Source organism: Typopeltis vanoorti, chromosome 9, assembly GCF_054136105.1.
Source record: "Typopeltis vanoorti isolate ZY-2024b chromosome 9, IOZ_Tvanoo_1.0, whole genome shotgun sequence".
In the NCBI taxonomy this organism is placed as follows: Eukaryota; Metazoa; Arthropoda; class Arachnida; order Uropygi; family Thelyphonidae; genus Typopeltis; species Typopeltis vanoorti.
In genome coordinates, this window is record NC_143557.1 from 123,661,831 (window position 1) to 123,806,009 (window position 144,179).

General features: G+C 35.1%; 1 protein-coding gene across 1 annotated transcript; it reads left to right on the forward strand.

Annotated features, from left to right (window-relative positions):
• Window positions 1-28,419: 28,419 nt before the first annotated feature.
• On the forward strand, window positions 28,420-99,480 carry LOC150103498 (G protein-coupled receptor dmsr-1-like). Its single transcript, XM_090397525.1, has 2 exons — window positions 28,420-28,513; window positions 98,031-99,480. The coding sequence occupies exon 2, from the start codon at window positions 98,111-98,113 to the stop codon at window positions 99,248-99,250; it is 1,140 nt and encodes a 379-aa protein (XP_090253651.1). The 5' UTR covers window positions 28,420-28,513; window positions 98,031-98,110; the 3' UTR covers window positions 99,251-99,480.
• Window positions 99,481-144,179: the final 44,699 nt, after the last annotated feature.

Sequence of the window (144,179 nt, forward strand, 5' to 3'; positions counted from 1 at the left end):
TTGGACAGCATGGCTCTTCGACTTCTTATTTATAAATTTGAAAGAATTCGTTAGGAGATCAGCTAGTTAGGAAGGAGATGGGTAAAATCGATAACTCTTTCCTCTCATGCGGCCATATATTTAATGCTGAATCTGAGATACCATTACAGGCTTACATCCTTGGTCTGTAATCTCTTCCATATTGTGGCAATGTTTCTCTAACTTTCTAGCATGCCTTATATCTGTTAATTGCTGACGATCTAAAATTTTATGCGGTTACATATCTTGAAGATACGCATATTTTATAAAGCAAATAACAACCTGAATGACAGTATAGCTATGTAATAGTTTGAAATGAAACCTCAAAAAATTCTGGTGCTGTTTTTTAACAGGTCTGAATAACACTTTTTTTTTTCATTATAAAATTGCGAATCCACCGAAAACATGAATTCGCAGAATGCCAAATAGAAAGAATTTTCATAATTAAGTAAAGAACTGCACTTTCACTAAATGTTTATAATCGTATTCTAGTCTTAAAATGTATGGTTATCAGAGAAAAGTTTTGTATTTATTACCAAATGCGGTAATCTGTAGTAAACAATTTGAGATGTATTCTTTCGTAGCTTAAATGGAGAAAAGTAGCTGATCACAAAACGCATTTCAGATTGTGTGTGTGTATCCAGAAAATATATAAAATAAGTTGGGGTATCCGGAGAGTTCATCGAAAAACAGTTTACCGAAAGACAATTCACCGAATAAACAATTCATCGAAAATCAGTTTATCGAACAACAATTAATCGAAAATGCAATTCATCGAGAGACAATTCCCCGAAAAAGCAATTCACCGATGAGCAGTTAGTCGAAAAGACAATTCATCGAAACGCAATTGATCGAAAAATCACAATTCATCGAAAACACAGTTCACCGAAAAATGAATTATAAGGCGTTTGGTGGCGAAGATGTGTGTGCAATTTTTTTTTTGGTTTGTTTTGGATTATTTTGAGAGGTATATATCTTTTTATTATCCTACTATTTATCCTACTTCGTTCGGAAAGCGATTTTTTGGCGGGCCATACTGGTTGCAGTGAATAATATCCACTGAGGCGGGTATAGTTGAGATGTTAAAAGAACATTTCATAAAGGGATTTCATCCTCGTGAAATTTTTAGCTCATATTCTAACCGTTGATGAAACATGGCTTCGTCACTATGACCCAGAGAACAAACAACAGTCAGTGGAGTGGAGACACAAAGGTTCTCCATGGCCAAAGAAGTTTCGAACCAAACAGTCAGCAGGGAAAGTTCTTGCCATTGTCTTTTAGGATATGGATGGTGTAATCCTTACCTTACCTCAAGAAAGGTGAAACTGTTACAGCAGCTCTGAAGGAATTGAAGGAGGTACTGAAGGAAAATCGGTTTGAGAAACTAAGCAGAGGCGTGTTGCTTTTGCAGAACAATGCACCTGTTTATGAAATCCAACAGACAACATACGACTTGGGATTTCAATATCTACCTCAAACACCATATTCACCAGGACTGGCCCCACGGCCGGCCCTAGAAATTTTGTCGCCACGTGCAGTAGCATATTTCTCCGCCCCTTTCCCTTAAAAAACTCTTTTACTTAATTATTTATACACAAATATAAATATACGCAAAAGAAGAAATCCATCGGAATCAAATCGGGACTGCGCGGTGGCCACAAGCAGTTGGATACGCACAGTCGCCATAATGTGGAGTTGCTCCATCATGTTGGAAAATGAGACCCTACATATTCTCAATCTGGGGAAACACAAATTTCTCTAGCATATTTAGGTATGCCACTCTCGTAATCGTCTCCTCATGAAAAAATGGCTCAACAATGAGATCATGCATGATCGCATTGTTGAGCCATTTTTTTGAACCAACTCGAAAATTCCAAATCAGAAAAATCAACTTTAAGAAACATCTCATCTCTGGAAAATGAAAGACTACAAAAAAAAAAAAAAACGTGGCGTGAATGTATAAAAAAAAGTCCTCCATCCTAAACTTATTTTCTACAAAACTGCAGAAACCGAGAAGAGAAAAATTCTACAGCTCATTTAATGAAACTGCTGAAAAGGACTTCAGCATCCTACGTTTATCAAGGATGTCAAGCGCCTTTATCAGGGCGTTTAACCTGAAGGTGAGTTAGCCTGTCTCATACGGGGATGGAAGGTTTTTCCTCTCTGAAACTTAGTTTTTTCTTGCCGAAAAACAAGCGAACCGAATTGGAAAAACACGCAGGGATTTAAGGCCAGTTGCTTCTTCCTTAATTCAAAACAACTCAACCCAATTCCAATTTCCTTTAGCACTGTGTTTTCTAACTGTGATCTGCCGACCACTGGCAATCCTTCAAAAGTCAAATAAGACTTCCAACCGCTGCTCATCTAAATATAACACCAAATGAGTATGTTTCTAAAAGGTTTACAGGTTTGTTTTTTTTTAAGACTCTTTATTCATCATTGCTTATTTTATTATTTTCCTTTCCTAGAGAATATTTTAACCTTTTATTTATTTTTAACAAACTGCACCGATCACCTCCTCAAAACCCAGAAATATACCCACACATATACTCTTCGATATTCTTAGCCTATTCCTCTCCTTATTAACTGCAATTACTTGCTTTCGAGGTTATTCGGGAGATAAGCGCATATGGCACTCCTGTCGTTGAAGAATAAAAGAAACAGGAGTAAATAAGTGAAACGTGATTGAAAAATCTTCAGGAATGAATTTTTTTCAAGTTTTCCAATATTTTTACTCTGAATTCCTGTATATTTTATTATTATATTGTGAAAAATATTTACATCAAAGAATCAATTTATTATTAGTAGTAGTAGTAGTTGTAAGATTAATGATTAATACTATTTTCCCTCATCCTCCTCAATATAATCATTGTTGGTATAGCAATGCTGCTTTACTAAGGAATAATTACAGAACAATATCGATTCTTATTGTTTTTCTTGTCCGATTTGCCTATTTCCAGGAGGAAAAGCGTAATCATCTCAGTATTAAGCTTGCTAACTTACGTTCAGTAAATTTATTTATTTATTACATTTATTAATGAAAAAATTTTATTTGGATCCGTATTTGAAACTTTTACAAAAAAATGTCGAACCGTTCCAGTTTTCAGTTCAGCTATATTCGGGGCTACAAAGAAGAGTGTCGAAATTATGTATACAATAACTCGCAGACTTAGCAGAATTCGCAGAAGTTTTGAACAAGAAGCTGAATGCACGGTTCAGTTTTAGTTCATAATGGATCACTTGTATCATGACATTTCCGTAAAGAAGTTCCTAAATGATATTAGCAATTTCGCTCTGGCTGGATGAAATTTAATGGAATTTTTAATTTCAATCGACTAGACTTATTGAGACAAAATTTGGTAGAACGAATTTCTTAGCCTATTCTTCCCCTTATTAACTGCAATTACATGTTTTCGAGGTTATTCGAGAGATAAGTGCATGTGGTACTCCTGTCTTCTCTACAGATAAATCGCTAACTGTACAATGAAGCAGAATGTACAATTACATTAAATGCTCTAAAATGCAAGAAAATAATTATTATGTTTCAATGACCACTTAAATATGTTGTCTGTATCATGAGTAACGTTCCGCATTGTTACTGAAGATCTTTAAACAATACTTTGCAAGAAAAATGACTTTTCGATGAAATTTTTGATGAATTGTATTTTCGACGAATTGCCATTCGTTAAATTGTCGTTCAGCAAATTGCTTTTTCGATGAATTGTCTTTCGATTAACTATTTTTCGATGAATTTGCCTGTAACCTAAGTTGGGAGAATGAAGGAGATGAAGACAAGCTGCGAGTTCTTCATATACGCAAAGCAGCCTATATATGTGGGATTAAATCTCATGTTACATGTTTATTTTTTGACCACAGTGGTAATTTATTATTCACTTTTTTTTTACAGCACTGAGTTAGTCGATTCTGGTAGTTACATGGAGAATACACGGATAATATAAAGATATTTATATTTTTATACGCATTCGAGTAAATCGTGAGTTCATTGCCTTTTCTACTCTAGATGGGCTCAAGTATCTTGGCATAAGGCCGAGAATAATATTTAAAAGTACGATGTTTAAAAATTATATTATACATCCTAAACGACAATAAGAATTAATTTTACTAGAAAACGTCCATATAATTGCGATGTAGAACATTGGATTTTTTATGGAATGTGAAACTGTTATAAAAATGCGTGGTTTCTAATTACGATTTCTTTTTTCAAATCCACCATGAAGCTAAAGTGATATGTTTCATATGAGACAATATCATCTCATATGAAATCCTCTTTCAGTCCGTTTTTCTCCCGACAGACATTATGTTGTTTGATGCTTTTGTGATTTTGTAAAAAAACAAAATAAAAGGTCTATCCATATATTTTTTTCATAGCTTCTAAAACGCTGCGCACAAATAAACACCTGGATTTATTAGTTTTTTTTTCTATATTTTGCGCAATAACAAAAACCTTTTTCAATCTATGTTAAATTTACATTACAGATTATCATCTCATCGATGACCACTGTTTTAATAGTTGGTAACACCCTGCCCTCTTGCTGCCTGAACTCATGTTTGTAGGTTGCAGGCGGTATGTATACCACGTTGTCAGGATAGCTCCCACATATTTGAGAATGTTCGTGATATATGATTCAAACTCCGTATCTCCCGATCCGCTTAATCCATCATGTTCTATGGAATTCAAATCCTATAGAACATCTCATGTTCCGCGAACCAATCTTGAACATTATGTGTGGAATATTGATCAGCCGCGTTGAATAGGTGACCACTGTTGGTGACTTAGGTGACTTTGCACGGCTTATGAATATCAGGCTCCAAAAGATTCCCAGGAAAACATAGCCCATAGCATAATGCTGCCGCTTTCAGCCTTTATCTGGTTTACCTTGGCATCGGAGTGATTCCTCTCTCGGTTTTCGCGTTACCCTCCTCCTATCGTCCACATAGCATAGGCATAACTGGAAAATATTCTTCCGAAAAAGCAACTTCCTTTTCCAGTCCTTAATGGTCCATTGATTGCTCTTAGATGCGAACTGTAGACTCAATCATTGATGATTAGGTGTAAACATGTGTGCTTTAACTGGGTGAGAAGCCCATACAGAAGAGGACACATTGCTATTCGTCTTCTAGTTAAATTCTATAATCAGCTGCTTCATAGTTTTTCTTTTGGGGCTTTTTACACCCTGCTTTCGCCACGAGCATCTATGAAACATGGGCATCCACCATTGGCCATGCCACTGCCATTTCCTCCCAGTATCCTTCCCCCCCCCCCTTTGGAACACCTTAATTACAACAATCCACGAAGAGCCTACAATATTGGCACTTTCCGGAATATACTACTCTACAGTGATGTGTTTTTTTTTGAAGTCTGATCACTTTCCTTACCCATGTTAATGAACAACTTCGAATTAACCGTACGTCACACATCATGCACATCTGCTTTCACCGTGATACCACGTGGCGGAGTGGAATGTCCGAATGTAAAATTACTGGGGGTTGCCATAATATTTTGAAGTATGTCTATCAATTTCCAGAAAAAAAAGTATATCATTACTCTTTCTGCAGTTTCTACAAGGAGACAGTTTTCACAATAGAATCATTCATAAATTAAGTAACTTAGAGAGAACGAGTTTTAGGTTTTGAGTTAGAAAAGAAAGTCTAAGAATTTAAGTAACAGAAGTTTCCTCTGGTTTTTAAAAATCTTATACAATTTATAAATATGGAAATCGGAAACAGTAATCTTCTACTAGTGGATATTCAAGTTTTTTTTTTTTTTTTTTCAGAAAATTTCGATTTTAGACGAATGCATCTTTATTGTTCATATACAGCATGTTTTCTTTATCAATTTTAAAGACAGTATTAGAAAGATGATGCGAGAGAATATTAGAAAATAAATTAGAAAAATGATTCATATTGTAAAATTAGAATTCTAATTAACAAAGAAATAAAAGATATATTTATTGGCACATAACGTATTTTAAATTCATTAAATATAGCAATATATTCCTACATATTTCACTTCAATAGTGAAATTTAAAGAAGGTGGTATGTGAGTCTCGAGGAAAATAAATATGTAGAATGGATTCGAGGATGAACTTATAGCTTTGAGCTATAAGATGAATGTGAACTTTCTACTTTATTTTTATAAGAAACTTAGTATATTGTAATTATTATTGTGCAGTATTATAGCATTCCAGTAATTTAATGATATTAATACTCATATCAAAATAATATCATTCGCATTTCTGAAACTTGTAGTTCGTGGGGGTGGGTGGGTATCTTGTTATGCAACTTTTGAACTGGGGATGCAATCTGGGACGGAAAGGAGCAGAAGTCTAAAAATCCGGACCATAGCATTGCGTAATTTATAGCTTACGTTAGAATTCGAACAACTGACGATTCTTGTCGTCTGTGCTTAATAAAAGGATTGGTATTATTCATACTTAGAATATCATTTTTGCAGTACATTTCCGATAGTTCACATATACTGTATCTATGTTTATAGTTTAATTCCGTTTTCTGAGTTAGTTATTATTTCACTTATATAATGGATGTAGATTTTATAAGATGCCGGCACGTAAACATTCCGCTTTTAAAAATTCAGCACACGTTAATATCTATTATTTACATTTTACCTCTGCTGTTAACGCAACGTGTATCAATCTGCTCCTTACGCAGTTAGGCTGGAAAATGGCTACGGTGGGGAGGGGGAGGTCGCAAAAAAAAACTGTTTTTAATACGCATGCACGCATTTGCGACTAAATAATCGCAACTATTAAATATACGTAACAGTTCTATTTTTCTAACGACGCGATTGTTGCAAATTAAAATGGGCCATATGGACCCGCACACACTTACAACTCTTCAATTGCAGTTCTTGACGTAGAATCGAACCGTTGATTTGTTTAAACATGTCTGACAACGAATCCAGCGATGAAACATCATGAAACAGTGTTTTGGATACAAATATGTATTAGAACTAGAAGAACTGCTTGTTCTTTATGATAAAAAAAAAAATTAAGGAATACAATGATCGGAATTTTAAAGAAAAATTGTGGGAAAATTTTGTACGAATGTCTACTAGGAGTAAAATTGCCCTTTTAGCACTCTGTAACAATGGGATGAACCCAATATTGTTTTTTTTAAAGCTCAACAACATAACCACTAGACGTTTCTGTAAAATGTAAATAATATAATCATGTAGATTTAAATAGTGAAAGAACTTTAGCAGACAAATGTAATAATTATTTTGTATCCGGCAATGAAAAAAAAACAAAAAAACTAGCAAATAGTCCTAATACTCCTAATACGCCTCTTGGCTCTTTATCGTAGTCCTAATACTCCATTACGAAGTTGCACTCTTAAAAGAAATGAGAGGTCAATGTACTTTTTTTTCCTATTTGTGAGAATGAAATCAAAAATATTATAATGAGACTTAAAAACCGGGCCATGGTGGTATTTCATCAATTTGCGGGGGTGCCAAAAATATTTGATAAATCTTTTGGTGACCGTCTTCAATTTATGATGACTGGAGTGCTCACAGAATTTAAAAAAGCCGTGTTATTACCAATTCATAAAGAAAATAAATAAATTAATTAATCAAAAATGAACTTAAAAAAATTATAGTCTAATCTCCTACTCTCAATTTTCTCCAAAATATTGGAGAAATTAGCAAAAATCAGATGAGTAACTTTTTATTTATTTATTTATTTTTAATAGAAAAACTACTACTTCTCCAAGAACCAGTATGGATTTATGCAGAAACTAAGTACTGAGCACTCGCTGCTGAACTTCACAAACATTTAATTTATTCTTCACAAGACCAACACAAACTAAACTTTAGCAGTTTTTCTAGACCTCCAGAAATCTTTTGACACAGTATCCCATGATATATATATATATATATATATATATTTTTTTTTAAGAAAGGGAATTATAAGAATTAGAGGCTGTGCCCATGCTTGGTTTAAAAGTGATTTAAACTTGTGATCTTCTGGATCACAAGGAGTAAAAATTGGGCGAGTATGGGCATCAACGACTTCTCTGAACTATAGTTATCAAGTAAAGTGAACACCTTTGTAGATGACGTCGCATTGATATCCACTGCAAATTCCAATGAAATGCAAAACATCGTTCACAAAAATCTGAAATAGTGACAAAGTGATTTCATGTGAATAAACTTACTTTTCAATGCTGAAAAAACGAAATTTATCATTTTTAAACTCAGAAATGCACCTATTAGTAAAATCGTTTTTTTTTTCCGTCCATATATATTCCTACATAATTGTAATTGCATGAATATAGAAAACGTGAATACTGTAACTAATTTAGAATTAAAAATTGATAACTTAAGCTGGAAACCACATATTACAGAAGTATGCAACATGATAAGATTTATGCTATCTGGTGTCTTCTGTTTATAAAGATTCTAACTTTGACATAAAAACATTATAATTTCAACTATATACTGACTGTTATGCAGTACGGTATACTTAGCTGGAGAGGAACATACCAGACCGCACTAATCTCTTTACAAAATAAATTAATACGTATTTTAACCAACAGTAAATATAAAGACACTATAGTGAACACTAAATATATCCTATTAAATATCTATAGGATACTACTTTTCCTAAAGTATGGTAATCAGTACGTAAGCATTAAAAAAAAAAAAAAAAAAAAAAAAAGCACTTATGCAGAAAAGTGGGTTTAAAATATTTAATCCTAAAAGGGCAAAAAAGAAATATTTTGGCTTCAAAATCGTTAGTGGCTTACCTCATTTAATACGAAACGAAACTAACATGAACACATACAGAAACCTGATCAGAGAGTACTTAAATTTCTATAAGAATATTAAAAAATTGTTTAGAATAAATGTATAAAATGAAAAATTAACCAATGCAAAATATTGAATTAATTAGTGATGTGCATTACCGTACTGTATAACGGCCTGTATCTAGTTGAAATATAATGTTCTTAACATTGTCACAGTCAAGAATCTTTATAAACAGAAGATACCAGATAGCATAAATCTTACCCTGTTGCATACTTCTGTAATATGTCGTTTCCAGCTTAAGTTATTGTATAAAATGAAAAATTAACCAATGCAAAATATTGAATTAATTAGTGATATGCATTGTTCTTATTCTGCGTGTACGTACTGTATCTGTGTATCTACATAATGTATTTCTTTTATTCCGTATATATATTGTTCTCGATTGTCAGTATTTTTGTACGCTGCGCTATTATGCTGTGTGTGATAATTTATGTAATTGCTATACATTTTATAACCCGGATGAGCTTATGCACTTGCGTTATACATATGATGGCTTTGTTTTATAATTCTGGAAAATTTTTAAACGTAATCTAATGAATTTTATTTGTATTTTTGTATTTATTTGTAATTATATTATTGATTTATATTTGTAATTTCGATGCAAAAAATGAGATATATATAATAAATTTAATTGAATTAAAAAATAATTCAGAACTGTAAGGGAAATAAATCCATTTTGAAACTGACAGCAGTTGCAAATGAGCGTATCATAATATTTTGTCGCGATTACAATTTTTCAATCGCAGCGACAGAAAATCGCATTTATGCCCGTAACATTACTGATCATGATGATGCAGATTTTTTTTTTTTTGCAATGTGCGATAGGCAGAATAGTTACTTCTGATTTTTTTTTTTCGGATACAACTATTCAGCACATTATTATTATTTAGAAAATTTCCTAGTAAACTGCGAATTAAAAATAATTTTTATTCACTATGGCAGTATTTACTTTCATATAGATGAATTAAATGGCAGTTTAATATTGAAAAGACTATAAAATAGTAGTTAAGGTAATTGCAGTATACTCGTTAAATCAAAAACGGACAGAGGTATGCTCTCGTGTCATTTTTAGTCGCTTCTCTCGTTTTTATCTTCGTATCACATGCTTCCGATAGATGTTATAATTGTAATTTTCAAACCTGATGAATAATGGATGTATAATGAAGGCGGAAGCAATAGATTGCCTTCGGTTTCATTATAGTTGTGTTGGAACCTGAGGCAATTTATTATGGTTCATAGAGCCACGTGCAATCTTTTTCGGGGTGTGAGCGTGTGGGTGGGGTAAATTAATGATGCCCGTGTTTTCATCTAGAGCATGGACATTATTTTTTATTTAAAAGAAAATTGGATGGTAAAACAAACTACGGTAAACAAGACACTTTATAGAAAGTTAGTAGCGGGTCACTTCTGTATGCACTGTTTATGAAAGTAGTGAAGACACCAACAAATGCAGATGAAATATGCTCAGGTTTATAGGCACCTTAATGATGCAAAGTATATTTTGCATCATTAGCTTATGGGTATAATAAAGAATTGCACGATGCACCTTGTTATTTGTTTTGAAAAAAAGAAAAAAAAAACGAACTGTGGGTGGAGAGGAAAGAATTCCGCGAGTTCATATGTTGGAAGGCAGATTGATGTCACATTCCATGTCTTAGTATTTTGGGAAGCCTTTAAATTCCCAAAGAACAGTGTGTGGAATATCACACTCAGATTGAAACCCAATATAAATGTTTTTCGATAAAAAAAAAAAATACAACAGTATACACTCTTCTTTTAATGAAGAATGCCACGAATAGTTGGTGTATACTACTAAAAGCCAATATTTCTGTGTTGTAATCTGATATTGTTACAACAATATCAGATTACAACAGCAGCGATTTCATGAAGAATCTGTGGCTTACAAACCTTTGGGCTAGAGGTTAATATTCAACGACAGTACAATATATTCGTACCCTCAGAAGTTGGACTTTAAATAAGAGCTGTTTCTCCGAAGGGGAAAAAATGATGCGAGTCAGGATACGGCTACTAAGAGAACGTTCCAAAGATTGCATTATTCTGCCTGATAAGCATTATGATAGAGATGATAAGGTCATAGAGATGATATTCTTTTCATAGTATTATATTGCACGACTAGTTTTCATCGAGTTCGATGACTAAATGGTCCTTCTCGATAACGTGTAACTACTTCAACTATTTCAGTCTTTCTCATTTCAAGTCCTCACTCATCCAGATTTGATCTAGTTGAACAAAGAGTTAATTCGACATCAAAAGTTTCAGAGTACATATCTCAGAATCCCTAAAAACATTAATTGATAAATCGCGTACCACTTTTTCTAAGGTTAAGGGTTAGATAATCGGGGACTTTTGCTTTGTGAACAGTCTATAAAGGAAAAGAACGTGCTACTTTTTCAAGCTAATTTATTTTTTAATAACTTCTATTAAAAATACACAGCTATTAATTGGAGAGCAGAGTACACTATCCACTCAGCCCACCTGGCCGGGTAGCATTGGCCTCTTCTCTACTAAAAATATACAATACATATATTACTTTGTCTGAATTTGTAATTATTATCTGAGACTTTCAAGGATTCATCCCATACACCATTCACACAAACCAGATGCACTCACCACTTCAACCGACAAACAGTTCCACTCCCTCACTGCTCTGTGAGAGAAAACATCTAGCTCTTAACCGCGCACAAACTTAACTTCCATGGGTTTCCCCGTATTCTCGCTCCGCCTTTCATAAAACGAAAATTTAATCAGATGATATTGTATAACATCCATTCAGAAGTTAATAGACCTGTATTATGTCACTCCTGTTACCTGACCTGTGTCCTGGCGCAGTATAGTGACCTTTGCTGTTCTTGTGCCGTAAAAGCACAAATCATATTAATCTCCTGTTTGTAGTCCACATACTCGATCTGTCCTCATAATCTACATTCCATAATCCCGGTATCATCTTTGTTACTCTGCTTTACACCATTTTCACAGTGCTTCTTTATACTCTTTGATCATGGGGACTCGATCTATGCGCAGTAGTCCAAGTGCGGTTGTATCAAGGCCTAGTAAAGAAACAAAAATGATTTCCTTATCCTTATATGTCAGTGTTCGTTTCAACATCGATCCTCTCTGAGTTGTATTTGCGATGTGACTTTTGAACTTCAGTTTCCCATCCACATAACTTCATGATCCAGTTTCATCATTCTCTAGTAGCATAATCTCACCAAAATAATATGCCCTTGGAAATTTCCACACCAGAGCATATAATTTTATGCGTGCTAACACTGAATGGATAGCTATTATCATTTGCCCACATTTTCCAGCCTGTTCACATCATTTTGAAAGTGCTGGATATCAGTGGCATCCATTGATTGCCCTTCCTATATTTGCATCAGCAAACATTTGAGCACCTCCTGTCGGATCTTTCCCAATATCTTGAATGCATAGATTGAACAGCAATGGTCCTAGTACTAATACGCGGGAATCACCACGGATTACCTTAAATCTGGCAGATTCATACCCCCCCCCCTCCCCAATTACCACTTTCTGATAGCCATATCACATACTTATCGAAGTCAATAGTTTATATTTCAATCCCATATTCTCCAGTTTATATCAACAGTTTATTCCATCTGTGGTATTCTATCACATGCTTTAGCATGATATAGAATACCGAAAATGAGCAAATTGTTGAAATATGACCCCGCTTTAGTAAATCATGTCCTTGCTAAGTTTGCCTTGTCTAACAATCCATTTCCGTATACCAGTTCTTACCAACTTCTCTAAAATGTTCGCTACTAGTCCAGTGGTAATAATAGGTCGGTAGACACATCAGTTTTTGCACCATCCTTGTACAACGTAACTATCATGCATATTTTGCATTCCTGTGGTATAATTTTTGAGTTGACTCAAATTGTACAAACATGGTAATGGTCGAACATTCCTTTAGCGTACATGCTGGTATCTCATCTATCTCTGTTGCAATTTTTATTCAGGTTATACAACAAATCTAGAACCACCTCAATGACCACTGTCTCTTCATCCAATGTAGGCACTGTGCGCCATGTTACATACACTTGGTTGATAATTTTTAGTAAAGTATGCACTCATTATTTGAACAAGCTCATCAACTTTTGACACGAGGGTACCGTATGATTCAAATTATTCTTCCGCATTTATTGTTTCCTTTATTTGCGGCATGGCGATAAAATTATTTTGGATTGCCTTTAGCCTCATTCCACCCCAAATCCCCTGCCACCATCCAATCCTTGATTCTCAAAAGTTTGTGCCAACCCAATGCAGTGCAGGAAAAAAAAAAAAAAAAAAAAAAAAAAAAAACTCAGCACACCATAAGTGACTCATTACCAGAACATCAAATATAAATACTTCAGCAGGTAAAGGTCTGTCTTTTACTCTTGTCTTTATCTTTGGATTCTTTTTAAGGCCATGCAGTTTTCAAACAACTATACTTGGTAACTTCGAGTATCATCCATGTTCACATGATCTTTTTTAATACTAGAAAGATCTACGCCGTGAGCTCTCAGTTATGTCCATTCATCCTGACTCACACTTGTCATTTTTCTAATTTCGGTAAATGTTACATAAGTTTAATTTTTGTTCAACTTCCATTTTTTGCAATTTTTTTTTTTTAAATTGTGAATCTACTCTTAAAAAATGCAAGTCTGGATAACATTTATGTGATTCAGATATGAATTTTCTAGGAACAGATATTCAAACTTTGCTAAGTATATATTGATATTTCGGTATTATTACTTGAATTACCTGCGCAACATTTGAAACACTTCAGGTATAATTACCCAACTAGCTTATTGCGACTAATAATAAAATATTTAGTACATTAATATATGAAATATTTCTGATGCGGCAGCTCACTGTAATAAAGCAGAATTGTATGTCATACAATTGATCAATATATGCAGAATTATACAATTTATCGCAATTATATAATTTCGACATATCTGCTCAGCGTACGTATAGCAGGTATATATATATCCAGTCAAGAAATATTTAGACAGTAAAGATGACTAATTAGAAATTGAATTTTGCGTCATCTGTTTCCCTTTTTCTATGCATGAGTGCCCATGTCAATATTTCTTCTCAGCTGTCCTGATTTTTTTTCCCTACGTTGGAAACCACGAGGAGGTTTCTGAAATTTCTCTCCTTATTGTCCCCCCCCCCTCACTACCAAACTAGTATTTGCTACATGAAATTTAATAACTAGAAGATGCAGAACAGTCCTTGCGATGTTAGCCAGTTGACTGATCACCTCGTTAATAAAAGCAGACGGTCTACATTGAAATTAATTGAAATCTATGTTTAAGTGGTTGGAAGATGGGGGGGGGACATCATAACAAAAACTTACTTCTGTCATTCATGCTATGCCGTAATGAAAATTAATAATACTATTAATGAATACAAACTTTAATGAATATTTGACTTCTAGGAACGAATCCTTCAATATGAGTTATTCTCAACACGTAATTATGCTATGGAGATTTTCGTTGAACTGACCTTCAGTATTAGTGCGTGCTCATGGCAGTGGATTAGGAGATAAGCGGAATCTCTGTAACAGGTGGATCTGCGTTAATCTGTTTCATACGGAGGCTGTAGGGTTTTCCTTCCCAAAACTTGGGGTTTTCATCCTGAAAACTGATAGGAAAAAATACAGTGCTGCCTTCATAATCTTAATTGTTTCGGGCATCATTCCTTTTTGGATCGGAGTTTAGATAAACGAAATCGCTTATTTATTTAATTTTAATTTTTTTTAATGTGATTTTATTTTTGATTCATTAATTCTGACTATCGATTTCATCTTTCCATTGATTAGGAAATTAAAATGATAATGGATGTCAAGTCATTCGATGTTGGTTTCCAGTAATTTGTTCACCGCTTTTATGTTTAGCGGATGAACAACATTTTGATCACTAGAATTTTATTCTTCTAGACATGTCTTCTAAATAACTTATTGTAATATTAATGAGACTCTCAGATAAGGTAATATTATGTTCATATCAAATATATAGTAACATATATGATTGGTTTTTTTGTCTCTTCCTCAATCTAATAATCTCGACTCGAGATTTGCTGAGTTCCGTGAGAAATATCATCCCAGGCTTATTACATTCAAAGCAATAATAGGAGCTGTTTGGAAGTCATCTGTATGGAGAAAATGAGGACATTTTTTTGTCAAGATAGATATATTTACTTGATTTTTATTGCAGAAAGCCACGTAACAGCGAAGATTTCTTATTATAACAATAACAAGGCTATTTTAAAATATATATAATTCGGTGATTACACCACATTTTTTTATTATTCAGTTATACAAAATACTGAAATAATAGTTCCCGACAAGTTTCGTAAATCGTAGGATTTACATCTTCAGGGGGTTAACAGTATAACTTAAAGTTTAAACAAGAGAATTAATAAATACAAATCATAACCGTCTGGCTATTCATAAACTCAAATAACAGAATGCAGATATAAAACGTTATTGACGTTGAACAATACTGGACGATGTCACGTGTTCTCGTTCATACCGTCCGATCTCAGATTGAGGTAGATTTTTTATTAGAGCTGACCACACTTTTTGATGGAGAATTAAACCTTCATTTTTATGGCGTTGGGTGTTTTTTAGCATATTGGCAGCTTCTTTAAATTTTCTTATATAACTGTTGTTTTCTGTTTATGACATCGTGTCCAGTGGGAAGTGGTATGGAAATCAAGACCCGTTTTTTGTTCTCTTTTGTATTGTACGTCATTTTGGTGTTCAGCCATGCTTATTTCTCCACATCTTCCTGTCTGTCCTACGTAACAAATCCCGCAAGAGCAATGGATTTTGTAGACTCCTGGTTTTTTAAGAGGATGATGAGGTGGTTTTGGAGGATGTAGGAATCTTGAGATTTTTTCCATAGGAAGGAAGGCTACTTTTATGTTATGTTTGTTCATTAATTTGGCTAGCTTATCTATAACATTTATAATATAAGGAAGCGAGATTGCGTTTTTGTAATCCTGTTTTATTGTGTTAGTTGAGGTGTTGGATTCTGAATGAAGAGAAATTTAAATTATTAATAATCTCCTCAGAATCCAACATAATCCACCATGGCAAAGGCTACATTTGTAAATATTATTTAATGTAAATCAGTTGTTTATAATATAATATTCATATAACTACCTTTAATTTTATCTAATATTTAATTATTTAATCAAGAATGTATGTATTAATAGTAGAAAAACTCTGTGATAAAATATTATTAAGCTATTTTATTTATTACTATGTTAATATTATAAGAATTTGTATTTGATAAATTAACTGCGTATTATTTGAAATGTAAATATTCCTTATTTATTCTTGTTTGTAAAGTTTAACGTTATGTAATAGCTCAATTTTATTATATTTTGTTTTGTTGTCATGGAAACGTATGTAAGTGAACGAGCACGTTTTTGGAACAGAACGTGGGGAGAAAGCTGAAAGTTTACTAAAAAGGAATTAGTTAAAGGCGGGAAAAAGGAGATATATAAGCGACGAACGCTGGAATTATTGAGGAATTAGAGAGCATTAGAGATTTATTGGAGAGAGAAGAATTGGCATTCGGCAATCACAGTGAAATAATAGTGAGTCGGCAAGTCACTCAAGCAACTAAATAAAATCTACAAGTTGAGAAGGAGTTAGCTAATAAGTTTCTGAATAACAAATAAAGCAACGGAAGATAGCTGAGTGACTACTGAATGACTAGCGATATTTTAGTTGAGATTTATTTCAGGGCCGACCTTTCAAGGACACACTGAAACGTGAAGCTTAGTAAGAAGTAACTAGAGAATAAATAAATAGAGGCAACAGGGTTGTGTTTAATGTAGCGGTGTTTAGAATTATAGTGCCTAAAGAATTATTTGAATGCCGGAGGAATGAACATCTGTGCATATAAAACCCCAAGTTAGAGAATTATTGTGTATTGCCCTAATTCAAGAGTAATCAGTAGTGCTTCATACAAGAACATCTGATTATATGTATTGTGCCCGTAAATTAATTCAGTTAATGCTAGAAGATTTATTTTAATGAGTGCTGTTTATTGTTAAAAGTGTTTACAGTTATAAAAAGTGTTTGTGTGTATGTTGATGAAGGAAGAAGATTAACGGTAAGATCATTCCAACTTTAATATTTCTGTTCAGAGAAGTGTGTGAGTTTCATCTTAGAATTCCCTGATGTTAACAGTAACTATCGCGGAGAATTAAAAAAAGCGTAAAATTAAGTGTCTGTTTATGAAGAGGTATTACTGTAATTTTTATTGTATTTGGAACTTAAGGAACTATGAAAAGACTGTGATATAGAGATAACAGATTTATCTTGTCAGAGTTTGATTGTACTTATCGGAGAAGCTGAAGTGATTGTGATAGCTTAATTACTGATTTGAAGTTAAGTGTAAAATTTAAGATTTTAAAATTAAATGTTTGTTTTTGTTAATGAAAAGTTGTATTTTGCCTGAATCTCTTTTACTGCACCATTCATAAAATATTCGAACCAAAGCGGGAAAATTAAGTAAGTTAAGTATACTCGGCCAGTATATATAATAACATCATATAAAAGAGGATAGTTGTGAGTTGGTTTTTCTTCAATTCTTGAACTAATTCAGATATAGAGTGGCGCAGTCTATAAATATAAATTTTCTCTATATTGAATTAGAAATCAACTAGCAATTTATAATTTTGTTTAAGAACATCATAGTGACTAACATGTCGGATCCAAAGTATAAATTAAGAAGTAGGATCCAGCAGTGGCATTTTAAGGATTCTCTTGATGGTTTTTGTTTCATATCCATTCTGTTGGAGGATTTGTGTTAAGTATTTTAGTTCTTCATTACATCTTTCTTGTGTGCTGGAGATATTGTATGCTCTGTGTCGAAGAGTTTTAATTAAGCTTATTTTTTGTGAAGGATGGTGGTGTGTGGTTGCATTTAGAAATCTTCCTATATACTGTAAAGGAGAGTTTACTTTCTTCATTGACTTCTAATAGAATTAGAAGTTAATGAAGAAATATTTAAATTATATAATACATTATTATAATATATAATAAAATATAATAATTACCCCCTGAAGATGTAAATCCTACGATTTACTTGTCGGGAACTATTATTTCAATATTTTGTATAACTGAATAATAAAAAATGTGGTGTAATCACCGAAACATATCTTTTGAACCAAATAGCCACAGAAGTCTACGCCTGCAATTACAAACTTGCGGTGAATGCTTTTGGCATAAAGTTATACAACTAGAGAAACTACGCATTGAACATCGCAACTTCATTAACCGTCTGATTTTCATCATCCGATGCAGAGATAACGAAGTCATCCCGAAATTCATCAAAATCAAACGCATATTCCATCAAACAAGACCTCCAAAATTTATCATAAAATGGAACTAGCTTTTCTAAGAGAATTACAGTCACTAGAGCTGATTTAGCATTAATAACACTTTTTCTCTTCATAATGAACTGGCCACATCTCTTCCATCCTACCTACGGAACAACAGCGATAGTGTTACATTCAACAAAGCAATAGCGATCTCAGAACAGAAGAAACATACATTAATTCTTAAGTTCAACTTACTCCTTCAGAAGAAGGAAATACATAAAAAACAACTAGATCATTCAAAAGTAGTTATTAACCTTTCTTCGAGAGTCCTAACAAAAGAAGAGAATAATGCTATGATATCAACTTAAGGGTTTTAACTTCGCCTTAACCCCACGTTTCCTACCATAAATTGATATCATAGCACAGATAGAAAAAGGAATTAGAAATCTACCGGACAACTCGGCAGATCTTATCAGTATAGAAAGTACAGCTTTACTATTAAAAAGCAGAGTACCTCGTAGGAATCTACCTTACAATGAATACGCTTGCCTTAAAAAGTTAAAGGACGACAAAAATATTGTCATAATCAAAGCGGATAAAGGCCACGCAACTGTCATTTTAAATGCTACAGAATATGATAACAAAATGAAAAGTCTCATGGAAGATACAATCACCTACAAACCCTTAGACAGAGACCCGATTTGGCATACACAAAAAAACAAATGATCTAATAAAAAAAAAGTGCCTCTCTGGACGGAAGAACTTAAAAAATACTTACAATCAAAACATCCTTTGATACCAAGAATATATGGTGTTCCAAAGATCCATAAGACAGATATACCTTTAAGACCAATAGTAGATGGAAGAGATTCACCGACTTCCAACTTGGCGAAATACCTCACCAACATGATCTCACAACATATAGGAAAAACATCTTCCTTCATAAAAAATAGTAAACATTTCATAGAAAAAGTGAAAGATATATATATTGGTCCAACAGACATCCTAGCAAGTCTAGACATTATCAGCTTGTTTACAAACGTCCCGAGACAAGAAATTTTGAATCTCCTAGAAGACCTCTTCCATCCGGACATCTTAAATCTTTATTTACTTAAATCTATATTAAAACATTGTATAAACAATACTTTTTTCACCTATCAAGACAGAATCTGGGAACAAAAAGAAGGATTGGCCATGGGTTCATCATTATCACCGGTATTAGAAAACCTATTTATGGAAAAATTTGAAAATAATGCTCTTAAGAATTACCATAAAAAAACAAAAATATGGCTATGCTATGTGGACGATATTTTCATCATATTCAATGGAACAACAGATGAACTTATCAATTTCAAAGATTATCTCAACAATTTGCACAACACCATAAAATTCACTTTAGAACAAGAAGAAAATAAAAAACTTAGTATATAGGAAGCCGACAACCACTGGAAGATTTCTAAATGCAACCACACACCACCATCCTTCACAAAAAATAAGCTTAATTAAAACTCTTCGAGACAGAGCATACAATATCTCCAGCACACAAAAAAGATGTAATGAAGAACTAAAATACTTAACACAAATCCTCCAACAGAATGGATATGAAACAAAAACCATCAAGAGAATCCTTAAAATGCCTCCAACTAACAACACAATAAAACAGGATTACAAAAACGCAATCTCGCTTCATTATATCAAAAATGTTATAGATAAACTAGCCAAATTAATGAACAAACATAACATAAAAGTAGCCTTCCTTCCTATGGAAAAAATCTCAAGATTCTTACATCCACCAAAACCACCTCATCATCCTCTCAAAAAACCAGGAGTCTACAAAATCCATTGCTCTTGCGGGATTTGTTACGTAGGACAGACAGGAAGATGTGGAGAAATAAGCATGGCTGAAGACCAAAAAGACGTACAAATACAAAAGAGAACAAAAAACGGGTCTTGCTTTCCAATACCACTTCCACTGGACACGATATACTCTGGCAAAAAACGACGATGTCATACATAAAAAAACAACGGTTATATAAGAAAATTTAAAGAAGCTGCTAATATGCTAAAAAAACGCAACCCATGGAATAAAAATGAAGGTTTAATTCTCCATCAAGTGTGGTCTAAAAAAAAAAAATCTACCTCAATCTGAGATCGGACGGTATGAACGAGAACACGTGACATCGTCCAGTATTGTTCAACGTCAATAACGTTTTATATCTGCATTCTGTTATTTGAGTTTATGAACAGCCAGACGGTTATGATTTGTATTTCTTAATTCTCTTGTTTAAACTTTAAGTTATACTATTTACCCCCTGAAGATGTAAATCCTACGATTTACGAAACTTGTCGTGAACTATTATTTCAGTATTTTGTATAACTGAATAATAAAAAATGTGATGTAATCACCAAAATATTTCTTTTGAACCAATTAGCCACAGAAGTCTACGCCTGCAAAGGCTATTTTATTTGAATAGTCTGTTAAAAAGCACTTCTGTTTAAAAATATACGATTGAAACGTCGCTCACCTGTGGCTGTGATATCTTAAGTTCAACAGAAGGGACCTCATTGGGAACATCGATTGGTAGATTGTTGGTGTAAAGTATTTAAAGAAGAATAAAAGGGGAGTTGACAGATTTTTGTAACGAAGAAATCGAAGTAAAAGCAGATCAGGACTAGACTTCCAACAGTGCGATATTTTGAAGGAAGACTGGTCCTCAGTACTCGACTCATTATCACAAATTTGAAGGTATGCCTGGATGGAAGTTATTTCAACATATGTATGTTGATGTGCAAATTTTAAACATCACAAATTGTTAATGAATAAATTGTATAATATGCTGCATGGAATCTTCTGTTTGTCCACCTAATATCTTCCAAAACATTGTCATATAATAAATTGGGCAGTTTTCCACTTATTTTCGAAAACAAGAGTAATACAAAACAAAGAACAAAACACAGTACAATATAGTGCTTACATTGTGATACGCACATTGATTTCATTTCGCACATCTGTTCAAATATTTCACCTTTTTGCACACATGGTTCGATTTAGTCATCAGATATCTGGCGAGACAGCTGACAACTTCTCACCAAACTAACTGGCATTTCTTCAGTAGCAAGATTCGTTGAGTGATAAGTGCTGTTGTGGCCGAAGAGTTTTCGTGGTACGTTTTTTAACTGATACAAAAGGATAACTCTTGTGCAGCAATTAGAAGCATTAAAAAGAAAAATAATGACAAAGCGCTCGCTGGTGGGAACAAAAGACTTGTTTCAACAGAAAGTTCTAACGTAGTGGTAGCATACTAAGTATAGCCGAAAGGTCTAATTCATCATCGAAAGCTGAGCTAGTCGATTACCCGAGCTCTTCTTGATCTATGATAGTAAATAGCATGAAATAATTTTTTTTTTAAAGTGTTTTGCACATATATTTCATCATAACGTATAATTTTGTTTTGATTCTGTAATTTTCTTGAATAGAATGCAGATGCAGTATCTAAGTTATTTTTTGTTTCAAGAAATTTAAAATCGGAAGATGTCCTTTTATTTAAAAAAAAAGTTCGTAGAGTTCCTCATATGCAACACGCTTTTGTATTCCAATCTTTTACTTTCCAGAAGCATTCATATTTTCTGTACTCTCCTGTGAATTGTTCAGCGAACTGTCTCGTTGTCCATTTCGAAAAACGTCTGCATTGGGCGACAAAAACCAAAATAGTGCTGGAATAACAAAGCGAACAGAACTGACCTTGACGAAATGTTGCTCGTAGAGACCGGTGGAAATATCCGACTCTATTCGATATTACTCACGCATGCTCAGATTTCTTGGAACTCTTCCGATAATCGGTCCTATATCCGCACTGATGTCGAATCAGATTTTCGTCTGATATTACATCAAGTTCACCGACGCAGTCAGATTTCATCAGATACCTGATCAGGTATCTAGCAATATCTGCTGTAGGTGGAGTCTTTTTAGTATTACTTAACACGGTTTCAAATCAGTATATTTACTTGAAATTCAGTGTCACTCCTTTAAAAGTTTTATGTAAACTCTTTCTTCATCTTCATGTATATTAACAGTCATTTTAACTCAAACTAGTTTTCTCTCATAAAGTTAATATATATATACTGTATAATCAGTGGTGAGCTACGTAAATTTTAACGAAGGGCTCGCATCGTCGAGCAAAAAAAAAAAAAAAAAAAAGCCGTATTTCACACAAAAACTTTTATTAATACAGCTTGTGCACAAATGACAATCAGCCTGTAAAGGTTATCATTTTAAACAAATATTTCATGATCTAAACATGAAATATTTGCCCACAATCATCTGTGTTAATTTATCATACATAAGAAAAACATTTTTTAACCATCAAAATATAATAAGAATAAAATCTTTTATAATCGCACATATGAAATAGTCCGCACTTTTTATAACGAAATAAATTTCTTTTGTTTGCGATAGAAGTTTTTATGACAAACAATCCATAAATAATAAATAAATAGTACGTTATATTTATCTTTTGTTTTTATACTTCAAGTGATAATCAACAGGGGCATTATTTTATAGTCCTGTTTATTTATATGCGATTACCAAAGGTGAATTCTTTGTGTAAAATGGTAGTAACAGTAACTATAATATTTTATTTAATAAAATCACTTTGTTGGGTTATCTACTGAGTTTTTCGCTTAATATATTTCAAAAAATTATGTTTTTTTTTTTTTTTTTTTGAGAAAAATTTAACGAAGGGCTCGGGCGAGCTCCTTATAGCTCACCACTGTGCCTAATCCATTTTAAGGGTTTTTTTAGAAATCTACCTTTAAGATCGCGTATTATATCCAATACTAATAGCTTGATATGGGATATGTTAATCTAAAAGTTTCTGTAATTTGGAATGTAGCAGCAATGGTTCCAGGGGAGAAGTTTCTAAGGTATATAGCAGGATACAAAGTTGGAGCTTAACTGATGATTATGAAGCGCGTAAATCTTTTCAATTACTAAAAATTATATAGCAGAATACGGGTGTAGATGCGTTCATATACTGCTTTGTGATGTATCCCTTAGATATTTTCAGCTGGGGCTGAGATCCGAGGAGTGTGGCGATCAGAAAATTCTAATAATTAATTTCGCCGTCTTGTTTATTAGATTATTAAGACATCTGTCGAGATGGCTAACATGTCATGTATTATAGCAATACTCTTATGATCTTAAATACTGCTTATATGAGGAAGAATGCGGGAAAATTGGCATTGCACTTCGAGTTTAAAAAATGTTTTTTTGAATAAGGATAACGTCTTTTGTACGTCACCGTCCTTATTTCCTTCTCATAGTTAGATCGATACTGGTTAAGCGTGTCCTAAGAATGTCAGTCATTGTCGACGATAAAATGACAGGACGGAGTGGTGTTTTCTTTAAAGCTTCATGTTCCTGTCCTTCTCTGTAATGTCCATATCTTCTAATATATATATATTATTTTACCGTTTTTCATAAGTCTGCCAAACTCGAAGTAGAATGCTTTTATTTTTAAATCTCCCCTTCATATAAACAGTATTTATTATGACCTCAAGAGTGACATACCACTATCTCACGTGGACATTTTAGTTCGTGTAATATGAGATGCAAAGTATTTTTTTAAAAACACTTTGCTATAAAGTGTTTTTGGCTAGCTTTTAAGTGTATCATAAAAAACACAAATTTTCATGTTTTCCAGCATAAGTAGCATATGAGTGAAAGCCTGGCTCGTAGAGTAGTAAAAAGCTTGTTCAGGTTACGCTCTGATGATAGCTATGGAAATTTAATTTAGCTTAAGCTGGATTAATGTTGTTTATTGTGCATTGTGACGCCACTGCCTTGCTTATCTTGAAGCCTAGATGTGGAAGAAAATAGTATTGAAATTCCAGAATAGGGATCACCCTTCTTTAGCTTACCTATGGCGCGGGTGTAGATTTTCTTACGTTTTCATACTTCTCATGGATGGTACTACTTTGTGATATATATCTTAAAATTTTGGTGTGTGTGTGTGTTTTCCGCGCACGGAATTTGTAATTACATATTTGCACGATTAAATGGTATTTAATCGTGCAAATATGGTACTTTATGAGCCATCATCTGGCTATGATGGCTCATAAAGATGCTTGTGAGATTGATTATTCTTTTCCGATAAGGTGGCCAAGGGTTGTAATTCCGAATGGTATTTACCTTTGATCATGTGTTTTATATTTCGTACTGCCTTGGCACGAACACTTTCTCCTGAACATTCTATACTGAGTTCTGAATTCTTTAGACAGGATCATGGTTGTGATAACTTCATTTTCTGCCCTCCCTATCCCAGTCTCAACTTTGTTCACAGCGTCATTTTTTTTATCAGGTTATTTGTAACATTTAATTATAAAACGACATAAAATTATACGAATGCAAATTGCAAATAAGTACTGTAAGAGCAACTTAAGTTTTTCAACTTGAAGCTGAGATAGCTGATCCTGGGTGCTCCCACTCCCTTATCGGGAACTTGGGTTTTTATTCCCTCAAAGAATAATAAAGTTGACGGAAAACTTGCTTTGGCATTAATTATAAATAGTTATACCAACTCTGTAGTCAGAGCTCAAATTCCCACAAAAATTGAGTGTTTTTTTTTTTCTAATCCTAATTTTATTTATTGTGCACTGCGCATTTGTAGGTTATTCTTTTAAACTAATTTGTATTGCAGCATTGACTTTGACTCAAAAATAAATGACATAAGCTCTTCGTTAATAGCCTTAGGATAAAATAATTTAAGGTAAATGAAAACACATATATTCCAGTAAATTATGGAAATACTATACTTTTATTTCTTCTTTTTGTGTTTAGCTTTTAATTACAACGTATTGTGAAATTTTCACTTTGCATATCTTTTATTTCTCCTAATTAAGGAAAAGTTAATTGGTTGGCTTGGTTTCAAATGCATAATGACAAAGAAATATCAATTTCTATAGAACAGATGCTGTTAACTTGTTCGTTACCCATATTTACTAGACAGGTAAGTTGGTGGTAATGAATAAAATTATTATAAATTTTTAGCTGATGAATGCGCTTTTCTCGTGCAAAACTATTTTCATTCCGTTTTTAATATCTTAAATACATACCTAACTTAATAAATAATCCGCAAGAAGTTACCTATGCGAAAGCAACTATTTATAAATAAAGAGTTGCTTTCGCATAGGTAACTTCTTGCAACATCGAAAAAATATGCACGAAACCATAAAATGTAATAAGCAAGTGGAGGATTTATGATCTTGAAATAATATAACGTTCCAGTCAAAGAATTATTGGACCATTTAAGGCCTATAGAATTTTCTGAGTTAATAATTTTCATTAAATAACTTTTGGATGGATCTGTTTGGTTTTCTTTGGGTTTTCGTTCAATAATAGATCATACTAATCCCGCCCTCCGATACCAGTACTCATGTAATATAAGTTTTCAACTTTTCTTGGATGGATTCACATAAAAAAAAAATCAATATTTAAAAGCACCAACTAATACACATTTCAAACGGCTCAAATTATTTTAAAAAGTTTATTTTAGCATTATGATAGTTACACCCTCACACTGCTCAAAGAGGATTTTGTAACTAGGATCGAAACAAGGCACTCTATGTAGTTTATACTGTAGAATGACTTTAAAATACTTTTTTTCACTAGCTCGGACTTCTTTGTTCTAAGTGTGTCTGTGGGCATCCTTCGTTTTCGACAATCAAGAAATGGGCTGCCGAATTTAAACATGGCCGTACCAGCCTTGAAGATGATCCACGTGGAGGCCGTCCAAAAGTGTAACGACACCAGAAATCATTGATCAAGTGCACGATATGGTATTGGATGACCGGTGAGTCAAAGTGCGTAAAATTGCTGAGACTATAGGCATTTCAAAAGAACGTGTAGGATATATTATGCATGAAGAATTGCAAATGAAAAAAGCTTTGCGCAAGGTGAGTGCCGCGCTTTCTCACAGCAGATCAAAACCGCACTCGCATGAAAATCTCTGAACAGTGCTTGAAGCGTTTTAACAAGAATAAAATTGATTTTGTGCGTTGATTTATTACTATGGATGAGACTTGGATTCACCATTACACACCAGAATCCAAACAGTAGTGAAAACAGTGGACATAAGCCGGTTGTTCAGCGCCAATGAAGACAAAGTCTGTTCCATCAGCAGGAAAGGTCATGGCATTGTTTTGGGATGCTAAAGGCATTTTGTTTAATAGTTATATTGAAAAGGGTAAAACAATAACCGGAGAATATTATTCCGATGTTTTAATCAGACTATACGAAAAAATTCATGAGAAAAGATCCAGTTTGCAGAAGAAAAAAAATCATCTTTCATCAGGACAATGCACCTGCCCACAAAAAGTGTTTTGACAATGGGAAAATTAAGGAATCTGCACTATGAATTGTTGGAACATCCACCCTATTCCCTAGATTTGGCTCCCTCTGACTTCTGTCTCTTCCACAAACTAAAACTTTTCCTCGCTGGTCAGCGTTTTTCTTCGAATCAAGAAGTGATTGCAGCTGTAGAGGAGTATTTTGCAGATCTTACTGAGAACCACTACAGGGGCATGATAATGGCGCTGGAGCATCGTTGGAATAAATGTATTAGTCGTAATGGAGATTATGTTGAAAAATAGAAATAATTTTTAAATTACAAATTTGTTTTTTTATTGTTAGGCCGAGAACTTTTCAGACCACACTCTTACCTTGTTTTAAATTGATGTCTAGTTCAGTATAATTTTTTTTATTGCCAAAATCTTTCGGCAGTATCACTAAAGAATGTCTAGGCTTCTATTTTACTGATGAAATGCTTGAAATTTTCTTTAACCTTCCCTAATGTCCATCAAATATCCGTTGCCTTACTTCTGGTTTATTTCTGAAATTTGCTATTACATACTGGAACTGTAGATTCATTTAGTTAAGTTCTTTAAGAAAGTGAACGAGGCCGTGTTTAATATGAATTAGTAGCAGGAATTTTCTTTGAGAACAACGCCACACTTGCGGTTTAAGTGTCACTCTGTGGTGTAAAATTTTTTCGGGAAGACGTATTTGCTTGACATAACATTGCTTTTCTTTTCCATGAAGGCAGCAAATGTTTATAAATACTTTCTGCATTTTAGCAGTAACGCAGTTATGTTTAAATCGGCATAAATATTCCAGTGATAGTAGGCCATGTATTTCACTGCTTCCATCAAGGTGTACATATTTTCAAGTCTCATTCATAATGTGCGCTAGAGAAATTAAGGGGTTCTGCTATACAAAAACACTGCATTTAAGCTTGTGTTACAAGCATCCGCAAACAACTGTCAGATTTTCTGCTCACGAACTTCATTTCTGTAAAAAATGCTAAAAAAGATCTTAACTTTAGACTATATATTTGTATATTTTTAGTGCATGCTTTAAGTATGCATGTATACATCAAGATTTTTGTGGAATTACCAAGAGCTGTCTACTGAATACCTAATATAATTCCAAGCACTGTATACCGTTTTAGGCAGGCTCTTTTCTTGTTTTAACTTGAACTATTTCTCTAATTAAATTTTATATTCTGGTTTTATATTTATTTACATTCATGATGTATTTCCGATGCCTTATCTATTTTTTTAATATTCACTTACTTTTTTTGACATTCTGGATTTTTTTTTTTTCACAATATTCAGCATTTTAATAAATACCGGCCAATTACGAAACAAATTTCATAATCGTAAAATTACCATTTACATTTAACATCTTCAGAATATGCTACTTTATATTTTTGACATTAAATATTAAATAAAATCAGGTCGTCTTGTAACTTATTGGGTGATTGCGAAAAACTGATCAGTGACATCTTGATCTATTACAAGCCATCCGGATGAATGCAATGCGATAATAAATTGTGTCGAAGCGTGGTGTTGTCTACACCTAATTTCTTCATATAGTAAATGGGCAGGCAAAGAGAAAGATACGAAAACAGGAAATAGATCAACTCCGACTCACATAGTTCCCCTAGCATATTAAGATCCCTTTTGGTGTTACTCAGTCTAATCACCAGTATCGCGTATAAGTAGGAAACTAACAGGTGTCTTATCTCTTCCCCTAATGTACTCTTGACTCGAAGGTGGCGCTGCTGAGCAGGGCGAACTAGTATAGCTTGCTCTCTGTCCCTGACGGCACTTAGTCCATCACGTTGTCGTAAGCTGAGCGGCATGGCTTTGGGCTTTCCCAAGGTAGGGCGTCCGTTGGCTTCTTCACGAATGGAAAACAGGACATCGAGTTAGGTATTGCAATTTTTTCATCTTCCTGTAGAGGTTACTTGGAATTTGTTTTGTAATATAGAACAAGTTTCAATTCTTTATTCTTATCTTTGTTATGACACGCTTGCGTTGATCTGTGATATGTGTAGGTGTTCTCTGTATGCATTGCTTTTCAAATGCTTCTTGCATGTGTTTGCAGTCTCTACTGAGTGCTTAAACAGAAACTTGCATTTAAATTGAAATAAATACTAGGTATGTAGCTAAAAATAATGAATTGTCGTTGTAAAATATATTGATGTGCATGCATGAATTCATAGGTATTTCATATTTACTATCTTAAGTATGGTCAGCGTTATCACAAGTATACGAATCGCTGCTATGATTAATTCTTAAGAATTTCCAGCAATTAAAATAATAATAAAATTAGAATTAATATTTGTAAAATCCATTCTCTATTTATAGAATCATTAACGTTTTTCCCCCATATCGTCATATGCTTAATCTAGTTATTTATACACAGAAATAACTTGTGTATAAATGATTTTTCTCCGTAATTAAACAGATAAAGTATAGCAGTCACCTTAATTTTCAGGGAGAGCATCTCCTTTATTACTTCGGAATTCTGAACATAAATTCGCGGTCTGTTGTGTGTGTATGAGCGCGCGCGCGACTCTAATATCTCATTTCATGCGGTCGTCAAAGTGCAGCGGAATATAGTTATTACTTTGTTCATATTTAGCACAAAATAATTGCCCATTTGTTTGTCATCATAGTATAAATCACTAAACATCTCTTTAATTGATTTCGTAGAATTAACCTTTTCTTTATACATCGACCTTATCACAATGACAGTGCTTACAGCTATAAGCAGGAACCATTTAAAGGAAATTAACTGAATAGTTATCCTGATTGATAATGCAGATACGTGCATGCTTCTCATTCAAAATCAATAGTTAGCTCATTTTAACCGAATGAATAAATCTGTATGGGAATTATTTTCCAGTAGTTCTTCTTACTGAACTCTATTTTCATCTTCAGAAAATTCAGAATTCGAACGATACGTAATTCTTTCTTACTGAATTTTATTTAGTTTTTTTTTTTAACCTATAACAAGCCGATAAAACTTTTACTACGTCACGTTTCTTTATTCAAGCGTTCATTAAAACACTTTTAGGGATTGTATTTTATTTATTTTCAGAGCTCCTCCAGCAATTTCTTTTATTTGTGTCGAATTTTATAGCTGTAATGAGTACAAGATGGTAGGCGATTTTCATCTTCCATTGAATCACCTTCCTACTTATTGGAAGCTTCAAGTGTCGTATTTAGCCTTTAGAGTAAGATTCCCGTTTCCGGTGTTTCTCTCTCCCTTGTCGACTTATAGTACTCGACAACTAATATACTAATTGTACGCTCACTATTAATGCATTTTACAGCCCGTCGTGAGTAGAACTGTCATAAAAATAACATGCGCACCGTACCACCTGTAGCATTTTCCCATGAATCGGTATTTTATTTAGATAGATACTGACCCACAGCTAGTTATCTGAGTAATGTCATCTCATTTCCAATTGGAAATGCCTTAGATGAAGGTGCGAGATGGATTCTGGTATCATTTGTGTAAAGGTTTATGAAACTGGGTTACAGATTCACAGGGAGCATAGATGGGGATCTAATAAGCCTGCTTTCCTTAGAAAAGGAACTAATAAATAAGGAAATTTATGCCACTGGTGATGTGGGCGGTAGTCGTGAAAATGCCAGTTTTTCCCTATAGTGCCGTATCCATGGCGATATGACACTCGCCATCTATTCAGACGATCCTTAATTCTCCAAAGTGTGTCAAATGACAAGTCGCCTTCAAACATCTTATAATCTAGCTCTATAATAAAATAAACAGATTTATGACGGCAATGGCACAAATGAGCTCTGAAATTCTTGGGTGTAGTGACGAGGATTATTCGACATCACGGCGATATTAATGGGTGGAATCTATTTTGTAAGATTTCTAATTTTCACTTCTGTTGAATAATTGCAATTATTCTTTACATTTTAAACAAAGGATCATTGCAATTAATTGCCTTCTTTTTATGCCTGCACTTAATTTGACCTTTTCCAGTGCTTTCTGATATTTTCAATAATTGCATTTTGTTTTGATTAAAAAAAAAAAAAAACTCTACAAAGAAGGCGGAATTCAAGAAGATCATAAAGCAGATTATATCCAAGAAAATCCAGGACGTTCTATACTGCAGCTTTGCCGATTTAATAGCAGTTCGGCAGATTTAACCTGCGTACTGTAATAAAACAACAATAGCAATAAACAGAATCTGAAGATTAACAGTAGAATTTCATTAACCGGTACGGTTGACCAGTGATAGTGCTTCCGCACTCTGACCACTGACGGAATGTTTGTGAAGTTTTTTAGTTGGAAGTGATCATCGTTCGGTGTGAGACCATTGTCTGGATTAATGAAGGCCTGAAGCAAGTCGAAGGAGGTCCCGTGTTTGGTCTCTCTATAGCGACATTTTCGAATTATCGAAATCTTAGCGTGCTCATGGTGTTGGTGTACATAATAGCTTTATTATCTGTAGTGGGTGGGATTCACATTATTATTTTTTTCTAAATAATATATATATATTCATGGTAGCTTTCATAACGCTAGGTCTGGAGAAGTTCAGTTCTGGTTACGGAGTTCAACATTATTATTATTAGCCGATGTTAGAGTTGGTCTTTGATTAAGTAAGGGTGGAGGGGGTGGGGAGCGATTTCCTTCCAGATTTTAATTATTTTTTTTTAAGACTCCGCAGCTCAGCAAAATCGACTAGTATAATATCCATGAGCATACTAGTCAGAATTAAGAATCTCGCTTTTCGTCTAGCCCACGGCTGAAAAGTACCGCCAGCTCTTTCTTAAGACGGACACACACACACTGCTAAAGAAGTGAAGAACGTGAAATAGCAGTTAAATGCATGTTGAATTTTTACTAGGCAGCTCCTTGTATTTTTATGTTTTTTTTTTTTTTTTACCTGCTTCAATACCGCTTCTGGGATCATTACTCTTCTCTTCAATCAGTAAGTTTTCGTTCCATTTTCTTCTCCCTCCAAAAGTAGTTTATTTTGGTTTTTCCATCGTTTCTTTAAATTTCTTTAAAGCTTTAACAAGAAGAAAACACCCAGTAACAAAATAAATATCTACTTACTTTCACAGAAAGGCTATAATAAACGTTGAATTCGTATACCTTTAAGGCACTTTTCGTTGGAATGCACGCTCTGTCTGGAATAGGATGTGAGAAACCGTCTCTATAAATTTCATAGCGCTGGTTATTGGCTTGAATTAAAGACACTCTAAAATGTAGTTGTTATTAAACTTTTGTTGAATAGGTGTTTTGTACATGCGTTTTGAATAGGTTGATTGCAAAATAAAAATAAAAAAAATGTCAACTCGATATTAGAATTTCCAAAAGTCATTTTGAAATTGCAATTGACATAAATGAAATTGACACTGACTTAATCTTTAATTACCGCAAATCAAACGTCTTGAATTATCATATTAATACCTTTCGTAAGAAGAAAGAGAATCCGGTCCTTTTTCTGTCTAAAAGATAATTATTCTGAATATGCTGGTGCATATTATCAACTGTGCTATCGAAGCCACTGTGAACTGCAGTGTGAAAAATGACTTTTTTTTAAAAATATTTTATGCACAGTGCATTTTTAATATGAAGTCTATATGTATTTCCATAATCTATTTTACTAAGTTTTGTTTCCAATATGTTTATTTCATTTAAGTTTGTTGTGGGGGAAGGGGGGAGAAATGCTGTTCATCAGCGCCATTTTTATTGCTTCCATCCATCGGGTTGCGCTATTTATAGATTACCACAACGGCAACTAAGATAATGACAGCTGTACGTTGTTTGTAGATTTCGCCTGTTTAGTCTAACGATTGGTTAGTTGTGCTCTACGATTATGACATTTCGGAGCGATTAGATCTAGGATAAGAAAAAAAAGTTAACCAGTTGACACTGCATGGACAGCTAATTGTTTTTACCTTTAGTCACTAGGTTTCGAAACCAAATTTTCCTTTTGTTCTGTCGTAGCAATAGTACTAAAGGCAGCGAGATGCACTGAATTAAGTAGATAAACACCCAAAAACGGTGTTGATCTTCTAATTGTGTGATTTGATTAAAGATATATTTGGGTTATTTGGAATTGTGGCCGAAGCAACTAAAATTATGCGTCCAATATGTTATGCATGTTAATTAGGTTTGTTCCCACATTTCGTTTTTCCTGAAAAAACGAGCAATTTAGAGAACACACCTAATTAAGACATAAAACACTTGCTGCATAGTACTAGTTGCTTCTACTGTAATTCAAAACCGAATCTGGTTTTGCGTGATAAAGTCCGAGCTCCGGAGGATAAAATCTGCCACTTCTATACGTGATTAACGATAGATACTTAAGGTACAGACATAGGAAATAGTTGAAACGCAACAATTCGCTTACGTAATATTCTTTAATGCATAATTTTCAACCATATTTCATAGCTATCCCCAATGCAAACTAAAGATATAATGGTTACAAAAAAAAAAAAAAAAAGGAACAAAATTCAATTAAATGAGTCAAGGAAAAATTTCAGTCATAAAAGCGGTGCGTTTCACATTAGCATAATGACAACATTTATTATTACGAGTATTGAACAGTTTTTGCATCATGAGTACTGTAGATATATTTTTATTTTGCTTAATTTCGACATTAAAATCAATCAACCTGAAAGGACAAATTTTAACGATCATCATAAATATCAAATTTCATTATCTATAACGAAGAAATTATCACTTGGAATCTTTTTTTTTTTTTTTTTTCAATAGAAACTGAATTATAGCCGATTTGTAACCAGTTTTGATTAACCAGTCGAATCTAGAATTGTTTGACAGTTAAAATTAATGTGTTTCAGTGCACCCTTATTGTCCAATTATATATCAAAGTTAGCCAGGTGTTTTTACTGTTTGCATGAAATGATTTGAAATTTTTTGGAGCGGAAGTATCAACAGTCAGTATTTCCTTCTGTTTTCTCGAGAGTTGTCATATGTTTGTGACACATGCACATAATTCAATACACCCAATTATTTAAGATAATTGTTGTTCATATACTGTTATTCCACAATTTGTAAAGCCAAATAATAGAGTGGTTAACTTTATCGTAGTTTTTCAATAACAACTAAAGAAATAACTGCAGACCGTTTTTTTTTTAAACGATCTGCAATTATTATTTCGTAATCGCATTCTAGTGTAGTTGACGCTAATTATCATAAAAACAAGTCCATTTTTAGCATATATATGCCACGTGCGATTTGCCTATTTTGCTTTTAAAATAAAGTAGTTGAGATGACTCAACAAAACACTAAATTTCAGTAAAATTCATCAAGCCAGAAATGAATCATTAGGTGCTTTTCGCAAAGTGTCCACGCACCATTCAATTTGTTTTGTCCGTTCCAATCATACCCAAGTTATTTTAGGATGCTGGGTTGGATGAATTTTATTGAAATTCTTAAAACAATAGGGAAACTCGCAGATTTTTCCTTTTTCTTTCAGTCAGAGTATGCACAGATATGCCTCAATACCTGGATGTAATTTGAAATTTGCTATTCGTGATCTGTTAAAATCTATCAAATCGTTTTTTCAATCACAGTTGGTTGTTGCAGAATAAAACACAATGTTCAGAGTACTCCTCAAAACGATCTTTTGTTCACATATTTTGAGTTGTCATGTATGTGCGAAATTACAACTTCTGACATATTGGTCGGATTTGTACAAAAGCGACACCTCTGAATTGTTCTTTAAATAACATAACCTTGTTACAGACTATGCCGCTCTCTCGAATACAATTAATACATCGACTGTCAGAAAATCAACACTGAATAGTTTTTAACCTGCATTATACGAAGAGCTGCACTAGTAATGCGTTTTTAATCATACTGGTACACTATTGTTTTAAGTAATTGTATTTTTGAATCAGTTCTGGTTCAAGAAACTTTTTTCCCCTTTCTTTCGTTATAATTGAATTTTTATTATCGAAAATGATGATAATGATATTCCCCACTTTTCATTTCTCTCTCCACAATTAGCATGTTTTTATTCGCAAAAAAAAAAAAATTATATATATATATATATATATATTGTAAAATAGAGTTGAATAACTTAAACCGAGAGTTAGGTAAAAAAAAATGGGGTTTAATAGTAAAACATGACTATAATGTCACCTGATGAAGGCTGTTTTAAGCCGAAACTAGTCGTGTTTTACTATTAAACCTCCTCTCCCCCTTTTTTTACCTAACTCTCGGTTTAATTCAACTCTATTTTATAGTATGTATTTCAACCGAGTCAATGAATCGTTATATATATATATATATTTTTTTTTTCCTGGCTTGTTGAATTTAATGAAATTTGATATTTAGAATCACTATTTAAAATAGTGATTTGACATTTTAACTGAACATTTTAATTAGCAAAGCAAAATGTCTGCAGTACATATTCTGAAAATACTCTAGGTTTAAATAATAATTTCAAGGATGCACCTTTCTATGATTGCAATGTTTTCAATTGCCATCATTCAGTCATTTGCAATAAAAATGTAATGATCAAAATTATTCATCCTCTAGTCTTTGAACATAATAAACACAAGACTGTCCCTTCCCAAAAAAGCACCCCTTTCATCATGATACATATCGCTACAGTCAGCTATTTTGTTTACATACAGTTCATTTTCATTGTTAGACTTGAATTTTCGATTTATCAATGTCTGTCGTTTTCATGAGAACCACCATAATGTTTGTGACAAATTATGCTATTCAGAGAATTTGAGTGTTATCCCACGCATGTTTCAAAAATGTTGACACATTTGATATCGACTTGATTTTTGCTTATTTACTCTAGACAGTTTCGTTTTGCCACTATAAATGACCCTATAGAAAAACCAAAATTGAAACGATTTGACAGATTTCACTAGAGACCCTAAATAACAAATTTGATTAAATTCGTCTAGTCAACACGAAATTATTAATATAGTTCGAATCGAACTGTCAGATTTTGCCAATAAATTGATTCGATTGAATGGAGAATTCTTATGCACATCTAAATTCAAAATTCCGTTAACTTCCGCCTGGTCTGAGCGGAGTAGTTTTATGGAAAACCCATATGTGAATGGCTCTATATTTTATAGTACACTTCGCCCGTTGCGAAGACCCCCCCCCCCCCTTGAAGTTCTAAAGTAACCCTCCTGCTCTAGGTTTGTTCTCTAGAGTAAGGTTTTCGGATTATTCAAAAATACAGTGTATAAAAATGACAAAAAATATATAAAATCAATAAAGTATGAATAAAATTAATAGCCCGCCAACTTTATGAATGTGCTATAAATTTGCAGTAGACCTTTTGTAGATGAGAGCCATATAAAGAATATCGTGAAAGTTGGCAGAAAGTCGAATAGAAAGAAGGTACTTGTTAACATTGGATTTGAAGATTTACTTTATTAGGAATCGCACAAAAGCCATTACTGTTCCAAACGATAGTAGTAGAAGTGAATAAAGAGGTAGAAAAACTTGTTCTCTGGATTTGGAGTTGAACCGTAAGCAACTGTGTCGAATAACTTATTATGGGTGTCAATTCTGGTGAACAGTGACCATGGAAATCTTTATAGAAAAATACAAGCAACAGGTGAAATGTGTGAAATGCGTCATTAATCATGGTAATGACTCCCTTCTCTACTGATATAAGTATTTTAGGAAGCTCTTATCATCGAAATGTTCTCACATTTCGGTGATTCTATGGTTGGACAGAGCTGTAATTTGCATAGAATTAACACGTGGCCAGAGGTAAAGTAACACATCGAGGAAGTGAAAACCTAATTTTTTGGGATGCTGAGAGAACAATATTTGTTATGTTTTATGCCATGAAAGATTGGAGATTGGTTATTTCAGTAAGAGAGCGCTCGCCTGCCCAGAGATTTCGGTGCTGAAAGAAAATGATTCTTTTCCGCAGAGGAATTGGTTTTAGTACTTGAAATTATCGCGGTTACTTCTTAAGTAAGATCCCTTTGGTCTAAAACACGATTAAGTGCCTTAGAGGTATCAATAGTAACTACTTAAGATTCTTCAAACTTTTTCATTAAAGTTATCAAAATGTCAGTGGTAGAAGTTGAACTGCTGTTTTTCCATCACTTTAGAAGGAAATGAATAGAGAGAAATTGAAATATTTTTAATGGTAAAGACTTGCTAATTTTTTTAGGAATGGGTTGAATATAGTGGCCAAATTTCCATGCTGCAAGATACATTCCAAGGGATTAGGTGAGAATAAAAAGACCACATCCAACGGGAGCCAACTCTGGAGCAGAAGCCTCGAATTGCAGTATATAATTTAAACAAAAATCGGAATGGACTGACAGAAGTTTGTGTGCATTTCAAATACCAAAGATACTTGGGCAGGTAGACTGTAAAGACCGTAAACTACCACTGAAGAATGAATGCAGTGTCTGTAAATTGCATGTTGGATGAAAACACGCATTTCCGGGAAAAAAAGCAGATATTAACTATTTGTGTTCTAGAAATCGGCGATTTGCCCACAAAAAAAGTCATCCGATTTTAAGGAGACGCTCCTCAGCTTACAGTCTTATTTGAAGTAATTTGCTGTGCATTTTGGTGCTTCCTTTATCACTGTCTAGCGAAATCGGTACAATGCTTATTGAACCACAGTAGTGTTGGCGGTGATTCGATAATTTACTTTGGCACGTAACTGAATTAGAATACTGTTAGGTCCCTTTACTACTGCATAAAATCAAAAACTTCACTTTTTAAATTGCGCAGCCACTTCTCACTAGGACTCATCTTCCCTCTTTAATGATTCTAAATGGAGTTTCTAAATATATGCCACTTTAACTTCCATATAATCAGAAACTAAAAGATGTTGACTGATTTAGTAATTGAATTGGAGTGCTCTTTCTTGCGTCGAAAGAAAGAGTAACATACACCCCATGTTCGAATACAACTATTACAATGGTGTTTAGTTCATTTGATGTTTTTAGATTTTGTTCCATAAGTTAATATTAAATATTTTAACTCATCTCAGTGTTTCCAGCGACATTTGATTTTAGGAGAAGGATTGAAAAATCCTTATCGGATTTTAACAGTCCTTGTTTTATTAATATAATTATAATATTTCATTTTTTCAATAATAATACTATTTCAAAATTTTATTTTATTATAGTGAAAAAATATCATTTTCATTATATATAGAAAAACTATATGGGCCAATTAATAGGCTGGTGGCATGCATTATATAACCTTCCCAGCCGGTTAATTCCACCTTCCTATGGTATGGCCTGTTTCCACAAACGGGATTCTGGCAGGGCTAGTATTGCCTCTGTAAAAGCATCTCGAATTGCAATAAATTCCAACTAGACTTCTAAGTAGTAGATGACTTTCATCGTCCTGATCCATCATGATCCTACTTATGGGAGACGTTTAAGTAGCTATTGCCATGTTTTGTCTGTTGAGTAGTCTCCGGATTGTTAGATAATCTAAAACCTTTTGTAGAGACCAAATGGAAATTTCTCAAAGTTATTCCTGGTCTCAAACAAATAGGGTAGTAAGTTCTGCCAGTGAAATCACGAAACTACCTGAAGGTAAGTTTTCGTGATTTCATTGGTGATTCGTAGGTAGAAACAGGTCATGTGTGCATAAAAAAAAAAAAAAAGGTCGTATGCAACAGTGCTTAGTTGCTCGGCTAGTGAGTCCTTCAAAAAAAAAAAAAAAAAGGCTAATATATGGGCTCTTAGGCAGAACCTTTGCCTATTAGTGCAATACCAAAACAACTCCGATACAGAGGTTTATATTCTCCATAAGCTCTCTAGTCTATTTTTCGAAACTGCGTTTTAAGTTTCTATACATTCGGCTGTGAAAGAACAGATTCATAATATCCCCTATTTCTTTTAATAACGCACATGTCTATTACCTGTTGCCGGAAGAGATACACCCACTCATTAGTTACAGAGCATTTTGTATAAAGATAAGTTGCAGCGTATTTCGTGAGATATTATTTTTCTATGTAAAATACTTCTCTTGGTATGCTTTACAAATATGTGGAGAATGATATGTAAGAGTATTAAGTGAAACTCTGCATAAGAGTTAATAATAACGTTAATAAATTTTGATAAGTATTTGCATCCACCAGCTTGTGTTACATTACCCTGTCTATCACCTCACTTCATGCGTTCATCCTTGGTTTACCGTAATATAAAATTACCGTATATCGAAGTTATGATTTTATTTTTATCCAGTTCATATAAATCAAATAAATTGCGCTTATCTGAAACTTGAGATATTTCAACTTCTTCCTGATTAATAACTTGGCTCTCTAAAAATAGTGAAAAATCAAAAGTAAGACGTTTGGAAAGAGTTAACGTATTAGGAAACTGCTATGCAGAGGGTCTCTCTCTCTCTCCTACATAAAATCTTCACTGCAGCTGACAGATGATGCCGAATAAAACACGACCAGTGAGTGATAAGAGATAATGAAAGTGCTCGAGGGGCTGATGTTTTCTGGATATATGAGCGAAGCAAGCGGCAAGGAAGTAGTGAACGTCTGCTGATTAATTTACCAAGGGAAGTTGCAGCCGAGTGTTTCCATCGGAGGAGTGGCTTGTACGTGTATTTAGGAGGTAAAGTCAAGAATAATCTTTCTACCAGCCTGTTAGCTTCATGATCAGAGATTTTCCTGTAGTTCTACCTGAAAGCCCAGAGGTCATCACATAAAAACATCACGTATTCGTATCTCGGCGTCAAGTAACTACTACTACCTAAACTTGTTACGTCTTCCTCCCTGAAAGGTTATCTGTTGTTTGCACAGTTGCCGACACCTGTTGCGCGAGTAGAAATCGGGATTACTGAAATGGATGCTTATCGAACAGAAGAATCGGAATGGCTTGAGCATGTTACCAACAAAGCACGTATATAAAGAATTCTTATAATGAGAATTTATTTTAAATTTGGATAAAAATATTCTCCTCAGATTAGGCTAATTTTAAAACGTACAACCTTCAAATATTGCTTTCTTTATCGTCGCATAATATAATGTGATTAAAAATATCTTGACAAACTGAAAATAAAAGAAAAATAATTTTGTGCTAGTTTCTCGCACACAATTAACATATACCATAGAAATTCCTTTGTCGAGGAGGTTTTCTTGTATATTACTATATTACATCATAGTCAAATATAATGAACTCCTAAGAAAGATAAGGAACTCTGAATGAAAACCAGAGGAATAATAAGATAAGAAAATCATATGTTCAACAAACATGCAGTGCTCACTGTCGCTATTCATCACAGGAGAGAAACATCGCGATGAGAACATTTATTATATAGTTATTTTTAGAGCTACCTGTGGCATAGTACAATTATTAAAAGAACACCTAAGTCCACGGTAATAACTTTTAATTAATAATTAAGGTACAGATATTTCATACTAAAACTAATAGCACATCTTCAGTGTTAACACTGAATTTATTATATAGTAGCGATGCCTGTATTGTTAAGCACATAACAGGAAAAATAATGGCAACAGAAATGAAATGTATAAGATTAGCTGTAGGATACACGAATAATATTTGAGGGAAAAAAAACGAAACATTGCAAAAGAAGTAAATAATTTAGGATAATTAAAATTTCACTGTTTGCAAAACAAAAATATTGAAACATCGAAAATACAGTAACAAAATATGATATTTTAAAAATAAGGTATAGACCTCTGGTCTGAATCGCAGAATTTACTGTGATATTTCCTACGTACGTTTTTATGAAAAAACAAGGCAGTTGCCCTGCTTGAAGAATGTGTACGTCGTGTTCCGGCAGTGATGTAGACTTCCCAAGACGATATCTACCCAGTTGTTCAAATCAGAACGTAGGTAATGTAAATTTTGCTATTGTGAACGGAAGTACATCCCTCCGTTCGTGAAACCAATACCGTACTACACCCTCTGTCCAAAAAGAAACCGAACCTTTGATAGAAAATAAAACACAAGCCACTGTATCGGTTTTTGGGATACTGTTGAGGGTCGTGGTTGCTGCCGCTTGAACGTTTTCAATGGTGTTGTATCGCTTTCTTTCATCAGCAAATGAAGTCGGGGGGAAGAGAAAGAAGTCACAGGGTGCTAAATCAGGTGAATACGGTGAGTGATCCAACAGACAAACTTAGTTTTTGCTCAAAAACTGTCTCACAATGTTCGAACGATAAGATAGTGCATTATTGCAAAAGTGACTATCTGCCTGCATCACGATATTCATGCCGTACGCGACGAATTCTTGATATCAATCGCTTCAAAACTTCGAGATAAAACTCGCCATTGACCGTTTAGCCAGGCGGAACGAATTCTTTGTGGATAATGCCCTTGGAATCATAGAAACAAATCAGCATTGTCTTTACTTTTGACATCTCCGAACGACTTTTTTTTCGGATGCCCCTCTTCTGGTGGTCTCCACTCAGCACTCTGGCGCTTTATTTCATGCTCATACTCAAACACCACGTTTCGTCACCAATAACGATCATTTCAAGGAAGTTTGAGTCCTTACGAGCTGTTTTAATGAAGTCTTTGCAGTGTTCAATTCGATACATTTTTTGGTCATTGGTAAACTTGTGGGGAACAAATCACAAATTCAATTTACAAAGGCCCAAACTCTCAGTCAAAATGTCGTGCACAGTTGATTTTGGAATCCCCAATTCATCTTCAATCAATCTCACGGACAATTTCGGATTTTCTTTGATGAAATCATGCACTTTTTGAATGTTAACTTCTCTCAGTCCAGTTTTTGGGCGGCCTGGCTTTACGTCGTCCTCAAGCTTTTCATGACCACTTTGAAATCGCTTAAACCACTCATAAATTTAAGTACAGGATAAGCATTCATCACCGTATGCTTTTTGAAGCATTTGATGCGTTTCAGTAAAACTTTTACCAAGTTTAACACAAAAGTCAATCGCAACTCAATCTGTTTGAAACTCATTTTCTGACTGTTCGTCAAAACGCTGTCACTCTTGCCACTAACTCGGCTTCTAATGAAACAAATGTCATAAACAGTTGACACAACACTAATGAAGGTTGCCACTTTCGACAACAAAAATATATAACAGGTGACGCCACTAGTTTCTGCTATTTTCGAAAAGTTCGGACTCTTTTTTGGACAGAGATATTACTCTCTGTAGTTCTTCGGACAGCTGCGAGATTTAGGTTCTCCCATCCGATGTAAGCAGACTCGGCAAGATTCATCGCTCCAAAATATTCGTTTCCATTCGATATGCTCAGCTTTTACAGTTAACGCCCAACCGTAATCATCGCTGAATATGAAGTCTCGCTGTCACGTTCGTAGTCGTCAAGCTGTACTCTACCATTTAGTCTTTTGACCTTCATTTGAAAAGATTTGGATTCCGATCCTGTCTAGGACGCGAGGAACCTGTATAAGCTTTTTAGAGAAAGTGAATTAGCTGATCTTAATATATGGCAGGGTTTCTAGCCAGAAACTCGGATTCCCAACACACTGGTCCTTACTCTTCGTAATACTGTAGTGGGTATGATGGCGAACCTTTTTTTACTTAAAACTCCTTTCCTTCCGTATCTTAACCTGTTAAACGGATGGATGGTTTTTCATTGACTGAAGATAACCACCAACCAGTTTATGGGAAAATGTGCGTACTGAAGGGAAATATTTCAAAGATAATTGAAGTCTTCTCTCTAGATGAGATCTAATTATTTGTTCTTAAAAAATAACTTTTGGGGTAGTTCTTCATATAAAGTTCAGTAATAACTATTATGTTACTCTTCGTTAATTTATCAACACAGATGGAACAGAACAGCAATATTTGGTCCATTAATAAACCTCCAGTGCTTTAGCTTGCAAGGAGGTACTTTTGGAGCATATGTAATTTATAACCAGTCACTCTCCAAGAAAAACCAACATATTAAAAAATAATTGCAAAAATTTATGTTAGTATTGTATATTGACAGTGACATAGTTATGGTTAAGTATATTTATTTCTTTATTTTAATGTTAATTCTACTCACGAAAGGTATCTGAAAACTTCCTTGTTAATACCGTGACTGTGCCAAAGAGGAGATAGAGATAAGCTAAGTCTTTGTTTTCTAGAAACATCAAGTTACTTCAAGTCTCTACTAAATGTGGTACTTGTAATAAAGAAAAATCACTTCTTTTTTGACATTCCTATTAAATTTTAAGTTTTTATTTGTAAATATTCATACCATGTTGGATTCGAATTGACAACCTGTCAGCGGAAAAGGAAGACTCTTACTCATTTGAACGGCTTACGAAGAAATGGAATTGCTTCTTGAATAATGCATATCTCACTAGCATGTTTTCATTACATGCTTCTCTGAAAATATACCGCTAAACTAACTTCTTCTTTATCTGATGACATTGGAGCGCGGTATTCTACTCGCATTCTTCTCCCAAGCTGAACTTCGAATGTAATATACTAAATGTCACATGTCAGGCTCCTACCGTGCTAGTTGACATAGCTTGAAAATGTTCCGGTAACTATTAAAGGAGAAAATAACGTATATCTGTTTACCAAGTAGGGAAACAAGGTTTGCTCTTCGAAACTCTAAAACCTTCAAAAACAGTTGCGAACTCGAAGTTATGAACCATTAGCATGGGCTGCTTTGATATTGAATTACTTAACCGTTCTCCGCTCGAAGGATTTGTGTGAGTGCCTTTTATTAGTACTTTTCATTAATGATTTAAGGCTCGAATTTTTTTCGAAATGCTGGCTCTTTTCAAAGAGAGAGAGTCCTATAATCTTGGCATTTTAAGTCTAGTGTTTTGTTTTCCTGTTTATAGGAAATATTACAATCCCAATATGTTAGATGACTGACTCGCTCTCACGAATACAACAGTGACTTCGGGAATATAGTTTCCTGTATGTCCGAAGTCTTTCTATAACCAAAACACATCTTTTCAGTAACGAATACCATTTGCTTTGCGAGCAATTTGATTTAATCGACAACTGCATTTAATTAATTTAAAATAATTTAATTTAAACGTGACGTATTGCGCTAATTTCAGCGCAATACGTCACGCTGGAATGTTTCTTGAAGGAAAAAACTTACTGAATAGAAGTCTCTTCGAGATCTGTATATTCAGCAATAGCTTTTGTAGTGCGTGCGCGCTGTATTATTTTATAGACAAGCTGCGACTTATAGATCCATAGACAAAAACATAAAATGCTTAGCAATAGGTAGAGCGCCACAAAACCAGGACTCTTAAAAGTGGATTAGATTACGTGTTCTCCCATCGTCATCCCGAGCCAACATGCTCACGCAGAACGGACTTGCATGTCTCATGTTTAAATTAAATTATTAGCCAAAGAGTAACCGTATCCGTCACAGCTGTTACTTACACTCCTTGTAGCATATGACATTCGAAGACAAGCCATCTTACCAGTTATCAACTGCCGCTCATATTCACGTCTTTTCTTCTGCCATAAAATACCTCGCCACAAATTTTTCTTGGCGTGCGTTTTAACAGCTGAATCTTTTATAGTTGTTTTCTTCCAAGTTATTTTTAAAATAACAAGCTAAATATGGTTATTACTCGATTTCATCAAAAATCCAGTAATAATAATGCTGTCGATAGCTAGGAACTTCCTATTCAGTCAGTAACAAATTGTATTTGCATAAACACTTTTTTTATAGGATGATGTCGATTTAATTAGCGAAGATTTATATAACAGTTGTGTGCGTGTTACTATAATTTCTGTAAAATTGAGAAATCTGTTTTTGCATCTTAACTAGTTGCTCTGTATGGTAACCGAAAATATTTCGGCAAAATGCGAAATCCCTCAACTGTTTTTGGAAACAGTGATTCTCGTACTGGGATGTGAAGAACCTTTCCAAGTGTTATTTTATTGAAGGTGAGTTAGCCGGTCTCATATGGAATTAGCACGATGATCTCTTCGTCAAAACGGACAAATCAACCCGAATACAATAAACACGTATTTATATTATGCTTGCCAGTCCAAGCAATTAGCAAGTATAATATAATGTCGGCATGGTCTACCCTACCTTTTTTGTTTGAAGTCGCTTGAAAAAGTTCCTTGATTGTGTTCTCTAGAGGCAGGATTCCTAGATAATCTAACACCCCATCCCACGCACGTTACCAATATGTTGTTAGGTAAATCTTGGATGCTATTGAATTAAAAAAAAAAAATATATATATATATATATATATATATATATTTATTTATTTATTTATTTCAATTCAAAACGGTCTACTGTTTCAAACAGTATAATTCTCAGAGAAGAAAAGAAAGAAAGAAAAATGCTCAAATAGTTAATCTGTAGGCTGCTTACTTTGACACACATACGTATATAAAAAAAAAACATGAGGTTGCTATATTTAATTTCCTCATCTTCCGACCATCAATTTCTGTTGGTTTCATTACAGTAGATAATCTTTCATAGTCGATGACATTTATAACTAAGTTGATAATTTATGTTTGATTAAAATTTTTAGTTTCTCAACGCCTAAGGCGTGAGTTTGGGTTGATTGGGATTACATCTGAAGCGACTAAGAGTATGAAAAACGGTAGAGATTTAAAAAAAAAATTAAAAAAAAAAAAAAACTTCCCCAGCAGACTTGCGGAAACTGAAAAGCCCATATAAAAATACTTCACTTCTGGACTGGATTCTCCATTCGAAGGGCACATTATCTGTTGTCCTCCGGACAGTTTTACGGAGATGCCCTAACGCTTGAGCAAAATTAATGGTATATATATATATAATACCACATATAGTAATGTTTTGATGGCTAGTTTAGCACGCATAGTAATTGCATAAACAAATAAAATTTTACGCGGTAAGTTGTTCCGAAAAAACGGAATAACTTACCGCATAATTCGTTGGCTTAAAGGAGACGTCGGTGACATCTGTTACCACTCCCCCCACTACTTAAGAGAGTGCATACCTGTACTGAAATCTATCATTTTCATTTTGTTGAATTTCTTCACTGTATTAAATTTTTGTTGCTTGTTCATTTCACACTAATAGATAACAGTAAAAATAAATAAATACATTTTTACAGAAAAGTGCGTCTCCAACTTAAATGCCCCGCACACTTCTGGTTCGTCTCATTAGGTGCTATTAGCGAGTTTCATGTAAGAGTCTGCGCGACCTAGTATCATTGTGTTACTTTTTTATTATTTATTTTTTATCCCATGTAAGCAAAATATTTTGAATTTTTATATATGTTTCTAACATACACTGGTTTGGTTTGTCAAGTGGATAGCATCTCCACTCTCCAGTTAACATGCTGTTAACTCGAATCCCAATGTCACATGGGTGTTTTTGTGAAAGTCTTTAGGCGATACACAGTATTGGTGTCCTCGATGAGACCGCCACATTGCTTATTTCATAATTCGGTAAGAGAACTACTGAATGATCTAATCCTTGGCCTGAATGTATGTTAGGTTTCAACCTTTCGTGGACTGGATTTTTATCTGTTATTTTAATTTATCACCTAATTGTTCAGTTCAATTTTGAATATTATTCAGTGTATCCAGTGCTAAATGTTATAGATATTCTTGTTTCTAGCCCATCATTTTTCTCTATATCTATAAATGCTGTTTCATAATTATTACAATAGAAATATCTCATATTCTTGTCCTTTAAAACAAAATGGTTTAATGCATTATCTGTACACGATCTTCCTTGTATAAAACTAGCTGTGATCTTCGGAGAGTAATTTGTTTTGCAGTATTTCAAATCTTTTATTCAAATATTAGTATGCATTTTGTAAATTGTGTTTAATAAGCTTATTCCTGTATAACTTTCAGTCACCTCAATCTCCATTCGTAATTTTAATACTCTAATTTCAGAGGGGAATTCAAGAAGTGCTCTTTCTCCGTATTACCATTAATTAATACATCGTGTCAAATATCCTCCATGCGTAACTCCACCCGTGTCCGCTGCAGCAACTCCGTGAGTTCACGCTCATTCCACGGAGGAGGATCAGAAGTTCTTCTAGAACAGGGTGTAACAACCCGTTTTAGAATATACCACACATGTTCAATTGGACTACAGTCAGAGGAGTTTGGGAACCATGGCAATGTGACGAATTCGTTGTCGTTCCTCCAACCACTCAGTAGTTGTACGAACCCGATGACAAGGTGCGTTCTGTTGAAAGATGGCACTCTGGTCGCGGTAAACCTCCTGCAGATATGGAATGAGATGGGCGACTAACAGGTCCCTGTAGCATTCATCAATCACCGTTTGTGGGATGATAATCAACGGACCTAGGGTATGCCAGAAAAGTTCTCCAGACCATAACACCACCTCCACCGGCCTGTTGAACTCCAACTGTGCAATCAGGGAATAGAGCTTCATGCTGTTTATGCCAAATGCGAACCCGGCTATCAGCACTGTGCAGCAGGAAACAGAACTCATCACTCCAGACGACCTTCCATATGTCGAGTGTCTGTTACTAACGTTCTTTGGCTCATACGAGACTTTATTTGAGATGCCTGGCCGTCATCATGGGTATCTTTGTTGGTCTCCGGCTGTGGAACCCCAGGCGTAGTAAGGTACGGCGCATGGTACATGTGGAATTGGGTCGAACTGCCTCACTGTTTTACTGATGAGCTGTGTGACTGTTGCACGTCGTTGCTGAGATACCAGTCGTGACACCCGACACTCACCTCTAGGATTAACGACGCGTGGCTGACCAATGTGAGCCTTTCTAGCCCATCCAACAAATTAGTAACTAATCAGAATTATGGTGGTGTTGGGGCTAATAGTTTAATTATAACTGAATTTTTAATTTTGTTTGCTTATAATTTGCGATATTCATGGTTAATGCAGTCCTGATACACACGTGATGCAGTAGTACGGGAGCAAACAACAAGTGCGACTTCCGAAATACTGGCACCTCTCCTCAGGGTCCCCCAACTATCTGCCCACAGTCAAAGTGGCTTATCCGCTTCCCCCCCCCCCATTACTGGCAAACGTTCACTGATTAGTAACAGAGGATAGGTGTGCCCATTTAGAGAAGCCGTACGTGACATTGATACTTCGTTATTGCGCCGAATATATAAATCGAGGGCTGGGTTCCTAAATGCAATTGAGGAAATATAAGAGGACTTTATTCAAAATTTGGTCACTTTAGCAATGCAACTTTTAGATATGTCTCCGGATAATAATTAAAACGACCGCTTTTGAGCTAGTTTCGCTATTTGAAAGTTGTGCTCTAATTTGTATTGTTATTAGTGGATTTAATCCTTTAAATTTGAAGCTTCTAGGATATCTGCGAATAAAAGTGGCAAACTATAATCAGCTTGGAATTGGAAATACAGCAGATGGACTTTTTATCATTCTTGCTGTAATAGTCTCTAGTACTTAGTTTTCAGTCACTTCTATCACTCTTGATAACGTTAAATATGTAAGTGACATGTAGCTCTTGTCTACTTAAATGAACTTCAAAGAGCCTAACACTTTTGAATTTTGAAATTCAAATTTTGAAATCTACCAAATTTCAGGATCTGTTCACGAAGTGTATTGATCACACTTGTATATAAACTGAAGCCTACTCTCGATTACTGGTGGCGAATTCCATCTTGAAGCAATAAGCAAAACAAATCAGTAACTGTAATCAGAATTACGTTGGTGTTGGGATTATATTATAATCCGTAATAATTTGCGATATTCATGATTTATAACCGTACCTTCCTCTTTAATTATAACTGAATTTTAATTGTGTTTGTTTATAATTTGCCGCCCTGGTTCGCTGAGTATTTAACGTACTTGCTCGCCAACTAACAAACTGTGAGTTCGAATCCAGGCGTAGATGTCTATGATTCTGTTAACGTGAGAAATGAATTTCACCGGCCATTGTGAAACCACTGATCCGCTTATTGGATGTGTGAGGTGGTATGAAAAGGTTCCGCGTGTGGTCTCTAGAGGAGAGTCCGGATAAATATATAAATCCTTTATATATACACTACTTGAAAAAATAAAAATTAACGGACACTTTAGTGTGAGATAAAAACAGCCATGGCACCCACCACAGTTACGGCATCAGCCTTATGACACGGTGCGTTGTCTTGCTGAAAGAGACAATAGTCATTTCCGTAGAAACGCTAAAAAGCAGCGTGAAGTCCAAAATGTTCGATACTTCTCGGAGTTCAATGTCCATGGCACCACAAACAGAAGTCTAAGGTCAAACCAAGAAAAACAGAGCAATACCATTACACTGCCACCTCCGAATTTTATAGTTGGGGTTACGCACTCTGGTAAGAGACGTTCACCAGGCATCCGCCACACTCACACCCATCCAACGTCTAGGTAGAAGGTGTAGCGTGATTCGTCGCCCTATAACACATCTTTCAAAGCTCTCACGTTCCACTGTATGCGTCCTTTGCATAACTGAAGACGACGCTGCACGTTGGTCGGTTAATGTGGATCTTGCTTATTGCGGTCCTACCATGGGAACTCATTCAACGTGTTCGCCAACTTATGGTGTTTTTTGCATATTATCTTTCGTAGCACTCTACGGTCACGTTCGGTGAGTGTGGTGGGTCGTCCGCTGCGGGTAGCACTTGCAATCGATACTCCGCGCTTCCATCTCAGTATGGTATCACTGATTGTTGATCCAATTTATGAACAATTTGTCGAACAGATAGGCCTCCAACACGACATCCTATCACAACTCCTCTTTCAAACTCCATTTCCCTTTTTGCAGCCATTTCACCTGGAGAGAGTTGCGCTGACTTGGGAACATCATATTCATATTTCTTCAATGGCACACTGCACCTTGCTAATGGGAGAGGGGTATTCGTTTACTTCTTTCCAAGCATTGTGTATGTGTGTGTAAATTTAAACGGCATCATATAATCCAACATGTTGCAATTGCTTTCTCTTGCAGCGTAATAATTAATTCCTTAAGAGCACTTAGAATGTGACGAATGATCCGAGAATGCCAGCCTTAGTGAGATGGTGATGCGCATATAAATGCATGCAATATAATTCAGGGAATGTAGTTTAAATGTTTGTTAGATGTTCCTTAGTTACCTGTTAATTATTTATTAGTAAGTAACTTTATTTAAATAAGGTTTGCTTTGGTAACGGACTTATTTTTTTTTTTTAAATCCTGTATACAGAACTCCAAAAGAACGCCTATATATTAAATGCAAATAATGAAAATAAAAATTAAGACACAAGTTAAAAATGTTATGCGTGACAGTTTATACCTCCGAATCAAAAATTAGAATAATCAAAGAAAATGTGCTGAATGATTATTCTAAATCAACGTGTTTTGTAGATTATATAACCGTGTAAACACATAAAAATGTAATATAAATTATAAGAAAACTGTTATTGGAAAACATTCACAAAATTAAAATAATTTTAGTGTGGTTCAAAATATTAGAATGCGAAAATAAATTCACAAAAATTAGTCAAAGTGAAACAACATAATTAGTACTTCGTTGCATACCCCTAGCTTTTATGACCGTTAATAAACGGTTGAGCGTATTATTTACTAATGATTCCTATCCTAATTTACGCTCACGCGTAGACCTACACATTTCACCGTGTGGATATTCAGAACCGAAATCCTACGGAATAGATTGGTTACTCCTTATTCCTGGAGACGTCCCCTATTCTTTCCGGGTGAAAAAAAAACCCTCCATATGAGACCGGCTAACTCACCTTTAGTCCAGAGACCAGATAAAGATTACTCACGTCACTGACGGGAATCGAACCCAAGTCTTTCCGACCTGGAACAAAAAGGTTACAATTCGTCTTTTAGGGGGGCGAGAGACCACAGTAGTACATATTGTCCTTGATTCAAGCTGTACTTTTATTGAAAAACCTCAGTAATATTGTTGATAGTTTGCTTTCATAACGAATTATGATGTTTGTCTTCTTTGCAGCATGGGATGCTGTTCAACCGTACCTTCCTCTTCATTTTCAGCTGAAGATTTTTTCCCCAAACCTTAAATCACCTTTAACGTCGGGGGAGGGGGAGAATACTATAAGAGCAAAGGTTTGCAGTTTTTGCTCTTTAGCAAAGCTCTTTTTTACGCAAATCTTTGCTCTCTCACCCATTTTGAAAATTGCAAAACAATAAACAGCCGAGAAATTGTTGGTCGAATGGATAACAGTTCTTCTCTCCAACCACTAGGCTGTTCTTCTCTCCAGGCTGTTCGAATCCCACTGACGTCATGGATGTTGAATATTTTTAGGTTCTGAATGAAGTTCATCCATCACCACACTTTTAGGCCCCTTCATTTGAAGGCCTAAAAGTCGCTTAGGGAAAAAAAATTCGTTTATGGTTTCTATGATTTATATAATCCTTGGCTCATCCACGATGCCAAACTTAAGTACTCTAGGTTTATAGAATTTCGGTGAAGAAATACAATACTGCCACCTATACTTCCTTTATACTCAGTCCAGGAACATTTCGGTGGCACCTTGTATTTTCTCGGAATTGTTATAATAACTTCTGTGGTTGGTCTCCAGAGTCGTTCTTGTAGTCCGCGACTTTGTCATCGAACCAAACGTTTTGTTGGCGTAGCTAAATATGACTGACTGCTCTCTCAAATGCATCTTCATTTCCGTGAAGAGATGAAAGTTATTTGAGCCAATTCAGAGTGATTGAAATCAGTAAAATCAAGATGGTGGAACTCTGCAGTCCTTCGTATGATCGCATTTTGACGGAAAAGTTGCTGCTTGTCAGGATGAACTTTTCGAATCCATTGCTTCAAGTTTCGCATTCCACGTTTCACTCAAAACTAATGATGGTGCCAATAGGCATTAATTGTGAATGTACTGCACCATCCACTTTCTGGAGCGCACCTTGCGTGACTTTGCTAATAGAAATTGATTTTGAAGTGCTTTTGGTTGCTTGCGAACTTTGAACAGTACCAATGTGTGTACACGCACTGCTTCCGATAAACAACTTGCATTCGGTGATGAATGTCAATATATAACGTTTGTGCAGTCGAAAAATCATACTACACATCGGCACTGACTTTGTATCCTCATGTGCGTTTTTCACTGTTATAATTTAGAATCGCACTAGAACAATAAACTGTTTATCTCGCACTGTTCTGTGAGTTCTATTTTATAATTTAGAAGAAAAAAAATGTTGTTTAGCCTTTCTCATACAAAACTTATTTTTACATTTAGTGTGCTGCGATAAAATTTTTAACAAATTCCCCAATACAATTTTAATAAGTTTAATAGTGCTAAAATGCAATAACTTGCTATTCCACACCACATTACCACAAGCTGTGGACATTAACGTATCATAAGAACAGACTACAGAACTAGAAAATAGCACAAACTAGAAATAAAGATATTTTACACGATTTCTCTTTCTCCTAGTTTAACTTTCATCACCGCACCGTTGAAAACCATCACACGTTCAGAAAAATAAATCTCTGAGCAGTTTTTCACTTCTTTGTACTGCAGCGCTAACACCACTCGATATATCATCGTTTGCAGCTAATGGATGCACTCATGCTGGACACTTTCTTTATAAAAGTAAATGCTGTTGGCAAAATCATTTAACAGAAAATTAGTTACTTAGTTTTTTTCGCTCATGCATGAAGAGGAACAGCATCGTTTCTCCAATAGGTCAAAAGCCAATGTACACACGTATCAACCATACAACAGTGATTTTACTGACAGTCTGCAGATTTATCATTCACGATTGACAATCCTAAATACTCGAAATGAGCTAAAGTGGAAACAGCACCTTTGCATGAAATACAATAAAACATAGGCAAGTTATGAGGCGAAGAATTTCTACAGATTTTGCAGCATTTCCCTGTAACAACGTATTCCTTATATGCATCATGATTTTAAAATATGCATCGTTATAATGTATATATTCATTGCATTTCTACTGAATCTTAAATGATAATATTCTATTTAGCTGCCGAGTACACTAAAATAAGTTAAATTGGTATAATAAAAGCTGCTTTGCTTTCAATATTTTTTTAATTTATTGGTCGATGCGAGGTTTCGTAAGTCGTAGAAAAATTTGAAAATCGCATGCCTTTGTTTATGGATCGTCATTTCCTAGTTTTTATTATTGTCGTATTTTCTTTTGACTACTCGCTAATTAGCGTTTTCATTCCTTTTCTAGTCGAAGATTTCTTTAGTCGTCTGGAATAGATGCAGTAACACATTTTCTAATTGTCTGCAGACCTTACTTGCATGACTGCAAATGCCACGTTGCCTTGATTATATTCATACATGCGATATTTTTTAAATCTTATCTTAATTTCATCGCTTGTAGGTTTTTTAATTCTTCCAACACTGCGCTAGAAGTTCTAAGTTAGACATCCTTACATAATGAACACTGAAAAAAGAAAGCGACTTGAAAGAACTCCATTCTAGTTCTTTAAAGGCCTCATAATTTAGATTTTCTTTTATTAATTTGTTCCCAACGACGACTTTTAATTTATTCATCCCTTTCTGTACTCATGCATTTCATCTAATGAAGAGAGGGATGTTTGTCGTGTTTCGTCTGTTTCATTAGCGTAATTACTTAACTCCTTTGGCTTCGCCTGCAAATAAGTCATCGTGCACCCTGTACGCATGAGAATATCATCAAAGGTTTGTAAGCTTTAATTCTGCGAAGTGTCATGAAATAATCAACTTTCTTCATGATTATCTTGCCCCCCCCCCCCACACATGTGTTTATATACACTCATAGACAAAAGTACTTCACAGTTGGGTGATCATGCTGTTAAAAGGTGTTGCATTGCTAATTGATATGATGATGATTCTGTCTCTTAGATCTACTTAATATTAACTTAAAATAGAATAGCTGTAGTCAAATTATGCCTATGGCCAACCAGAAAGAATGACCATGAAAACATCTGGATTCAAATCCTGTTAATGCCAACGTGGTTATACAACTGGGTGTCCTGATAACTGTCGTTCGGTGTAAATGATTTTCGTTGTATTGCCCGATGTGAGATCTTACTCCCCCGCTTATTGATGTGTAAAAAAAGCTTCCATTTTGGCATCTAAAGCGGGGTTTCCCGATTATTTAACTCGGCCATCCATGGATTCACAATAGCTAGAGGCAGAATAAGCCTTATCGTACTAAGTTGGAAGTTTTCCCTCTCTCCCACAAAACAGATAAACTCGGCAATTTACAGACAAATATACTCTCCTGATGGCCTTGGCTGCCTCGATAGTCATTCTAAGCAATTTTGCCAAACAGTCGAACTATGCTTCATGGGTACGCTTTATTTTCTATTGAAAAAATACTCAGCTTTTTTTTCACTGCATTAAATAAAAATACTGCAAAAATTAGAAATTACTTTCTTTTGTGTGCGTGTAAAACAATGTAATGTACTGTAACGACAGTGACTCCTTCAACATTTTTACTTTACCGTGGTACGAAAAACAGTTCTTTTATACAACAGGATCTAGATAATTAAAACATTTATCCCAGCTGTTCAATGAAATGAAATATCCAGTCCTACTTTATAAAGAAAATGTTTTGTAATAGCTAAGATTATCACTTGTTTAAATGAGGAGGAAACATTTGATAATAAGGCTGTAACATCGGCTAGGTCTGTACAAAACTGACAACTATTCACCTACTTATGGTTAATTTCAAATGTTTTCCCTTCTGTAAAATTTTTAACTTGGTGTTTGATTATCAATTCTAATTACCAAAACTTATTTGTTAAATATGGAACAGCCGAGTCATAAGAATGCAGTAAATGGATAATATTTCGGTCATATTTTCATCTGTCTGCTCATTTATCCCAATTACACATGGTGCCGTTTTGCTGATTTACCTCGGGCGTCTTCTACAATAAAATGCTTCTGTTTAGTTTTCGAAACATGAGCGTGAGCCTAATCCTGTGAATGTCTCTTAAGTGCTCTCGCTCAGACTATTTGATTATATCTTGTTTCAAGTTATTGTCGCATGTGGTTGTGCACTGGAATGAATTGTATGCAGAAGGGTGTCAGTGAGCTTTAGCATAGCGCATCATCACTTTTCTGTCATTTGACATTACTAATCTTCAGGATGTTTATCTTTGCCTAGAAATTTCCCTTAACGACACAGGAAATTTCCACGTCTTAACGCGAGTTCTTGAAAATGCGAAATGCTTGTGAAATTGATGCGATTTACTTCATGTTGTTTTTAGTGGATTTTTATTCAGTCTGTACTTTGACCTTAAAACAGTTTTAATTTAGAGCAGTTATTTTCTTTAGGAATTTTTTTCATAACAATTTATGTTCAGGACTCATGGAATATCAAAGAATTCAATTGAAAAAAAAAAACATGAAACAGAAACATTCGCGTTGTAGAATTTTAGTACTTCGGCCACGCAGTATTAAATGTGAATAAAGGGTAGTCTGGTCTGGCGTTGTGTGATTTGCTATTGCAGTTTTCGATCGTGTTTTAGATATTTCGTTAGTTAATGCCTGGCATCGAGCAAAGACGTGTTGGTTGTCGCTATTATTCACACACACACAGGTAGCATTTGATGATGACAACATTACGAGATATGTAAAGGTTTGCTAGTGATTTTTTTCCATTTTAAAGAAAGTACTTCAATGTGCAGTGAAACCAAAATATTTCCGATTCTTCGGAACACAATAGGCTGTGTATTGTAAGTTCTTGAGTTGCAATTTTTTGGCCATACCTGTTCAACAGTTGCGATATTTTCTGTACTTACTGGGTATAGGATTATTTATAGAACTGTTTCATAAATTACAGCAAATGTGGTTGGATACGAATCTGTTGATTTGGATTAAGAGGAAGGTGACCGATGGACAGATATCAAAGGTGGTTTATGGAGGAATTGAGTTCAGGAGAAGGCAGGTGACCAGTGGTGTAACACAGGACACTCAGTCCTCTGTTGTTTAATTTGTACATCAGTGATATAGGAAATCATTTAACGGAAATATTCAGTTATTTGTTGATTCAAAACTGAGAAGAGTGATAATAAATGAAGGTGATGTAGAGATCCTGCTGGACGACTTAAATAAATTAATATTGACAAAAGTAAGTGATTGCCAATTAATGTGGCCAAGTGTAAGGTGATGTACTTTGGGAAGAAGAGATCACAAGCTGTGTACTATATTGATGAAACTGAACTCCAAGAGACTGATGGGAGCTAGGGACTTGGGGAGGGTGATTGTGGGCATGAATTTGAAGTTTTTAGGGCATATTGTAAAGATAGCCAAAATAGCATCGGATTAAGCAGGTATAGAGAAGTTATTGTTACCCTTTAATAAGGCCACATCTGGACTACTGCCGCAGATCTGGTCACCCGGATTCGTAGAGGATTCAGAGAGAATGGTACCTATGGAATGACCTAAGAGAACAGATTGAAGTTCTGTGGGCTTCAAAAACTAGCTGATAGGCGAAAAAGAGGAGACATGGTAGACGTATATAAGTTATTAAAGGGGTTTTATAAGATTGACACTTGAAGACCTTTTTTCAGTATATTGCAGAAAGAGAGAAAACGAAGGGTCAACCATGGAAATTGTGCAAGAATGTGGTTAGCAAAGGTGTTAGGACTACATTTTTGCTTGGAAGGTAGTGAATGGGTTGCCAGAGGTGGTTGTGAGCGCTTCGTCAGTGAATGTCAGAAAATTTCGAATTTTACGAGAGAATTCGAGAATATAACTTTCGACAAAGGAGTTGCCTTGTCTTGCGCTACCTAAGACGAAGACTCTGCCCAGGAGCCCATATATTCGCCTTTCATTAGGCCAATATTAAGGTTTCACCTATCTCTCTGACAGCTATTTCGAACTGTTTGATTCCCATCAGAGACCACGTAAAAACCTTTTATTCAATACTATGGCAGTACCATGGGTCGTATTCTTCATAAGTAAACTCTCGGTAGGCACCTGAGTATAATACCAAGATATTGAGCGTAAAATGCTTCAATTTGACAAGTTCAGTAATACATAATGAGGATATTAAAGATACATCATTTTATAGCAAAGGTTTACGCTCTTTATCGTGATATTATACTTATGAAGGATACAACTCTCTGACCATGAGACTGTCATGGTGTTTTCACTCTCTTTGATTTCTTTGTGGTTTCTTCACAACTGTTTCGAATCAGAAAGTTCGAAACAGTCGTGAAGCTAATGAAAGGTGACTATGCGTAGTCCGGGAGCTTTTCTTTTAAGTAGTGAAAGTCAATTCGAAACTTAAGTTGCAATTTATTTGGATAGAAAAGTTATAGATCTTTAATATCCTATCATGGTATTAGCTTCTTGTGGTTTTTTTCCCTTATACATCAGTTTGCGAGAATCTTGATAGCAGAATATTTGATGCTGTCTACAGTTAATTAAATGCCTGGAGGAAGCATACCAAAAGCTATGTTTGAAAAGTGTTTTCAGCAGTGGCAGAACTAGTAAGCAAACAGAAAGAAATATATTGCTTTTAAGGGGAATCGATCCCCCACTTCAAACTTAGTACGTATAACATGTTTTTCACAGTTCGGTCTGGATACGTCTTGATCATACTCAATATGAAAGGGATGAGATTTTGTCATATAAATGGCACAAACGTTTATAAACATGTTTCTATCGAAGGCAGTATCGCTCGTATGTAAATAACAGGTTTTCTGGTTCTCCTCTTTAAACACAAAAATCAAACACACCAGTTGCAGAATACTCGCTATTCAGGTGGAATATATTTGCCTCTTGGAATTAATGATCGTAAATAGCAACAACGTTACGATGTAAGAGAAACAGGATAGTTAATTTCGAGAATCAACTTTATTTTAAAATAACGTCCGCATGTGATTTACTGCATTATACTTGTAGGGTAGTAGATCGCATTGTTATAATTCATTACAAAAGCAAAAAATATATATACAGATGTTTTGTTTTGAAATAGTGTTTAATATCACAGAATTACCTTTCAGTTTCTCCGAAAATATTTTGGAATGAGTTCATTTCATAGTACATCTGCCCCCTGTTTATTAAGAACAGTGTTTTCCATATTGCCTTACGATTGGTAATATTAAAGAACAGTATGACGCAGTTGTTGTTCATCGCGCTCTCTAGGAAGATATGGGTTAAAATCAACCATCTATGTAACTTGAGGAATATTCCAAGAGTTTCAAGCAGTATTAAGTTAGTTGGTACTAGACATCTGCCTTCTCTTTAACCTCTGGAGCTGGAGTTTCTCCTCCAAAGCAGGCGTATTGACGCCTGCTTTGGAGTTGAAAAAGTGGAACAGTGATATAGGTAATGGGTATATCGACGGATTGCTGTTAGCGGTGTAGTACGTCTATATAAGAATGCATTTTGCATGAGACTATTTGAATTTTATACACACATGGTGCTCTGGCTTGCCATAAAAAATGCTTGTATACTCTAAATAACTTTACGTACATTCTTCCATGCTTTCTTCTATTTCGCAAGTCTATAATTTAATTGCATATTTCAAGGAACAGGAAATCGGTTTGATTTTACGCAGCTTAATACAAGAATTTCATATATCTTTTCACAAAATATTAAGGAACATTGGAATTTTGTTTGATACTGGAACTAAACAATATGAAAAAAAGAAAATGAATACTTGTATTGAATATTTCACAGCGCACCTTTCACAGCGCTGCATAATAGTGATGGAAAAAAATCCTTTGCCTTTCTACTTACTGTCGATTGGTCTTTTCCCCAAAAAATACTTTGCTTTCGCAGCTGCATCTGACAATTTAGCTCCTAAAATTAGAGATTTCCTCCGCTGGGGAAAATCAATTACACCTTAGGCCACGAAGGAGTGTTTAAGGAAAGCCACACTTGGTAGAGATGGTACGACTATTAAATATATCTGTTCTCATTTATCACGATTAGTAATCAGTGTGGGAATTCCACCTACGTAATTATCGTAATTCTGTGTTTCTTTCACTGAACGAAATAACTGAACAGAGCATACCATTTGATAAACATCGTTTCAGTTTTCATGGCAATTGTCAAATATTTCCATGCCTTCATTTCACTAATCCTACTTCTGACTGTTTGAAATCTGTTGTTCTGTGTGGAGGAAAATTTAATCGTCGCTATTGTAATTATTTCTAAAAACCGTAGTGCGACAGTATAAACGAAGCCTACACAGGAAATAAAAAAAGATTTTGCTTCATCTTAAATTCATGTTTTTTTAAGGAATTCTGCAATTTTTTTCCTTCTCAGTCGGTGAAATCTTTCTCTGCGCATATATTATTCATCACCGTAACGCAATAAAAATATCAGGAATATTCTTAAATTTATTTCTAGTTGACGTTTATGTCACGTCTTAGTCGTTCTGTAGTCCAGGAATATTGACATCTGGAATAAGAAATTTTGATATTTCGTTTTTAGGTGCACTTCTTAACGATAAGTTGCTCTGACCCTGACCGCCCATTCTTATATTCATATAACAATACTGCTCTGGCTGAATGGAACTTAATGAAATTAATGTTTCGTGTGTTTTTGTTTTGTTAAGCTTGTGCGTTTTGATCAATCCACCCTAGGAAGGTTGTAAAGCATATATCACGTTTATCATGGAATAAGGATTAAATAATTCTGGAACCCTTCTCAAGAGATCAAACATGAATCTTTTTTTAACCGCTTCAGACTTCCATTAAGCATGATGATGGGCTCATATCTTGTAATGAAAATTATCTGCCACTTACTCTGCTACTGTGATGTGGTACTCGATCCACAGCCGACCAAGCTTTCATATCATTTTGCGTAAATATCCATCTTATACACAAGAATATGAATTTCAATCATATTGTATATTATAATGTTACTGTGTTTATATTTATTCATAATGTATTACAGTATATTGTAATGACGAATGGCATTCATCAGAAAATGCCATTGAAGTGTTATCAATTGATTTGATAGATTAATCCAGTGTCTGCAACAGTCCTGTTATTCTAAATAGGCTGATTGTTAGTTGATTTCATTAATAGACAATGCGGCTTCCCTTGCCTTTCAAGATTATCACTAAGATTTCTTGACGTTATGAGTCGTGATTTTCCTTCTATTATGTGACTTACACCCACGAAAGATTGTAAACCAGTAGTACCATGGATACGCTAATAGTTGTTTAAATCCTGCTCTAGAGACCAGACATGTCTTCAGTCTTCCAGTAAGCTGAGCAGTCGTCTCACACCAGGCGATAAAATTCTTCTCCCGCCGAAAGACATCCACAAACCTATTCTACGACGGGATTCGAACCAGCATCCTGTGGATTAGAGGATGAGTGTTAACTGCTCGGTCAGCCAAGCGGACTTAGAAAAATATCCAAACACATCATAAAAACATAAAACGTATTTTATTCTTATGCCTTTCTCTACATTTTATTTGTTATAAAAGTTCAGTTGTATATTTTCCTAATGTCGAATATTATTCCCATTTCATTTGATGAATAAGTCAGCTTTCCAAATGAATTTTGTTCTCAAAAATTTATGACGCTATCCGCATTAATAACAGTAAAGAATTTTTTCTCGTATCTCTCTCTCAAGAATAGGTATAACATGAATGATTTCTTAGCATTCCGCTTCCCTTATGCTGTAACGTCGCGATCGAATGACAAGATTTTCTGTTCGGGAAACTCTTTAGTTACTGTAGTAAAAGGAAGTCGTAGTTATCGTGACGATAATCCAGTTATTACAGAAAATACTGAAGAGACTTCCTTTTACTTATTAAATAATCGCAACAAGTGATATCTAAGGCTGTTCTAGGATGCTACACTAGTGTTCAAAAGAGCCAAGGACGAACTTCATTTTTTACCTGTATATGAAAAAAGATTTCATGACTAGCTTAATGTGGACATAAATTTATTTCCAGTATACTTATAAATTTATATTACACAAAAAATGCGTTATAAATTTTGTACAAATTAAATTGCAGTATGTTTTTAGCAAAAGTTACAAATTTCCAAGGACGTACACAGTGCTTGCAGAAAACTATGCGGAGAGACATTTCAGTATGGAGCATGTGCACCCCGAATTGCAGTGCAGCTTTCTCACAACGTCGTACCATGCTTAATACCAAGTGATTCAGAGTTCTTGAGGCAAACCGGACCACTCCGTCAGAGCAAGGATAAGGCCTTGTGTGTTTTCTGGAGGGGTGGGGGATTTCTAGCAGCACTGCATCTCCCTACTACGAGCCAAGCGTGTTCTATGGGGTGTGAGGAGCGTGCTGGCTATTCGATTCGATTAATATCCTCGGTCTCCAAAAGCATCTCCACTGCTCGTGTACGATGTGTTGTGGCACTGTCATCCATAAAAATGAATTCTTCGCCTACAGCGCCACGGAACAGTTGAACATGATTTTGAAGAACTTCGTTGCGATATCATTCACCAGTCATGGTCCCTTTTTCTAGCGCTTGCAACTCGGTGCGTCCATTAAGCGTAATGCCTTCCCACACCATGACCCCATCACCGCCATATTATCTGTCCCTTTTGAAGAATATTCTCGCGATGGTAAGCAGTACCGCTTTTGTGTCGACATTTGATCTGGCTTGAAAGTGGTGCTGCTTACCATCGCGAGAATTGGAGGAAAAACTAAAACGACTCTCATCTGTAAAGAGTGCATTAACGCATTGTCTTGTTCCACTTTTTATGGATATAACACCACTGAAAACGTGTGGATAAAGGGACGTAGACTACAGATCTTCGAGCGTATAGGCCTACTTGTTGCAGTTTGTCGAGATATCCGCGTACCTGTGCTCGAATGGAGCCGGCTGCAAGCTGTCCTGCCGTGGTGCGTCGATTATGTTTTGCTGTTATAACCAAAAATTCTGTCTTCATGCTCCGTGGTAGAGCGAGGGCGTCATCTTAGCAAACGTCTGAAACATATTCCATTGGTTTGAAACGCTGTTTAGAACCTGGATAACGTTATGTGAGATTCCAAACTCTCTTGCAATATCAGTAATTCTGTTCAAGCTTTCCAATAATTCTTCCCCGCGTGAAATCATGTAGTGATGTCTTTGAGACATTACAAGATATCCAAGTTTGCAACTTTATTCCTTCAGGAATCGGGCTTCCGTCAAAGCAAAAGTTAACTTTTATCCCGTTGAGTACTACCACCACGTGACCTCTTTGCGCGTGATTCGAAAATTTGAATCTGTACCCGCTTTCTACTCAAAATCGCCAGTTATACAAATTACTGCAAATTGATTCGTCTGAATTTGCGGTTTTATGGTTTTATTCTTCAGAAATAGTGACGTCCTTAGGTTTTGGACACCAGTGTAGTTATACGAATTTAAAATGACTAGGTAATGGTGTGTTTTAATAATAACTCTAGTGTTTTGCTTGTAGTTGTTTTTACTCTAATTTCTTTCCTTTGTTTGTTGTGTTAACCCCAAAAATAGAAGACGAATCTTTAGATTTTATTTCGCCTTTTCTTGGTTACAGTCTAAAGTTATTGAAAAAATTAGTTCGTTTCAACAATCGTCTGTTAGATCATGAAAGAAAGCGTTTATAGTCTCTACTATGTAGCCTGCATTTCTTTTGTTTGGTTTGTTTTGGATTTACGGCGGAAGCAACTAAGGCTATGAGAGCAGTGTATTTTATCGATTAATTTTATGAGTTTTTCTGGCCAATTTGCCTGCTATATGGAATGAAATGTTTTGAGGTTCCCGCAGGGAAGTTTCCTTTAGTAAAATATCCATGTCCTATTGCGGAAGAAAACGTGTCGAATAAATCTGAAACCGAGTTATTTGGTCGTAGATGGTAGTAGCAGCTTTTTAACCTATCCTCCTGAAAACTTTAATTTTTTTTTCCCACTTCAGGCTGGTTGATGAAAACATAATTTATAGACATTATATTAAGATCTGCCTCAGTTGTTTTAATTCTAAAATGTGTGATCGTTTAACATTCTTTGATACGTCGTGGTTATGATCACAGGGTACTTCCCAGAAAGTACAATACATAAGTAGCACTCACACAAACTGGAAGATACTGGAATCCTTCACCTTGCTGCCTAAAAAATGAATGTGAACAAATCCTTCATTCACTGATGCATAATTGTCACTAAGATGTGGGTACGGGTATACTCCTAGAAAAGACAACTGCGCGTTTTCTAGGAGAACCGGTCGTCAATGAATACAATTGCCAACTACTGTTAATTACTGAGACGCCCTAGAAACGTGACTAAAAGTCTTTAAAACTGCCAGACATACTTATCCAAAGTACAACTGTTCATCCCCTTTTATAAGCCCCAAATATTTCTTACTGCGAAATTCCTAAAAAACGAAAATAAACAAATAAGATTGAACTTAACCTACAATTTATTCTTCCTACTCAAGACTGAGAACTGTGAAGGATGCTCATCAGTATCTAATCATAGTTCATGATTAGAAATTGATGAGCAGCGAATTGAAAATTTCATGCATGTTTAAATAGTCGTACTTGATAGAATAAAGCGCTACTTTATTACCGGCGATGATGATATCAAGTACCATTATCCAGATGAGTGATTTAGCCGGCCATGCATAAGCGATTATGGAAGTACATTTTCATCACTTTTATATTATTCCACCATTCGATACGAGGCTTCGATCAAAAATATAGAGGGCTTAAAAACAAGGAACAGCCAGTGACCACCAAACTGAATGCAGACTTTTTTAACCCCCACCCAAGAAAGGTTTTAAGTTAATAGTACATTAGTACTGTGTGAGGGATAGGTTGTTTTTTTTTTTTTTTTTTTTTTTCAGTTATATATTTATATAATCCGAAAACCATGGAACAGTTTCAAGCCACTTTAGGCCCTCAATAAGCGGAGCTTTTATCTCACATCGGACGACGAAATTCATCCCTCAATCTAAAGACGATCACAAGCGTCCATGCTCACAGTGGGATTCAAATCTCCGTAGTCTGTTGTAGTTAACTTCCTAACTGTTGCTGTGTGAAATAATGTTTTTCTACAATTTCCGCATTTTTGTATATGTTAATGACTATGAAATTAAAATCTTTTAACCTTTCGCCAATCTTGGTGGCTAAGTAGTCTCTGGAGCGGGTTTTCGAATTTTCTAATCCTTAGCACCCTCACGGCACAAATGCTGTGTATACTGTAGTCTAGCATCCTTGCGTTGGTAGGATTCTCATTAAAAATAAGTTGCTATCATCATTTTATGCGATTAACTACTGCGTGCGAGAGAAGTAAAATATATCTTCCTGCTGTGTTGAAAGATTACGCATTTCTGTGCTTCCCTCATTAGTTAACAAAATCGGAGAGGAGTAAATCCGATTGTTTTCCTTTCTGCTGTGGTAAAGTAATAACTTTTCTGGATTAAGCGTTGTATAAATATCATTCACACAGACTTTTCAAAACGTTATCTGTACCAACTTATCAGTCATAAGGGAATTGCGAATTTACGTAAACAGTTTCATTCAGGTTTACGCTGCTTTCATTAGGAATAACCGAACTAGTTCCGCAACTTCACTTTCCATTAAAACCGCACCTGGATTATGAGTCGCTTCACTAGTAAACTGAACTAATTGTGCTTACGAAAATCTCTGAATTGTTGATAACTTCATTTATTTCTCAATGTATTGAATAAATGTAAAGCTCGATGACCTACTCCTATAATGAAACCGACCATGAATTGAAATGAGATAAAGTAAGCATGAAGTTGCATCTCCTTTCAGGTATAATAATAACGGTTTCATTAGTGAAAAGAGAAACTGACAGTGGAAAAGATCTGCTTACGTAGCTGTTTCAATCACTTTTTTGTTTATTTATATCATTATAGTTCAGCCTATGCCATCATGCCTGTACTAATTAGTTTATCTTGCTCTCGAATATAATCTTCCGGAATGAAATTTAACTTACCATGTAAAAACAATTCATTTCTATTAACTTGGACATTATTAGTGATCTTCAAATAATCAAAATATTCCAGTTAGTACTGACTTGATGCCCGGCCTGTTTCTTAATTTTTCTGCTAACACTCGGATAGAAACGTATATATACATGAACGATTTTGATTTTATATGAATTCCATCCACGAGAAATGTAAACCTATCGTGCATTAGCACTGTAGATGAGCTAAAGGATAGATGATCCGAAACTTCTGCTCTAAATACAAAGTTCTCACATCGGTCGATCAGATTCGATTACCATTCAGAAACATTCATGCCCACAGTTGGAACCCGCAATCTGCTGGTTGTACAGTGGAAGTCTATCCTTTTGGCAATCAGGCTGGCAATTTATTAAGAATAGCTTTCATAGATTACAAACATAAAATTTCCATTTAGGGATATATAACATGCGTTATATGCAATTAACCGTTCACGATTTTGAAAACTGTAACGATGGAATTGAATCATTCCTATGTAAAAGGAAGAGTTGGACCAAGTTATACCCATTAGTGTTGACCTCGGACGAGAACATTTGGATACGATTCAAGTTTCCTACTTTTCGTTCTTTCAGAATGAGTTTTGGATGCTGCAAACTTGTAACTATTTCGTGCTTCATGTAGATAGAAAAGGAATATGTAAATTCCTTTGATAACTATTTGCGATATGTTTGATTCTTGTCTTAACGTACCTTGGCACAAGGCATGGTTAATGATTGAAAATTGAATAAGGAATAGATGTTTTTGAATGTTTTTGTGCAAATGTTGGGATCACAACTGTAAATTGCGGTTCAGCTCTGGGACAAGCATAAAAATCACGAAAATGTCCGCTTGGTATTCTTATGGTATTAAACAACACGTAAATGCAACTGATTGTAGGTTCAATTTATCTGCCAGAACATACATCCGCAGTATAGTTGAGAATGCTCATGATCTAATAATGCCGATATATCAACCACATGGGACAAATTGGTGGTAAAAATTATATATTTATTTAATACTCAACTAGTTTCATGAAATAACTACATCTTCATGAAGATATCAGTGAATAAAACACAGTTAAGCTACAAGCAGATAACATTCACAGTGTTAAATATTTAAAAAAATACTAAAAATGGAATGCGCATCACTGACGTCCGCGTGCGTTAGATGTTTTATGACAATGATGAGCCTTGGTGTAAGAATACGTCTTGTTTCATGTTGTCCTATTGTGGATATTTCAACATTTCAGACAACTCTTTAAAAGCTTTGGAGTAGAAAGTGGTAATCTACGTAGATCATTTTCGTTCATCGACACATTACCTCATGGTTGGATTCTCGCCTACTGAAGAACGGCTGCAAGAGAACATTGGTTAATAAAATCTGACATCAGCCCCCCCCCCCCCCCCAAGCCGCCAAATGAACAAGAAAAATAAGATTAGAGAGCTCCGGTAGTTCTCCCCTACATTTAGTCAGTCACAGAGAAGATTTCAAAGTTAGTACGTCAACAGGGAATTACAAGTGGCCTTCTTACCGTTCAACAAATCTCAAGTTCTTAGGCCTCCAAATCTACCCATCTGTCACTTAAGAAACCTGGATCACCTGCGCTTGTAGTTTGTGTTACGTAGAACGTCGGAACATTTTAAATACATAGAGAAAGAAAAAACAAATCTGTATTTGCAGTACACACGACAGAATCCAAATATGAGGTAAATGTGGCAGTGAACTGAAATGATCAATGTAGATTACAATTTCCACTCCAGAACTTTTGAAGAGTCTGAAATGTTAAAATATCCACAACACTAGTAAGAAACAAGGTATGATCTTACACGAAGTCTGGTCCTCTGGCATCTAACGCATGCAGACACCACTGGCGCGCTTAACACCACGAACCATTAAGTTAATACATAGGGCACGCGTGCATTCCATTGTTATTCTCTTTTAAATATTTAACATTGTGAACGTTATCCCTGCTTGTACTTTTTTCTTTATGCGTAGTTATTTTACGAAACTAGTTGAGTATTAAACAAATATATATTTACCACCAATTTGTATTATGTGGTTGAAATACCAGTATTATTAGATCATGTCCTCTACCACAGAAATCTTCGAAATGAGAATGCTCATTTTTGAGAAAAAGATCAAGGGTGATCAGTGAGTTATTAGGATTATCTGATATTCTAGTTAACATACGTGTTTTGCGACTGATAAAAAAAATACCTCGGCATCTCTGCCTACTAGATCAGTGCAGTTGGAAAAGGAAAGCACTTTGGAATTCTGAAAATTAAAATCTCTAAGAAAGCAGTCCTCCTTTTTGGGATAGTTGGACTGCCAATAATCAACATTTGAAGAAAGGGGGAAAAGTTTAGTATGGATAGTATCTTGATTGTTATTACTTGATAACTCCAGTGAGTCCAAGGACTCATCGCGGAATATACTTTACTCCATCAGCCTACTATTTATACTATTTAATCTTCCTTGTACTCGCAACGCCATCTACCACCCACTGATATTATTTTTAATTGCGGTTTCTCTGCAGATTTGCCTGTATTCTGGATGAAAAACCCTAGTTTCCAAAAGGTAGGAGAAAAATTTTACTTCCGTGTTCAGCTAATTTCACCTTCATTTTACGAAAAATTCCATATAAAGATTATATATTTATCCATATAAAGATATAAGTCCGTATATTTCCAACCGAAGGATGCAATGTCCCATTGTTCTTCCACTTGTGCTACGGAAGCGCTTAGGAATACCATTAATATACACGAAATTAATTTGGACGAGAATTGTAATGCGAACGCTCCTTGACATAATACATCAGTGAACGTATGCTTCAAGTACGAACTTGAAAACGAAAAGGGTTTCAAAACGTATGTAATTAGGAAAATTTTTTTCCCCTCGCGTGGTTGAATTTTCTATTTATTTCTAACGACATAGCCTTCGATAACGCAAGCTATTGTATCAATCTAACTCAGTAGTAAATACTAATATTTGATGCTGAAATAAGTGCATCATGATAATAACCTCCTGACTTATTAAGATTTGAAGTTGTTGCCTTTGAATGACAGTTAAAACCACATAGATTTAACCTACGAATATCATGATTGAATTTTTCACGGAGAGTGGTTATCCATAATGAACTTAATCTTCGTTAGCCGCCATTCGATACGAGATAGTATTTTTTAAAGTTGTATCAGAACACGTAAAAATGGTCTGTGCAGGTTTAAAAGCTACTCGTATACCATGTGGCTTGAGGAGTCTGGCAATCTTATTAGAAATTGTCCCTACAAACGGAATCCCAATGGTAGAATTATGATGTATATCTTCAGGTTGTCTTTGTGGGGATCACAGAAAAGTATCTTGTGGATCAATTTCTTTGGATAACCATTCTTTGTAAGGTCATTTGATATCCGGGAAAGTTCAGCTTGGAAGTCTTTATCATCTGTCGTATTTTTGTTGTATGATTGAATTTTTCACGGAGAGTGGTTTATCATAATGAACTTGATCTTCGTTAGCTGCCATTCGATACGAGATAGCATTTTTTTAAAGTTGTATCAGAACACGGTCGTCTATTTTAATTTAATCAATCTCCTAATACGGCAGCTGGAGTAAAAGCACTATTAAGCATTGTTTGTTGTACTGTAATAATTTTAAATTTGTCCTTCATGGATAGCTAAAAACTGAAATTCAAATTTCATGTTGGCGTTCATTCCTCTTGTGAGCATCTTATATCTTACACTCAGATATTCGTTCTGGTAATTGGCAGAACTAGGTTGCCTCAAACTTCACAATTTATCTGATTTTGTTTCTTAATGGTGACCTCCCCATGATCCCTCACACTGTTTTGTCAGAATTAGTCACAGAAGTGCGAGAATCATCGACTGTCATTGGTATTCGCTGATTTATTTTTTCTTTTCCAAAATATTTACTATTCTAGATAATTAGCATTAATTTCGTTGCGTTATTTCATTTACTGTGTTGAAGTATTTTATTAAGATTTCAGAAGGACAAATGCCTCCAAAACTTCGTATTATATTGATTATAAAAATCCGTTGTTCTTTGTTTAATATAGTTTTTACATGACTGATTCATAAAATACTTTTCTTTTGTTGAATATTTTCGCAATTAGTACTTAATAGTAATGTAAAAAAAGTTTTGTTGTAAACGATAGTTCATTCCCTCTGAGAAACTTTTTTGATGACACGGCGAGCAATCCTTCACCAAGCTTTACAAAAAGAATTCTCTACACGGTCGACAGTACTCGTACTCCGTCAATTCCAGTGGGATTGGAGGCTGTTACAAACGCATTAAAGATCGTAAAATCGACCCATCGATATGAAACAGTTCCCAGATGTATATTTTACCTTACCATGTGCTTTCTTATATTGCTTTCTGAAATAACTCTCTTAAACATGACTGGAGAAAGTCATCATAAGAAAATCCTAGGAGAATGATTCATTAAAAGATAAGTTACCGTTTTACTCGAAGTAAAAAAAAAAAAAACGAACATCTAAAGTCAAATCGCTGACATTGAAGAAACACAAGATCAGGAAATGTAGTCGTTAACTCTTTTTCTTCTTCTTTTTTTTTTTTTTTTTTTTTTTATTTGCTGCGCCTCTGCCTCACACAAATTGCTGACATCTTTTTTTTTGCGTGTCATTTATATTTCACAACTTACATAATGCTACATATTGTAAAGTACGTCGCTAAAATACCATTTGAGCACGATATTTACTCTGCAAAGTCGATGGCAATATGCATACTCATCATAAAGTTAAAAACTGAAGAATGGGTTTTCTTCACTACTTTTTCTTTGAAAGATACGCTTTGCAGTTAAGAATAAGTACCTGGAGGAACAGCGCACTAGTTGAATAAATTTTGATGAAATTCGGTATTTTAAACTGAATCATATCAATTTTGGTTTAAATCAGACAACTTTTAATACTTAGATTATTGATAAAATGCAGTATTATATGTTGCGATATTATCCCAAACTCGAAACGTTTACCAATAGCACGCATAATCGAAAGCATACATGCTCTATGAGAATGTTATTTTATTGTTAAACTGATAATCAATCCAAAATTTCGCAACAATCCTAACCACTTATAAATTGCATGTTTAAATGGCTTCATCAATAGACTATGAGTATGACACTCACTTAATCTGCCATGGCATCAACATGAAGGCCTTAATGATAAGTCCATGATGTATCTGTACGAAAATATCAGGAAAAAATTGATGTTCAGTGCGATGTACACGTTTCTTGGATTCTCTTTGGATAGTTTCCATACTTGTTTATTTTTTTTAATAAGTAAATGTTCAAATTCACCGTAATCACCCTTAATTATATTTTTATGCCTAATACAGTTAACAGGACTTTCTACTTAAAGTGGATTAGTCAATGGAAATAGGAAGTCCATCCCTTCAGAGTCATGGAGTTTTCAATTCAGCAAAACATATAAATAACAGAAAACTTTACACTTACAATAAATCAGTGATATAGCCTTAATTGCTTTGCGAAATCTAAACCAGTCAAGCAAGTACATCCCTATTGCCCCTAACCTTCTGCCAATTGACGGCCTCTGCTGTACTATTACATGAATGAATTTGAACCAAGACTCGCAGATTATCTTTTTAAGGAGGGAGATAGGAGATGAAATATTTAGCAGACTTCAAATCTGCATTCAAGTTTTATTATGGAATACATTTGAGAGACTAGTAATTAACAATGGATTTCTTAATGCCCTTAAGTCTCCACGATTACAAACCTTGCCCAGTGCAGTTCTCTTTGCATCTCCTAGCTCTAGGATGTTACGATACTGCTCTTCGGTTAGAAAGACTTAGGTTCCAATCCCATCTAAGACTAGAGGTATACCTTTATAATGACCTTTTTAGTTGAAAGTGAATTAACTGGTTAAATATGGAGGAAGTTGGGTTCTCCCTCCCAGAAATTCTTGAGTTTTATACCGTAAAACAAAACGCAGAAAATGAACAGACATATATGCTGGTGTCATAGCTTTATCTACTCTCTAGACGCAATCCCAGTTCAGCCGTTGTAGTCTATGGTCACCAACCCAATTATCTTCAAGTCGTTGTTACGGGATTGGCTGGCTGGCTGACTAGTTGGGCAGATTTTAATCCGATTTAGTAGCTAGAATATGTCACAAAAGTTTGTGGGTCTTTCCAGTTTTTGTTTCAGTTGAACCATTTACAGTGGCACACAGGAGCAAAATGTGTCGAAATCATATTTTGCAATGACTCCGCTCTGGCTGGATAGAATTTTAATAAAATTTTGTATTTAAGATACGCACAAAATGTCCATGATATCGTTCGTTTTTAGTTTCATTAGCGCATTAACAAAACGATTCGAACTGGTATTGCCATATATTGGCTGGGTTGGTATTTATTTAGGAGTACTATTAAAATTTGTCGATTCATTTCAGTTTTGATTATAACGGACTATTTATAGTGGGGAAAACAAAATTAGATCTCCAGAATAATTAAGCCAAAATCTGGTTGATTTAATCATTAAGAAGTTTATGAAGTGGTGCCACTATTTAGATAATTTATTGAATAACGTAACTTTGTCGCAGACATCAGCAAATACAACAAAAAACAACGGAAGTGTCGACTTTGGAAAAATTCAACTCTGAACAATTTCAATCCATTTTAATAAAGTAAACAATCATATAACAGCTTGCTGTACGTGTTGGTGCAGCGATCGTATTTTTCATCCGCATCCGGTTTGAAGGATACTGACTAAACATGCATCATAATCTTAGTTCTGCTGTCCATAATTCCACTCAGTGCACTCATCGGTGAATTAATTTCCGTTAAGTCAATCCTGATAATTTTTGGACAAAATTGTTCGTAATTGATCGCGATGATAATTCTTGCCTTGAATGATAAAATTTATTGATATTTGGTATCTGGGCTCACTGTTAAAAACTCGTCATTTCTACTATTTTAATTCAAAATATTAGCTAAATAAATTTATATGAAAATGTATATCACTATACAAGAATGCTATTACGAAACTTACGTTATAATTATCCGCGATCATTCTTTTCACGGATTGGTATAAAAGATTTATTGTAGTCGGTGCAACATTCAGATTACGGACATGGATGGGACTGTCGTACATTCAAACCATCTTAGTGGCATGACCATTATAAAATGCATGTCCAGTGGGTAGTGACAAAAAAAAAAAAAAAGTTGCGCACAAACCAAAAGGAGGGACAGTTTATTAATTTCAATGAATGGAATCACATTTCATCTTGTAATAACGTTTTTAATGTTAAAACGTGGTTTTGGAAAATAAAAAAATAAATAAATATAACTGGTCTTAAATTTTAACTTTTTTTTTTATTGATTCTGTACTTCTCTGCACAAATTAAACTTCCTATCTCCAAATTTCTAGTGAAGTGAGTAAAATATTTTGATCAGCTGTGTGCGTGTGCGCGCGCGCGTGTGTAACCGATGGTGCCATCTCTTGACCAATAAGTCAATTATTAAATATATAGCTCTCCTACTTACTTTTACATAATCGTTTTTTCCCCTCTCGAATAAATGCAACGTTATGTTTCCATAGCAACAGAACGATAGGTACAGCTGGCGTTGCTATGTCAACGAGCCCTCCTCAGTCCAATAATCGTCGCCACTATGAAATATGTTGTGTTACAGACCAACACACGCTGCCAATGTGTAGAAGCTCTAGCATGCATAGAGAAATGTAATTGCGATCTATGACTGTTGCACACACATTTTCCTACATTGATGAGTGACGGTAGAAGCAAATAAAAACAGTGACCAGGGTTATAGACGTTGACGAGCGTCAACCTGGCTCCTAGTAATATCATATTCTTTTCATGTTAATTTTGTTTATATGTGTGTGTATAACAGGGTTGAAGAGTGTTTGCATTTGGGATAATCATAAATAATAAAAAGTACTTCGCCGACTGAGCCTGAAAAGACCTAAATTTCGTTATAGAACTGTCAAGAAGAATTTTATTTTTTCAACAGCAAAAATAAATAAATTTAAGCTAACTGAAACGAGGAAAAGAAGGGGGGGGGGGGATATTTGGTGTTTCACTACCTACCAACACTTAGCATAGCTTAGGACATGAAGTACCGCAGACATTTTGATTGGGAGAATCAAATGATTTAAAACATTTTAATGTTTTAAATCTTTTTATGTGCTCAGCATTGCTTGTTTTAGGATTCCGCTGAATTTCTAAAGATCAGATGATTGCACGAAAGATATCGCATTTTCATGAGTGCTATGTTCTCCCCGGGACCTTTTGAATGGACAAACCACCCGGCTGGTTTTACTGACCGCCGGCTAATTAATTGATATGGCTAAATAATGAGCAAGAATGGAAAAATAATTTAAGCCATTTTTTTAATTAATAGTGATGAGAAATCGAACTGAAGAGTCTCGATACTCGTGAGACCAGCTCAATTTCTTGCATTACGAGCCAATCTCGAGAGCTTCGGATGTTCACTTTGATGCACACCAATCCGTACGCGGAAGAAGACAAAAATCGGGATCTCGAATACAACAGTATCAGTTGCAAAGAAGATCTTTTACGAAAGAGACACAATTTTGATGTTTAAAAGAAATAAATTGTGAAATTTGAGCGAATTCGAATCGACGGCAAAAATCAATGTTAAAAATCTACATGTGCTTTTTCTATTTTTCTTAATAATGGTTTTTGTCCGAAGATCGTGAGTCAAGTATTTAATATTTTATTTTGTAAAAGAAAATAGGTCTGCTCATCAAATATAGTTGTGAGATCTCGAGGTCTCGAGTGATACGAATTCACATTCATAGTAATTAATACTTATAAATAGGAAAATTGCGACATAACGCACGTTATGTGTCTCGGGTATTACTGTCAGTGCACAATTCAGTGATTTGTTCTGATTAATTTAATAACAATGCTATTTTGTATTTATTAAATTACCCCATAATGAGTAAAAAGTCAAGTCAGAAACCACACTCTTTAAGTTATTTTAAGAAAGATGAAACCGGTAAGCATAGTAGCGAAGACACCAAACCAACAACAGAATCGTCGATTTCTGCAGTCTCTTTCAAACGTAAAACGTGCTTCTAAGCACCGCTTATCGGGTATTAACAGTGAGTGGTTTAAAAAATTCCATTGGTTAGTGGTGAAAGATAATGGAATGATGTGTTCCTCGTGTATGAAATACGGAAAGAGACAACCCACAAACAAGGAAGTGACTTGGGTAACTATCCATGCACAAGACTTCTTTTCGAAGTCTTGTGCATGGCAACAAATTGAAATTAGCAACAACATCTGAGCTCAAAGAGTCTTTTCCAAAATGTATACTAGAAGAAACTGGAAAAGGGCAAATTGATAAATCAATTTCAATTTTGAATAACTTGCAGAGAGAGAGAGATGCTTTTCTGGCACCTTTAAGATCTATGTATTGGTCAGCGAAAAATGAATTACCACATACTACGTTATTTGAAAAATTGTTGGAGCATTGCAAGGCTATGGGCTGTTCCTACTTAGAACATCTTAACGTTGGTAAAAATGCAATTATACCTCAGAAAGAATAATGCAAGAGTTGATTGATATTTCACCATCAGAAATTAGATCTGAAAAACTGAAAAATATACATTCTGCAGATTATTTCAGTGTTTTATGTGATGAAACTACAGACATCTCAGTTTTAAAACAGCTGATTGTGTACATTAAATATGTTTGTCAACTTAGAAAAGAGGTCAGGGTTAGTTTTGTATCAACTTGCAATATCAGTGATGGCGAAGTTGAGACTATGACTAACAAAATAATTGAAACCCTTGACAGTCTAGGCTTAAAAACTTGTAATCTGGTGGGCCTAGGATCTGATGGAGCAGCTGTCATTATTGGAAAGCAAAAAGGGAGTTGCAAAACAGCTCAAAGATAAAACAGATGGACTCATGGTCAACTGTCATTGTGTAAACCACCGACTGGCTCTTGTTAGTGCTCAAGCAGCTGCTGAAGTACTTTATTTAGTCATGTTTAATAATATCTTAAGGCAATTGTTTTTCTTCTTCCAAAATTTCTCAGTCAGGATGGCTGGTTTAACCTAAATTCAAAATATACTGAACAGTCCTCAGATTAAACTTAAAATGGCTAATGACACTAGATGGCTGTCTCATGATTCTGCAATACAGTCTCTAAGAGAATGCATGGTGAGTGTTATAGCTGCATTGGAGAGGCCACCGAACGAAATGATATCACAGCTGAAGGTTTAAGTAAATATATCAGAACATACAATTTCGTAGCTTCACTAATGATGCTTTTAGATGCGTTACTGCCTTTATCTAACTTGTCTAGATCATGGCAAAGGCAAGATGTTGACTTAACTGAAATAGAACCAGTCTTAGAAACCAGAAAACTATCCATCATGGAATTGAAAAACACTCCTGGCAGTCATTTTCAAAATCTTCATCAGCATCTTTCAGGTGAATGGTCAGACCTTCAAATTGATTATTCAGAGTCTAATGATATGACGTTTAAGACTACAATATATGATAAATACATAGGCACAGTTATTAAACACTAGAAGCAAGATTTCCAGATATGCCAATCATTTCCTGCTTTTCAAGACTTTTCAATGCAGAAAGTCATGATCAACGTGAGGCTTCTGAGATTCTTTTTGATTATTATTCTAGAAATGGAAGTCCTACAGTTTTAAACTATGAAAGTACTAAACTAGAATTAGCAGTTGCATCAAGAATGATTAATGGACAGTCATACAAAAATCTAGATCCAAGACAAATACGGCTGAAATTAACAACAACATCTGAGCTCAAAGAGTCTTTTCGAAATTTAGCAAAAACTAGCTGCTGTTGGACTGGCCATACCTGTGAGCACAGCTGAATGTGAAAGGGGTTTCTCTGCATTAAAAAGGATAAAAACCTGTATGAGGAACTGCATCAGTCAGAACACTCTAAATAATCTGATGCTGATTTCACTGGAGGGGACCAGATCCAACAGATTTTAATTACGAAAAAGCTGCTGACAACTGGACTTCTAAGAAGAAGAGAAGAATTAATGTATAGAATTTTAAGCTGTGAGAATTACAAGGTTTTTCATTACTTAATGAGAAAATAAGAAAAATCCTAGTCTTGCTTGTTATAATTACTATATAAAATATTAGCCTTGTTTGAAGTGATTTCTAATAAAATTACTATTTTAATTTGTTATGAAAAAGGGTCTTTCTTAACTCATTCAATTTTTTTTTTACGTCCGGCCAATGCTTCATTCCACCCAGCTGGTAAAAATTTCTGGGGAAAATTTTTACCAGCCGGGTGAGTATATTATACGAATAAAGCAGTCAATAAGGTAAGAACTAAGATAACCTAGAGAGAGAGAGACCGAGAGGTTGGCTATGCACATCGGGTAGAAAGCTAGTTATTCTACTTATTTTAATGAGTATCTATCTTCATCCCAATCCCCTGTGATATGAAATACATATTTGATATAATACGGCAGTCAGGTGATGCTCTCTATCTCCCCCCCCCCCAAACGGTGCTTTTTTAAAGCCTGTAATAGCCCTCGCACCAGGCGATGAAATCCATCTGCCTAATGATGACATTCACAAGCATTGTATTCGAGCCCACGACCTGTTGATCGGAGAGCGAATATGCTACCACCTGGCCAACCAGGCTGACATATTATTTCAACTTTGGCAATCTACGATTCCCCACGATTCATGTAATTATTAATTGCCATATTTAAAATATATGGGTGCCCAGAATTACTATTAATATTTGGAAACACGAATAATTGATTATGGAGATTTAAATCATTATAGTGCAGCGTATACGTTTCAATGATTTCGCTACTTTGGTAATTAATATTAAGTTCAATTTAATAATAATTGAAACATTGAACTCTAAATTTTACCATATTATGCTCTTTTTAAGTTGTATTGGATACAGGGATGTTCATAGGGATTTTCGACTGAAAATCAAGACAAATATCTGCATTTGACCTCAGTACTTATCTGAAACATTTAAACTTGGTTTCCCGGATGTATGGCGCTTCCGCTCTCCATCCGTGAGTTTGAATCCAACTCTGAGCTTGGATGTTTGTGAATGCCTTTAAGGTATTTCATTTCCTGATTTGAGATTATCAACCTATTGACTGGAGACATTAAGCGGCTTACCCGGTTCAAGTGACCATGTTTGGTCTCAAGAACGGGTTAGTGAATTATCTAACTCATAGAGCGCTCATGATACTGATGCACGATAGGCTAGCAACCGATCGTAAATGGTATTCACATATTAATGCCTCTTAAATGTCGATATATTTCAACGTGGTTTAGTTCATATCTAAACATCACTTACATTCTTTCTTATCTAGTTCAGTTTCGTTCTCTGTTCGTTAAAAGATCGTTAGTTCACTAGCAATTAAATCTTATTTAGAACGACGCAACGCTGTACTGAAACGTAAATGATTTACTTCATAATTATTGATCGATATTTTAAACATGTGTCACAACCATATGTTGGACAAGGCTTAATAAATATTACCTATTCTTGATGCTCTCAATATGATTTTCGATTTTTCCTGTGCTTTATCACAAACATTAATAGTTTGCAGTTCGCCAAGATTCAGGACTCATTTTCGCGCTAGAACTGTTGTATGTGAACAAAAATACATACAAAAGCATATTGGGATGTTTGCTACCAATCTGTTGTGCGTCTCTGGAAAGACTATAGGACAGAAATGTATGCTTACAGCTGGTGTGTATATTACTGATAAGTCCCAAGGGATAAATTCTCATGAGTAAGAGTTATATAAGTATTAAAAAAAATATGTTAAACTGCTGTTTGTATATACGCCATGTTATAATGTTAGGAAATAGACAGACGTAGCAATAGAAAATAATTATATATGCGATTTTAATGAATTCCCCGAATTCCAATGTGTTTGACACTGAATACCAAATGATTAAAGTACAGATCTTATCGCTGTCGATTGTCTTAATTCGATTATTGGGACAGTCTTTACAAGATCACCAGCCAAGATTTCCCATGATGCGAAAGATGCACATGTTAGTATGGAGATCTTCCATATGCATGTATATAGTGATTTTTTTAATGCTGTAATATATTAACAAATTTATATTATAAATAAATTATTCACATCTTTTTGTTCAGTGAGTAAAAAAAATAAAATGCTAAAACGCAAATATATTTTCTATGAAATAGCTAAATGAACAAGCCAGTGAGTTTTTATATTAGCATCCGGTTAACATTACGAACTTTTACAATATTGAAATCAAAACGTCATCTGTACGAATATAGCTGATGGTCTCTTTTACGTACATTTATAACATGAGTGGAGTAGACGCAGCTGCTTTACAACAGCTGCGTCTACTATACCTTTTACAGTATTCACTAACATATACCCTGGGGACATTGATACATCTGATTGCATTTGTGTTCTATATATACAATATTTATGTGTATGGAAAACATCATTAAGAAAGCAAACTGAACCTGTTGATTATTTTAGCTTGGTTATTCCATTGGAAAACGTAGCATGACTGATTTGTTAATTGTGTAAGTAAAAAATAAACAAAAATATATTGTTTAGAAAAATTATTTAATTAATCGTTACAAAATGTTTCAGTAAATGAAAACTTCGAGCCAGCTTGGTTATGCTAATAAGGATTTAGGCATTTAACCGAACAAATATTTAAAATGCAATAAGCACTTTGATTTTTGCTTTAATTCACGCGAAACTATCAATGTACACGAGATGGTCAACAACAAATTTTGTTGTTCAAAATTTAGTGAGATGAAAGCAGTTTATAATCTTGTTTTTATCTGATGTTATTTAAATCAAAATAAAGCATAGAAAATATACCTAAAATTGTGTTCGAAACATTGCTTTTTGTCTAAAGACAGTTAACTTCTCCTTGAATGATTTAAATGTTTATTATAAAATAGCTTTACTTTTTGGAGAGTGTATTGGCTTCCATTGTAGGTTTTATTTTTATTATTTAGAATTAACATCAAAATAGCATGATTCTACGTACCGATTGAGCATGATCGGCTGGCGAAGGCAAGTTTGCCTTCGCCAGCCGATTCCTTTATTTTGCGAGGGGGGGGGGGAAGAACAGCCATGTAAAGAATACACTACTTGCGTCCTTGATGAAGTTAGATCTTTCTTCCGACTATATTTGAGCCGTTCTTTCAGGCGGTAAAATTCTCTGAAAACGTCTTTAAGGAGTTTTATATGCAAACTACTTATTTTTAAATAGTACTTTTTTTTTTTTTAAATTGAGCTGCACTCTTTTCGGCCTGACTCGCATCGACTGCTTGTCGGTAATTTTATTATTGGGTGAAAATCAACGATGTGTTTTCAGATCTCCCGTATCAGGACAGCTGATACGGCAGGGCTCTAGTTGTACTAGAAAAACAATAAATTTTATGTGCTGTCAAGATACTAACAAAAATTTAGACAGCTGTCGTAAAATATGCTTGCACTGATGTTAAGCTTAATTCCTTCACTTGATATTTACGCGAACTTCAAGCCAGAGATGACAATTTTTACCTTATTTCCTAATTTAAAAGGATACCATTCAACTGCCTACTGCCACACATATAATTTCTTTTTGAAAGATATCGGCATTAAAAAAAAAAACAGAGAAATAAAAAAAAGGAAATCATATCAAATAACTATGCTTATAAGCGAAAATAACTTCCATAATTACCAAATATATTCACTAAACATGCTCAACTGAGCATTACTCCGCAATGCACCTTCAGTATACAACCACAGAAATATATATATATATATATATATATACACACACCCACACACCAATTTTCTTTACTCAAAAGAAATAGAGCTGTTTACATTGTGAATGGTTAGAAGCAACATATTCGAATATGTCCACTTAAGAACGATCCGCTGCAACTTGTTTCTAGGCCCGCTTATTAGGACAACTACAGTAAGTCTTAATTCTTGAATGGAAGTCGATTCCCCTTTGCTATCATCCTCTATTCATTAAGAAAGTTAGAAAGAGGCAGAAGAAGCAAACTTATGATGTTTTGAATAGTATCCCTTAGCGTTTCCTCAACGAATTCCAGACTCGTAATAAGTGCAGTATTCGCTAGCCTCATAGAACGATCCATCGCTCTCTTTTATCGCACGTTTTCTGATAGAAAATGTGGCGCTTAATTGGGATCTCGTCATTGACATTTAAGATGTTGATACGGTAGAGAAGAAGCAACAACCTAATATTGGAATCCAAAGAATTCTCGATATCATCAATAATGTGCTCATTACTTACAACCGAAGTAAGTAAATATAATGAAATAAGTGCTCACGATATATGCTTCGGAAAAGAATCTTTTCATTACGATTTCTTTGGCTTTTCTTTTCCTTCAAAGAGTCATTGGCTTATTGGAATCTCCTAAAACTTTTTGAAGAGCGAGAAGGAATAATAAACGAAAATAATTTTTTTGGAAGGGCCTTCGAAGTGTCCACTTCCTAGGAGTTAACGATAGTTGCGTACAATTAATAACTTCAAAGTAGTTATTCCCCTTCTGGTACGTTGCGAATATACGTTATTGGCGGTAATATATGTTTATCCTCTCGTGCAATATTTGCCATGTGACTTTGCTTTTCTTAAGTCTTTTCGGCTTCTTGAAATCTATAGCCCAACTCATTCGACTAAAAGGCACTTGATATAGAACTCTGGTTTCCGGAAATGGCCATCAGCGAATCTAGTACAAAAAAAAAAAAAATGGATACCGATAACTTTCTGGAAAAATTGCATTTATAACCGTTGAAATTAAAATCTTGTGTTTGGGACAAAATGATAATTAACTGCAGAAGTCTTCCGGCAAATTGCGTAGAAATTTAATATAAGGTGTGTGTGTATATATTGGTGAATGTATTGAGATTATACTTCTACAATTTTGTATTGACCAGAAAGGACCATCGCAACCAATTGTATAATACATAGGTACATCATTAAATGCTTCTGCATGCGTTACGAAATTATATATATTTGTACTAGGATTGATTGAACAGTTGGAATAAAGGCCTGGCTACTTTAAAGCAATTTTATTATTGCGTAAAGAATATACAGAACCGGGTTGATATTTTGGTGTCGCAAATCGATTTCACTCTAGCAAGATTCCATCAATATACACAGTAAATTGCTTTGCTGTTTTAATTATCTTGACGTTGCCTTATTTTGCTCATAAGTCTAATGAAAAAAAATAACTATTTTATTTACTTCAAAATAAATAGGAGATGCACAAACAGTTTTAATGGAAATTCATTTTGTAAAAAATGATTAATTTCTGGCGTGCCAAATATTTTGTGGCTCAACTTTCTCTTGGCTGCTTAGGTGGATTTAGTAGACTCCGAGTATTTATGTTGAAATTAATTTAAATTGTAGTTTACACAAATGCTTCTGGAAGGCGTGATCCAAACCTTTTTCGTAGTCTGATCCTCACCAGGGGTGGATTTTATAATACTTGACAGACTTTTCGAGCAGTTCTTTATCTGTTGATGAAGAATTGTTCTCTGCGTGAGAAGTTTACATCATCTTCTTTTGATTGCAGTGAGTTAGTCGGTCTTATACGAAGGTTGTAGTACCCCCCCCCTCCGGAAACGTTGGTCTTTCACCCTACACAACACGCAAACCTGCTAGTGAACATGTTCTTCACAAACGTAATGTACCTAGCTTCATGCCCTTAATTGCTTTCTTCTGCTGCAATTCAGAACAACCTGAACTCTTTTGATTGATTCTTGTAATCTAATACTCGGCTAGTTCGAAATCTCTACTGTCCAAGTGCACTCATCAGTTCTCGTGCTGTTATGCAATCACTGAAGCACATTTCCGTTTTGATCACTATAATAAATGCCAGTTATTTCATCTCGAAATTTTCTACGTCATTTTTAAATGTTGAGTTTTTAAAAATTCTCCAGAAATTCAAACAAAACTCTTAAGATACAGGTTGTCTACGAATTCTTGCTGGTATACTATACGGTTCTTTGAGAGCCCATGTTTCTAAAACCGGTTGTCATCTTAAACAGTATTTAAGGACTTCTTTATAAGAACACAAACGAACTTACCCAACTTCGTACTTCTTCAGCGAACATCGTAGGAAACAAACTATCAATAATGTGGATTGAATTACTGTTTCCTTCTCGGAAGATGATATAATCGTCTGTGTTCGCAGTCATGGGGAATAACCCGAGTTAAAATCCCAATAAAAAAAAAAAACATGTATTCAGCTGAATATGAGCTAATATGATACCAGCTCAGAATATTTTATCAGTTGGTGCTGATATAAAAGGGCGAAGACTCCCCATGGAAATTGAATTTTTTTTTCTTCGCAAAACTGGTAAACTACGCTTTGAGCCACACATTTGACAAATTAAAGAATACTGTATCTAAAAATTTTTGAAAAGAAAATAATTTGCTTTCACTGGAAAGAAATTCACCTCAAAACCCTAATTATTTGTTTTATTATTAACATTAACGCATAATGCAGATACAATAGGAGACAAAATGCAAGACATTTTCTATTGTAATTATACAATACAGAATGATACAACAGGACAAGATTTAAGAGAATAAACATGAACACATACTCGTAACCTAGAGGAATTACGAGTATGTGTTCCCACACTGGTTACTAGAAGACTATACATATTGAGGATAAATAATAGATATTCACTTCGCTGTATCTGTGATCGTTCATCATCCTAATCTGCCTAAGGTAAGTTAAGACTAACATGAACAACAGCTTTCCAATCAAATTATTTAAAATTCTGTAAGTTTGCTTCCATTTATTTATTCTCTTGTGTTTTCCGTCCCCTTCCATTTATCTTCCCGGCGGCATTTTTCTATTCTTTCATTTTGAAGAATTGGAGGAAATCTCGCAGTAGAAATTCTGTATTACATATGCATACCATTGTAACTGTTTCTTTTAATTCTTTCTCTTACAGTATATCAATATCGCAGTATAATTAGTTTCTGATTAATTTTCATTTCAATTTATGATGTTTTATTTATTTATCTCAAACTATGTTTCAAAGCTTGTTATTCTTACTTTATACTTACTTCTCCGATCCAAGAGAAGCTAACCCAAGTTTCTCCACCATAAAACCGAGGGGAGTGATCTTAAGTTCTTTGGAGAGATGTGTATTTTTCCAAATATGTGCCAGTAGTTGTTAAAAAGAAAAAAAAAAAGTGTAATTTTTGTTTCTACTGTCAGCACTCATTTACGAATCGAAATGTACTTCAACATTGTTTAAGTGTTTTCATGATCTAGTTCCCAGGGTCTTTTTTTTAATAAGTAGCCTAAATACACAGATAGGAACCCATGTGAGTTCAATACATTTTTATATTTTTCAGCAACGGTTTGATTTTTTATATAGATCCAAATTTGTTATTTACGACGGACGACACGAAATTAATGTCTCATTTTTTCTTGCAACTCCAACGCGGCAAAAAACCTTTGTCACTGAGTAGCAGAGTAATATAGTTTCACCACATAAGTGCAACACACAAGTAATTCAAAATGATGGCTGTTGTAGATGCACGTACAATGAAGCAAGCGTATTCGGTGAAAAATGTGTGTGGAGATGATATTGTTAGTGTGAAGTCGGAGACAAAGCCTCACACCAATTTGCTCACACGCAAGGGAGAGAAAAAAAAACAGCATTATTTTCGTACTTACCCTTGTACTAAATGTGATGCAATTATTAATACACTATTATGGATAGTTAGCATTACTTATTTCATCACCTTAAACTGACTCGGTGATTCTAAATGGTTCAGTTCATAAATCCAATCTCAAAAATTCGATTAACCCTCATGTATATGAACATAGTCAGGTTTTAAGAAATCTGTATTGCTGCTGCAGATTTGCCATTTACAAGGCAATGAAGGTTTGGCAATGAAAGCTTGCCGTATCCTGGTCTGCCTTTCATCTTTTGTTGGATTGTCACTTCTATCTCGGATCGTGCACCTGCATTTAATAGTGGCGGGTGTTCTCTCCAGAATTTTCTACTGATGCAGCTGTTATTTAAGGCTCTTATTTCACCCACGGTTTTTTTTTTTTTTCTCTTATACTTAAATGGCATTCTCTTACTGACCACCCTTTTCAGATTTTCCGTTGAGAGCATTCCTATTCCTGCGACAAGCCTTGTAGTACTCAAACTTCAAGATCATGTACAATCAGTGCCTAAACACATCTCCATTCCATCCTTCGATGGCATGATAACTAAGTACATTTTGCTTCCAAAACGCAATTTTCTTTATCTCACAAAAAAAAGACAGTTCTTCTTATCTTTGGTAATCTGCTACGGTTCTTAACGAACCTTCAAGCGCTCATAACCGTCCAAGGTATCCTTGGATTTCGTAATCATGATTCCACTAGAAGGTGGTTTAGCCCTATGCCTGTGAGTATACTGTTCTTCTGGCCGGTTTGCCTGTATGTGGAATGAACAATCCAGGTTTCCGGGAGGGAAACTTTTCAACATCGTATGAGACCGGCTAACACACCCTAAGCTGAAGAAAACCGATAAAGGTTCTTCGCATCCTGGACGAGATTCGAACCCAAGTCTTTCCAACCGACGGGCATCCTCGAAACTTATAGCCACGGAGGCGCCTACTTTTAACTCAGCTCAATAGTCAAGACAGGATATATCTTTTCTTAACGACAGTTACACATATTTAACTGCACAAGCATATCATCTCTATAGCATCCTCGACTTAACATATTTTCTCAGAAGACGTTACTTTTCTCATCCAGCTACTAACCGCACAGAGAGGCCTTAGCAAACCTCTATCCTATACCAGTCCTGCAACTGGATCGCCAACTTTTTCACTGTGTCCTGATGGATGGTTACTCTCCTCAGATTTCTCCTTCCTCTTGTATATAAATGACCTACTCTCACAGACTTCAAATCCTATCCATAGTTTTGCTGTTGGCAGTACACTACATTGCTCCTTTTCATTTGACAAACCTTGTAGTACTCAAGTATTAGTATTCTCAAGGTCTACCACGACTAGTGTCCTTAACTCCGATCTCCTTGCTATATCTCAATGGGTCAAGAATAACCCTGTAGGTTTCAGTGCAACCAAAACTCAGTTCTGTCTAATCTCTCACCAGAAAGAGCTCGCATCTCTCTTTATCCAACCTCTCCTGACACAAACGCATTTCAAGCATAGTTCTGCAGCCGCCAAAAACTTAGCGCACGTTTTCGCACTAGACGATACTTCACACCAACTGCTAACTCTATACTAATTCCAAATCTACCCAACCATGAAATATTGGTCTCATATTTGGGGAAGTGCACAAAAATTTTCTGTAAGTTGCTCGATTTTAGAAGAGGGCAATCCGATCAATTAATAATCCCGAAAATTCAGCAGACTTGTGATCTGCTGAATTTTTCACTATTATTCCTCCATTTTGCTTCAAAACCAGACAATAAAAGGGTGTTGTCAGTTATGGCTGACAACACCCTTTTACAGTCCATTTCGCTGAACTAACTTCTGCTTCCTCTTTCATTCCATCTACTTCTGTTCTTAGGAAGAGCCTACCCCACTCTGCCTTTCCCAAAGAATACAACCTTCAGTTGTTCAAGAAAATGTAAACAAATTCATACCTTCTAATTCTTATCCTCTTACCCACACACGCTACTGATCTGCTATAGGTCTTGTGACCTTTCGTGTGTGGGTAGGCTCTTCCTAAGAACAGAAGTAGATGGAACAATAACGTCCACTCTTCAAAAATATCAACAGATTACTTTTCGCCTGATCTCTGCATACACACAGCACTGATTTGCTATAGGCCTTTGCGGCCTCTCATGTGTAGGAGTAATATATACTGTGCACATACCAGCCGCTGAATTATAAATCTTTATGAAGGTGTACGTAAAAGTCACTTACGCAGCGTATATGCAAACTACTTGGTCATATGCATCACCACGTGCTCTAGTTGTTCTGGCTGGAGCAACGATTTTGAAAACAGCTGTGCCGACTGGTTTCTCAAAAGGTGAGATATCCCGGGTATTTAATCAGTGGAAAAATAATTCACATTGCTTGTCTAAGAGGCGTAACTGTGGTCCTAAGACAGTCTGTCAGGAACGAGATCACCGTCGTCTGAGAAGGCTTGTACGAACCAGCAGAACTAACTTCGTGTGTGTGCAGCATTTGACCGAAGCATTTAACGAAGACTGTTCCTGACCCAAATCTCAACGAACTATGCGAATCTCGGCATACGCATTGTGTATTGGCCAACATTTCTTGACAAGTTTCTCTACTTTCATTTATTCTTATCCATTTAAAATAGTTCATCTCCCCCTACTGTCTTTATTTCAGTAACTTTATTAGTGATACGGCAGTAAACACAAAATTATTCCATATAAATTTTCTCTCCGTTGAGAATTCAGCGTGAAAGAATTGTAAAAAAATATACAATGAATATGTTCTTATTAGTATTAGCGTCATTTATCAATAAAGGTAGTACATACAGCTAAGAATTTAGGTCAGAACATTTTAAATATATGGTTCACACAAACCGCAATCGATCCAAACAGTTACTGTGGAGACGGTTTAAGCCAGGTACAAAATTTCGATATAGTGCGAGTGATAGAAGAAGCCTATTAAATTTGTCGTAGGTAGATTTTTGGCAAACACTTAATGAATTAAACTGTTTTCTCCAATCGAAATGATTTTAAGTGACTGATATTTAAAATTACATTGCTGTCCGGACATTGTAACACAATAACTTATTTACTGTATTCTATCTAATGAATCGAAGAATATGCAATAGCTACGAACTTGAATATGAAAACTCGCAAAGATATATTGTATATGTGAGTTAGCTTGTCTGTAGTCGCGGAAGCTTAACTCTAGATTTAACACTATATACCGTAATCTATTTTGTCGGTATTCTTAATGATTTTTATGAAGAAGGATATGACTTTCACATTCTTTAACTTCGCTCTTCGATACGGGACACGCATGCCTGCAAACAAAGGAGAGGCACCTATTGGTCATAATCATTTCAAACATTCCTTGCTTAATTGGGAAGCGATCATAGAATCAGAGGTTACATTCCAATTTAAATATTATCAGCATTGAGAATATGAGCACACAAACTGAACCTCAATTTTTTTGTATTTGAAAATTCTTTTCGGCCCTACACAGTATTTACGGGGTTGTTAAATTTAAAGAAAAAATTAATTCAGCAAGTTAAAATATACCTTGCAAACTTATGCATATTATTAATATTTTTTTTAAAATAAGTTTGGTTTCTTCGTCCGTGATTTAGCTTAATCTCGAGAACTAATCAACTCGTGAAGAGAAAAATCGTCCAAAAATTCTTACCTGATTTAAAGAACGTTTCACTCGAAGGTAAGGGATAAAAATAAACAGAGTTCGCGCTTGAAGTCAAGTTTGAAAAAATGGAGAACCTAAAAAATATCGGTAACAGTGCGGAGTTATTTATTCGCAAACATTTACAAACTTCTTTCCCCTTGCGACTCAACAAGAAACAAAAATCGGAATTGCTGCAAAACTTTCTTTCAGGTCTGCACAAATATTCTAACGCTATGGCATACAACAAACGCTTATCGCTCTTTCGTGTACAAAGAAATCATGAGACATTTCTTCTGTCTGCAGAAGAAAAAAAAACGAAGAATGACTTATGACATGAGCTGATTTTTAAAGAAGAAAGATGAAGGTGATGCTGCTTTGCGGAAATACTCGACATCCTAACAGGAAGGGGTGTGACTAGTTAAATAGTCAAAATCGAGTAAAAATAGCAGTAAAAGCTCAAAGTTTGATTAATGTAATATTTATGAACCCTACCACTGGGTGAACACTAATGATTCGGAGTGGATTAAAAATATTTACAAATAAAAAAAAAAAAAAGCATACAGATGGGCCTGCGTATCTCAGTCGGTATAGACGAAGCCCTTTGGTCGGAAAGACGTGGGTTCGATTCCCGTTCAAGAAGTGAGGAACCTTTATGTGGACTCTTTCGACTAAAGGTGAGTTAGCCGGTCTCATACGAAGGGTTTTTTCCACCCTGAAACTCGGGTGTTTCGCCCCCCAGGACAGACAAACCGGCCCCGTGAAAACACGCATCTACAGACATAGGACACACCGGGAGATTCGTGAAAAGAGCTTAAGACAAAACAATGGCATACAGAAGTGAAATTTCCAGCGCTGACAGAACTTCAAAAAGTGTTGGTAATACGTTAGTTAGGTGGAGGTTAGGTATCCGCTGTTTTTGGCTTAGCGCATATTAGACTATATTATGGCTGTAAAGAATGGCATATAATAGTCTGTAGTAACGATCGTGCTGTAAATATATCCGGAACGGAAGGCACTTAAAAATCAAATTAGAGTGTAAATCCATTTAATAGGGTTAAATTAGGACACAACGAACAATTCATTTGATAGTACAATATGCAACTAGCATTATGCGAGTGTTCGTAAACCAAAAAAATACAAACCTAAACTCTAATTACTGAATTAAGAAGACTGTAATTAATACATTTATTATTAAGTGATGGGGAAAAAAAGCAATAAATTGAACACCTATGTTATTTTTATATGTCATAACTTTTATAGGAATCACACCCACGAAGAGTTATGAATATTTTCGTTATATTTAGTTGAATTAGATATCGAATTCTCGTGCTGTTTGGTTGAAAGACTCGGGTTCAAAGGGGACGTGAAGATCGAAGGATTTTTCACAGTGAGCTAGCCGGTCTTATGCAGAGGTAACTTGGTTCTTTCACCTGAAAAATTGGGTTTCTCATTCCGTAAAACTGAATAGAATTTCACTCGCATTTAAGATGGATATAATACACTGACCTGATAGCTTCAGTTCTTCGACAGTAATTTTAAGCAAATATTTTGTTTTAGGGACCTAATTATAGCTTTATAACTTCAACTCTCGTATAAGCAGGTTGGTCTAGCACTGGAAAACAATAATCGTCCGCCACCTTAACACCACAACTCATATAAGCAGGATTCGAACTCGCAGCTTGTTTAGAGAACGGACATTATTCACTCGCCAGTCAGGCTGGTATGTACCATTTCCCAGTAATTAAAAAAATTTAAATTAAATTATAAAATACAAGATAGGTGGATCTACTCTTATAAGCTAGAGGAAGTCTGCCGATAAACAACATTTTAGGAAAATTTTCTATTTTAAACATTTTAAGTCTTTAAAATGCCTTATATTTATTTATTTATTTTTAGCCGGCAGTAATGACTTCAGCTAGACAAAACTTTGAAACATGATTATTTTAAAGGGATTCAGCGAGTTAGTTATTAAGTTTGTATGATTATATTAACAACTTGAGATTGCATTATAAGCCATTCGGATCATTTGCCAAGCATTATAATTCATAGAAAAACAGACTTAATCATATCAACCTTTTTCGCTTTATCACAAGCCAGAAAGCACTCACGGAGATATTCTCTCACATAGGGCGGGGAATGAAGAGAGAAAAAGAAAGAAAGAAAGAGAGCGCTCATAAACGTGTGTTGCCATGACTGCAGCAGTCCTACGGAGCATACTTTCCGCAAGCGTACTATAACGATCAGTGGGAATTATGAACCACTCTTGTTTGCATGTAATGAGATCCTTGGACAGTTGTGTATCGGACTTCCCTTGACCTCACCCTACGCTCCGGTTCAGCATGGCTGAGATCGGAGCTCTGTGGAGGTCAGTCAAGAGTGGTAACGCTCATGTCCACAAGCCACTCAGTTACAGCAGCAGCCTTATGACACGGTGCATTGTCTTGCAGAAACAGACAATAGTCAAATCTGTAAAAACGCCACAAAGTAAGAAGCATTGCATTGAGCAGAATGTTCACATACCTCTCGGAGTTCATTGTTCGTGGCACTACAAATAGAGGTCATAGGCCAAACCAGGAAAAACAGGGCCGTACCATCACACTGCCACCTACGAATTTCATAATACGAATTACCAGAGTGCGTAACCCATATTATGGGTTACGCACTCTGGTAAGAGAAGTTCACCGGGCTTCCGTCGCACCCTTCCATCTGCTCAGTAGATGGTATTGCTTGATTTGTCGGTGCATAACACAACTTTCCAAGCTTCCGCGTCTCACTGCACACGCGCTTTGCGCTACTGAAAACGACGCTGCATGTGTTGATCCCAGTAATCGGGATTTGCATATTGCGATCTTACCATGGAAATCATGTTATAAGCCTCGGTTCTGAATGTTTTTGTGCAGATTCGTGTTCCAATTGATGTCCGGAACTTCGCATTGAACGTGTCAGCCGAGGAATGGCTGTTTTTACATATTATCCTTCATAGCAGCGTACGGTCACGTTCGATGAGTATGATGGGTCGTCCACTGCGGGTAGCACTTACACTTGTCTCCTTGCACTTACATCTCAGTATGGTGTCGCTGATTGTTGACCTGGGATGGCCCAATTTGTCAACAATTTGCCGAACAGATAGGCCTGCAATATGGCATCCTATCACAATGCTTCTTTCAAACTCCGTCATTTCCCTTCTCACAGCTATTTCACCCGGACACAGTTGCACTGACTTCATATTCCTCCAATTTATACTAGCTACAAACACGTGACTCGTTACATGGCACGATGCACCTTGACCAATGTGATGTCCGTTGACTTCTTTCCAAACAGTGTATAAGTTCGTCGTCTTCACTGCGGAAGGACTGTGGTCTCTTTCCCTCAGTATTAGAAATTCATCCAGAAGCTTACTTAGCAAATATGTTGTACTCATTTTGTTCTTTTGCTGAGATGAAAATCGTCCACCCGCAGAGGTAAGACTTCGTTTTGGAAGGCATTATATGGAGAGATTTTGGTGTGGAGAAAATTGTAATCATGCAATAATATATTTGATATAGTATGACAGTTCAAGTATAATAACTGGTGTCATTATTTGAGTAATGATCTTTTAAATATCTTTTACACCTATTCACTATTACCATATGTGCATTTAGTTCTACGATTGCGTTTTTAATTAGGACTTCGCAATATACTTTGAAACGCTTAAAACACTGGATAGTTTTCATGAGCTAGAGCGAAATTTCACGTTTTTTTTTTTTTTTTTTTTTTTTTTATAATTTCTAGCATTCTGTAGATTACCTCAATTTTATACCTGCATTTTATGTTTACAGCCAACTAAACATTTGTAATATCAGATAAGTCGAATTAGAACAAAATGATGCCATGATCACGCGATTTCTTTCAAGTATTGAAATATGCTGAACGTTTTTATCGATCATCTTAGTGAGTAAAACTTACGCGAGTTTAAAATACGTTTTACCATTGATGTTTTAATCGAAATATTACCTTGATGGACATGTGATTTCTCCATGACTGCAGGTTGTAAAGAGTCCAGCTATTCCTGTCTTGAGCATTTCTTCTCCATTTTCTTCCAATTTTCTTGATCATTGGGTCCACCTTAAGGTCTTCCAGATTTCCTTTTGGTGTCTCTCGGATACCAATTTATTACTCTGACTGTCCACCTGTTGTCTCTCATTCTGGCGAGATGTTCTGCCCATCTACTTTTGCTGTTGTGGATTGCTTTTATTACATCGAAACATAGGCCCTTGCATGTAATTTTAGTTTCTTTTCATGCTGCTCAAAACGACCAGATGATAAATAATGTTTTTCTCCTCCTGCACAAATTTAGTGCTAATTAAAAACGTGCCATACATCGGAGAGACGTAAGTTGTTACGTTTGTATGGCACGTTTTTAATTTGCCCTAAATTTGAAAGCTATATTTTGGAAACTTGATTTGCGAGTGATAAACGAAAACTAAATTGGGAACCCCTTTAACTAAGATATTTGTGCATATTGACGCTACAACTATTTCTTTTCCTTTGCATTCTAGGAAACATGTATTTAAAAGGATCCAGGTGAATTGGAGTGGGGGAAGGATTTGTTGTACGCAATTTTTTCGTTTGTTAGGCCCTTCCTTTGCCTTATATCAGCAACCTGGGAAATATTGTTTCGTGCATTAATAAAAAAATAAACAAAATTTTGTGGCAGCTTGAATTTTTTCTAGGAATTTTATTGTACCAGAATAAAGGTGACAGTGAAAGTACGGAAAATTTGCATAGAATGCATCATTGTTTATATGTATTGACGATTGGAATAATAATAAGATACTGCTTATTATCTCGCCCAAAAAAATATTAGAAAAACTTCATACATATTAAGATATTGGATGGCGAAAAGATTAAACAAATAAGGAATCTTCCTACAGAGTTTAAAATTAAGTTCTGCTCTAGAGTAGGATTTCAGTAAACAAGTAATTTTGCACTTATGAAAACCTCTTTCATCTTTGGTACCACGTGAAGTAGCTGACTTGATTTAAAAAAAAAAAAAAGTAATCGAGGTGGAAATGCATAACCCATTACATTCTAATAATGCATCCTTTACTCATCCAAGAATTTATCGCAGTAAAAAATTGCTCTGTACATTTTTTTTCTGCAGAGCAGTACCTTAATAAAAGCAACGTAAGGGATGTGGAAAATGGAATAAAATAGGGTATATTGATGTATTGTTTGTTCATCGTGGAAGAGAAAGAATTCTCTTTTTATTGCCATAAACCTTAGTGGAAAAGCGAATTCTGCAGAAAAGTTTTTTTTAAGTCACGAATTTAAAAGCATATATCAAGAGTTACATTTCATAACTCATAAAAGCACTTTGTTTCATTTGTGATAATTTATCTCGCGCTGTTTATTAGACTATCTTAAAGCATTCCATTAATAAATCACGTAAAACTGTTATTTTACATAAAAGAAATTAAGTAGCCGTTACTTAACAATTTAAAAATAAAATCTATACTAATGCATGCTTTTTTGTTCCCTTATTGTAGCAGAATAAGTTACTTGATGGCATTTGGGATAGGTGATTTTTTTATCGTGTTTTATATATTTCAACTCTTCTGATAACTTCATAAAGCTCTTTGGTTGGAAAGGCCAGTGTTCGAATCCCTTTGGAGACACGAAGAACCTTTATGAGGACGTTTCATTTGACGTTTCATCGGGATTTTTCATCCCGCATCTAGCTAAGACCGACCAGGAGTACACACGATATGTACACACACACTCGTATATGAACATAAGGCTATCACGTTATCCTATAATTAATGGATTATTATTATTATTATCGTTCTGATATCCATTCATTTTTTCCCCTTCATGACACAAAAGAAAAGTGTATGCCCTTCTTTGCTTTAAGTAATAAAATCAGTAAATGAAATCTATTTTAAATCGAAAGTATCTCCTTACGCAGTTTATTTCCCTCTTAAACATGAATTGAGACACCGAATATAGGAAATTATGAAACACTCAAACATTCCCAAACAACATTCCATTTCGCCATTATACTTTAAAGTTAAGAAATGATGAATCCGTATTGTAATAAAATAATCGAAGAAAGCCAGAAAATTTCTTACAAAAAACATCCTTCATAATAAATTCAATACAATTCCTTGATCTTCATCATTAATTATATCTGAGTATTCTTATATTTGAGGAGGGATAGATTAGGACTTGAAAACATCTACCAATTTTGTACATCAATTATTAAACAAAGTAATGCGTTAATAGAAAGACATACGTTGAAACTGAATAGGATTAACTGTCCTATTACAGCATTAATTAATATCAAAGAAGCCACTATGGAGCCTAGTATGCAAGTGCCAAATGCTATGTAGTAAAAGCTGTCTCAACTGTATCTAAAAAGTAGCACTGGAAAAAACCCAGTGCCCTTTTGGAAAATCCAGCAATCGAGGAAGACGCTTAGACGAGGGTACAGTTTGTTGCCCCCCCCCCCTAAAATAAAGACTGAACATAGAAAACACACGAATGCCTTCCTAATTCTAAACTTTCCAAGAATGATGCAGTCAATGTTTTAATTCCTTGTAATCTCACAAACCCCCCCTACGATTGCTCCGTCGATGACGTCATCAGCATAATCAGCAATCAACTACCTCCTTGACATTCTCAATAAATACGCCTTCTACAGAACTGCAGTTCTTCCTCGAAACAAAACAGTTAAAAGATTGTTGTATTCAAGTTAGATGAATTTCAAGGGACTCAAAATTTTTTACTGTGTATCACTTGTTAAATGTTGATTGCAAATCTTTGTAAACACCGAGGTAGCTTCCAAATACATGCAGTTAGGTTGATGAGGTAATTCGGTTGCCCTTGATTAAGCTGAGCAGGTGGTAGGCGATAAAGGTAGCATTAACACTGTGGTAGGTAAAGTCGGTGCCAAAAACTCTAATAGTAGATACATTTCAATACATATCTCACAGAGATATTAAAAAAAAAGGAAATAATTCTTTCATGTTTTGTCCCTATAAAAAGACAGTGGGGGAGGCAGAGATTTAGTTACCGTGATAACTTAACAAGCAGCGATAACCCCTGGATATTAGCACATTTGGACCAAACGATAACGATCTAGAATTCAAGAATTAACATTATTATAAAATTCTCCCAAAAAGTACCACTTGCATTCAGGTCTAGAAAAGCTAGAAGACATACGTTCAGTTAGTGAAATAAAGTATATGAATTTACCAGAACAGCTTCGAAACGTTCAATAACAGTTCAGCTAGAAAAAAAGTTTCCAAGAAACTCAAATGCTATTTGGTCACGTCATGGAACAGAAACACATCCCGATTAAAAAGAATTCTCGCTTGTTGTGTGTGTTCAAATTTTTCTCCTTTACTCCAAGGTGTATATAAAATTAAACCTCGTGTCGTAAGTGCTAGAATACATTTCATTTAGTTTAAAAAAAAAATCCGAATTTTGGTTATATTCCTACCATTCTTTCTCCTACCTACTTCACAAAGGATTCGCTGTTTCAAAAAGTGTACATACACGACCGGCTATTCACAGTAGAAGTTCGAAAATCTAAGGGCACGCAAAATGTGTTTCTCCCATCCCCTTATTGTTCAGTATATTTTTAAAGCTTTTTTAAATCTTTAATCTCTCTCCCATGACTAGATCGGTTGTGTCGTATAGAAACTTAAAATTTTATTTTATTCCTTTTTAGATTGTCATAAATTTTAGTTTGATGTTTTACGTGCTCCAGCATACGCTGGATGTGATATGAGCTATACGGTACTGTATATGGTGCAATCGGCTTGGTTTAGTATTACGTAGCATTAGTAGTTGCCATTTTTATTTGATCTTTTTCTTCTGCTTATCAGTGTGTGGTTATAGCTGCTGGGCATTATTATCATCAGAACTCCACCAAGAGACATAAGTTCACCTAGGACGGCAATGTCCAAAACTGTACAAATTACTCAGTTGGTACATTCTGCCTGACAAATTTAGATATAACGCTATTACTAGTGGTAGTTAGGATTGGTTTTAATACATTAATGCCCCATAATGCCGGTCTAGTTGACCGATTGAATAGCTGCCCGCTCAAGCTGTGGGTTCAAATCCCTCTGTTTCATGGATAGTTGTGAATATTCTTAAGTGGTAGATATTTTTCGTAACCGAGTCCACTATCCTTATTGGCTTTCTGAAGTGGCTTGAAAAAGGTTCCGAGTTTGTCTAAGGACTTAGATTATTTAATCCTTACACCACATAAGAATACCAATGTGCGATAGATTTACCCTTTCCTGGGTGTCAAACCTGAAGTATTTTATTAAAAATTCAAACTTACTATGGGACTAGCACCTGATGTTGGTAATTTACAAGTTCCTAACCCATCTGAAATATGGAGAGTGTATATGAATGAAGATAACTCTACCGGTAGATCAAAAAGTATTGCATCATAAGGCAAATTGGCCAAGATAACACACGCAATTTACAGACAAAAATACTATTGGTGGAGTGAAGGATGGCGGTATATGTTTGGCAGGCTATTTTGGATTTATGGCTGAAGCAACTACGGCTATGAGCTCAATATATTGTCTGTAAAATACGTGTGTTCTTATAGCCAGTTTGTCTGCTTTCCCGAAGGGAAACACTTCTGCATGTGTATGAGACCGGCTAATTCACTTGGAGTTGAAAAGTTCTAATAATGGTTATTCATGTCATAGACGTGATATGAACCGAGCTCTGGCTAACTAAAGCGCATTGTCGAAACCGGCGAGTTGCGGAAGCTCGCGTTCTGTATAGTTGGTGGATTAAGTAAGTAGTGGAGACGGTGAGGTGTGTGTGCAGTAGAGTAGATTTACTCTCCTTGGATGAGTCCTTCGAAGTATGACGTAATAGTGATAATATTCGTGTAAACGGATATAGATATATAGCTGCAGTTACGCAACACTCCCTTTTTTTGCCCCACATTGATGATAGTAGATTAATGTGAATGCCGAGAAGAAAATATAACCACGATGTATAGTATTTGCTTACAGATGCATCAACATTTAATTTAAAGTCTGTGTTCTTACACACTGAAAAGAAATATTCCTCTGTCTATATGAAGGAATCTCAGACGTCTCATGAAAAAAGGCTGAGCGAGCTCTCTATGCCTCCATAATGCCATATTTTCCAAAACTGCCGTTCTTTAAAGCAAGCTCTATATAGCATTTGTCGTAGATGAAGCGAACATGTCGAAATTTGATGCGGTAGCCGGCGAAACTGTGACTATGATATCATCAGTGATGGTCTTCAAGACGGTAAAAGAATTTTATAGGTGACTATTTCCTTTAAAGGATCGTGGATCCGTATTCTAGAGAGACGGAATTTCGGTCCTCCATTACTAAAAGTGGTGGTTTCCACCACCGACTAAAATGTACTGTCTAAAAGACAGACATTCATAAAATATTCATGACAATGGGAATTTTGCATTTCAAAACATCAGCATCGTTGCCCAAGAGTATTATTTTACTTCGAATACGTTTTCCTCTCGGACAACCATGCTGATAATTTGCAGTCTTTTAATAGAAACTATGCCATTCCGTTACGATATTTTCAGCCGTTGTTGCGAAAAATGTTTAAACCGAAATATCGTTTGTAAATTACTATATGAAACAGTGAACCGGTCTCCACAGGAGTCGAATGTGAATTAATTAATCTCATGATTAGGAGGATTTCTCCTCAGAAAGTGGGATTTTCAAATTCATCTCAAAAACGCAAACCGGTTAGAAAAACATTCAAAATTAACACACGTAATTCTTCGACTTTATAGCATTAGTTAACAGCTTCAACCGTAATTCAAACCAAACCTGAGATTTGCTTCTTAGAATAATCTTAGAAGAAACTCAGCAAATGAAGTATACGTCAGAATTTTTGAAAACTTTCTCTGTTTACAACTGGCCAAAAACAATCGATTTAAGTCTTAAAATTGACGGAACGATCTGTTCTTGAAGGGATGCATTTATACTGGAGATTCTCTCCATCATGCACGCAGTCGCTCCCATTTTATACATCTTGTGTAAACTATGCATTCTTTCAATCTCCAAACAGTAAAATAGTTTTGTTTCTTTGATATTAAAAGACGAATGCAACATGTTTCTTGTCAGCAGTAATCTGCTTTCATCGTTCGCCCAAAGACTATTTCCAAAAGTTCTATGTTCGAGCTCCTTACGCCACAAATATTCTTTTGCGTTCGGTGCAAGGAACGAAACTGGCAGTATTTTAGTGCCTTGGTATGTGAATCTCTCGGGGTAGTGTTAGATAAATGAGAATTGCTAGCTATTTGACTATGTTTTGGTGTGGTTTGTTGTTTTGTTTTGCCATAGCATCAGCTTTCGCCCCTTCCCTTGTGACATTTTTGCTAAAGCAACTTTCGGTATAAGCATCTAAGAATAAACAAAAATATCTGTTCCTGTATCGAAGCTAGGTGATTTATCTCACTATCTCAATGTTCGTGTAAAGGGGAGGGCAGCATGCTGCAATAGGAGACGGTCTTAAGAGATCGTTCTTAACATTGGAAATATATCCATCATCAGATTTGATTTTTTTTATTGGTAAAAAAAAGGTCCACAAGATGGCATTTCCACAAACGACAAGCCTTGTTTTCTTTTTCTTAAAGATCGTTCACTTTTTTAAACTGATAAATGATATAGGGATTTCATTACATATATCAGAAATTTTACGTAGAGTCTGTCTGTCGCACACTTAAATAATGACTTATCAAATAGGATCCTAGAAAAAACGGAATTAAATGTGTCATTGGTTTGTCGCTATTATAGAGAATATGAATGCTATCATTTAAAATTATTTGCAAATTTACTTTTGTTTATAATTAGTCTGATATTTAACGGGTTGATGCAAATATTACATGAGTCTAGAAAGTACAATTAAATTTCTGCACGGCATCTCGATATTCATAATCCCTCCCCCCTTTCTCCTTACACACGCACAGTGCAAATTAACTTCAACTGGTGTGTCATCGGATATAAAGTAGTACTTTAGAATATATTAGATATTAAAGTAGAAATTAGTAATTACTTGACGCTACCACAGTTCATGTTTCTTGAATCTAAAGTCCTTGACACTGTGCACCTCATTATGCTCTGTTTTGTATCCTTATATTTTATTTTATGTGCTTGTGGCATGTAGTATTGTGCAAGTCTCTTGGCATGCTTTGTGTTTATCTGTGTGTCTGATCGCATTCAAGTTGTAACGCTCCTATTTTTATTTTGTGTGCAGATCCCGCCAGGATTCATAATACACACATGAGTTATGAGCAAAGTGGCAGTACGATGATGTTCTTTGTGTAACTGCTTAAGATGAATAACAGCGCCATTCCTTCCTTGGGGGACCACTTATGGATGGCAAGCATGTTCAGCAATTCGGGGATCGTCAACTATACCCCTCAAGATATGATGCACTTCTACGATTATCCGAATCCTTATTACGGCGACGAATTGCATCAGTTTCGACTTCATTATGTGCAGCTTCACGGGTATCTTGCCCTTGTTGTGTGTATCTTCGGCATCGTCACCAATGTTCTCAATGTTATAGTTCTAACCCGCAAGGAACTCATTTCTCCTACAAATGCCATCCTGACAGGACTTGCAGTGGCTGATATGTTGGTAATGGTGTGCTATCTTCCGTTTGGCATTCACAACTACATTCAGCTAGATTTGCCAGAAGAGGCGAAATTCTCGTATGGCTGGGCTGTCTTTACTCTCTTCCATGCGCATAATACTGTGGTATTTCATACTATTTCCATCTGGCTCACTGTAACACTTGCTATTTGGCGATTTCTCGCCGTCAGCTTCCCTGCCAACAGTAAGAAATGGTGCAGCATGTCACGTGCTAAGTGTGCCATAATTAGTACGTACATAAATTGCCCACTTTTCTGTTTCCCACTTTATCTGACATTCACCATCCACGAAGAGCGCTTGTATGACATTGTGACCTACAAAGTTAACTTTAGCTTGATTGCTCAGAAGCACAATCGACTCCTGACAAAGATAAACTTCTGGATCTTCAGTGTCCTGACGAAACTGATTCCTTGTATTGCCCTAACCGGATTGAGTCTCGGTTTGATCCGTGTTCTTTACGAGGCCAACCTACGCAAACAGCGTCTTAAGAACCGCGTGGAATGCGACAGATCATGTGATCGTACTACCCGTATGCTGTTAGCTGTTCTTCTGTTGTTCCTCATCACAGAGTTTCCTTCCGGTATCTTAGCACTTCTTAGCGGAATTTTGGGGAAAGATTTCTTTGACAACGTCTATATGAACTTTGGAGAACTGATGGACATACTGGCACTCATCAACAGCGCAGTTAATTTTGTTCTGTACTGCTCAATGAGTCGACAGTTTAGGGATACCTTTGCTCAGTTATTTACTCCAAAGATCGTGTCTCACTGGATGTCAGTGCCCACCGAATCCAACACATGCGCAACAACTTGCGTGTAACTAGTACAAGTCTATTTTAAACAAACGCCTAAAGGTGAATCTTTCGTTGTTCGGAGTATAGTGCGAGGGATTTAATGCAGTGGTTACAACTTGTCTCTATTAACACGTTGTTGCCATTGTTTGGGGCTCAGTAAATCCCTCTCACTGACTCTGCTGTCTGAAAAAGAAAAAAAAATGGTGGCAATTACTGTAATTATGTTGTGAATTAAAGTGTTTAGTTATCTCCTCAAGGAGATGAGTTCACGAGGCATTCTTATTAATGAACCGTATAGTTAACTGCATTATCAAGATGAGATAAATTCGCTGTTTTTATGAAAAAACATTCTAACTGCAGTTGCTTCATTAGTGTTTTGTTTCTTTAAGTATCTAATTATGAGGGAAGAATGTTTTACACACACGGGAAAAGTATTGTGCTTATAAGTCTTCATAAATGCTCGAATAAGACAAAGTTTACTAATGATTCCACTTATCCGAAATTTTGCTTTTTTATTTCAAATTGTCCTCATCTTTCAGAAAGAATTTACAACTACTAGTAGTATCTACATTTTAATGGTATAGCGTTATATGATCCAAAATCATTAAAATATATTTTTTTTTTCCGGAATCACATGCAAGTCGCATTCTCTCGCTATTATGATCTACTCTTACTGGGGAACAGCGCTCATTAAGGACTAGTGACTCATACCATACGTATGCTGAATGCTATAACAAACTTTTTCTCTCCTTTATAACAGCTGCCACGATGATATGTTGTCAGATTTAAGTTGGGAGGACGACCTTCTTTACAGCTATATCTAGCAATTCATTCTGCAGGTAGGGGTTGTTTTAATAAGCTCCTATTAAAATAGTCCGAATCGATTACATCAAATCTCTCTCTACTTATACATGAAAAAGCGCTGTGGTGTTGTTTGTTGAGCCCTGGCTTTAGTGAAACAAGTGGAAAGGTTTGCCTATTTTGGACTCTCGTGTAGGTAAAAACTGTTTCGAAAAACACAATTGGATAATACATTTTTGCCCTGTACTTTACAACAGAACTTAAGCCACATAGTCAGTTGAATGTAAAAACACCATTTATTCTTTTCAATTTAAATAACTTTAGTGCTGCCCAAAATTATGTGTAGCTATTATTATCTTTGAAGATTTACTACAGTGGTGAGATAAATTATCTTCGATAAACCGTACAATAACTGTTGCCAGTCTTTATTCGAAAATGACGCATTTGGTATGAGCTCTTCTGCTTTAAGTTTTAATGGACAAAAATAAAAACATTTCACGAGATGGAAATAAGTATCCCTTTCTGTTGATGTATATGAAATTGTTCCGCCACTATACATTTGCCATCATTTTAGTTGAGAAATATTTAGCCGTTCACTTTTTGTGAAAGGCAATTTTAAGAAATTATGCGTACATAAAAGGATTAGATTTCCCTGTGAACACAAGAAACTGAGCTCACGAAAACCATTATGTGAAGCGTTTTGTTTTTGTGTCATTTTTTAAAAGCGTATTCCTTGGATTATGATTTGTGAAATGGAATTGCGGAATAAGTTAGATTTAAAAAAATAAAAAATAAATCCTTCACTGGATTCTTGAACATTCCGAGAACTTGAATAAACATCTCGCGTAACGGGAAAAAAAAAGAAAGAAAGAAATCCAATGACTGAAAGAAATGATGCTACTGATAAACTTTCAAGATGCTCATTCCAGGTTTTATTGAAATGTTCTTCCTGTATCAGTGTTCTTATATATTTCATAAAATGTATCGTGGACTTTTGTTTTCTTTCAAAAACCGGATTAAAATGAAATATAGGTTTATATATTGATCTTGCATTCCCTAAATTTTATTGCATCCATTGCTGAAAAGTTTATTGATAGGAACATATCTCAAAGTATATAATGGAACTCAATAGAAAAAACATTCTTTTAATGAGCTACTTTTGTAAGTCGGCTTCTTTACGGAGAGGTGCTGATAATATTAACATATATATTGGAAGGTTTACGAGGTAGCATACCACTTTCCTAACAAAAATAAATGTCTTGCTCGAAAACATTTTTTTCTGATAACTCTGAAAGCAACAAAAATTACTTTGCCAATCGTTTATGCGATCGAAAAAAATAACGGACTTAAAAAATGCTTAAAATCACAAAAAATTCTGAAAAGAATATCATAGTGAAATACTTCTTGTTTGGATCAGCTTGGCATTTTGTATTACTTGGCTGTTTTTTCAAGCGCAAGTAAATTCCTTCATGAATAAATAAACACGCTTTGGTCTATCTTCCTAAATATTGCACTTTGATAGGAGGGGGGCGTGTATGGTATTCTCACCTACAAACTTCGGTTTAGATAATCGAAAAAACAAACAGAACTTTTTCAGCCACAATAGGCCTCCGGTAGTTAGGGTGGTGACCTCACTCCGATGGAATTCATCTGAAATTCAATATCCTTGTGGGATTCCAATCCACAGAGTGCTGATTAGAAAATAAAAACCAGTCGAACACCTAGGCTAACGTCCTTAGGACTTGTTAGGGATAAAGTGGCGTCTGTTATTAAGAAAGAAGTTTAGCCACCATCCTTGAGCAAAGGCAGCATTACAAGATATCAATCCCTATCAAGTATGAGACTTACTTTACAATTATTATTAACTGCAGCGGTATTGTAATAGAGTAATAATAATAGATTTCTCTATTTCAAATACCTTGTTATATCTGCAGAAGGCTAAAACTAGTTACCATTTCATTGTAGTGATATTGATTGGACAGACATTTTCGTTTGGAATTATGGTGGAAGCATTAAGACTAAGGCCAGTGTATTATCTATATAAATTGCGTGTATTATTCTGTTTGATTTGGCTACTTTTCAGAGAAGAACCTTCGACTTCCGCATGACATGGATCGGCTACATGCTCAGTTGAAAAAAATTCATATAAAGTTCTTAGCTTCCTAGATTAGATTCGTACGCGAGTAGTATTTTCAGTTGGATAGCAGTAACACAGTATAGAAATATCATGACCGTTTTTCGAAATCGATGTGATTAGAACAGAACGTACATACACCTCCGAATCAAAAAATTGGAAGGTTCAAAGAAAATGTGCTGAATGATTTCAATTCTAATTTATTGCATAGAAAATAATTATTACCAAATATGAATTAGCATAATCTAAATCTACGTACTTTTGTAGATTATATAACCATGTAAACACATAAAAATGTAATATAAATTACGAGGAAACTGTTATTTGAAAACATTCACAAAATTAGAATAATTTTAATGTGGTTCAAAATATTAGAATAATGCGAAAATAAATGCACAAAAATTACAGTCAAAGGGAAACAACATCATCCCCCTTAGCTTCTATGACAGTTCGTAAACGGTTGGACGTATTATTTACTGGCAGTTCAGTCTTTTTTTTTTTTTTTAATATATCAAACATGCCCATATGGTCTGCAGACTAGAAACAAGTTAATTTTTGTGGTAACTTCTTGAAGACGTTTTTCATAAATCCCCACAAATTCTCGATTGGGTTTAAATCTGATAAGTTTGCCGGCCAAGGAATTACATTGATTTGTATTTCTCTGAGCCATCTAGTAAGTGTGATAAGAAGCTGAATCTTGCTTGAAAATGAAATCAAATCACATAAATCTTCCGATGCCGGTAACATAAAGTGCTCAAAAATTTCTTGGTACATTTTGGAATTGACTCTTCGTACACAATACACAGCCTACCTGGACCCTCTGCTGTCATACAAGACCATACCATGACAGAGGTTGCTAATGTCACCGAACGTTTCATTCATGCAAACTTGATCAAATGCTTCTTGCACAAAACATACTTTCATCGCTAAAAAGTACCTTTTTCCAGTCCCCTTGATCCCACAATAGTCTGTGCTTACCCAAAGCAAAAGGCATTTTGCTTGGAGTAAGCAGCCTTTTGCTTGGAAGTCATAAGCGGCTTCGTCTTAGGCACACGTGATTTAAAATCCAATTTGTGAAGTCGTCTCAACGTCGTAGATTTAGACACATTCAGACCTAGTTCTTTCCATCTCCTGTGAAAATACCTTACGCTTCGGAAGCGGTTTTTCTTCACTATATTCTTCAATCTCCTCTCATCTCTTGATGTAGTTATTACGTTTCGACCGCTATTGCAGCGATTTTTGCGACTAAACCCACGCTTTCTTGAGAACATTTCAATTCCGTAGCTATAATTTCTTAGTTTATAGCGCAATTGAAACCCCATATTTTTCTAACACTGTTAATACATTCTATCTTCACATTCTCGGGTTTACTTCTGATTAGTCGCTAGGTCAGCCTTTTCCAGAGAAATATGTTCGAAATACGGTTTATGCTTTCCATTTCTTTTCCAGTATATTTTTTTGCGAGTTATTCTGAAATCATTAGATTTTCTGCTGTTATTCAAGCAAATTATCTATTCAGAGTTATGATCCGGCGATGCTGGTAACACTATTTTTCCTTTTATTTTAAACCTACGATACGGTTTTACGCCAGTAGACTGTGAAGTTAGGATATAACATTATTCTGCCAATATATAATTGTTCTAGTAGTATATAAATAGGCTCCTTAGCTAGCCTTAAAATATACTGCTTGAAAGAAGTCAGTCGACACCATAGTGTGAGGAACAAACAGCCCTTGCGTCCACTTTAATAAGATGTAAGAACCCTTTCGCTGCGATGACTATAGCAATCCTACGGGGCATACTTTCAACAAGCGTATGATAGCGATCAGTGAGAATTTTGGATCATGCTTAATGGGTGGGCATATAATGATGTCCTAGACTGTTGTATGGCAGACATTCCTTGACCTCACCCGACGCTCCACTTCATTCCACATTTGTTCCATAGGGTTGAGATCAAGGTGCTGTAGAGGTTACTTAAGTGTGGTAACGTTCATATCCATAACTACACAGTTACCCAAGCAGCCTTATGACACGGTGCATTGTCTCGCTGAAAGAGACCATGAGCAGTTCCGTAGAAACGCCACAACGTAAGAAGCATTGCTTTGTCCAGAATGTTAAGATACCTCTCGGAGTCCAGTGTTCGTGGCACCAGAAACAGAGGTCGAGGTCAAATTAGGAAAAACAGGACTATACCATCACATCTCCATCTCCGACTTTTATAGTTGCGGTTACGCATTGTAGTAAGAGACGTTCATCAGCATCCGCCACACCCGGCCATCTGCTCGTTAGAGTGTAGCGTGATTTGCCGCTCCGTAACACAGCTTTCCAATCCCACTAGACACGCTCTTTGCACCTCTGAAGACGACGACGATGCGTTCAGGTAACGTGCGGCTTCGATTCGGTTCGATACACAAAAACATTCGATTCGGAATGTTTTTGTTTAGATTCGTGTTCCAGTCGATGCCAGATAATTCGCATTCAACGTGTTGACCGACGAATGGCGGTTTTTACTTGTTATCCTTCGCAGCACTCTACGGGCACATTCTGTGAGTGTGGTAGGGTGTCCACTGCAGATAGCACTTGCATTTGACTCCCTTCACTTCCATCTCAGTATGGTATCACCGATTGTTGACCTAGGATGGCCCAATTTGCTGAACAGATAGGCCTGCAACACGACATCCTATCACAACGCCTCTTTCATACTACTTCGGCTCCGTTCTCGCAGCCGTTGTACTGACTTGGGAACATCATATTTCTCCAGCTTTATACCAGTTAAAAACATGTGACTCGTTACATGGTACGATACACTTTGTCCATCGGGATGTCTGTGGACTTCTTTCCAAGTAGTAAGAGTATATATTGCTGTGATTCAATGGCCAGTGGTAATGTTCGGTGAGTGTGGTGGATTGTCCAGTGTATCGTGACAATTTCAGGAATACTATGCAGTGAAATGTTAAATCCTCGAAACAAATAAGTTAGCCAAACCACACTTTTAAGCTAAAGGTACAGTTCTGATGGATACGAAAGAACCCTTTTGTGTCTATCTTGGCAGTAAGTTAGAAGTGAAAAAAAAAAGTCTTTTCGTGCTCATTTAGAGTACGATATATTAAGCCTGTTTGGATGTCATAGCTAAGAATAAGAGATAGTTAGAGAAAGGGACCAGCGATATAATTGACATGGAAAGCCTCTCTTGCGAGGAAAAGCACACGGGTTTACAAATTGTCAGGGAAAGGCATTTACCTTGAAAAATGATTCAACGTTTTAATTAAGGTCTTAAATTGAGTTTATTTTCACGGAAATCGCGCGGTATAAGATATAACTTGAAACAAGGAAGTGTTATCTTGATTGGATTTAAGAAAATTATTATAACAACGTAATTAATCATTGGAAAAAATTACCTCATAGACAGTAATTTAAGTAAGAAGTGCCTTATTCATTGGAGAGTTTTAATATAAATTGTATACTTTACAAGATTATTAACCACTGTCACATACGCAAGAGCCTCAATAGTATATTTTCAACAAGGCGAGTTCACTGGCTTCATATGGAGGTGGCAGCCTTTTCTCCTCCTGAATTTTTTATTTTTTTTTTTCTGGAAAACTGATTTCCATAATATCTGAAATGCATTTAGTATACACTTCTTAGTTTTAACACGTTCATGACGGGATAGTGTCAAGCAGAACCATATGTTGCACCTGCAACCTGAGGTTTGCTCCAATCTATACAACAGTTTCTGTTGGAGGGGAGATGTGAATATTAGTTATTGTTTATATATTCCCAATTGTCTCTAATTGCACTATTTGTTGAGAAATATATTACACAGTCTGCAAATGTCTGTGAACCTTATTCAGTGATATGATAAAACTAACTGATTTTCGTGTTTCTGCAGTATAGTTGCTGTTGTGGTGGGCGTATTGTTTACTGCAGGGAGCGAGTTATCGCTCCCTGCAGTAAACAATATTTTCTGCTCCCTGCAGAAAAAAAAAAAAAATATATATATATATATATATATATATATATATATATACTGTATATATATATATGACTATAAAAGTTTTATGAAATTCACATCGTATGATACTTTGTGTTGTTTCCTTAAGTATCTAATAAGTGGATTCTAAAATGTTTAGTTTTAGTATGTATGACTGTAATTTTTTTTAGTAATAAAATGTAATAAGCACATATTTAACTATCAATGGAAACTGGCGCCTTTTTTATTTGGTAAACTAAACGCTGTATTTTTGTAAAATATCTTGTTGCCGTAATACGGCTGAACGAGTGCCTTTATTAATCTATTAAGTTTAAAATGTTGTTAGATTATTAAGATTCATAATAATTTGACTTATTTAAAATTTCATTTTTATTGCATTAACTATAATTTTTTAATTGTGTAATTTATATAATATGATATAATTCAAGAATAAGAAAATTTATATATATATATATTTATTTATTTATTATTTCCCGTGATGAAATGGTGCCCTTGTGCGGTGCACAACCGCACGGTGCGGCCCTGTAGATCAGTATCATATATAAACAGTCATAAAAGGTTTTGATACTGTGTCAAATGGGTGTGTTGCAAAAGCAATTCGTTACTGGACATTCTTATCCAGTAACGAATTGCCTTGAACGATTCCATTTTTTTTTTTGGTTACAATTCCATTTTGATTGGGGAAAAACTATTTGAAGTGATTTTTTTCCCGCTATAAATAAGCTATTTCAATGGAAAAATGAACTATCATCAGTATACACTGAAAAGAAATCAACGGACACCATACTGTGAAGAGAAAAGAGCCAATAGCGCCACTTTAATGAGATATATGACCTCTTTTCCTTGCGATGACTACAGCAATCCTACGGAGCATACTTTCCCCTGGCGTACGTTACCGATCAATGGGAATTTTGGACCATTCTTCCTGTAGGCATGTAATGAGGTCCTGGACAGTTGTGGGTCGGACGTCCCTTAACCTCATCCGACACTCCAGTTCATTCCACAAATGTTCGGTAGGGTTGAGATCAGGGCTTTGTGTGAAGATGTCACGGTGCATTGTCTGGCTGAAAGTGACTTGGTCAATTCCATAGAAGCGCCACAAAGTAGAAAGCATTGCATTATCCAGAATGTTAAGATACCTCTCGGCGTTTAGTGTTTGGGGGGACCAGAAACAGTGGTCCAAGGTAAACCATGAAAAACAGGACCATGCCATCACACTGCCACCTCCGAATTTCATAGTTGAAGTTTACGCACTCTGGTAAAAGACGTTCACCGGCAAACGACACACTCGGCCATCTGCTCGGTAGTGGGTGTAGCATGATTCGTCACTCCATAACATAACTCTCCAATCTTCCACGTCTCACTATACACGCTCTTAGGAAGACGTTGTTGGTTCGTGTATTGTGCGGCTTGCATATTGCAGTTCTACTATGGAAATCATATTACGAGCTTCGGTTCTGAATGTTTTTCGTGCAGATTTGTGTACATTCAACTCTGCAATCAAAGTGCTAGCCGACGAATGGCAGGTTTTACATATAGCACCCTACGGTCACGTTTGGTGAGTGTGATGGATCGTCCACTGTGGGTATTACTTGCATTTGACTCCTTTCGCGTCTATTTCATTATGATATCACTGATGATCTGGAATGGCCTAATTTGCCGAATAGATAGGCCTGAAACATGGCATCCTATCACGTTAGTTTAAACTCCGTAAGTTCCCTTATTGCAGACATTTCACCTGGACACAGTTGCACTGACTTGGGAGCATCATATTCCTCCAATTAATATTGGCTACAAACACGTGACTCATCACTGTCAATTTTTAGGGAAAGACAACGTATACTATAATATTAATTAAAAAAAACTAATTGATACTTCCTATATATATCAGTAAAGTTACATTACCATCTTCAGGGAACGTAAAAATAATGATGTGTGCACGCAGGCACATATCATTATTTTTATGTTAACTTGCAAACCTCAGCTACCTGTCATCGCTTATCTTGAAGCCTAGTAGTATGGGGGTCACTTCTAACAAGATCAAGATAAGATAAGGAATCGTGACGTGATTGGTTGATGACGTCATTGTGTGCATGGCTTCATGGGTGTGGAATGTTTGGAATTTCCGTGTGGGCAAGTGTGTCACTGGCTTCAGCTCTTGTGTTTTGGTTCGCGTATGGGATTATGGGTGATGGTAGAGATAAGGACTCGTGTTGTGATTGGTGGTGCCATTCTGACAAGATGAAGATCAAGATAAGATAAGGAATGGTGACGTGGGTGTGTGTTGTTTTCAGATGTAGATAAGTGACGTCATTTGTTATTTGTAAATAAGTGACGTTGTTGTTTTGAATGGAAAGGATGATATTAGTGGCTAAGAAATCGTGTCGTGATTGGTGCTCACTTCTGACCAGATCAAGATAAGATAAGGAATCGTGACGCGAATGTTTGTTGTTATTGAGTTTGGAATTTCGCTGGGCCCCTTCTATCAGAAATATCACGTGGTGTGATGGGTGATATTTAGAGATAAGAATCGTGACGTTATGTCTTTGTGCGGTATTTTGGTTTGGGTATGGAATTGTGGGCTATGTTTTGAGATAAGATATCTTTGAATTTTCCCAGGGTGGCACACATCTGTCATTGTCGTCTATGGGAATTCTTAGAGTATGTCGTGATGGCGGGTGTGATTAGATTTTTCTGAATAATTAATTATATACTAGTGTCACTCAAACATACGGTTTTTTTTTTATTATTTTATTTTATATAGTTGTTTGTACTAATTTTCCAATACATTTGGGGTATTTGTTTCCTGTTAAAGGGTGGGAATTCTTAGAGTAAGTCGTGATGGCGGCAGCCTTTCGAGCTTTTCTGAATAATTAATTATATACTGATGTCACTCAACACACATACTTTTTTTTCCATACCTCATCTGTATTTTCTTCTATATACATATTCTAATCAAGTTCATATTTTATTCATAATTCATCCGGATATTTTGATTTGTCTAAAAGTAAGATAAGGAATCGTGACGCGAATGTTTGTTATGAGATGTAGATAAGTGACGTCATTTGTTAGTTGTAAATAAGTGACGTTATTGTTTTGAATGGAAAGGGAAATATATTAATGTATAAGAAATCGTGACAAACATACAGTTTTTTTTTTTCTTCTCTAGATGGTTGTACTAATTTTCCAATACATTTTGGGTATTTCTTTCCTGTTAAAGTGTGGGAATTCTTAGAGAAAGTCGTGATGGCTCTCGTGTTTCGATCTTTTCTGAATAATTAATTATATACTTAAAGTACCTGTCCTTAAACACACACACACACACACACATACACATTAGACATAAAAAATCGCTAATGTGTCCATGTTGATACTCTAATATATAACCTATGATTATTCTTATGGAAAAAAAAAACTATTCAGTATTAGAATTACGCTTACCAAACAACATGCGATCAGTTATGTTTAAGTTAAAAAAGTACTTACACCTTTCCAGATGACTCTTCGAAATTCGATTATTCCAAAATAGTTCAATTTTATATCCACAACACAACACAAACACAAAAACCACAAAGAATGAAATTTCTGTAAATACTGTAACCTGAACTAGTTACTTCGTCCTTTAGATTACGGAGCGTAGATGGTGAGGTTTCATCATTGCAATATCCCCCAGCGAGTGCTTTTCTTCAAAGGGGATGACATGAGTCACATCCGTAAATTGAGAATTTATTTTCCAACACTGAATATTTCTCGTTAAGTCTTTTACAGTAGGTTTTCTGAATATTCCAATTGTTGATTAACATGTATTCACAGAACACAAACACAAATCTGAAAAGAACATTTCACTTTTTCATTATAGCTTACTGTGGCTAACATATATTCATACCACAAAACACACAAAACATAGGAGTTGATAGATATTTCTGTAAATAACCAGAAAAGCTAGTGGACTACTTAATTTACTTTAGTATCCGTTTGGTTCTCTGTATTAATCTTTCCCACGGGTGTCCATCCTCGGTAGGAACCTCTATGCGCTGTTTTGTTTAGGGTAAGTGTTATTTCCGGTTTCGAATTCCGATTGCTGTTAGAGTATGGAATTGAGACAAGTGAAATTTTTATTTATTTATTTATTTTTTTTTTTCAAATTGATTGGTTATTTTCTGTATTTTACTTTTACAGGTCATATTCTAACAGAATAACTGAGCAGAATTAACAAATATATAAAGTATATGAGAATTTATTTTCCAACACTGTATATTTCTCATTAAGCCTTATCCGGTCGCCTTTTGTTGTATGTAGGTGAGAAAGCGTGTGTTTTGTTTCGAACTTTTGGTTTCCGCTGGGAAATTACCAATATAACTATTAATTTACCTTCGATTCCTTGTGCTCTTAACCTATTTCTGTAAGTAGAATTTATTTATGAATTATTTTCCCACACTGTTAGTTTTCATTCATTAATCTTGTTTGTAGATAACGAACAAATAAGACTTTTAATTCAATGAATCAAAAAAAAAAATTCTCTGGTTACTTTGTGGCATGAAATTTCACAAGGAAAAAAAAAATGTTATCTTCCTTCTTAAATTTGTATAACATATCTACGACACCCAATTTGTTCATTTAATTTACACATTTTATTGAACAAAATATTATTTACAAATTGTATTTACTGAATCTAACAATACAGAAAATAAATAAATTGAAAAATACATCAAAGGTTCTTCCATGGTTGTGGAATTGCCATCGTATGGTTTTGACAATGTGATTCTCATCTGAAAGTTAATTTTCATTTGGTGTTTGTTTGTTGGGAATTTATTACTGTAGTAGTAAAATTAAGGGTTGCATATTTATATTTTCGAATCCAATATGTATACTTCAGAGAATTATTAAAAGTACAGAATCTTTCGTTATGTTTCCAAAAGCATTTAAAAGTACACATTATGTTTTCACGTTTTGGGCATCCAATTTCATTTAAATCAAGAACAGGCCTCCCTATTAACTTCGTTAATGTTTTTGATTTTTCTCTTCCTTTGGCAAGTAATATATGATATTTGCATGTTGATTCTATCATCCAATCTCTTAGTTTGTCCAAAGCTAGTGAACCAATTTCCCACTTCAGCTGATGGTTATATTTTATTAACCAAGAATTCTGTTTTTTAACTCTTTCAGGTAATTCTTTCCAACTACAAGGTGATTTTGTCACTGCATATCTTACACTAAATCCATCAGAAATACAAATTTCTTTAGGAAATAAATTTGAACTCTTATTCAACAAAAATTGTACATCAATTATCCCAATGATAAGTGAAAATTCGTATTTTTCACCCACTGTCGATTTTTCATAATCGTTTACCTTCATTCTTCTTCTTCGATTCTTCATATGGCACCACAAATAAATAGTTATTTATTATTATTTCACTGATTATTAGCTCTGATCGTATACTTTATGGTAACTTTCGTTTACAAAATTCTAAACAATTAGAACTTTTCACAAAGAAACTTTCAAAGAATTTGTGGCTCACCCATTATTTTTGCATTACCAAACACAAATCACAAAACAGCAGCTGCAGTGGATGAACGATTACCTTAACTCCAAACTCACTCGACTCTCGTATTTTCTTTCTTATAGTACTGTTTACACTTACCATCCCCTACCCTGACTGTTCCTTCAAAAATGAACCTTTGCGCAGATGACTCAACGACATGTTTTCACATGCTGTTGGATATACTGTTGGTGTGTTTTTATCTTACTTTGTGTAGGGAAAGGTAAAATTTGTATATGTGTTATCTGTAGAGTACAAACATTTTCTCTATGCCAAACTTTAAAGAAGTGTTAAAGTCACGTTTTGTTGGTTTAATTAGATGCTTCTCTCTTTCTCTCTCTGTAAAATAACCAAATTCTAACAGTTCGGATTTTCGATTATGTGAACGATTTGTTTTCAGATAACTCAAATAATGTCAATAGATAGCATTAGACAATTTCTAAAATAATCAATACATGGATTTTCGTTTTCAACACTTTTTTTTTTTCCTGTCCTGGCATTAATTTCACAGTTGTGATTTTTTTTTAAATAATTAAACAGAATTGCATTAAGATATAAAGTTGTGGATTTAAATATCAAGATCTAATCAGAATAACTGAGTAAAAATTCACAGTGGAAAAACACAACAACAAAAACACACATCTTTGTTCATTTAAGTTTACAAATGCACATTTTATTTTGCTGAAATACTATTTACAAGTATATTCACTGAGAAAAATTCGAAACATGTAATTACCTAAAAATATTTCACAATATTTAGTTTAGACTCTTAACATTTTCCAAAGAGTTCAATGAATAAAATTTTTGTTACTCACTGTTTCTTGGTTACATTACATCAAAATAGCTGGTCATGCAAAAGAATTTTTAAATCAGATACCATGGTAACCACATTTCCATATGTTTGATATTGTGTCAGTCTGGAAATGACACCATGCCTCGCTAAACATTCTGTGTATTCTTTTGTCAGCAAATATACACAAACAGTTTTTGTAAAATGTTCGTAAATGTCCCAAAATAAAGAATCTTTATCGAATTGGATAAAATCTTGAAAGTCTAATTTTACCATTGATGAATTTAAATGTTGAGCGATGATTTTTCCCATTAATCGGACAGATGGTAATTCAGTTTCCAAAAATAGTAAATGATTATCAATGTCATACATTTTTGTTGAAAATCTCTCAGCTTCTTCACAACTAATAGAAAAAACCTTACTTCCATCAGCTCCTGTATCATCAAGTATTAGTTCCCCATCTTGGCATTTCAGAATATAACAATCACCGAGGTCCATTTCGTAGTCAACTCTTCTTTGCAAGTAGCTGAGGATATCAGACCACTTCCTGCGTAATTTTTCCCAAGTGGTCCGGGATAAATACATCACAATGTACGTGTCTTCTAAAATAATAATCGGTTTCCATCCTTTTAGAGCTAGGTGAAGAGTTTTGTCTCGTGCTATTTTCCTGAAGAAAGAAAATTTCAATGACTTTTGTGGCTCACCCATTATTTTACTTTACTTTACTTTCCTGGATACCAATCACCACAACACAATACGATAACTTCACAGGATGAACGAATTGTCGTAACTGCAAAGACACTTGACTCGTTTATTTTTCCTTATAGTACTGTTTACCTGACCCTTAACCCTGACCGTTCCTTCCAAAATGAAACTTTTGCACAGATGATTCACGGACATGTTTCTACATGGTGTTGGATAAACCATGATGACAATGACGGATGTGTCACCCTGGGAAAATTCCAAGATATCTTATCTCAAAAACATCACCCACAATTCCATAGCCAAACAAAACATGACAACAATGTCGTTATGTGTTTGGATATTTCTGGGGAACATATGTCTCTCATACTGTGATATCACAGAGGGTGACAGATGTCATCCCTGCAATGCTCCCCCAACCTAACCCCATCACCCTAGTCTCTCACCATCCCCTCTCCTCCAGAAAATGTCTGCTCAGCCTAGTGGAGATGAGTGAGCTCATCATTTGCGGATATCTTTTAGTGATGTCACCTCCAATTGATACTGATAACTTTTTTGGAAAAAAAATAAAAAAACGCGTTTTTTTATTTTTTTTCCAAAAAAGTTTTCATAAAAAATGCGTTTTTTCCTAAAAAGTTATCATAAAAAACCAGTTTTATATTTTTTTTTCCCCAAAAAAGTTATCAGTATCAATTAAAATCAGTATAAAAGTCTTATTTGTTCGTTATCTACAAACAAGATTAATGAATGAAAACTAACAGTGTGGGAAAATAATTCATAAATAAATCTGTGTAGCTCAGTGGATGTGGCGTTTGCACACCACCGCGCTTGGCCGCACGAAGGAAGTCTTGGTTTCGAGTCTAGTCGGCGACTAGAGGAAATTTTTCTAAGCCTTTTTTCGACCGGTTCCCGAGTTAGTCGATCTCTGGCACGGGCAAGCAGGTTTTTCCTCCCGGAAACTCGGGTTTTTCGTCCTGTAAACTCAAGAAAATCGACCGTAGAACCCACATTATTTCAGACATTAAATATATTGTGTTAGGGTTAGAGACCACGAGATGGCGGCACATTTGAGCCGTCTCTCTTCACTGCGTACCGCTTAATTAGTGATAGCCTTGGGCCATCTGTCTCTGATTGAGTACCAGTGGAGATTGAACTGCCCACTCAGTCTCCAAAAAGTTAGGGCTAAATGGCCTCGCCTACTCCCGTATATACGGGAATAAAAAGGCGTTAGCTGATTTTTTTTTTTTTTAAATTCTACTTACAGAAATAGGTTAAGAGCACAAGGAATCGAAGGTAAATTAATAGTTATATTGGTAATTTCCCAGCGGAAACCAATAGTTCGAAACAAAACACACGCTTTCTCACCTACGTACAACAAAAGGCGACCGGATAAGGCTTAATGAGAAATATACAGTGTTGGAAAATAAATTCTCATATACTTTATATATTTGTTAATTCTGCTCAGTTATTCTGTTAGAATATGACCTGTAAAAGTAAAATACAGAAAATAACCAATCAATTTGAAAAAAAAAAATAAATAAATAAAAATTTCACTTGTCTGAATTCCATACTCTAACAGCAAGCGGAATTCGAAACCGGAAATAACACTTACCCTAAACAAAACAGTGCATAGAGCTTCCTACCGACCGTGGGAAAGATTAATACAGAGAACCAAACGGATACTAAAGTAAATTAAGTAGTCCACTAGCTTTTCTGGTTATTTACAGAAATATCTATCAACTCCTATGTTTTGTGTGTTTTGTGGTGTGAATATATGTTAGCCACAGTAAGCTATAATGAAAAAGTGAAATGTTCTTTTCAGATTTGTGTTTGTGTTCTGTGAATACATGTTAATCAACAATTGGAATATTCAGAAAACCTACTGTAAAAGACTTAATGAGAAATATTCAGTGTTGGAAAATAAATTCCCAATTTACGGATGTGACTCATGTCATCCCCTTTGAAGAAAAGCGCTCGTTGGGGGATATTGCAATGACGAAACCTCACCATCTACGCTCCGTAATCTAAAGGACGAAGTAACTAGTTCAGGTTACAGTATTTACAGAAATTTCATTCTTTGTGGTTTTTGTGTTTGTGTTGTGTTGTGGATATAAAATTGAACTATTTTGGAATAATCGAATTTCGAAGATTCATCTGGAAAGGTGTAAATACTTTTTTAATTTAAACATAACTGATCGCATGTTGTTTGGTAAGCGATTCTTATCTCTAAATATCACCCATCACACCACATGATATTTCTGACAGAAGGGGCCCAGCGAAATTCCAAACTCAATAACAACAAACATTCGCATCACGATTCCTTATCTTATCTTGATCTGGTCAGAAGTGAGCACCAATCACGACACGATTTCTTAGCCACTAATATCATCCTTTCCATTCAAAACAACAACGTCACTTATTTACAAATAACAAATGACGTCAGTTATCTACATCTGAAAACAACACACACCCACGTCACCATTCCTTATCTTATGTTGATCTTCATCTTGTCAGAATGGCACCACCAATCACAACACGAATCCTTATCTCTACCATCACCCATAATCCCATACGCGAACTAAAACACAAGAGCTGAAGCCAGTGACACACTTGCCCACACGGAAATTCCAAACATTCCACACCCATGAAGCCATGCACACAATGACGTCATCAACCAATCACGTCACGATTCCTTATCTTATCTTGATCTTGTTAGAAGTGACCCCCATGCTACTAAGCCTGAAGCAATCGGCGCACTCACACTAGGCCACAACTTCGCTGTACCACCGAAAAAAATCCCGTCAGAAGAAATGATTCAGGTAGAATGTGGTATCCGTAACCTTCCCAACCATATTTCCAACAATATCAGACGATGTGGCCGGTGTTCTTACCCAAGCTAAACCTCCAAAACGCAATCTATCTAACGAAGAATTCAAAGCTCTACAGGAAATAAAAATAACAGTAAAATAATAATTACTAAAGCAGATAAGGAAAATGCCACTGTAGTTCTCAACAAAACTGACTACACAGGTAAGCTTTACTATTAGATCGGTCTACTTACCTCAGAAGTATGGTAGGAGCTGTAAACAAGATCAAGATAAGGAATCGTGACTTGATTGGTTGTTGAGATGACGACGTCATGGGTTTGGAATTTCCCTGGGGGCATATGTGTCAATGGCTTCAGTTCTTGTGTTTTGTTCGCGTATGCAATTATGGGTAATGTTAGAGATAAGGATTCGTGTCGTGATTGGTGGGGCACTTTGAACAAGATAAGTTAAGGAATTGTGTCGTGAGTATGCGTTGTTATCAGATGTAGATAAGTGACGTCATTTGTTAGTTGTAAATAAGTGGCGTTATTGTATTGAATGGAAAAGGAAGATATATTAGTGGATAAGGATTCGTATCGTAATTGGTGGGACACTTTTAACCAGATCAAGATGAGATAAGGAATCGTGGTGTGAATGTTTATTATCAGATGCAGATAAGACATAATTTGTTAGTTGTAAATAAATGACGTTATTGTTTTAAATGGAAAAGGAAGCTATTAGTGGATAAGGATTCGTGTCGTGATTGGTGGGATACTATGAACAAAATAGGGGTAGGGTGAATGTGGGGGAAGCGACGTCAGTGTCTTGGATGTGTATTGTTATGAGTTGTAGATAAGTAAATGGTTTGCATTATGGGTGATGGATAGTGATAAGATAAATTTTGGAATGTTTGGAATTTCGTTAGGGATCCCCTTCTGCCAGGGACATCATGTGGTGTGTTTCGTTCCCATATAGCCTTGTGGGTGATATTTAGAGATAAGCAATCGTGACGTTATGTGTTTGGAAATTTCTCGGGAACATATATCTCTCTGCGATATCACATGGTGTTTTGGTTTGCCTATGGAATTGTGGGCGATGTTTTTGAGATAAGATATCTTGGAATTTTCCCAGGGTGACACACATCCGTCATTGTCATAACGTTTTGTCTTTGGTTGTCTGTAGATGGCAGTACTTATTTTCCAATACATTTTGGGGTATTTCTTTCCTGTTAAAGGGTGGGAATTCTTAGAGTTGAGTCGTGATTAGGCTTTTCTGAATAATTTAATTATATGCTGGTGTCCCTCAAATAAATGCACACATTAGACATGAAAACTTGCTAATGTATCCATGTTGATACTAATATGTACCCTATGATTATTCTTATCAAAAAAACGCTATTCAGTATTAGAATTACGCTTACCAAACATACGAGCAGTGATTATTGAAATTACAATTGTCAATTGTTATGTTTAAGTTTAAAAAAATCAGCTAACGTCTATGTTGTTCCCGCATAGATAGTAGGTGGGACCGTTTACCCTATCTAACTTTTGGAGACTGAGTGGGCAGTTCAATCTCCACTGGTAGCCAATCAGAGAGATACTGGCCCATGGCTATCACTGATTCATCGGTATGCAGTGAAGAAGGTAGCAAGCTAGTACCGCCATCTCGTGGTCTCTAACCCTAACATAGTATTTTTAATGTCTGAAAATAGTGCGAGTTCGACAGTTAATTTTCTTGAGTTTATGGGAGAAAAAACACGCTAACCTGTGCCAGAGATTGAGTAACTCGAGAGCCGGCCAAAAAAAAGGCTTAGAAAAATTTCCTCTAGTCAGCGACTAGATTTGAACCACCAAATGCTTTCTTTGTGTGGTCAAGCACCGTAGAGTACAAAGTTATGTTTAAGTTAAAAAAAAATTAACTTGCATTTCTTTCCAGAATGGGAATATCTTGGGACTAGCTAGGTTTTCTGAATATTCCAAATTGTTGATTTTTAACATATATTCACAACAGAACACAAACACAAGTTTGAAAATGCAGTTGACTTTTTCATTATAAGTTATTGTGCTAACATATATTCACAGCACAAAAATACACAAAACGTAGCAGTTGAAAGATATTTCTGTAAATAACCAGAGAATATAGTTGACACATTGTTTAGATACCACCCGTTTGGTTCTGTTCGTTTTCTTGGAGGTGACTCATTAATTCCTGGTCTTAGTTTTCGGTTCTCTTTTCAGACTATGGAACTATAGTTACTTATTTTGTATACAACTAATCACATCCTGTACTAGATAACGTTCAAAAAGTATAATTTCCCACTTTTTTCCCCTGCGCTTCTGAAGCTTCACTTCCACCACCTAATGCTATTTTTTTTTCCATCCCAACAATTTCGGACATATGAGCAAGAGAACTAGTCACATGGTCTAACATCGAAAACACTTTTTGAGGATAAAATACTTAACATAAAGACAAATAATATAGAATACCCTTCGAGCCACAGATAAGATTTGTCCTATGATGTCTCAAAGTAAGATAATCTCACATCAACATCATATCCAACAGCATGTAGAAACATGTCTGTGAATCATCTGTGCGAAAGTTTCATTTTGGAATGACCGGTCAGAGTTAAGGGTCAGGTAAACAGTACTATAAGATAAAACAAATGAGTCAAGTGTCTTTGCAGTTACGGGCTGAGAGGACAACAGTCAATTGGGACTAATGCAAATAGTTTTGCCTAGTTGAACTATGTAAAAACCATAGTTCAACTTGCTTTGAAATGTCACATGGAGAAAAATCATGTGAATTATACGTAAGCACCAGTGGGAAATCATACACTATGAACATCAGCGCAAATGTTAAATCAGAAGTATAAGAAAAAAAATACTGTCTTTTTCACTTTATTTAATTTCTATATGTTATATTCAGTAAATACAATTTGTTAATAATATTACAGTCAAATAAAAGATAACAGAAATTAACAAAGTATATATTACATAGCTAATATTCATTTGAAATAAATTCCAGTTTCCTAGCTACACAAAATGTAAACAAACAAGCCATCTACTTGAAAACAATAAGTGTATAAAATCCTTAATCAGGAATGAATAATTTTAGGATATGTGTCATCACAAGCACGTGAATGCTAATCACTTAGTCATATGTAAGTGTTTGAGAAACATCCAACTGTTGGGAAAATGATACCTTTTGAACAATACTGCAACTCATATATTACAGGATGTGATTAATACAAACAGACTAAACTACAGACTAATACTGGAAATAAATGAGATTAACATAAAGGCAAACACTGAGTTTACGTTTCTTCCATGATGTCGGTAATCAGAGAAGCTCTAGAAGCGTGGGAAATTATACTTTTTGAACGTCATCTAATACAGGATGTGATTAGTTGTATACAAAATAAGTAACCATAGTTCCATAGTCTGAAAAGAGAACCGAAAACAGACCAGAAATTAATGAGTCATCTCCAAGAAAACGAACAGAACCAAACGGGTGGTAATCTAAATGATGTGTCAACTATATTTTGTGGTTATTTACAGAAATATCTTTCAACCCCTATGTTTTGTGTGTTTTTGTGCTGTGAATATATGTTAGTCCCAGTAACTTATAATGAAAAAGTCAACTGCATTGTTCTGTGCTGTGAATATATGTTAAAAATCAACAATTTGCAATATTCAGAAAACCTAGATAGTACAAAGATGTTCCCATTCTGGAAAGAAATGTAAGTTAATTTTTTTAACTTGAACATAACAAATAATAATTGTAATTTCAATAATCACTGCTCGTATGTTTTAGTAAGCATAATTCTAATACTGAATATTTTTTTTTCCATAAGAATAATCATAGGGTATATATTAGAGTATCAACATGGATACATTAGCGAGTTTTCATGTCTAATGTGTGTGTTTGTTTGAGGGACACCAGCATATAATTAAATTATTCAGAAAAGCCTAATCACTGCCGCCATCACGACTCTACTCTACTCTAAGAATTCCGCCCTTTAACAGGAAAGAAACCCCAAAATGTATTGGAAAATTAGTACTGCCATTTATGGACAACCAAAGACTAAACATGACAATGACGGATGTGTCACCCTGGGAAAATTCCAAGATATCTTATCTCCATAATCGCCCACAATTCCATAGGCAAACCAAAACTCCATGTGATATCACAGAGAGAGACGTGTTCTCCAGAAATTTCCCAACACATAACGTCACGATTGCTTATCCCCAAAATTTACCCCACAATGCTATACGCGAACCAAACACACCACGTGATGTCCCTACAGAAGGGGGCCCAACGAAATTCCAAAATGTATCTTATCATTATCCATCACCCATAATGCCATATGCAAACCATTTACTTATCTACAACTCATAACAATACACATCCAAGACACTGACGTCGTTTCCCCCAAAAATTAACCCTGCCTCTATTTTGTTCATAGTATACCACCAATCAATACACGAATCCTTATCCACTAATAATATTTTCCTTTTCCATTCAAAACAATAACGTCACTTATCTACATCTGATAATAACAAACATTCAAGTCACGATTTTTTATCTTATCTTGATCTTGTTAAAGTGCCCCACCAATCACGACACGAATCCTTATCTCTAACATCACCCACAATTCCATACGCGAATAAAACGCAAGAACTGAAGCCATTGACACATGCCCCTAGGGAAATTCCAAGCCCATGAGATCACACACACACACACACACTGACGTCATCATCTCAACAACCAATCACATCACGATTCCTTATCTTATCTTGATCTTGTTTAAAGCTCCTACCATACTACTTACCTCCCTATAGAATATAATACCACCAGCTCCCAAATCAGAACACTCCATAGGCTCCTTAAGAAGGTTACTTCTTGGCCTGTGTAAGTGAACAAACTAAAATCTTTTAACTCTAGCCCCTCCCCAGAATATATGGACTTCCAAAAATCCATAAACAGAATGTGCCATTTTGGATGGCATTGATTCCCCCCACATACAAATTAGCTGAACATTTAGTCAAAATGCTCACACAGTATACTGGCAACACACCTTCACACACAAAAAATTCAGCCCACTTTAAAGCCAGTATAGAAAACACTGACATAATGATCAGTTTTGATGTCTCCTCCTTATTCACCAATGTCCCACTCAAAGATACTTTGGACCTTATCCAAGCCAAATTTCCTCCCGATATCTCAGCCCTCTTTCAGTTCACCATGAACTCAGGCTATTTCGTTTGGCAGGGAAAATTCTATAAACAATGAAGGGGACAGCCATGGGTTCTCCACCTCTGGCCAACCTCGTTATGGAGACCTTTGAATTAAAAGCCTTAAACTCGGCTCCACTTAAACCTACTGTTTGGCTACGCTATGTAGACGATGTGTTCGCTATTTGGCCGCATGGCTTGAACACACTACACAACTTCTTATTACACTTAAACAATCAACACCCCAGGATCCAGTTTAACTTGGAAAAAGAAAACAATAACAATCTTCCTTTCTTAGACACTCTGATTACATGCCAGCCTGATGGATCTCTGGCTTTCTCTGTTTATAGAAAACCTACACATACAGGTAGATATATTCACTAACAATCATCCCCCCCAACAATATGGGATTATAAAAACCTTATATAACAGGGCAAAATTAATCAGTTCAGATAACAATGCCCTTACTACTGAACTTAACCATATTCTTAACTTTATAGCCAATGGCTACAATCCCCATAAAATCCAAAAAATATTAAAACCAATTAACCTCAACCCCCCCCCCCCCACTCCATAACAGGGACTACTCTAAATCTATCACCATTCCTTATATTTGGGGTACTTCTGAAAAGCTAACAAAAATACTAAAAAAATGACTTGACAACTTGTTATAAACTATATAAAAAAATCTCTTATCTGCTCCCCCAAGGACCAGCCACTTCGCCTAGACCTACCTGGAGTATACTAGGTTTCCTTGCAGTTGTAAACCGTCTTACTATGGCCAAACAGGCAGGACAGGTAATATCGGGATATATGAACAAAAAGATTATATCCCCGTTTCCACCAATACAGCCACTTAGGACTTGCAGACCATGTTTTGGACAGCCGCCACAAAATACGCTGGAAGAAAGCCACGTTACTACACCACACCAATTATAAATATGAGAGATTATTCCTGGAATCAGCCTCAGCTCTAAAAAAACTGCCCAAACCTCAACAAATTTGGATGCATGAGATTGCCCCAAATATGGGAAGCTTGCATTCTTAGAACATCAGCCCAATGACAGACTACTACCCAATTTAGCTCACTAGATTGGAAGCGTGGCACCTTTTAGGACTCTAGGACCGACTTCAGCCATGTTTATTCAGTGTTAGTGCCTGCGTACACATATCATTCTTTTTATATTCCCTGAAGATGGTAGTATAACATTATTGAAATAAAGGAAGTATCAATTAAAGTTTTTTAATTGATATTATGAAACACGTGACTCGTTACATGGCATAATGCACCTTACTCATTGGGGAGGATGTCCATTGATTAAACCATATTCCAATAAAATTAAAGTTAGAAAGCCAAGATACTTCATAGGTTGTAAAAGCTTGTAAGTACTACTGGTGAACGGACAAATGATTCCATAGGAAATCTGGCTAACCACTTTCCACTAATTTCAGTATTTTTATAGAGGAGAAATATTTGATAGCAACCTTTAATGCAACCTCGGTCTATTTCCGGGTCTCGCTTCTACTGATGATTACTCAATCAAGGTCGAAACATGTCTGGGTAGCGACCCTACCTTAATGCATAGCATCTCATCGAAAAAGAAGCGTGTTTTACATTATGGGATGCTAAGGCAATTGATGTGAAGCCATCATCCTCTATATATAAGTAGCCTTGCTGTGAAGATGTTTTACCTGCAGACTTTATTTGATTACACTTGGATGAAAGATTAAACAAGAATATAATTTCTTGACAAGTCTAATTCACTTTGTAACAAGTGAGAAAAAAAAATTCTATAATTGAGCATTTTCCATTTTAGGAGTATGTTTTCCACTCGCAGTTAGTAACGACAGCATTTCTTGGCCGAAAATGTCTTAGATTCCTAGTATGACGAGAGGAAACTTTAACAGAACTTTTCATCTAAAAATTTAAAATTTTTAAATTAATTTAAAATTTAATTGATGTGTTCTAAAATGTTCTAAAATGCTGGCTTCTAAAATGTAAATTTTAGAAGCCAGCTGTTCATTGTATCTCAACAATGACCATCAGTAACACGATTCACTATCTTTTATTTTTATCATTTTTATTTTATTTTTTCAAAAGCAAATACTTGCAGTGTGGAAACGATTATTTATACACTAGTGTAAATTGCCTAAACAAAGGATTAGGCCATTTAAGCCGTTCTGAACAAGTTTTGCTAAGTTTTGAGACGAAATAAAATGTGGTTCAGAGCCTCCGTAGCTCAGTTTGTATAGACCAGCCCTTTGGTTGGAAAAACCCAGATTAGAATCCTGTCTTTAACATGAGGAACCTTTATCGGGTCACAGTCAAATTGTGAGTTAAACTGTCTCATACGGGGGTAGAGGGTTTTTCGTCTCTCGGAATAGGCAAACCGTGCACACAAATCTACAGCCAAAAATACTTGCCCTTACTCGATTCAGCAGAGGAGTTGCATGCCGGCTGCATTAATTCGTCGTGATCCCCTTAGGATGGGTCGAGTTCCTTAATCAGGGCACTCTACCAATCCTAAGGGACGGATGAGTTAAAGAAAAAGAAATGTGGTTAGCGAACCTCGTTTATCGCATTACTGTCCGCTTGTTATAGATAACTAAAGTTGGTAAAAAACGGAATACTGATCGCTATAATAATAATATATTTAAGAAATATGCAGTTGCTAATAATTGCATGATGTTTTATTGTATTCAGACAAATAAGATATCGATTGTGAATCCAAGAGTGCTGGGTTGTCTTAAAACAGACTAGGGTTTGGATATTATGTCTGTTAATTGCTGCGTATTCTGGCCAGTCTACTATTTTTACTCGGAATGAAAAACCCCATTTTCCAGGAAGGGAAACTCACTTTTGTGTGAGACAGCAACTAGAAATCCAAGACATTTCATAACGCCTCGTGCCATCCTTTTAGTGATTGAATTGAAGATATAAGTTAAATCGGCTCTGCTTAATATAATTTAAACAAAGATAGATTTTATATCAAAACAGACGAAAATTGACCCTTAAAGTTAAAATATTCAAACAATACGCATCAGGTTGCATATTAGCTTTCGATGAGATAAGAGCAGTGCTGATATGATCAATTCTTAATTATCAAAGTGATGTACTTTTCCTTTCCTATTTTTTCTTACATCATGGTGAAAATATTATTTATCCCAGTATATCTAATGACTTCTTGTCAGCCTAAACCATCCACTAAAGTATAGTCTTTTCCCTACATCGCTCCCATAAATATCGTATTATGGCAGCTTATACGACTCCTACACAGCTTTCTGTATTCGCTTGAGTTTTACCGTTAGGACATTAAAATTGTTACGAGCTGTTTGTATATCCGATTCTTCAAGCTCTTTATTATTCATTCTAATGCTACTAAGCTGCACCAAAGACGTCTGGGAGATAAATATCTTGCGACACGTGGTTCGTCCGGTGTTAACTCACCTTGTGCCATAGACAAGATGAATAAACATCGTTATGAGAATAATGTGTTCAGAGTAATGGGGTCATTTTAATCACAGTGATAAAATGAGTGTTATTAACGAACATGTTCACCTTTCCCCATCTTAGGCGTTGGCTTTCGTTTGTCACTGAGCAAACATGAATGATAAATTTAAGTCTGCCGTGAAACACTTCATAGACCCCCATTCTTCTTGCGTAATTTAGTTATATTAAAGATCAACACCTTGTGTGCACTTTTACCTAATAAACGAAAACAAATTTGCATTGTCTGGATGACCTTGTATTAACTTATTTAATGTCTTCCAGGAAAGTTTGTTGAGTGATTGTATAAATAAACTCATTTCTTTATGCATAATAAATATAGCAAAGAGTTATTTGCTTTTCTTAATAAAAATTTTATATGGTAAATTATAACCTTGGCATTTGTCTACAGCTAATAATATTTTCTGCAGTGGTTTATAACTCGAGACTATAGAAGTACTTTTGAGCATTCCAGAAGGGAGAAGGTTTTTATCTCAAAAATCTTGTAAAAGTTTCTTTTTCTTTTTTTTTTAAAGAAATGATGAGTTATTGCTTAATGCACATAAAATTATATAAGTTTGTTTGTTAGATTTAAGTTGTGCATTTGAACCAAATAAATACATGAAAGTCATAAAAAAAAAGGAATCCCCCTATTTAGCTGAGCTCATCAGCAGTAGTTAGAATCCCATGGATATTTCGTTGTCCAGTTTTTCACTCAAGTGATTGTATCAATTACAGTATCCTTCGGCTTTATCGAACCTCTGTTTTAGCAGCATTTTAGATCACGAGAAGGAACTAGTTCTTTGCACATGTAATAAAAACTTAAACCACTTAAGCAAATACCATCGTAGTTAATCAGTACTTTTATGTTTTTCATGGCAGATTCTCTTAATATCCTAAACTGTTCCTCACGTTAATTACTTTCTTTATTTTAGATTCCATTTCATTAATAAATTTAATGATACTTAACAAAAATATTTGAATAGAATATCGAAGACAATATATCGCTCGTTTTAATTTGTATTTAAAGAACTCGGTTCCCTCCTGTTGCTCGTCATTATGGGTTCCTTATATACAGTTATAGCATGCATATTACTTAGATATTTAAGAAAGTTTAGATTTTTCTCTCGGTATCTTTGTAAATATTCCTACAATTCGGATGTTTTTAGAGATGTCAAAAGTTTTCCATTAAAGTAAGAATGCAGCACATACGAATATTGGCGGGCTTTGTTGCCTCCTTTCATTCAAACATGAGCTAAAGAAAGTATATTTGAATGCTCTATGAGTACGCTGTTTCCAAACCTGAGAGCTAGGTTTGGAAACAGCGTACTTGTGAAACCTTGAAATATTCAGATTCCACACGTACGCTAATTTCATGAACTGTTTTTAGTTTGAGACAAGAAAGGATAGGTGTAAGTTAGCCGGAAAAGAGAGATCTGATCATTGTTGTAGATCCATATTTCTTTTTACTTGAAATTTCTTACTCATTCGCTCTCTGTATTTATGACACTACCTTCCATTCTCAATTAAAGGAATATATTCCTGCAGTATCACTACGTAGTACATATCCTTACATTTTTCTGAATTCTGAAGTGCAAAACCTTGCGTTGAACTTTATCCCTCACTAAGAATCACTGTATCAGCATTTGCCTAATAATTTCTCGGTAACATTATCTTATGCTGCCAATATTTGAATATCTTCCCTCCAGAGTACGCTGTGTATCATATTCGAAGGAAGATGGTCGAACTGTCCACAGCATCATTAACATATAGATTAAACACAGTGGCTCAAGAATAGGTGGAGTCCTATTATTGAACCTCGTCTATGACATAGCTTCGCTTTGTAGAGCAGGCATTTGCTTATCATCAGAGATTCTCTTTTCCAATCCGCTGACCTATAAATTATGTAATCCTGCTTACCACAATTTAAATACTGAATTTTCTTGTAGTAATCTATAAATGTTTTTTACAAAATCTGGAACTATCACTGTATGATTTATCCACTACTATTTGCCATTTGATTATAAAAGGGTAACTAGATTATTATAACAAGATAATGATAGGACTGCCTCTTGTTATTATGTTGCTCCCTACAGCGCACTCGAAAGAACATGTTCTCCCTTGGTCTGAAAGACTTGAGTTCGAATCCCTTCCGGGTACATTTTAAGAGCATTTCATATGAAGGCGAGTTGGTCAGTTTCATACAGAAATGACAGTAGTTTTCTTCTCTCAAAACCGATAAAAATGGAAACGCAGTTTTCAGATGTTATACTCTTTGTAAGCCGAGATATAAGATATACAGATAAAGCTTATATCTACAAGTTTACTAAGATCTATCTCCTGTATCATATTCCTAAATAAACTTCGAACACTTCTGAAATGCAAACTAGTTTCTAATTTATTGCTTTTTCTTGGGCTCTCTACCCGTATGCAATGGTAGAATCTTTTCATTGCATGAAACCAGCGGAGGAGTTTTCGATTCTTAGCGTATTTTCTCATAGTGCGTAATGGAATCAAGCCCATCTCAATTTCTTATCCCTATCAGACTGTTTAATATTTCAGACACATCTTTCATTTTGAATTCCTCTCCCATCTAGGAATGAAATCACTATGGCGTGCTTTGGTGAGATAATCATTAAATAATTCTGTGTGATCTGTCTTTTTATTACTGTCGCTGTCCTCTTGTGACCTTTTGCTGGCTGACAGAGAAATATTTAGTTAATATTTCTCTGTCATATTCTGATTTCTTTTTTCATTACTGCACTGACCACTCTTCTTTATACTCATATAATTTTTCACTATACTCAGTTAAATACGTCAGCTTCTGTAGTTCAGTCAATACCGACGATGCCCTTTGGCTAGAAAAACCTGTGGTCAAATTCTATCTAGAACGAGGTGAACATTTATAAAGCTTTTCATTTATCCGGAATATTAAGTAGTCTTAATATTACTAAGAGTTGTGAGGGAATATGCTATTGAACTGAAAACTCTAATACTTGTATGAAGTGCTTTGTGTCTAGAGAATTCCAAAAGAGATTTAAGAACGTATGATAACTCCATTGCATTTCTGGAGTAGTGGTTAGAGTTCGTTTTGGAATATTATACAGGATAAATCAAAACGGACAAAATTTCAGAAGTAGGATTCGATAATTTTGTGAACTTAACCGCAAATATGTGATCACTGCATTAAAATTATTTGCTATGATTATCTGCTGTGCGATTAACATTAAGATATTGTGAACAGTCGATCCCGCATATCCCTGCAGTGTTATTCTTGAGTAATTTACAGACGATGGTAAATTTTAGGCGATAGATGAAACTCATCATCCAATGTAAGACCATCACCTTGCTTATTTGGAAGTCTCAAGTGGCTTGAAAAAAGTTCCATGTTTGGTCTCTAGAGCAGCATTCTCGGAGTATTCAACCCCCCCCCCCATCCACGATTACAACCGTTTGTGGATGAAAGCCAAATATATGCATATGAATACTTATGTTATGCAATGAAACGTGGTGTCGAACTTTTTAATTAATACTAATCACTTTTTGAAAACAACGTTTCAGTCGCAAATTTTGAAGATAAGGAAGTAATATGAGATGAAAAAACTTCCAGCCAGAACAAAAAGAAAAAAAAACACACGATTAATTTAATATCATTTATATTTAATTGTGAATATTTTGGGAGGCTGCTTTGTAATCTACTCTATAATATAAAATGATAAGCCTTTTTTTTTTTTGTAACGTTTTTTGTCAAGTTATTTGAAACATTTTGAAACTCAGGGGCTACCCTGAGTGTCGAGTCTTCAAAATTCGAGTCAGCATTCAAGGAGAATCGGCCTACCAGTTCGGAACTCGGAGGGGGGCGCCGTAGGCATCAGGGGGAAGAGCCCCCTAATAACTTATAAATGGAAATATCAAAAAGGATCAAGACTTTCTTTCTAGTTTAAACGATAATATAATCAAGTTGTTTTGAAGCATTATGTTTATGGGAAAAAAAATTATTGTAGCTTTTTATAATGAAATATCGACTGTTAGTGAATGCAGATATTTATGTTCAACTTGAGAAATCACGAATGGAATGTCATGAACATGTTAACACGGGCATTCTGTCCTTTAAGTCGGATCATGACGGGAAATACTTTCACATCTCTAACATCCAACATAAAACTTGGATAAGTGATGCATTCTGAGGTATGATCGAGCAGCCATGAATAAGTATTACTGATGGACGTTTCACACGGAAGATTCGGATCATTCTAGATCTTTCCCCTCTGAATTTCGGTTAGAGACTGCAGCAGTTGTCTTTTATTTCTACAATGCGGAATGGTTCATGAAGACAGACCCACTCATTTTATTGTCTTCGCTGCTTCCCCCGTTAATTCACTATTATCCTTAAACAGCATGACTTAATACATCGTTTCAAAAATAATCTTAATTCATCAAGGGGTATTCATTTTCAGAAAGGTTCCAAAAAAAGTAGCCTTGAAAATTTGTTCATTAGTTTCGTGTTTTTTTTTAGATAAATAAATAAACAAATATATTTATTTATTAATAATTTCGCGGAGTTTTTTGATAGGTCGCTTACGCATTCTTGCAAACTGACACAAATTTTAAAATATTGTCCAAACTGTGGAATGTCCAAAGAAAAGTAATTTCAATGAAACTTATTTATCAATGAATGGATAAAAATCAGCTAATTATTAATTCATCCAGTACGTGCATAATTTGCAAGTCACTTTGGGTTCTAAGAGTCGATGGCATATTTTAGTCCTGCCTTTTTTAACTGACGTGTGATAAATGCCAGTGTTATTAATAGAGAATGTAGACAGATAAATGGATGGGTGTGGCGAAAGAAGTGGTTACTATTAGAAACAACGTGATTTTAATTTCTAATTTTGATAACTTCGTATAGCTGTCGCCTCAAAATTCAATAGAAACGGTATTTTCATTACATTTTATGAAACAAGTTTCTACTTAATAAATCAAAAATAAACTGAAAGCTCGGTTATACTCAATAGAGGAAAAATAAAGATGTGGGGTCTCAGGTTTCTCTTACCTAATATTGTTCAATTTCTTTCTAATTGAATAATACATTATAGTATATTGAAATTATGCGAAGTTTAATACAAGTTAGGTATCAAGAATGAAATTAGAAAATCCGAATATATTGAAATGGTTAACATGCCTTCTGCAATAAATGCTCTTATTCTGCTGGAATCATTTTTCAACCACAGTCATCGATATTGCTACTCTTTCCAACGCATTTTTCTTTAAATGTATAGGGGCTAATATTTTGCCGTTCATGGTTTATGAATGTAAGGAAAGAAAAGCAGTCACACAAGTGAGTGTTCAGAAGTGAGTTGTCAAAATTTCCATGCACTAATGTCCTTTCTGCGATCGTTTTCGCCGAATTGCAATTGATGTGATTTCACAGTCGTCAATCTTCTGTCATCTCTCACGAAATTGCACACTACGGCCGTTGATGATATTCGTCGCTTTAACTTGGGGGAATTACTGAAGCCTTTTGCCAGCCATATTATCACGGCATGCTATTGCGCTCGTATGTACGCTTTAAGTGTCGTCTTAGAGAGAGATTTTTTGCACAATATAATGAACACACGCACACACATTGCATAGTTTTTGTCAACACAAGCAATAACATATTCAGACATGAACAGTAGCAATGTTTATCACACAGTCTTATATTTTTATAATCATATCTTCTGTTCCTATTTTCATCCACATTATACCCAGTCATAAGCAGAAATACGCGCATGAAATTATATTCATAATAAGGTCTTTTGTATACGGACAAGGTGAACTTTCGACGTTATGGAAACCTCATCTCATATTTTGTTCAACTCAGGAGCATGTTATGTACGCCATGCATAAATCTAGATGGTTATACAAACTACAAGTAAAACTCCGATTTTTTTTATTCCACAAAATAAACCTGCCGAACGAAGAACATGCGCGAATAACTGGCATTATACACTGCCTTCATAGCCTTAGTTCCCTTTTCTGTGATCCCAACCAACCCAACCATTACAACTATCCTCGTAAAATAAGAAATAAAATGATAAATAAGTCAAAATGCATGTGAGATAGTCGTTTTTCGACTATTTCAAATGTATTGCGCTTAAAATTATACTTTCATAATATCCTTAATATATAAAAAGTACTGAATATTCCTGCATATAATTTTGTGTAAGCTTCTGTTTGTATATACTTGAGGAGGAGGATACGGATGAAAAGCAAGTGTTACTTGTGGTAGGCTATGTTAAAAAGCACGTGTACGTTCCACATCTAGCAGTAGATATTTCAAATCTGAACACAGTCACATATATCTCATATTTGTACAAATACTGTAAAAGATGTGCCAACAGCTAGTGGATTATCTTATGAACATAATTTTGTAACCCTTATTGAATACTTGTGCAAATTCGAAGCATGTGAGCCTCATTTATACTAACACTGTGTTACATTTCGAAATGAACTAAGTATTGGAGGTTGTGTTTAAGGTTCTTTCATTAAGAAATAGAAGTCTTTTGTTTCTCTTTTATGCATTTTAATATTAAAATGCATAAAATCGTAATTTATATGGATTTACACAACAGTACAAATATGTTCTTATTTCTTTCCTTAATTTACAAGTATCTTTACTAAAAATGGACCGCAGCAATTAAAAATCATCCTTTTGGAACAAGTTGAAGATAAGGGGTGTCGCATAGTCTAAAAAAGAAAATTACGATCTGCGACCAGTCCGTTTGTTTACCTCAGTTCTGTGGAACAGTCTTCCCCATGAAGTGTACTGTATATCCTAAGGACAACCTCCAGTTCTTTAAGAATATCGACAGATTATGTTTCTCTTCACTCACTCCTACACTTGGTATTTATTTGCTATTAGCCTTGTGACCACTTGTGTGTGTGTGTGTGTGCGTGCCGGGGGGGAGTGATATTAAAAAAAATTCAGGGACCCTCTTCTATTCCCATTATTCCCATTAGATATTATAAGTGAACTACATGGCAAATGTTCTGTTTCGTGCTACTTATTATCAATGGCTGCAGAATTGAAGATTTTTTTTTTTAAATCTGAATTTGCATCAGTGTAATAATAATAAGGAAAAATTATCAGAAGTACCCGAAATTCCACCTTGGAAGGAAAAGAGTGGGAGAGAAGAATTCTTATGCCAGGTTGTTGAAGAAGTCTTGTTACAACTGCAGTATTAGTATACAAATAGCTTTTTCATCTTCCTTCAATGAAATTTCTTTAATCGAAGAATTGCTATAAAATAATAAACTTTACTATTCGCATACTTTGAATTATACATTTAATTGACTTTTGTTTTCTTCAAAATGGTAAGTAAACTATCTATATGATTCATCGATATTGCTCATTTAAAATATTTATTTGGACTCTTTTATTTATTTTTTTTTTCGTAATTGTTTTCGAAGTCTGACTCACCCACATCAAATAAAAGCTATATTGTGAAATTTTTAGTGCTGCTACGAAATTTTTGTTTTGTTAGAACGTTCCAGTTTTGGTAAAAGCCCGAAGTTTTGAGATATCTCTGGGAAATAAGCGAGTACTATAAAAAATACTTCTCTTGCCAAAAGAGTAAAGAGTTAAGGGACTGTGAACTGGCACGTCGTCCTCCTGCGCAAATTTTCAAACGAAAATGAGTTAGTTTCTTTATCCGAATTTTACGTATTAATCATAACAGCTAAATGTCTATATGGACGGATCAATTTAACTGCGCTTAGCAATTGCCATTGTTCTTTCGTGTAAGTTATTGATCGATTTTCTTTTTGGTATCTTTCGCCTACTTGAAACTTAATGCAGTTACTGTTGATCCTCGTTGGCTCAACAATAATAACACAGCAAAAGCCTTACGCAAAACATAATCATTATTCTAAAATACTTTGACTAGTACTGTAACAGTAAAATCTATCTATTTTACAGCTCGTATTGTAAAATGTGCATCTTCACTATAAAATAAATATCCATATTTTGGTATAAGCCGAAACATATGTCTCCATACACACATCACCCATACTTATGCATGTGAGCCGTTCAGTAAAACTGGACTCAGCCTTGGCCACACCTGCTATTACGTATAAAAATACACCTGAATAATATGCATTATGTTTCAAGTTGTTCACCAATTTCCCAAAAGGGTAGGAATGTCCTTTAACACAAGAACCCATTATTAAAAATTTACACATATTGTTTTGTCAGTGGGATGATTTATTAATCGCATCCACCACAATTAATGTAGAGCTCATTTGCTGCTGGCGCCTGTATGTTCTTCAGAACTTATTAATTGTGCTTGGTTGTCATGGTTAGAAGCGAATGGCGATTTGTTACTATGATGTTTGCGATATATACTTGTCGGATATAATTACTCTTGTTATACAAAGCAATTCGTTATGCACGTTTGTCGCGCAAGTGTAGGTTTAGTTTAACAATTATTGTTTGTATAAATTAATTATAATTGAAATTTCACACAGCACTACGTGGGTGTTTTTCCGTCTTTTATGCTATCAAGTATTAAATGGATTTTGCTGGAGATAACGGCATGAGGAACTAAAGCTTTTATTAGTCAAGATATTTCTGTTGGATTATATATCCCCTGCATTCGGAAATAAAAACTATACATTCTTACGATAAGTTGCTGAAAAAAATGTTATGAATGGGTTTAAATTTATTACCGACTTCCTTTTAAGATTGATAATTACTACAAATAGCCATTAGATTTAAAATAGAGCTGTTTTAAATGAGAAAGAAATAGATACCCGAAATAGAATAAAAATAAGAAATACGACATGTAGTAAATATCAACACAGTACTAAAGAGGAATCAATAAAAGCTTCCTTAAACCATATTTGATTCAGGTAAATTTTATTGATTCTTTTGATGTACCGCTCTTTCGAAACAAAGTAAGTACCATTTACTTCGAAAGACTTGTATCATTAATGAAGTATGATTATTTATTCAGAGATGAAGAGCGCTCACTGCGATTGTGATCTACCAACAGCCTACATAAAAATGAAATGGACAAGAACATAAATTATGCAACATATTGTGTGTGCGCGTGCGCGCGCGCGCACTTTGAGCCAACCATAGGTTATACGAAGAATCTTTGCCTTCGAATTATTTTTTTTTTCCAGAATAAGGGGAAAAATTAATTTGCAAGTCACTTAAAAATATAATTTGTTTATAAATAAATTACTTTTAATTGAATAACTGCGTGAATACTGAATGATATGTGAAATGCTGCTTGTATCTCTCATATTGGAGAGATACAAGCAGATAAAATTTATTATTAAATTTTTGTTCAAATTCTATATTTCACGATCATCCATCAACCACTAGTAGATGGAGAGGCATATAGTAAAGGACATAACTTTCAAAGCATCCAAATTGTATTTAGTAGGAAAAAAAAGAAATAGTATTAGAAAAAAGTATGAGACATGTCGACAAAAATTATAATATCACTGCCAAAGGAATAACGGAACTGAAAATTGCGACAATAATGGATCAAACTCCTCCCACCTTCACCCGCTGCTAAAAGATATAGTGCAAGTTAAAACTCGAATTTAGAAGAACCGGAAGGAAGTGTACCGAAGAATGTATAATTAAATCTTCAACAGCATTTTTCTTGAGATTGTAAATATTAAGAGTTAATCGTGTTATTTAATCAATTTGAAAATATGTTTGCCGGTTTACAGCTATCTAAATACATGTTGGGGGGGGGGATATATATTTCCTATAAAGTGTAAAATTTCAGATATATTTAAAACTCTATATATATAAAGATAAGCCGAAATTTGAAACGTTTTTTGTCTTACCGGCTTACCAGCCCGGAACTCGGGGGATTGGGCGCTGTAGGCGCTAGAGGGGGGGGGGGGCGATCCCTCTACTATATATATATATAGTTTCAAATATATCTGAAATTTTACACTTTATTGGCCACGAACAAGTATGTTTCAGCTACAGTTTGTTATTTTGAAAATATTTCGGATTTTTCAAATTAAAATAGTCTGATTGAAATGAATATATTTATGAATTTCAAATAATAATTTGTTGGAAACACTCAAGATGCCACAATTCTAGACGACTGTTCAATGCAGTACGATGCATCACATCTGATGAATTATTACTAGAACTGGATGAAAAGCAAAAGGTTAGGTTAAGTTTAAAATTAGCCAGCTGAAGGCTATGGGGCATATATTTTTATCGTTAATTTGCTGATGTTCTATCAGTAAAAAAAAAAGGGGGGGGTGCTTGGGACTGATTCTGCTTTGTGAACCTTTGTAGCCGTGAGTGTTTAAGATTTAGTATATGAAAACGCGTTCAGTGTTGCTTTTGCCAGGGCAATTTAATATTTTGTACTTTCTCAAGAAAAGATTATGCAAACATACGTTGATACTGGAAATGAGTTTCCGTGTCTTACACTCTGTAAAAGTACTTTACTGAGGTCTGTCAAGTTTCTTGAGAAAGTGGGATATCACTAGATATTTCTTAATTGATCAAGTAGGACCAATTAAAGAATGTTCCCTGTTGGATAAATAAGTGTCCTGAATATTAAAATCCACATAGAATTACATCCGAAGCTAGTAAAGCTGCGAGTCCAATATCTTCTGGCTGGTTTCCTTGATGGAAATTCTGCCACCCTCCATGTGACTGACTAACACACCTTCACTTGAAAAGGCCTTATAAATATTTTTCGAATTACATTTATATTCTTAATTCCTAAATACAATTAGAACCCAGACCTTTCCACTCACTCAAAGCGAATCGTTATGATACTGATCTCTCTCATGGAGTGACCATATTTTTTTGGAGAAAATAAAGGACAAATCAGAAATTGTTTCATAATAAAAAAAAGCAGGTTGCGTTTATTTGTTTCAATAAAACTTAAAAAACTTTATAACATTTATCATAAAATATAAGCATTTTAAACAATCATATTAGTACTTAAAAAATTAATTTTGATACTTTTCACAAGAATGAACTTTTTTTAATGAATCAGGTTTATGTTTTAAAAATTCATAAAACTATACAATTCACGTCAAAGTTGCATTCGGCATAAATGCATACTTGCAATGTTTCAATTTTTAATTGGATTTTTTCACTGGTCCACATATTGTTCACTAATGAAAATACTCGTTCAGTGGGGGCATTAGATCCACGGAGACATAAGCATAATTCAACAATTTTTAAAATGTTTTTAAAAGATACGTGTACATCCACTTACTCCTACCACATCTTCTACACTACACACACTGTGTGTGTGTGTGTGTGTAGTGTAGAAGCTATGGTAGGAGTACGCAACCATATATTCCGCGCCGCTAGCGAGTGCCGGTGAAATGAGTTTCGTGTTTCTATGGGCCGTGTGCTGCGCGCCAATATTCAATTTACTATTTCAATTCACAAAATAAAGGATAAAATGACCATTTTAGAAAGAAAAAAAAATCTAAAGTACAGAGCAGTGAAATAAAGGATATGGTCAACGTACTCATGGCTAAGGTGGTCAAATTTTTAGAAAGATAAACCGGGACAAAATGGTAGTCGATTTGAGATTCCCGCCATGAGACACAGAAATTTTTGCTGCGAAAATAAAATCTGACAGTCATGTACATTGTCTGATTTTATTTTCTTAATAAAACTAAATTCCTTCTGTAAGTCACGAACTGCGCCTTTTACTAAAGTAAATAAACGGATATTTCTGTGACTTGTACGAGAGTGATATGAAAGCGTTACTATTTTACTTTTTATTATTTATTTTGTGTTTGATACATTTTAATAATAGTATTCAAGAAGACAGTAGAGCTAGGTTGCGATTAATGCGAGTTCGAATAATGCCATATTCGATTTAGTGCGAATTGTATGACGATACCAGGTCGCATTTAATGCGAACCAAAAATTCACTTAGTACCAGGCTAATGCATGCACAGTTCAGGTTACCGTTAGGGGTTTAGACGCTGCTGCTCCAGACTGCACGTTAGTTTTTTGTGATTTGTTTTAATCGTTTTTAAGAAGTACCCTTGACAAAAGGAAGACTCCTCCAGATAAAAGCACTACGAGCGCAAAAAAAAAGGTCTCGTTATTAAAAAAATTGATGTCATTGAACGACATGAACATGGTCATAGCAACTCGAAAATAGGATCAGATGTCGGAATGCCTGAATCTACGATACAGAATATTTGAAAACATGCACGCGAAATAAAAGGAAAAGGTTAAGTTGCATACATCTACAAAGACGTGTTACAATAATAGAATATAAAGCGCCTTTTAAATGTGTGGATTTGAGGACAATCAAAAACGCATTCTCCTTAGGAGAGCAGCCATTCAGACAAAGGCTTTAAATTTGTTTAAGAGATTGTAAGAAAAAAAAATAATGAAGTAGAAGAAACGTTTAATACAAGCGTTGGTTAGTTTGATCATTTTAAAAATCGAGTTCAGATGAATAATATTAAAATTACCGGTGAGCCCGCCAGTACAAATGAGAATGCGGCATCTAAATATTCTGATTTAGAATGATAAATAAATAATAATCGAAAATGATGGATACACTGATCAACACGTGGGTGAAACCGGTTTATTCTAGAAAAGAAAAAAAACAGCCCAGTCTACGCTGCTAAAATATTTCGAAAGACAATAAAGCTGTAAGTGTAACCTTCAGGAATGATATTTAGATTTTTTTAAATTTTATTTTCCTCTTATAACGACTCTGTGACTTTGTTAACAATAAATTTAAATTATAAGTATATTATTTTTTTACCCTTTACTGCAGTATTTCTTTAATAAACATATCAAATTTATGTTTAAAAAATTGTATTGCCTATTTCCGTCAAACTGGAATCACTTCAAAAAGTGCGAACACTTCGTGGGATTCATTATCCGCATTAATCGAGACCTACCTGTACTTTTTTTTTTTTAATTTTACATGGAAAAACTGGTATATTTCGGACACCAGACGAATAGTCACTTTACTCATAGCATTATATATAGACAAGTATTTTATCAGATTTCACATTGAATCATGTTTCACTTGAAAGTAACTACCTACAGAACCGATACTGATGTGCGATTGCATCAAGAGGGGAGAGGGTGCAACTTTCTTTTGACGAACAGTTAATGATTAGATGGTTATTAAATGGGTTTGAATCTAAAGTCGGCTCATCGTTTCCTTGCTGTACAGTCATAATCTTAATATTGAAAATCTTTTATGTTGGAGAATAAGTTATTTTGATTATAATGAAGTTATCAAAATAAATTTAATAAAATTATTATTATTATTACGGGCAACTCCAAGGAGTCCTTAGACTCATCGAAGAAGGCTTTAAACATCGTGTCAAGAACTATTCAGCATTCACACAGTATCCATCATACTTTGCTTTGAACTCATGCACAGTCATGACACCCACAACAAACTCTGGCAACTTATTCCACTCATTCACCACTCTCTAAGTAAAAAACCTAGTTTTAGCACCCTTCCTAGCTACACTCTTGCTCAGTTTCCATGGATGGCCTCTAGTTCTCTCGCCACCAGACCTGTTCTGAAAAATTAACTCTGAATTAATCTTGTAAAAACCCCTCAGTAATTTGAATGTCTCAATCATATCACCCCTTTTCCGCCTATCAACTAATTTCTGTAACCCACTGTTCTCGTAAGGTTTATTCCATAGACCAGCTACCATCTTGGTCACTCGCCTCTGAATCCTCTCTATCTCCTCCCCATCACCAAGGAACCCTGGCGCCCAGATCTGCGCACAGTAGTCAAGATGGGGGTCTTATCAATGCTCGATAAAGAGGAACAATGACCTGCTTGTCTCTGCTCGTCAAAGTATTCTTCAGTAACCAAGTGATCTGATGAGCTGATTTAGCCACTTTTGCTATGTGCTTCCTAAACTTCAACTCACTATCCACCAACACTCCCAAATCTCTGGCTTCGTCAATTTCCTGGAGTACAGTTCCACCTATGTTGTATACATCTGGTAATCTTTTCACCCGTAAATGCATAACCTTACACTTTGCCCCATTAAGCTGACATCCATTCTCCTTTGCCCAGTCTGCCAATCTCTCCAAAATCATCCTGCAAAATTTTTACATTATGTGTATTCACTATTGCTCCACCCAACTTTGCATCATCAGCAATGAAAAGTTCCTCTCAGATCCTTTCCTATATCATTAATGAACAAATTAAATAGCAGATTTAATTTGAAATAAATTAAATTAACAGAATCATTAATTTAGTATTATTGCTTATGATATTTTATTTTCATATGTATTTTAGTCAGTAATGCTAACTTATTAATAATTAGTGCTTGTTATTTTAATAAAATAACTTAAAATATTTTACTCGAATAAATAATTATTTTATTACATTAAAAACAGTGACCTTAAATCTTTCGTATCCCCTCACACAATCAGTTTTAAAATTTTCCTGAAAATATATTTGAGCTTGCCATATCACTTAGATTGGATGTTATCAAATCATCAACGATCCCTTTGTTTGGAAAGACCTGGGTTCGAATTCGGTCTAGGATGAAGAACCTTTATATGGGCTCTTCATCTGAAAGTGAAAGATGTTAGCTGATCTTCTACGGCGGAAGTAGAGATTAATTTACCCTGGAAGCTCGTTTTTTTTTTTTTTTCATCTTATAAAACAGGCAAGCCGGCCAGAAGAATACACGCAATTAACAGACTTGATACACTGTCCTCATAGCTTCGGTGATAACTTCAAATTTCCAGAACAGTAACAATGTCCCTTTGTTGGAAAGATCTGAAATTTTCCCATCATAGTTCGAGAGGAACATTTATGAAGGCTTTTTGTGTTAAAGGTGGGTGAATCGGTCTCATACAGAGAGGCAGTGGTTTGATCCTGGAATTGCGAATGTTTTATATCATATAACGTACTTACTGCTTAGAGAACATACACAAGTCATAGACGTAATGCACTCTATTCATAACTGGTGTTGCTTTAGCGTAATCTAAACGATCCGATCCGATCCGCATCCTTCCATTCCTAATAACAGAACTTAACCAGAAAGGTATAATCGAACTAGAACATCATTCGCTTGGTCAAGTGACGAGAAGCGTCAGTCAGAAAGGGAATAATAGTTTTACATTTGCCTTGATCAACTATTTATTATTCCACTTTAATTTTCACTTGTTCTCTTAAGTTTCTTTATTGAATGTTTTATGAGAACGTTTCATCAATTGCAAAATACTATGCTATGGTTAGTTCAACTGTATGATATCCTTAGCTATAAACGTTTCTTATCTTAATTGCCATACTTAACGCTTTTTTTCATGGCTATTCCTAGTATACAGCCCTTTTTTTTCTTTTTCTTTTATGAATTCATTAGATTAATCCTCACTTTTTATATCTATTATCCTTTGTCTTTTATTATAATTGTATATTTATAAGATATATATAATACTTACACATTTTATTTATAAATACATTTATTTTAAAATAATTATTTAAAAATGCAAATACATTTGTCTTTTATTTTTATTGTTTATATAAGAAAATCTTCTTCTTGCTTTTTTTCCACCTCCAAGAAGCTCATCCAAAAAATGACTTTCAATTCCTCACCTTGGTTCAAATAGCAAGTCAGACTTTCTTCTATCCTGCCTCTCTCTCTATGTAAATCCAACCTGCGAAAGACAGAAGAATATTACATTAGTATTAATACCATGGGTGGGCTAATTGAGGTAGTATGTCACGCCAGGCTATGAAATTTATGTATACTACATAAAGACACACATTCATTCCCACAATGATATGCAAACCCATAGCCTTGTGATTAGAGAGCGGGCGGATACCCTTATCCACTTGGCTAACTAGGTCTGCGTTATATTTTAATTCTGATTTTATGTTTTTGTTATTCGTGGGTTATAGATGAATCCATACCGGATTGTTTAACCTTTAGCTCATTTATTAGTACTAATTTGTTATATGAGTGAGATTCGCATTGAAAGTGATAAATAAAGGTTTAACCTCATTCAAAATAATTTGATTGGAGATAAGATAAATAGTTTTTTTTTTTTCAGGTCTCTCTCAAAATTAGGCTTCTATAATATTACGTGAAAACAGCGTCGCATAAGCATATAACAGACTTCAGCTTGCTGTTTCTTGATCTAAACTTCATTCTCGAGCACTGGGCTTCGAATTACTTTACTACCGTATAGTTATTAGACGGCCTTGGCCAGCATTGCCCTTAAAAGGAGAGATTTACTTACTCTCAAAGAAGTATTTAGTCTTTACGTGTACTTCGACAGTTAATATCTTCTCTTAAGCATGAGTACCTAGTAGGTATTTACTGGATGAACCTGCCTGTTCTCTAAAGAAGGAGATTTTATCCAGTGAATTGTCTTTTATTTAACTAAAGTTTAATGAAGACAAAACGCTTTATATAGCCTCAATATCGTGATCTCAATCAATCATTGACAGTCCTAATTAGCTGACTCGCTCTTAATTGCTGTTTGTATCGCATGACTTCCACTTTGTAACGCAAGGAATGTTTCTCAAGTTTTTCAGTCAAAGCTAAGCCATATCATTCCAGGTGTGAAAAGTTCTAGATTGATCTCGATCTATTTTCCTTTCTGTAAAATAGATAAATTGGCCTGAGAACATACACACCGTGCTTGTTCTCATGCCATATTGCTGTGCAGTTCTGATGTTATTTACATAATGTCATTCATGCTTCATGCCCTCCACTGCTTTGATGGCATTTGTGACAAACAAAAGTAACTTGCTTTTATGCTCTAATATTTTTTTCACAAAAAACGGTGAATAAAAGAAATATACTTATTTATTTTAGCATTAAACTTATGGTTTTAATATCTTACAGTCCAAGCTTATATTTAAATCCTGTATATGAATCCCTGAAAAATAAACATTTTATATGTTTTAATACCATTGGATGAGTTAGAGAGTCCGCGTCTTCTAATCTACGGACCAAATATGGTATTTCTTGAAACCACTTCAGGCTTCCAATAAGCACAGTAGTGTTTTCACCACCTAAAATGGCATTGATATTTGTCAACGATGTAATTATTGAAATAAGCAATTTCAGCAACAGTGGATGTCCTGGCAGATGTGTACGTCCTCTATTAGCATAAAGGAATATCACCCTATTAGTTTATAAGAGCGAACTCATATGCTGTTATGACAAATTCGACTTGCAATTTCTCTTATGTTTAGTGTTTTCTTCTATGCCAAGCTTAAGTATCATACTAGTCATGATTACTGCAGCGCCAGATGCTGTTTCGAATTAGAACGGTTTCGTTTGACTTTTATCCATCGGAAGCTTTTACTCCAAACTAAGTCATCCAGTGGAATTGATTTATTTTTACCTGCGAAGAAAATGGTTAAATTTGTAATCTGCATGACTTTTCTGGTCTCATAAATCTTGTCAAATCAATGTAGTTGGAGTAAAGCTAATTAACATTTCGTGGTTCAAAGGCTGCGTACACGTGCGACGTCGTTAAATCTTTTATCGTGGATCATAATTCACTCTCGCAGTTTCTTAACATCACTCCACCTCGCTGAGATTATTCTTTCTCACGTTTTTTCATGGTGATAAATCATTTATATGACCATAAAATACCTGTTTATATTTTAATCTGGAATGATATGTTGTTTGTGCAGTAGATCATTTCTCTTTAATATTTAGTATCCAAGGTGAATTTTTATGAGAGTCTCGTTTTTTAGTAAGAATAAATATTTCAGTGCTTCAAATACTCCGCTTGCGAATTATATATTTGCATAACTGCTTACAATAAGTGCTCCTTATTCATTAGAAGTCTGCAAAGATTATCACATCTGTCTGTCACTACGGTAATTGGCACCAGCATTTCTTAGTAATTAGATAAGTGCAGGGATAAAACATATATGTTCGGTTTTAATACGTTTACTAACTTTCTAAATGATTTTCAAAGCAATATCATGATACTCGCCGGTGCAAGAGAAGAATAAAGAGATTATTTTCTAAAAACCCGTATGAAAATTTAATTTAATATTTATTAAATTATTTTCAGTCTCATATACCATTTTTACAGCCCTTTGTGAAATGTGCCAAAGATGGCGCATTTCACAAAGTCCGTCCACAATTAAATACTGAAGTAATGCATGTAACTCTCTTCTCGTTCTGTAGAAAAAAAGTGTGCCTCATTCTGTTACTCCATCGCATGGAAAGCTAACATTATGTTGCCGTGTGTTAACTTATCCCTTATTTCACGTTTCTTGAGAATCTGTATTATCATATCCTCATCTTCCCCTTAACGTATTAGGCTCAATGGCCTTCACAGCCAGGGCGATTTGACTTTAGAGAAACCTAATTAATTCTATTACAGGGCGGTCAGTGTCATATGCATCATAGTCTTGCCATATCTGTTAATTTTGTGTGGGCTTATTTGTCTGTCTTATAGGATGGAAAACAAGTTTTCGTAAGGGAAACCCTGTTAACTCGCCATGGGTTAAAAACCGTTTTAAAGGTTCTTCGCGTTCGAGATGGAACTCGACCAAAAGGCGTTACCGACTAAGCTGCAGAGATAAGAATAGCAAGATATATGCTAAATTACATTTTGATAAAACTTGGTAGCAATCAAAGCACATGAGATTACTGAGATAGCATTAATTAGTAATAACACAATGAACCATTCAAATGAAGAATTTCTTGAAGCAGTGTTATTAAAATCGTGACAACTCGCACTTCTTCATACTCATTTAAATGTACTACACATTTTTACCACTGATGACTACAGGGGTGTCCTCTCTGAGAAACAATCTCCTACTCACCTGACATGAACCCATGATCCCCTCCCCCCTTTTCCTAAACTTCAAGGGAAAGTCAATAGTTGAAATGAACAGGAACCCGCCTCAACATTTTTTGGTTAATAATAATAAATGAATAAAAATCATTATCCAGCAAGAATAATTTAATTTTTATATGCAAATAGTAGCTTTAGCACCTCGGGTTGGCTAAGAATTTTTCTATTGTTAATTGTTAATATTATTTTTATTTATTTATTTACATCATCCGAAAATCCCCTCTAGAGCCCAAACAATAGAACTCTTTCAAGCCTCCAGTAAGTGACACACTTTTCATACTTATCAAATTCTTTTGCTACCTAAAGACAATCACAAACACCCATGTCCACTACAGGATTCGAACTCGCAGCCTGTTTATTGGAAAGAGCAGATGCACTAACCACTCTGCCAACCAGGTTGGCAAATGACATTAATTCCTTGGTTTTTGCAATCAAAGCACGTAATGATACATCTCACAATAAATAATACGAAGCAAACCAATTAAGTATAACCATAGTAACAACTTTGTATATATACACACACACACACACACACACACGAAATGTAGTACTATCTAGAGGGGCACTTGTACAGACGGGATGCCTCGCACACAATAGCCTTTATGTAATTCGACATATTTTCG

Bases quoted from the DNA above. Each gene is read 5' to 3' on its own strand.
- LOC150103498 (XM_090397525.1), top strand. From the start codon at position 98,111: ATGAATAACAGCGCCATTCCTTCCTTGGGGGACCACTTATGGATGGCA.